The 144,179-nt window shown below is 41.4% G+C and overlaps 2 long non-coding RNA genes across 2 annotated transcripts in view; both read left to right on the top strand.

The window, feature by feature from the left end:
- LOC148129700 (uncharacterized) overlaps positions 1-54,158 on the top strand; it is a 62,810-nt gene extending 8,652 nt beyond the window's left edge. Inside the window, exons 2-3 of the long non-coding RNA XR_015750794.1 lie at positions 15,696-16,056; positions 51,055-54,158. This is a non-coding gene — a long non-coding RNA (uncharacterized LOC148129700). The remainder of the gene's footprint in view (positions 1-15,695; positions 16,057-51,054) is intronic.
- A 12,665-nt stretch (positions 54,159-66,823) lies between these two features.
- Positions 66,824-120,436, top strand: LOC148129699 (uncharacterized). Its single transcript, XR_015750793.1, has 3 exons — positions 66,824-67,220; positions 113,994-114,086; positions 119,884-120,436. It is a non-coding gene; the product is annotated as an uncharacterized LOC148129699 (long non-coding RNA).
- Positions 120,437-144,179: the final 23,743 nt, after the last annotated feature.

Genomic DNA, 144,179 nt, shown 5'->3' with positions numbered 1-144,179 from the left:
CCACGATTCCTCCATTCAGATCTGGGCTCCTTAACAGTGTTGAGATGGCAGCCATTTGAAAAGAAGGGACAGCCTTGAATTGCAGAGCCTTGGGGCATTCTAATTGGTTTTTGGTTCAAGGGGCTACTGGATTTGTGAAAAGCCCTAAGGTACCTTTCCCACGCCAGGCTTCAGTTCTTCAAATTGGGATGGGGAGAATGGGGAGAGAGAGGGCTGGAAAGTTGGCTGAAATGGGGAAGAAATAGCCAAGGAAATTATGATTTTGGAAATGAGTCTGGAGTAACTCACAGCCTCGCCCCACGAGGGGAGAGATAATTTTATGCTTGATAAACTGAATTAATCTATTTTATACATTCCCTTCCCCTCCCCCACCTTGAGGCATTGTATAGGAAAGGCTGGCTTTCCACCTAGCTAACTTGCCAAGCAAGTGAGCCAAATTTGGGCTCCTTGGGATACATGAACGTGGCCAGCTATGGCTTATAACAGATAACAGATAATCAGAGTTGGAAGGGACCTTGTAGGTCATCTAGTCCAACCCCACCCCCCACCCCACAAGCGGGAGACCCTACACTATTTCTGACAAATGGCAGTCCAATCTCTTCTTGAAAATCTCAAGTGATGACACTCCCACAACTTCCGAGGGCAAGCTGTTCCATTGGTTGATTGTTCTCACTCTGTATCAAACTCTGGTTAGGTGAACTAGGGCATAACAAAATGTGTGAACCCTTTCCTGATCTAGAGATGGTGAAGCTGAATTGGCTTATAAAACAGGGCTAAAGGAGACTCCGTAAATTCATTGTGTGAACCTTTGAGTCCCTATTTCCAATTGTTACCCGATACTCCAACTAATGCATCAACCTGAACCGTAGGCATATCCAACCCCATCTTTTAATAAACCCTCATCCCTGTTTCTAGTAGAATTGCTGCTGATAGAATGACTTTGATTTGCACCAGCTTGCTTTTCTTTATGCAAGCTGTATATCATGATCTTTATTTTTTTTCAGAGCAAGCAAATTAGAATGCAGCAAGAATGCATTTGCTGATTTGGGTAGTTGTTCCTGATGGAGTTTCCTTCTTCACCATGTGCACCAAAATACGGAAAGAGCTAGGTTGCCACCTGTCCACCTTCCAAGGTAGATAGATTATTGTATGGCTAGAATTCTATCCATTAAAATATTGTGAAGAGAAGGACCAGGGGAGGCAGGACAGCAGTTTTCCAATATTTGAGGGGTTGCCACAGAGAGGAGGAGGGGGTCAAGCTATTCTTCAAAGCACCTGAAAGCCAGACAAGGAATAATGGATTGAAACTGAACAAGGAGAGATTTAACCTAGAAATAACAAGAAACTTTCTGACAGTGAGAACAATCAACCATTGAAACAGAAGTTGCCCTCGGAAGTTGTGGGAGCGCCATCACTTGAGACATTCAAGAAGAGACTGGACTGCCATCTGTCAGAAATGGTGTAGGGCCTCCTGCTTGGGCAAGGGGTTGGACTAGATGACCTACAAGGTCCCTTCCAACTCTGTTAATTTGTATGTTCGACTGTATTTCCCCTTCCTTCTCTTTAATACCTCAGGAAATAGGGATGTGGGGGCTTAACATATTGCTTAACTACTGAGCTTAACATATGCTTCTGGCCTTCTCCAAGACTATCCCAAAGGTGCTTTCCCCCCCACCAAGAGTGGACTTTCTGTTTTTCCTTTGAAAATGTTTCACTTCTTATCCAAGAAGCTTCTTCAAGCCATTTTCATGACTCCCTACACAACCCTTCTTGCAGTTTCACTTTGAAAGAGTCTGATGAAGTTTCTAAACAGGTGATTTTATTGGCTAGTCATTTACAGATTGCTTAGGTGGGGGAGCTGATAGACTTGGAAGTTCTAAAATCATCAGCCTACCTGTTGTGACCTGGTCATCTGAACATCAGCACTGATGATGGCAAAGGAATATTGAATTCCCTTCTCTAACAACATTGGGAAGATTTATAAATTGCTCTCTGTGTATTAGGATGGCTGCTTGCCAAAAGTGCTTATTTATGAGTGCTTTAACAACAGCTGAAAACAGGTGCATCTATTTGTTAACTATGGGTACATGCAACAGCTTAATTAATGCTGTAATTATTCAGGCAATGCATTTTAGATTTGCAAGTAGGATACACCATGAATGTTGATGTTATGGGATGCTGCTGCTAAGATTTCACCTACCATGTTCCTTTTCTCGTTTTCAGCTTTGCTAGGTAGCAATTGGTCATCCCTTTATGTTTATGAAGAACATTCACTTCTTTCTGGTCAGTTTTCAGAGAGCCTTCAAAATACATTGACTGGACTTTGTACATTGCCCTAATTACAATGTCTTTAACTTGATTTCTTGAAAGCCCTATCTGGTTTGTTGGTCAAGTAGAACATTCGGTTTTTTATTCTGGAATGTTTTTTTTTTTTTTTAATAATGGTAGAGTCAGAAAACTAAGTTCATTGAGGGTGCAATGTTGATGGCTGGTTGTGTCTAGCAAGAATGTAGTTGCTTGGTGATTCTGTTGCTATTTGCTCTTCTGGATTTGGCGATGGCCACAGTGCTCATTAGATGGTCTACCTAGGTCCTCCATGTTTTGAAAACAATCTCAGCAGAAAGCCACAGACAAGATGTTTTTAGGAATATGTTAGTGGTTGCTAAACTATAAGCTATAGCTTAGTGACTACAAATCCAGAGCTGCTTCTTGCATACATGCTGTGAATTGGACTAGCGCCTTAGGCCATACAGTGGTTTGCTTTGATTTTTATGTGGAATCTGGTTTTTGGTTTTATTGTGAAAACATAACTTAAATCTCTCTACTTCTTCTCCTCTTCCCTCTCTTTCTCCCTCTCTCTCTTGTTCATTTTTCCACACTTTATTTTTTTCTTGAAAATTCTTAGATTGGTATGGTTAGGTTTTCTTAATAGATTTGATTAAAGACTCATCGAAATAAGGAATCATTATTCACTGATAGAGTTTAGGAACACAGAGTTTAGGCTTGATATACTTCATCTTTGAGGACAAAGGAAAAAGGTTGCTTCCTCCTCGACTCTTAACATTCACCACTATCAAAAGACAAAAGAAAAAAAGTCAACAGCCAACCTAACTCCATACAGGATTATAAATAAAGAAGTTCCATTTTTCTAAAATAAGTTGACATCACTAGTTTTTCCAATTTGGTGCTCTTTGGTTATTTAAATTATGAATTCTGCAACCCCCAGCCCGATTACAGGGCTATAAAATTATGTACCGTTTTGGACAAATGTTTCAGCCCTGTAGTAATCCTACTGAACGTCAGTCTACCATGCTAGTCTAGAGTGAGTTAGACAGATGTTTCCCAGTTTGTTAATCTTTGGCTCTGAGATGATGACTACTTTGCTTTCCTGCTTGAGGGACAATTAGATGATCTTTCTCCTCCTTGCCCAGCATCTTAATTACTACACCACATTGCACTGGCATGTGTGTGCACATGTATATGTGTTCCTGTGTGTTCCTTTTAAGCTGAGAGCAGCTCTGATGTCTCTGATTACAGAGCTGCTACACACAGCTGAAGATAAATGTGTCATATTAGAGAGAGTATCAGTGGGGATTGAATGAGAAAGAAATGAAGACTATGGTTACTCAGTGGAGCATTTAATACTCTGTGGATTTGTTTTTTGTATTTTTCGCTTAGAAAAAAATGAAAGGATAAATATCTCATCAGGATATGGGTTAAGCCTTCTTCCTTGCTTGACAATTGTTCCTAGCATTTGGCCACAAGGAACGCAGATTGCACCTCTTGAGTGTTCTGTACTTTGGCAGAATGATTCTTATTTTAGATCCTACGTGGGATGTGAGCCTTTGTATCTTTAAGCTGATCCTTCTTCTTGGTTGCTTAACATTCAAAAAAGCTGGTTGGGCAGTCAGTTGGGAGTCAGATTTGAAATTCATCTCCCTCTCTATATATTATTACATGCACACGATGTGTGCATTTTAAACAGAAACATTGCTGTGAATGTTTGATGCTGGTGAATGTCAACACAATCCTATGAATGTCTGGAAACAGCTACATCTCTGAGTGGCTAGGTTCAATGCAACTTGCCTGCCCATCCTGGGATTCCTTTGGTTTGAACACAGCATGTTGCAGAAACACAACCAATGGGGCTTGTAAACTATAGTGCATGCCTTAGCTGGTTCTGTGAACCAGCTGTTTCTGATTTATCCAACAAGCCTCGGATAAACCATGTACAATATGCAATGCCAGTCTGTTTGTTAGTGTTCATCTGTATATCTTTGCAATATCTATATAGCAGTGGAGTGGCCTAGAATACAAATCCAAAGATTTGAAGATATATTTCAGAATGCAGGAGGTCCAAAGGTGCTTTTCCAAAAGTCAACTGGATTTCATTGTTCTTTGGAGACGTTTTGCTTCTCATCCAAGAAACTTCCTCAGTTTTGACTTCAGAACTGAAGAAGCTTCTTGGATGAGAAGCAAAACATCTTCAAGGAAAAACAAAGCCCAGTTGCTTCTTGAAAAACCACCTTTGGGATAACCATAACCTGGATGACTGAGAATGTCCATAGACAAAATATGGGAGGGTACAGTCAGAACCTCTGTCTACAATTCCTTAAACCGAAAACATCTTCTCCAGGAAAGATGTGTGATCTTGGGAAAGCGCATGGTGTGTTGCAGTAAATATGCCATTTGTACCAGTCATGTTTTGAAATGTCACGTCTTCGGTCCCAAAGTGCTAATGCACCACTCTAATATCTATTTGGGGCATTCTCAATTTTATCCGGATTATTATTAGTCTTCAGAATAATTTGGCAACATCCCCAAATTTTGGAACACGAATCTAAGGAAAGATTTTGAGGATTGTGTGCAGGAAAGCCAAGAATGATCACACCTAGCTTCCAACCCTTGGGTGAGGTTTGTGTTTGTGTGTTTTTCCTCTAAGAATCACACTAAAAAGGCTGTGGTACACACATTTTTCTTATCTTCAGTTCAAACGGCAATGCAACACATATCTGCATTTAGATTTTCATCTGATACAGAAAAGCATGCAGTTGGGTGTGATTGGCTTTCCTTATCTCAGTAGCAAGGTCTGTTTTGCATATAGTGACAAGGAAAACCCCTTTGTAAGCTAAATAAGAATATCATTTTATTGCTAGTCTATTTTTCTCCTTTCCCTTCCAGCACCCCCTTCTCCTAATTCCCTGGTGTATCCATCAAAGATTTATCTTTGCTTTCCAAAGCTGTTCCATTCTTTGATTTGAGAGGTGTTGAAATGCTTATTCTGATGTACATCCACAGATAAAAGAGACACCAATTTAGTTCCAACTGGACTTTTCTCCCATTCGAGGTGTATATAAATTTTCTTGCATGTACACACACAATGGGTTGACGCTGATGGATTTTTATAAACACTTGAATGCAAACATCCAGGTTTTAGAACCGTGTTGTCAACTTCCATGTTAATTCTACTCTAAATCCTTATTTAAATTTCTCATTCTTTCCTCACACCTCTCCAGTAAAGATGTCTTCTGATTTAAAGAATGTTTATTTCACCAACTGCCACTTAACTGATTAAAATAGATGCGTTATTAAAACACGATGCAAAGGATGTTTTTGGTAAGAATTTTTTTTTTGAAGATTGAAGCAATTTGTTCATTTAACACAGCAGCAACAGATATCTCCTACTCCATGCTGCAATTAATATTTTCTCTAGACAAACCTCCTTGCTCCAAAAGAGTGACTAGAAATTACACAAGCACACATCTTGCCTTCTCAGTAATTGAAAATTTCCTATGAACAGTGAATCAACTTGTATTTTAGCTGATTAATCTGTTGATTAAAAGCTCTGGATTAACTGACCGCTAGCCATATAGCCCAGCTGTGTTTAAAGCAGGGTGGGCTTCAAAATTTTTAGCAATGGGTTCTCTGTCCGGTTGCTGGGTGGGTGTGGACATGGTGGGCGTGGCCTAGTTGGCCTCCTGCATCATGGGGGGGCATTTTTGCCCTCCCCGGGCTCCGGAGGCTTTTCTTGAGCCTCTGGGAGGGGGAAAATGGCTTCCCCAGACTCCGGAGGCAGGCCCATTTCTGGCCTTCCCAAACTTCTGGGAGGCCTGTTTTTCACCCTCCCCAAGTCTCCATGAGTGCCCTGCACTTACCTGCATCCAAAACAGGCTGCGTGGGGACTCCTGGGAGGAGCAGGGTGGGGTGGGTGGGGCCAGCCAGGAGTGGGTTTTGGGGGTTCTCTGAACTGCACAGAATCTTAGCTAGGGGCTCTCCCGAACCCCCAGCAGCCCAGCCCTGGTTCAAACATCACAATAATTTTGGTGGGTATGTAGGTGTGTCTCTCTCAGGTGTGTCCAGATAAAAGAGATTATCTGTTGATAGCTCTGGTTCGCATTACTTGCCTGCAATAGCAATGCAATAAAAACATATTGCATAAGAAGTGTGTATGTGTATATATGTGTGTGTGTGTGTCTGTGTCAGTGATGGCTAACCTTTTCAGCTTGGTGTGTCGAAAATCGGGGAAAAAGTGTAGCCTTCCTCGGGTCGTGTGTCACTTCAAGAAATATCAATAATTTGGTTTATGACGGACTGGGCTAGGGTGATCACACAGGGCTGTGAAACTCGTCTCCCTGGTCTCAGGGCTGCAGGTGCAGGATGTGGGGATCGGAAGGCCACCTTACAGGGCTGTGAACCTCATGGATCTCCTTTCCTCCTGTAGCGTTCCTGAGGTAATGAAACTGACAAACCTCAGTTTATGGCGGTTAAAACTGGTTCTCTGCTGCAAAGATCTTGTGGCAGCGGTGACACCACGCCTCCATGCAACAAGCAGGGAGCAGGGATTGGAGCAGAGTACAGGCAGCCTCTAAATTTTTTATTTATTTATTTATTTATTTATTTATTTATTTATTTGATTTGATTTGATTTGATTTGCCAATTGTTTACAAGATAATAAGTATAAGTGTATACATAGTTGTGAATACATGAAATGGGTACATATAAGAAAAATAAAAGAAGAATAAGAGAAACAATAGGACAGGGACGGTAGGCACGTTGGTGCGCTTATGCACGCCCCCTACAGACCTCTTAGGAAAGGGGTGAGGTCAATAGTAGACAGTCTAAGGTTAAAGTTTTTGGGGTTTGGGGAAGAAACTACATGTGAAGAAACTAAATGTGCAGGTTTTCCCCACACCAACAGGTGTGTCAGTCAAAGTGCCTCGGCGTGTCACGAGTGACACGCGTGTCATAGGTTAGCCATCACTGGTCTGTGTGGCATCTGTCTAAGAGGCAGACAATAAATGTCTGTTCTTACTTTGTGTTCTGCCAATGAGACAGGTAAACATCACACATTTCAACTTCCTTGCCTTCAGCCACATCAAGAAAACAGTGACTAACTATTAATGGTAAGTGATGGTCCTAGTGTTAATTAGTATTTTCCTCCTTCTCATCCTTCCCGCAACTGTACCCCCTCCCCTTACGTGCCTCATTTTTTGTATCCCAGCCTTTCCCTTAAGGTGGTCCCCTTTTGTTTTCAAAGATAGAAGGAATATAAGTAGGGGTGACCCTCATGGATTTCAGCTGAAGTCTACCTTTATATATACAGGTCATCCTTGAGTTATGACCACAGTTGAGCTGCAAAATTTCCATTGCTAAGAGAGACAATGGTTAAGTGAGTGTTGTCCCGTTTTACAACCTTTCTTGCAGCAATCATTAAGTGAATCACTGCAGGTTTTAAGTTAGCAATATGGTTGTTAAGTGAATCTGGCTTCCCCATTGACTTTGCTTGTCAGAAGGTCACAAAAGGGGAATCCCAAGATACCACAATCATCATAAATATGGACCAGTTGCCAAGCGCTCACACTGTGATCACGTGAATACAGGGATGCTGCAATGGTTGTAGTATCAGGACTCCGGCAGTTGCCCGAACTAAATCATGAGCCTCGAGCCAAGCTTCAAAAACTATAAGGAATTTATTAGGAACGAACATGTTGGCACGACCTGTTTGAAGCCGATTCTGAGACACGTAATTCACTATCACCCTTGACCCTGGTTTCCTCCCACCCCTTTGGGTGCACCATAATTCATATTATCCAATGAAACACGTTCATAGCCAAGAGTCATCAATCACATTCTCCAATTAGAGATTTGCGGGGAAGAAACTCTGGTCGCTTAGTTACAATCTTTGCAAGGTAATAATGGAATGCACTTTCGGTTCCAAACTACTGCAATGCTCTTTCAAATTCCACCCCCTCCTCCACTTCTGTTCGTGGAAACCCTCAAACAGGCATAGAAATGTTTTATGAGTTGACAGGTAGATGTCAAAAATGGCCACAAGTCACCCTTGTAACTTCGCGTGATCACGAAACGAACAGTTGTATGTTGAGGATTACTTGTATGGAGAATGGAACTGCAGCAACTGCCTTTTTGAAACTGCTGTGATGGACCCAATGAAACAGCCACATAGTCAGATGGCACTTGGGAAGCTTTAAAACCTTCCAATAGAGGTTGGAATTCTTTGAAACAAATCTCTTAATTTGGAGGTTTATTGTTTTTAGACATAGAAGTTTTATTTCTCCATCAGAGTTCCATCACAGCCCTTGGTAATACTTTTCTCTCTGAATTTAGAGGAATACATAGCCTAACCCTGTGATGGCAAACCTATGGCATGTGAGCCCCAGGCAAACTTACCTCACTGCGCATGTGCATGCCTCCCAGCGGATTTTCGGGCCTTTTTCGGCCTGCCAGAGGCTTGAGAGACGCCTCTGCAGGCTTTGCAGGCCGAAAAATAGGGCCGTTTTGTCACTTCCTGTATTTCCGGAAATACCGGAAGTGACCAAACTTCTGCTATTTTTCAGCCTGCAAAGCCTGCAGAGGCTTCCTTAAGCCTCTGGCAGGCTGAAAAAAGCCTCAAATGGGCCGAAAATCAGCTGGGAGGCGCATGCAGGTAAGGGGGCAGCGGGGAGAGGGGGAATCTGTTCAAACCAAAGGAATCCCAGGATGGACAGGCAAGTTGCATTGAACCTAGCACTCACAGGTGATGTAGCTGTTTCCAGGATTTCCAGGATTTTCTAGGATTGTGTTCACATTCACCAGCCCCCCTTGAGATCAAATACAACATTGATGCGGCCCTCAATGAAATCGAGTTTGATACCCCTGATCTAGATGCTGTGGTCTGATTCAGCAAAAAGCTCTTCCTTCCTTCCTTGGTCTAAAAGAGAGATAAAAATAAATGCATCGATAGCTCTTGTCTTTTCTTGTGGTGATCCATTCCTGGCGCCACAGGTTTGAATAGACTATGAGAAGCCAATGGATCTTAACGACTGTAGTGGTAGGACTACAACAATCTTTGCAGGGAAAATCTTCTGACAACATTTCATCAAGATGGTTTTGATGGGAAAAGCATGTTTTGAATCAGATAATGTTCCTTGGTTGGACTTTTTTTTTTTATTGTGGTTCCATGTGCTTTAGTTTTCATGGGTCAAATGAGGTTGCTCTGAATTTCAGGATGATCCAAGCTGATTTGGAGCATTAATTCAGACGTTCACTTCCAAGAGTGAAACCAGGTGTCTATGAGGCCTACTTCAGCCCTGCAATAGCCAGGAGAGGCTTCTCTTCTGTCTTTTTGGAGGAAGTCTTGGGATTAGAAGATCTCATAGGTCCCTTCCAACCCTGTGAATCTAAGCCAAAGCACCATGCTGAGTGTAGCATGCTGCACGTTGACCTCAACAAGGCAAATCAAGGTAATCACATGCATTGCACTCCTATTCCCAATAAAGGAGAATATTTATAGCTCAGGGTTGAAATCAGGTGCTCTATGAACTTGGTTGTTTCCTTGCAGATGTTTCATCACCCAAACTAGGTAACAACATCAGTGCTAGTCCTGTCTGGAGATACACGGGGCCAAATTAACAGACTTTTTAAAAGTCTTAAAAACAAAACTGTGACCCTAATCTAAGAGATTAAGACAATATTTTTCTTCTCCTGGAGGGTTGCTTCATTCCTGCTTGTGTAATTTCCCCCCTCAAAATAGCCTGTTTTCGTAATTAGAAACCAATAGTTTTGAGTTTCTTCAAAAACTAAGGCCAGTTGCTGATCCGGTGCTTCTATCAACACCTTGCTATGCTGTTTTACTCAATCAAAAGCTTTTTTGGGGGTTCTCATTTGAATTTGTGAATGGGCACCTCTATACTTCTAAGGTTTATAAAACTTGGGATCTGAGCTATGTAAAAATGAATTTAAAATCAAAGGCGTGCATTGATTAAAACATGCTTCATAGGCAGGAGGGCTCCAAACTATTTAAACTTCCAGATGATTTTTTTTTTAAATCATGGAATCTCCCTACCTTATTATCCCAATTTGATGAAGGCAGTTGTTTTCTTTCACTTGTGATTTGCCTATTTTCCTTTTTGAAAAAAAAAAAACCCAAAAGCAAAATGAAGCATGGAATAGCTCAATAGCTGGACAATGTAATCATGAAGCGTCTTTCTTACAGAGCTTTGTAAGTTTCTCTCCTCTTTAAAATAGTAGCTGAAAGTAGCAGGCTGTAATTAAAAACAGTTCATGTGCAAGTTTTGGTCGCCTAAGACATTGCTTTGCAATTTCTCAAAAGTTTATTTCTTGTTTGAAAGTTGCTCCTCTATTTTTCCACCTTATTAACTATGTGTAAAATATTTCTTCTGGATTTCTCTCGGTGATCCTTTCAGGTTGATTTGCTAGCTGGAATTAGCAAGTGATCATTCAAGATACCTTTCTGGAACAGATATTTCTGTTCTTCTGCAACTTCTCTTGTTGTCCATATTCCCTAATATGTCAGTGTCCCAGATGAGGAGTTCCTTTCTGGTGTCTTCATTTGAGATTAAATAGAAATGTTGAGAAGCCAGAGAAGCTGACCATCCCTAGAGACGTAATTAAACAGTGAAAGAGTCACAGATAGGACATGAATACAAAGTGCTCAGCAACCTTCTGATTAGATAAGAACAAGAATCTAACAAACTCCAGCCAGGAGAATCCTACTAAACTTTTCTTCTTCTTTGAAGTAAACTCTCTTTTTTCTCTTTCAGAAAATTGAGTTTAAAAAAATGCAAAATGTTTTTATGCATGGCTCTAATTAAAATTTGGCTTCACAATAATTTCTCTGCATGGATGAGGGTTTTTCTTTAGAAAAATACATTGTTATAAATATTCAGGTAGGAAACATTCAGCTATACAAATGCCAAACATAGCCCAGTTGAATGTTTTCCAGTAGATATACATGTTTGTCTTAAAAAATTTCTTCTTCTTCTTCTTCTTCTTCTTCTTCTTCTTCTTCTTCTTCTTCTTCTTCTTCTTCTTCTTCTTCTTCTTCTTCTTCTTCTTCTTCTTCTTCTTCTTCTTCTTCTTCTTCTTCTTCTTCTTCTTCTTCTTCTTCTTCTTCTTCTTCTTCTTCTTCTCCTCCTCCTCCCTCCTCCTCCTCCTCCTCCTCCTCCTCCTCCTCCTCCTCCTCCTCCTCCTCCTCCTCTCCTCCTCCTCCTCCTCCTCCTCCTCCTCACATTAGAGGGCGAGTCCAGATACTGATGAAGTCCTACAGGCAGACAGGGAAGATATTTGACCAAACATCCAAAGAAATGGCTTGCTGAAATTCATTCATTCTTATGATTGAATGGTGCATATTAAGTCTGTCTTCTTTGTCAACCTCTCCCCTCTGCCTAAGCCCCTGTCGGTGGGCGTGTGAGCATGCACGAGTGCCTGCACCAACACTACCAATTGCTTTGCAAGCTTTCCCAATGCCAAGGGTGATTCTGTTTGCTTTCACACGGGTGCCGGAGGTCAAAGAACCTTGGCTAGATCGAGCACATTGAAAACGACCTCTCTCTCTCTCTCTCTGTGTGTGTGTGTGTGTGTGTGTGTGTGAGAGAGAGAGAGAGAGAGAGAGAGAGAGATTCACAGCAGCAGAGTTTTTAAACCTGGTGCACGAAAGCTGATGGCTTGCTCAGAAACCATATGCTGCTCCTCCCATACATAAATCCCAGGAACAATGTGTGTGTGTGTATGTGTGTGTGAACCTTCTGTATCTTTGACCACAGTTTGCGCGCCCACACACACACATACACACACACACTCCCACTTCTTCCTCTGTGGAAGGTTTTCTAATGCCAGGGAGATATGATCATTCTCACAGGACACATAGAAGCAGGGAGAGGACAAGAAAAAAAAAAAGCCTCTAGTCTTTGTGTCTGTTTAATTCAGTGCAAGTCCCTGGCCCTGGACTCTATGAATAGTGGCTTTGTGCAGGACTTTCCTAAGCCCCAACTGCGGGCACTTCTCCCATCCCTCCACCTTCTCTGCTCCGTGTTCTCTCCCTTGTTTCCCACCATCGGTTGCCTATTAGCAAACTAAATTATTTTTTTCTCCCCTGCGTTGCTCTCATTGATGGAAAACAAAAGAACTTCTAGCAGGGGTACAAACTCAGCTGGAGAAGAGAAAAGGGGGCAGGAATTAAAGATGCAACGATGATGATGATTTTGCTTGCGTGTGCTTGGGATGCAAAAAGGGACCCAACATTGGTCATTTTTAAAGGCTCCTTTTTTTCCTTTCCTTCCCCCCCTCCTCCTTAGTAGTCTTAATTTATGGGTAAGTGAGAATGTCAAGGAGATATGGGTTTGCTAGCTTGCAACAAGCAGGTGTGTTTGTGTGGGAGTCTGCAGAACACTTCCGCTGATGTTCCCACCAGTTGTCTGGAGCTGAATTCTGCCAGCTCACAGAAAGATCAAGATAATTTTTTTACAAAAATTCTACAGTCAAAATAAATTCTTTCTGGAGTCTTTGTGCCACAATAGACTATAGATTGGATGAGGAGATAACCTCCATTTATGTTAAGGAACCTACAAAAGCTCTAAAAAGAAATTTAAAAAAATGAACCAGGAACTTGTTAAGAGGGCAATTATTACTTTATTCCTTAGACCTCTGTAGGAAGGGAGTGAGGGAGAGCTAGCAGCAAAACATGTGTTGGAGCATCTGGATTCAAATCCCTCTCTTTCTGTGTGAGATCATAGAACAAGTACAACAGGTTGGAAATGACATTGTGACACAACACATATTTTCCTGTTTTAGTGTCAATAGACACTAAAACACTAGTGTCAGTAGACGAGTAGATTAGACTAGACTGGAATGGAATGGAATGGAATGGAATAGAATAGAATAGAATAGAATAGAATAGAATAGAATAGAATAGAATAGAATAGAATAGAATAGAATACTGTATTGGCCAAGTGTGATTGGATACACAAGGAATTTATCTCTGGTGCATAATCTTTCAGTGTACATGCAAACAACAGCAAAGTGATACATCATAGATCATAAATCATATGATACAATCATAAGTCATAAGATACAAACAACAATTGATAAGATCATAATATACCAAAGGGAGAAGGTAGTAGGAAAGATGAGAGGCGAGAAAGAGAAGGAGATGAGAAGATGAGAAAGATAAGAAGATGACAAGGATAATAGCAATAGATCCTACTCCATGGGTAAATATCTTCAGGCATAAGTCAGTGGTGTGGGAGTTAGGTGTTTAGCAGAGGTGTTTAATTATAATTAGGAATAGACTCCTATGCTCTGCCCTTCTCCACGAGAGTGTTTGGCTTTGTGAGAGTTGTTCAATACCTCATTCTTGAACAAAAGGACAATTGAGCAAGATACAAAAATGTTGTCCTGTGTCTAGGTTGGGGTGGCAATCTTTTAATAGCCAAAGTAGACTCAATTTTTTTTTTGATAAGGTGAATGGGGTTATGAAGGCAGAACAAGAATCAATGGATTTTTCCCTCTATATTTGGGGATCGCTCCTTTACCTTTTTAAATGGTAGACATAATTTTGTGCTGATGTCACTCAGAGGGCTTTTTTTGTTTTGTTTTGCTTCCCATCTCAAATGTTGTTGTGGGACTTCAAGGTGCCCACCTCAATTTAAACAAAGGGTTTCAATTCCCTATTAATTCCTGCATGTGTCCTCCAATGCTAATTTTTTTTCTTTTATGCCGATTTGTGGATAAAATACAAAATCACCCATCAAGTATGTGACAGCCTCCCTGAGATGGGGAATTTAAATTTGAATTTTCTCAGCCCAAGTAGCTTCATAACATTGTTATGAAGGGAGTGGGGAGGAGGGGGGGAATAGAAAAATCTACCTATGAACTTCTGGAAGGGAAAATGTAGTAAATGGATGAGAACAGAGGCAGAAGGGAAGAATATTATTCTTCCTTTCTCAAAAAATGGAAGAGAAATATTGGATTAATAGATAATACTGGGAGCAGGTAAAATGATGAGAAAAAATGTACATACATAACCATGTTTCATCTGAATTAGAACAAACCCAGCTTGTCTTCAGCAGTGGCCTTGTTTCAACTATGTGCTAAAGCATGCTATGGTTATTTTGGCTTTGTGACATTATGATGTGTGAAGTCGGCCATTATGGTGTCAAAACCATGGTTTATTGCCTGGTGGCATGTGTAAACCAGATCTTATTCCTGGCTAATATAAATCATGCCATGAATCCAGCCACAAACCTCTCCCTAGCTTTGCTTAAAATCTTATCCTTGAAGAGGACTTCTTGCCAAATAAAATTACTAATGTTAAATATTGGGAGACTTCCTGATTTTCCAGCATGTGTTATTTTTCAGAATGTATATATGTATAGAGAGAATGTATATATCTTTTCTATTTGGGGGGGGGGGGGTGGATATATAAGGCATCAATTTTTGCATGTATAAAAAATGTTTGTATAAATTCTGCAAGACCGTTACCAGCCTATCCTTGGATGAACATAGGACATCCATAACACTATTTTGGCATTTTCCCCCTGTAAGTTTACCGTTGAATTGCCATCCTGCCATTCTCCAAAGTCTGCATTTACTGTCTTTTTCTACTATTCATTTAAATAATGAGGTACAAATGGCGTCCTCTGATCAACCACATTGGGAGATGTTTGGTTCCTATTGAATCCGGCAAGATAGATAGCAAAGGTTAATTCTCACCCAATTAGTGAGTTGTGAATAGCTAGGAACAAAGTGCCAATTATCTTGGTGGCAGATGGGTTCATGCTTCAACTCCTAGAAGCAAGGTAGACTTGCCCTGTCAGAGATGTGACCAAAATTATTTTTTTAAAAAAACCAAGAGCAAGCAAGTTGTCTAACTGAGTCTGACCAAGATGGGTTTCTTGACAGGGGCAGGGTAAGCTTCTCCATAATCAACTTCTTTATTCAAAATATCAGAAAGCAAGCATTGAAGGTTTCAGCACCTGGGAGAGCTCCCAGAGAAAAAAAGTTGTTGCCCTAAAGTTTCCAAAATTTGATTTTTTGCAACCCAACACAGGAAAGGTCAGAATGATTGATGTTTATAAAAGAAATATCTCATCTTTTATTGAATGATTGACTCTTACTGAGCAGTAAAGTTGTGATACAGAAACAGATATACATTTTTTTAAAAATCCCAAAGGTAATAGGAGGGAAAATATCTCTTCTTTACTCCCCTAATGTAAAACTAGAACCTATCCTATTTCCCCCAAACAAAACAGCTGTGCAAAAGAGCAAAGTGGATGCATCCATTCATAGGGATTATCTCTCTGGTGGGCTTTATTTTTTCTTCTTGCATGTAACCATGGCATTATGCCCGTATGTCATACTGCGAGTAATGAAACTCTACCTTATTGTCTTCTGCACAGAGGCTGTGTGACATTCTGCTGCGGTGATAAGACAATGTGCTCTTTGGCAAGAGCAGCCACGACAATGGATGGAGGGCCATGGCATCTCTCTCTCTCTGGCTTAATTCCCTTGCCCTACTTCTTCCTCTTCAGTGCGCCTCTCCCCTCCTCAAACTCATCCAAGCTGTGTGGTACCCTCAGAGGACACGCACAGGAGGCAACGTGCACAAGAGAGAGACAAGAGGCAGGGAGAGAAGAAGCAAGGAAGAAGGAACACTCCTCCCTGGAAAGACCTTCACTCCTTCGGTTCACCCTATTCGATGCCAGGAAGCCATTTTGACGGAGTCACATGCCGCTTGTAAGATGGCCGCATTGACATGAGGTAGGTTGCCACGGTGGCTGAAATTTGTTACCGTGCAACTTCCTCTGAGCCCGCCCTCTCCTTTTTCCCCCCTCCCCCACCTTGCTAATTAACAACCCAAAGGCAGAACAATAGGGCCAAGCTGGCACGGCCCATTTTTCCTGGTGCCCCCTCCTCCTTTCGGGAAGAAAACTCCCCAATGCCTGTTCATGCTATTAATTGCGCAAGACATGCTTCCCAGCTGGTCCTTGCGATGTGTTTTGTGCCATGCCTGCGCTACCCATCCTGTGATCCAAATTGAGGGTGTGGAGGGAATATTTCTTTTTGGGGTGGGGTGAGGTGGGGAGGGGAAGAAGGGAACAAATGGGAGGCTATGAGGGAGTAGAGCAGAAAGGAATGCCTTTTGTTTGCCTTAAATGTAAACGGGGATGACAAAACCCCAGCCGCTAATGATATTTAAATAAAGGAAATTAAATAAGTGGGAATGATATACATCCCACAAACGAAATCCCGTCAGAGAGATGGCAAGCGCAAGCTTTTGTCATTTTTGGCAGAGGAAAAAAAATGAACAATATTGTAACAGTAGCATTTCTTTTTTTCTGAAATATTTATTAAAACACTTCCCATTTTAATGATGCACACACACATACACACACACATGAAATGCAATCTCTTGTATGAAATATATAATATATATTATTGGATATTACTTTCTTCACAAGGTTGTGTGGGCAATGTAGAAACCCACCTGTTTCTTTGTTAGGCTCACCCTATTTGTGTTTTATTTATTTATCATTTCCATCGTAATCCTTCTCATTAAGATATTCAGCTTGGCAGGCAGCAAAAAAAAACCAAAACAAATAAACATTAGAGTATAACTGGATTCAGGAGGAAAAAAAAAACCAATATAGCAGCTCATTACTTCAGCATGTATCAAAATTGCATTGCTATTATTCCAAATGCTTCATCTTTTTCCTTCCTAAAAGAGAAGGAACTGTCTTGATGACAAAAGGTAATTATTTGTTCTGCCTTTCAACCATAGAAAAATCCCATTTTCAGCTTGGTTTCTTCCTGCGATGGATACCTTAAAATCAATAACCAAAGACAGAAAAACTACTAAAAGTCGCAGACTTACTGGGAAACAGAAGGGGAGGACGGTCTCCAATTACTTAGGTACAGAGGGAACATTTCTAAGCATGTTGGTTAGGAAATCCAGGTGGTGGTGTTTTTTTTTTAAGTTTACTTTGGGAAGCAAAACTTGGCCTCTTAGCAGTGTGGAAAAAATACCTTAAAATGTGAGTACCTTTTGGTATGCAAACTTAAGGCTTTCTTTAATTATACAATAACGCTCTGCATATTGTCTCCATTTTCTAAAGACAAGTAGAAATGCACTTTTGTAAGATTTTTAAACTCCTCCGGCGTTGCAGAACCTCTCACGTTTTTAATAAAAGGTAAATTACAGGTAGCCCTCGGCTTATGGCCACTATTGAGCCCAAAATTTAGGTCGCTAAGTGAAACATGGGTTAAAATGAGTTTGGGCCCATTTGACGTGTTTCGTGCCACAATTGTTAAGTGGAGCCGCTGTGGTTGTTAATTTAGTGATTGTGATGAGCCAGGGTGGGATACAAAACAAACACAGTCACAGAAAACAGGTGAAGCCCCTTTTATTCCTTCAGTTTGCTTCCAAGCTCCGAATATCTTTGATGGAAGACAAAAAAACTCCCACACAGTTACACGAAGAAGGGAAAAAGCCACATAAACCAGGCAAGATCAGGACTGGAGGATGTCCACAGATGTTTCTTTTATTTTTCTTATATGTATCCATGTATTCATAACTATGTTTTTACTTATACCTATTATCTTGTAAGCAATTGACAAACCTAATAAAATAAAAATAAATTAAATAAATTAAAAACACACACACTGGGAAGGACGCTAAACTCAGAGAGGAACTATAAATTAGATATTATACGCTTTGTTTCCAGCGTTTGCCAGTACGCAGGTCCAAACTCTTATTCAGTTGTCACTCCTGAAGCCCATGAAGAGGATCAAGGCCCTCTCCTCCCAAGGAGACCATGTCTCTCCCTTATCCTCTCCTCCCTGCATGCCCTAGGATGGATAGGGGATGGGCCTGGATCCTCCTCTGACTGCTCAGCCAGCCTCTGCCCTTCCCCAGCCTCCTCCACAACCTCCGGAGCCACACTTCCACTCCCTGCCGGCTGTTCCTCCGCTCCCTCAGAGTCAGTCTCCACCAGGGGCATGACAGTGATGCGGTCATTAAGTGAATCTGGCTTCCTCTGACTTGGCTTATTGGGCGACCATCATAAAGACGAACCCATTGCCAAGCGTCTGAATGGTCACTAAATGAACCATTATAAGTCAAGGACTACCTGTAATGGCACGATGGTACTCACGATGGTGGCTTTTAGATGCTGTTCTGTTCAAGCAGAGGGGAAAAAAGACGAGAGCTGTTTCATGGGAGATGGAGATGATGATGCTTTAGGGAGAAACTGCACAGTTCAAGCAATGTTTATTGTTCAGGAGCAGTTTTGCTTCTATAACCAGCTGGCCAGATTCTCATATAAAGCCACTTTTCAATCTAAAAGCATTGGTGTTTTAAGCTGTGGGTGATCAAGGAGGAGGAGGAGGAGGGAGTTGTGTAGAGGAACAAACAACGTGGCTGTGATCCTAAACCAGTAGGACCCTATCCAAAAGCTTTTGGTATTTAAATAATCAGTTTTAGAGCAATTATAAACTGCCTCTCCCCCCCTCCCCTCCCCGGTCCAAAATGACAGGTTTTTGAAGGCACTGGAGGCTTGGTTTGGGGTTTTGGCTTTTTGTTTTGCATTAAATCGTTCCCCACCCCAACCCCCTTTCTGGTGATATGGCCTTTAGAGAAAAATCACTTTTCATAAGATCAGCGTTCCAAATTTGGAAAGCCATACTGTGTGTGCTACGGAGCTACAGCACCTGCAGTAATCCATTCAGGGTGGGGGCAGTGGTGGGATTTATTTATTTTTTACTACTGGTTCTGTGGGCGTGGCTTGGTGGGCATGGCAGGGGAAGGATACTGTAAAATCCCTTTTCCCTCCCCACCCCACTAACCTGCTTTCCAGCTCCGTTCTCCTGTGCAGGGCAACCAAAGAAGACCCTGCCAGTCAGGTGGGACTCAATGGGAGGCAGAGAATAGATAGGATATAGAATATAGAATAGCCAGTCAGAGGTGGTATTTGCTGGTTCTCCGAACTACTCAAAATTTCTGCTACTGGTTTTCCAGAACTGGTCAGAACTTCCTCTGGGTGGGGAGTCTCTAAACAGTAGTGGTATGTTAACGGTTTGGGCCGGTTCACCCAAACCGGTAGTAAAACTCATTATCCATTCAGCCCGCCTCCGATCAGCTGAGAGGATAAAAGACCGAAAAACGCATGGGAGGGTGAGAGGTTCACTCCTAGCTTTTCATTTCTTCATCCTCTCAGCTGATTGGCTTGTTAGGTGCATGCACACGCACGCACGCACGCACACACACACACACAAAATCACCCACCGAACTGGTAGCGACTAAGGTAGGATCCCACTACTGTCTATAAGCATTGAAATGTAGCAACATCTGGAAGCAATAGAAGGGAACATTTCTAGCTCCGGGTTGAACTGTGGGGTCCTTGGTGCTCTCTGAGCTTGGTGGTTTTCTTGCAGACGTTTCATTCTCAAACTGAGTAACATCGTCAGTGCTCTGAGGAGGTGACCTAGTTTGGTAATGAAATGTCTGCAAGAAAATCATCAAGCTCAGAGACCCACCGAGGTCCCCTTAAGATCTGGAAGATTGCCTTGAATGCATTGGTGAAGAGAGCAATGGCCAGTGACGAAGGATGGCAGGAGGTGCAGGATGGCAATATTTGGCAGGGCCAAATTCTCTATTCATGGTTGGCACACCCAATTCTCCAATAGCCACATGAGTTGCCAATTAGGGAGACTATTGCTCCAATACAGTTGGAAAACACAACTAGAGGGCTGTAGCTCTATCCTTTTTTTTTTTTTAAAGGGGGCTAGCGATGAAAATAAATCATTTAAAAAAGAATAGAAACAGAATGATTAAATAATAGAATTTGTGTGGACTCCAGTGATGACAATTTCTGTGTTGATCTGGCCAATCTCTTAGGCTGAACTACAACCAATTCAGTCACTTTTTGATCATGCAAATGCAGTTCCTCTTTTTACCTGATAGTAGTGTAGGTTGACCAAACCTAAGAAATGAGTAAAATTCCATAAACTGTGGTTAAATTAACCCTAGGTACAACTGTTGTGTAAATGTATAGAAAAGACAGAATTTAGGCTATTTTAGGAAGAGTATTTATAGAGATTGGTTAAGGAGGGATAAACCAGAGCATAAGACTAGCCAAGATGCAACATTGCTTTAAATTGATCGTTAAGCTTTCCAGAGACTTCATTTAAACAATTGCTACAAATGCTTCAAATGGCCATCTTAAATTAAATTGTTGCTGAGAGTTTCCTTTTGGCTGTGTTTTTCCCTCTGTTGACTGGACCGCCTATCTGAAATCCATGTTTTGATATTCTCTCTCTCTCTCCCCTTCTCCCTCTCCCTCTCCCTCTTCTCTCTCTTCTTTTGCAAGATCAATAGCATTATATAACTAGATTAAAAAAGGGTTGATTTAATAGTTGAGTGAGCTGCCCCAATAAGCTTTTTTTACAGGCTAGTTGTAAAATTGTGAGTGAATAAACACAACATAAACAGTATTGGGTTGTTGTTGTTTGGGTGGTGGTGGAGGAAATACATTTCGGCGAGGCCTCTATCCTCTTAAGCAGAGCTGCCAGTGTAATGGAGCTGGCAGTTAGCAAACGTGGAAGCTTTTTAAACTGATCAATCTGCCTTTACAAGGATGCTTCTCGACACAATAGATGTTTATCTGCCCTCCCGGTTCCCTTCCCTTCCTCCTCCTTTCCTACACTCCCTTCTGTTCCTTGAGGTGTGTCAAGGATTAAAAATCACATTATCAGTAAACAGGCAGGCATTGGGGGCGTTGGGGGAGGGTTGCTGATGGGTGGCAGTGGTTGTGTGGGTAGGTGGGGGAGCAGAACAGGAGTTCGTCTGGCCTGTAGCCCAAGCATGCCATTCGAGCGGGGTGTTGTGTCAGAAACAAGAGTGTGTCCAGATGGTGCAAAAGCATTTCCAAATCCTTATCACAGGAATATTCCTCTCTTGAACATTACTAGAGACCTTGGTGCAATGCATTTTCATGATCCCCACCTAATCTCCATTGTATTGGATAAAAATATATCCATCCAAGCAGAAACTGTTTCAGCCTCCCTCCCCTGTCTTCGCTCCCTGAATATGAGATCTGGGATCTCAGAAAACTATTCAGAGATAGCGGATGTAAAGTTAATTGCATTATAATGGGAGGGAGGGAGGGAGGGAGAGAACTTGCAATCCAGCACATGCACAACAGATTGATGAATGATTGATTCTGTCCTTTCTATACATTTACACAACAGGCGTACCTAAGGTTAATTTAACCACAGTTTATGGAATTTACTTGCAATCCAGCACATGCACAATAGATGGAGGAAGTATATATTCAAAGATGGGCAGGAATTCAAAGAGAGCCAGAGACCTTGATTCCTAGGTACCTTTTGGCATTGAGACAAAATGGGGAAACCCCATTCCTGTCAGCCTGAAAAGCTAAGAAAGAGGGAAAATATACATGGATGAAATAATTTTTTCTTCCTTTGAAATGAAAGAGTAAGAAAATGTGGATTTGGGGGAGGGGGGAAATGACCTGAGAATTTCTAGAATGGCACAACTGGGTTAGTCTGTTGCAACAAACACAACCAGGAGTCTTCGGGTTGTTGGATACATTTCTTACCAGTGATGCTTTGGATGGACCAGATGTGATCATCTTAAGTTGGTAAGCACCAAGCATGCGGGCAGAGAGATTGGTGAAATGAAAAGAAGTTGAAATGGGATAGGTTGTGTGCGTCCATTTGTGTATGTTTCTGTAAAGAAGTTGGGCTTTTGAGTAGTCCCCTTGAGAAACCTGGGCAGCGAAACCTATGTAGGAAAAGAGAGCTTGGGACAAAATTTAGCCCACTAATAAACATTATAATTGTATCTTTGCTGCTCCCACTTGCACCCTTTGTTCAGCTGTGCTACCTCCTACTCAGAATGTTCTATGGACCAGGGAATGATGCAACTGGCACTATGTGATATTGAAGGTATTATGGGAAGTAACCTCCCATGATCTCAGCACAGTTTCTGGAAGCACCAAGAATTGGGTCCTAAAAGCCTAGCACCTATAGTCCTAGGAGATGCCTTGTTTGAACTCCTACAGATGGGAAAGGCGGTAGACAAGCTGTGTTTTGTGTACGTTTGTCTCCATCCTAGCAACAAAATAATACAATTTTCCACTTTCTTTGTGATCATGTGCATTGAGAGTACATGTTAAGTATGGAATTTATCCTGTTCGTATTTGTATTGTATCCTGTGGAGAGGGGGGGATGAAAAGAATAAAGATGGGAGCTATGACCACGCAGTTGAGGTCTCAAGAGAATATTTTTATAGCTCAAGGTTGAATTGTGGGGTCTTTGGTGCTCTCTGAGCTTGGTGGTTTTCTTGCAGATGTTTCATTGCCAACAAGGTAACATCAGTGTCAGAAGGAGCAAAGCCCAATCCCTTCTAGCACTGATGATGTAACCTGGTTTGATAATGAAATATCTGCAAGAAAGCCACCAAACTCAGAGTACACCAAATACCCACCCACCCACCCTCCGCTTTTTTTTAAATGTATGGGATGTGTCCCATCTGAACATTTTAAACTCTCCATGGCTACCCCTATAAGGATTCAAAATGTCTTTCCCCCATTAGCTTGTCCTGTTTCTTAGCCTGGGTGTACTGTACTAGATCTTTAAGGCTCAGATTCAATAATGCTCCAGTAAACCAAAAGAAGCAAGAAAATATATTAACCAATGGGATGTGATATGGCAATTTTTGTGTACTTTGGAGATCTGTCTAAAGCCTTTGCTCTGTAACGACAAAGGAGGACAAAGACGGGGCAGGGAGAAGGAAGGACCAGGCAAACTGTGATAGCTACATCTCCTTCATACTCTCTTTCAATGAATTTGGAATGCAGATTGTGCTCTACATAGAGCTGGGTTGTAGCTGTTTAAACCTGGGACATATAGCTACCATCAGGCCAGGCTCAGTATGGCTTTGTCTGCTGAAGGAAAGCAGTGAAAATGAACCAAATTGGGCTGTTCTCACGTGGAACAAGCAGGGAAACGGGAGTTGGCTCTCAGCCAGCCCTGGCTTCAGCAGGCTTTTGTTTTTGGCTTGTAGAACCATGCTTGGCAATCCATGATTTAGGATTTAGCTCTCGGGGTTTTCTTCATCTCCCTCTGTTTCCTTGATTTTGCTTCTTCTTCTTTTTTTGAAATAAGGCAGGTTTAGCTTTGGCCTCATGCCAGCATGGATTTTCTTGGGTGCTCTGATGCATGGCTGTGACTGCTGGGGGCTATCCAGCAAATGACAAAAGCCAAAACAAGAGGCCCCCCAAAATACAGGCTTAGGCACGTGTGTGAGGACCTACAGGGGAGAGATGCCAAGCTGTAAAAGGTTGGTGATGGACACGGATTTTGTGCATGAGAATTTGCGGGGTGGCCGGATCAGTCATAAATCCGTGGATCTTGACTGACATAAAGCGGCTAGTGGAAAAACCACTATCATGAATTTGGCCTATCCAAAATCCCATCCTTTCTCTTTCATTCACTCCTGAATAAAATGGGAATATTATTTGAGCCCTGAGCTATGTGTAGTTTGATGAAAAGAAGGACCGGCGTGACATGATAGCAATGTTCTGATATTGCAGAATCGCTCCCTCACAAAGAAGAGGGAGTCAAGCTATTCTCCAAAGCTCCTGAGGGCAGGACAAGAAGCAATGGGTGGAAACTAATCAAGGAGAGAAGCAACCTAGAACTAAGAAGAAATTTCCTGACAGTAAGAACAACGAATCAGTGGAACAACTTGCCTCCAGACATAGTGAAATTTTAAAGAAGAGATTAGATAACCATTTGTCTGAAATGGTATAGGGTTTTCTGCCTAAGCAGGGGGCTGGACTAGAAGACCTCCAACGTCCCTTCCAACTATTCTATTCTATTCTATTCTATTCTATTCTATTCTATTCTATTCTATTCCATTCCATTCCATTCCATTCCATTCCATTCCATTCCATTATTGTTCTGTTCTGTTCTATTCTGTTCTATTCTATTCTATTCTACTCTACTCTACTCTACTCTACTCTACTCTACTCTACTCTACTCTACTCTACTCCACTCCACTCCACTCCACTCCACTCCACTCCATTCCATTCTTACTCTATTCTATTCTATTCTTCATTCCAATACATTCTATTCTATTCTATTCTACTCTACTCTACTCTACTCTCTACTCTTCTATTCTATTCTATTCTATTCTATTCCATTCCATTCCATTCCATTCCATTCCATTCCATTATTGTTCTGTTCTATTCTATTCTATTCTATTCTATTCTATTCTACTCTACTCTACTCTACTCTACTCTACTCTACTCTACTCCACTCCACTCCACTCCACTCCACTCCACTCCATTCCATTCTTACTCTATTCTATTCTATTCTTCATTCCAATACATTCTATTCTATTCTATTCTATTCTATTCTATTCTACTCTACTCTACTCTACTCTACTCTACTCCACTCCACTCCACTCCACTCCACTCCACTCCACTCCACTCCATTCTTATTCTATTCTATTCTATTCTATTCTATTCTATTCTATTCTATTCTATTCTATTCTATTCTATTCTATTCTATTCTATTCTATTCTATTCTTCATCACTCCAATACTATTCTATTCTATTCTATTCTACTCTATTCTATTCTATTCTATTCTATTCTATTCTATTCTATTCTATTCTATTCTATTCTATTCTATTCTATTCCATTCCATTCCATTCCATTCCATTATTGTTCTCTTCTGTTCTGTTCTGTTCTATTCTATTCTACTCTACTCTACTCTACTCTCTACTCTACTCTACTCTACTCTACTCCACTCCACTCCACTCCACTCCACTCCACTCCACTCCATTCCATTCTTACTCTATTCTATTCTATTCTTCATTCCAATACATTCTATTCTATTCTATTCTACTCTACTCTACTCTACTCTACTCTACTATTCTATTCTATTCTATTCTATTCTATTCTATTCTATTCCATTCCATTCCATTCCATTCCATTATTGTTCTGTTCTGTTCTGTTCTACTTTACTCTACTCCACTCCACTCCACTCCACTCCACTCCACTCCATTCCATTCTTACTCTATTCTATTCTATTCTATTCTATTCTATTCTATTCTATTCTATTCTATTCTATTCTATTCTATTCTATTCATTCCAATACATTCTATTCTATTCTATTGTACTCTACTATTCTATTCCATTCCATTATTGTTCTGTTCTGTTCTGTTCTACTCTACTCTACTCTACTCTACTCTACTCTACTCTACTCTACTCTACTCCACTCCACTCCACTCCACTCCATTCCATTCTTACTCTATTCTATTCTATTCTATTCTATTCTATTCTATTCTATTCTATTCTATTCTTCATTCCAATACATTCTATTCTATCCTATTGTACTCTACTCTACTCTACTCTTCTATTCTATTCTATTCTATTCTATTCTATTCTATTCTATTCTATTCTATTCTATTCTATTCCATTCCATTCCATTCCATTCCATTCCATTCCATTCTATTCAATTGCCCATCCAGATCAATATTTGGGATGGGTTTGCATGGTGTTAAATCACAACTTCCTTTTGACTTAGTTATGATACGATAATATCGCAATTGTAGCATGTACATAATAGTCTGTAGATTAGTCCCTGATGAATTTAGCCAACGGTGACTTACCTTAAGAAATAAAGATTTGGCATGGTAGGTAACAGAGCTATTGTGATTTACAAATGATGAATGGATGGAGCTTATTAAGTTGGTTAAAGTAAACCAGGGCTTATCTGATGGTTACCATGACTTAGTACTGGAAAATGTTTGAGCCCATTTAATTTGTTGAGGTGCAACGGGCCACAATTTTGAAAACATAGCACATCATGAGAGAACATATTTCTCTTCACTGTAAGATTCTGCGAAGGATTCCCAAAATTCTGTTTTATGGAGCACATGTACAGAATGCATTATACAAAACACGAGGAAAGTTGCTATCCTTGATTAATATAAACAAGGATCCTAATGTTTTTTATTGTAGACCTTTATCCAGAACTGTTGCTCATAAGGGCACAATGGAATTGAGGCATCTGCTTTCAGTTGGCTTATTAGAGAAATTCTCTGTGCAAATTACCAAGATAGAAATCAGACTTCTGTGGTTCAAGGTAGTGTGTCTGCGAATACAATTGTTAAGGTAAGAGTCCCAACTGAGTCAGAACTGAAGAGTTTCTTGGATGAGAAGCAAAACATCTCCAAAGAAAACCCAGGAAGTTCAATTGCCTCTTGAAAAAGTTGGGACATGTTTGTCAAGTGTTTCTTAGGAGAACAGGACCAAAGGATCCTTCTTGTTTTTCTACCCAACTTCTGTCAACATTGATAAAACTGCAACAGCCTTTCCAAGATGTCCAGATACATAATCCCCTTATCCCTCTCCAATGGGAGGACACTAGGTGAAAGGAAGACTCCAATGCTATTTCCTTTAGGAACTTAGTGTAATGACGCAAAATTCAGCAGTTGAGATTTGCCATTTCAGGTGGTTAATACAGATGGACAGGGATTATTATTCAGAGAAGATTTAGCCTCAGGATTTGAAGATTTCTTCTGCTTGCTGCAGTTGAGTAGCCTTGAAATGAAAGGGGAAGCAGTCTAGATTTTTTTAGAAATGTCAGATGTGATCAATAGCCAGGTGGGAACATGGTAGGAAGCAGTTAGGGAAAGCAGATGCTTTGACCTGCCAGTGTTAATTCCTCTGGATGGATGACAGGAACCTGACTGATAAATTTTCTGTATTTCTATTCTGATAAGGTTAAAGACCACCAGTTCCTATTCCAGAGAAGGTCTGAGTGCAGGTCTCCCTTGGAAACAGCAGCTGCTACTGTTTTACAGAAGTTCAGGCTGTGTTCAGAGAAAAAGTTGATTATCTTTGGGTTACTAAATGAAGCACAATTTTTTCAAGTCACACATCCCTTTAAATCATCAACCCTGGCTACAGAACATCAGTAAGGATAGCTATCAAAGATAGATCTTTCTCTTTCAAAGTTTGAGACTTCTTACAGCTCAGTTTTTTAAATGATTCTGAATCAAAATTTTGTCCTATATCTAACACACAGATTGCTTATGAGGAAGGGAGGCAGGAAGGAAGGAAGGCTGAAACCAGATAGCTATAACTCTCACTGGTCTATATGAAGACTGTTCCAAAGTAGACAGAATTTTAAAAATAAGATTTCACAGATATTTAGTCTAATTATGTGACTCTATCATGGCTCCTACAAGAGAAGCTGACAGGAAAAATAGAAGTAGCTATGAAGTTTCTGATGTCTATATAACATTATGCATGTATTCCATATGTCACTAGTAGATAATAAAATTACAGAATGTAATTGAAGATTTTTATATATTAAGGAAGTCACATTTTCTAAGCATGATAACATCGTTCCATAACATGTACCTGTTAATCTATGCACGTAGTGCTATTTATTGGGGAAATTATCATTTTTTACATGTTCCTGATCCCCCATTCTTGCTGTTGATGTTTGTATGCCCAGTTCTGTCTTCTGCTCTAAAGGAGAGAGATTTACAGGCAAAATTTAGGAAGGGAATAATAATCAGATAAAGAACTACTCAGATTCAGTTTTGTTTTCTGCTTGCTGACTTATTTCACAGGTATGGAGAGAGGGCAATTCTCTGTATTTCAAAGGACCCCTATATTCATTGGAAGGTTATTAGGAACTCTTCAAAGAGAGGATAAGGAAAAGAAAATAAGATGGCTTACATCATGTTGTTGGGCTCATCCATTTAACTCACCATTGACTACTGTAGCTGGCAGAGTTTCTTTAAAGTCTAAGGAAAAAAAATCTTCTATAATATTGTTCCTTGATCCTTTGGACTTAGGAGTGAACAGCTATGAGGCACATTTTAAAGAAAAAGAAAAGAAAAAGAAATAGCTGAGGATTACTGTGGGCAGCCCAAAACACAGTGAAATGGCTGGGTTGAGAGTTCCATATCTTTGGTTTGTGTGTCTTTTTGTATGTGTATGGCAGGGGTGTCAAACTTGATTTCATTGAGGGCCGCATCAGGGTTGTGCTTGATCTCAGTGGGCTGGGGTGGGAGTGACCAGCACGATGTCACTCATTGAGGCTCTATTTTTGGCCACGTCAGCACTCCCGGGCTCGGTTTTCGGCCATGAAGGCCTCCTGCAGCCCTCTGCCAGTGAAAAGGTAGTTTGGAAGGGCCGCATGCAGCCTCCCTGAGCTCCCTTTTCACTGGCAGAGGCACTATGGGCCAGTCCTTTGCTGTTTCCAGGGTGGGCCTGCAGGCCAGATCTAAGTACCCTGTGGGCCAGATCTGGCCTCTGGGCCTTGAGTTTGACACCCCTCAAACAAGGTAGAGGTGGTATTCAGCAGGTTCTGATTAGTTCTGGAGAACCGGTAGCGGAAATTTTGAGTAGTTCAGAGAACTGGCAAATACCACCTCTGACTGGCTCTGGCCCCATCTATTCTCTGCCTCCCATTGAGTCCCAGCTGATCGGCTGGCTCTTCTTTGGTTGCCCTGCACAGGAGAACGGAGCTGGAAAGCAGGTTAGTGGGGTGAGGAGGGAAGGGGTTTTTGCAGTATCCTTTCCCTGCCATGCCCACCAAACCACACCCACCAAGCCATGCCAGTCCCACCAAGCGACGCCCACAGAACCAGTAGTAAAAAAATTGAATCCTGCCACTGGCACAAGGGCATATTTCCCACCTTTTCCTCCCTTTGCTTCTAATGGAAAAAAATCATCTGGCCTTTGGGTGGTGACTAACAAACCTTGTTTTAACTGGAGATTAACCTGCGAGGTCCTAAATTTACTTTTCCAAAAGTCAACTGAACTTTCTTGGTGTTGGAGTGGTTTTTTTTGGAAATGTTTCCATTTCTCATCCAAGAATTTTCTTCAGTTCTTTAACTGTAGAAGCTTCTTGGATGAGAAGTGGAAACATTTTCAGGGGGAAAAAGCCAAGAAAGTCCAGTTGCCTTTCAGAAAAGCACCTTTAGGACAACCATGACCTGGATGGCTGAGAATCTCCATAGATATTTGACCGTTATGGTCTTCTGCATGAGAAGCATTTGTTTTAGCAGTGATTTCCCCACCACAGCCAATCTTAACAGAATAACAGAATTGGAAGGGATCTTTGGAGGTCTTCTAGTCCAACCCATTGCTCAGGCAGGAAACCCTATGGTTGTCCAAACTCTTCTTAAAAACTTCTAGTGTTGGAGCATTCACAGCCTCTGGAGGCAAGTTGTTCCACTGATTAATTGTTCTGTCAGGAAATTTCTCCTTAGTTCTAAGTTGCTTCTCTCCTTGATTAGTTTTCATCCATTGCTTCTTGTCTTACCTTCAGGTGCTTTGGAGAATAGCTTGACTCCCTCTTCTTCCAGTGTAATGTACAGTTGTAAATGTATTGGTTATATTGAAAGGAGATTTCCCAGTCCCCTTTTGTGTGACCTCTAGGTTCATTTCAATTCCCTCCAAGATTGCCTGGCTGAAAAAAGGCAAAAGAAAAAAAAGCAAAAAGCCTCACCCCAGAAGAACAGAAAAGAGCCAGGATTTGCATAATTTCTTGTGCTAATTTGTAATGCAGATTTAATTGTCAATTTAATTACTAGACACAGAAGCTTGTATCGTGTAGTTAAGAGGAAAATCAATCCAGCACCTATCTGCCTACTCAGCCTTTAATCTGAGAGCTAACTGATGGGCAACTTTAGATGTCCAACTACACAACCTTCTTGTGGGCTTTGCATTGGACCCAAATGGATAGTCCTTCAAATTGATCTGAGTTGCACAGAAATATCAGACATACCAACTCCAGATTCCCTGGGTCTCAAATTAGAGGGAAATGATGGCCAGACTGGACTCCAAATGACTTTCGTGTAGTGTTTGTGAGAAGATTATGGAAGGGCTTAGCCACTATCTTTCTGGGATTCTGCATTACATCTCAGTCTAGCTTACAGCCCTGAAGTTCTATGGAGCTCAGGTCTCCTATACAAAAACTAAACAAGCCTGCTTAGCTTCCAAGCCTTGTGTGAATGGGGAAATCAGACTAGTGCTTCCATTGGTGGAGGTGCAAATGTTGGCTTTGGGTAAACTGGTCTTTTGTATTTGAAACATGGAAGCAACTTGTTCTTGGGTTCCAACTGGGTTTCAATCAAGAATATAATTTTGCAGAATAATGGATGGAAACCAAACAAGGAGAGTTTCAAGCTGGAAATAAGGAGAAATTTTTTGACAGTGAGAACAATCAACCAGAAGGCAACAGAAGTTGCCTTCAGAAATTGTGGGAGCTTCATCAGTGGAAGCTTTCAAGAAGAGACTGGATTGCCATCTGTCAGAAATGGTGGGAGGTCTTCTGCTTGGGTGGGGGGGAGGTTGGACTAGACGACCTACATGGTCCCTTCCAACTCTGTTAATCTGTTAGTACTGTTAGAATTCCTTGAGTTGTCCATATCATTTCTTTTGGGCAACTTGGTGGTAGACGGGAAGGACTGAAGCAACAAAGTGCAGGAAAGACTCAGATAGAAATAAATAAAGCAGGTTTTTGTATAGCTACCATTCTGGTTCTCCTTGGGGAAAGAAACTTCCCCTTCAAATACACTCACTACATCCAGGACCAGTTTGGAAAGTGGAACAGATCAAAAGAAATAAAAACCGGGCCCAACAAGATCCAGAGGAGTGAGTAATTCAGCAGTTTGATAGGTTAGGAGAGAATCATAAGAGGCCATTTCTGGTGATCGATTGCCTTCTCTGCCTTCCCACTCCTTTCTACAGAAGCTCTTTGTCTGGATGAACCTATATCTGGGACAAGGAAATTTGCATGCAAACTTTATCCTTCTGCTTAGCCAGGGCCAGACATCCTTCATCCAACATCCCCAGAGCAATGGCTGCTCTGCAAACTAGGTGTAGCTGGGCCACTCTACTGTGTGAAGCCCATCTGCCCCGTATTTTATGGGCATGTTTCTTCCATGGACGAAGCGGGTGGGTTTATTCTCAAACCCTCCCCCTCCTCAGAATCAGCTCTGTAATTTATTAGCCGAAAAGGGGAATAGATAAAAACCATGAAGGCAGCTCAACATCTTTTCTCTTCTCTCTCTCCCTCCCTCCCTCTCATTCTCTCTCTCCATCCCTCTCCTCCTCTCTCATTTTCTCTCCCTCCCCTTCTCCCTCCCCCTCTCTCCATCCATCCCCCACTCTCTACTTCTCTCTGCCTCTCTCTCTCTCTCCATCCCTCTCCCCCTCTCTCATTCTCTCTCTCCATCCCCCTCTCTCCATCCCTCCCCCCTCTACTTCTCCCTGCCTCTCTCTCTCCGTCCCTCCCTTTCATTCTTTCTTTCCATCCCTCTCCCCTCTCTCTCATTCTCTCTCCCCTCCCCTCTCTCTGCCTCTCTCCCTCTCCATCCCTTCCCCCTCTCTCTTCCCACCCCACCATTACCCGCCACCCCAGAAGAAAAGCCTGCAGCTCCAGATAAGTGATACATCAGCCTTTCCTTCTCTCCTTTCTTCTGTCTCAAATCTACCAGATTTCACCCAAGGCAAACTGCCCTTGTTAGCTTTGCAGGGCTGAGATTTAAGCAAATGTTATCTTAGCTGTGCAATGCCAGATTGGGCCTAGAGTTTCTCATGGCTTGTGTGTTCTCTCTCTCTCTCTCTCTCTCTCTCTCTCTCTCTCTCTCTCTCTCTCTCTCTCTTCTTTGTTGCACAACTGAAAAATCCCAGTTTTTAGTTTTATTTGTCTTCTTCTATTTCATTGCACCAGTTCAGGCTTGGTCATTCATAGCAACCTGATAAATAGGAACATGCAAATCCTTCAAAGCTTGAAATGTTTCAAGTGTTTTTCAAATATTCTAAACTTGGGGGGAAGGAGAAATTCTATATTTCAGGTTTCCCCCCCAAGCTGCAAGTAAACTAAGGAGCTTTTGTTTCCATTGTTTCAAGATTTTCAACATCAAGTGTTATAGAAAGTTGACAGGGGCCTTGCTCCATCATTTTTTTTTTAATCCAAAGCGAAAAACATAGATTAGTGGACCATGCCGAGTGTACCAAAATAAAGTCGATGATTGAAAAGTCATAACAATTCCCAACAATTGAAACAATAGCCATCTGTAACATGCTTTTTTCACTTTCATTTTTTAAAAAGAAGCCAAATTATCCACTTGACTATTTTTTTAAGAGGATGGGTGGTAGATTGCTTTAGTTGGTATCATTTTTAAAATATTTTTCTGGATCTAAGATTCAAAATAAAAGAAGGGTTTCTATGATTTCACATTGTTTTCTGTGGGCAAATGCTCAAATTATTTCAAATTAGGCTGTTTTGTTCCAAGCTTAGAACAGATTAACTTTTTGTTCATAAGGCTAATTTACTCACATCGTTAAGTACCATTTAAAGACAGCAGGTTGCTAATGATTTCATATATATACAGATATACAGCATATGTATATTGTATAGTATTCACACACACACACACACACACAAAGTTCTGCTTGCTTTTTTTCTTTTGCACAGTGTGCGGGGCTGCCAAAAAAGCCAATGCAATCTTAAGTTGCATTAACAGAGGGATACAGTCAAGATCAAGTGAGGTACTCATACTACTCTATAAAGCTTTAGTAAGACCACACCTAGAGTACTGCATCCAGTTTTGGTCACCACACTATAAAAAAGATGTTGAGACTCAAGAAAGAGTGCAGAGAAGAGCAACCAGGATGATTAGAGGATTGGAGGATAAAATATATGATGAACTGTTGCGGAACTGGGCCTGGCTAGTCTAGCAAAGAGAAGAAACCAGGGGAGACATGATAGCAGTCTTCCAATATTTGAGGGACTGCCACAGAGAGGAGTGGGTTGAGCTATTTTCTAAAGCACCCAAAGGCCAGACAAAGAATAATGGATGGAAACTGAACAGGAAGAGATTCAACTTTTCCTTTCCCCCTCAGCTCTGCCAGGGTTCATATTTCTAAATATGCCAATTCCACCAATTCAACCATTTTGGGGATTCATTTCAGCCTCTGTTGGATCCTGGGCCCAGCAATTATCATTTTCCCTTCTACTAAGACCAAACAGAATTGGCTTCCCTTATAACCTGGATTCCCCCATGTGTCTTAAAGGTGAACCCCTTAACAAATGCTCCCTTTTGATTATTCCCCTTCAGGCTGTCTGGAGAGCCTGCAGGTAACTGCAAGGAGAATCTTGAAACAGAATGACAGAATAAGAGAGTTGGAAGGGACCTTGGAGGTCTTCTATTCCAACCCCCTGCTCAACTCTAGTGATCCCAGACAAGTGGTTGTCCAGTCTCTTCTTAAAAGCCTCCAGTGATGCAGTGCCCACAACTTCCAGAGGCAACCTTGTCCCACTCATTCCAATAAAAGGGAATATTTGTAGCTTAGGGTTGAAATGACAGGTCCTTGGCGGCTTCTGAGCTTGCTTGTTTTCTTGAAGATGTTTCATTACCCAGCTAGGTAACATCATCAGTTCTAGCAAGGAGTGGGATTGGCTCTAAATTTATATTCTACTGACAGGGCAAGTCACTAGAATATAAATTGAGAGCAAACCCCACTTCCTACCAGCACTGATGATATTACCTAGTTTGGGTAATGAAATGTCCCCAAGAAGACAACCATGCTCAGGAAGCACCAAGGACTCCTTGTTCTACTGATTAATTGTTCTCACTGTCCTTCTGTCCTCCTTTGCTTATCTCTCTTCTCAATCTGTCATTCTCTCCTCCTTGTTCTCCTCCACTACTCCCAATGGTCCCCTTCCCCACATTTTCTTCTTTTTTGAAAGGGACCTGGTGGGAGGCAGGCTTTCCTATCTGGCACAGGCAATGCAATCATTGGGGAAGGCTAATTTGAAGGGGGTGGATTCCCATGGGCCTATTCCCAGCTCTGTGGAAAAGAATGGGGTGAATGGAGATTGCAAACTTTTGTGGGCCAGCCATGAATGATTGGCTCAGACGTAGGTGTCTCATTAACAAGAAAGCATTCCCCTCTGCTCCCTCGGCCAATCCAGGCACTGCTTATGCTTTGGGCCCAACCTACACATGTGTGCATAAGTGCACATGTTTGTGAGAGAGTGTAGAAAGAGAGTGGGGGGAGAGCAGGCAGCAGCTTGTGCATTTCCTCTTGTTAATTAGTTCTGCATGGAAGGCTGATCTGCTGCCCATGGATATAAGGTGCCTTGGCAAAGGCGGTTTTAATAATGGAGGGGGGAGGGAGGGGAGAAGAAACGAGGGGGGTGCCAAGTCTTTAGAGAGTATATAGACTGCATGTGCATAGAATTTAGCCCTGGTGTGATAATTGAGCCGCATCCTCAAAAAATTAAAGAGAAGATAAGATTGGAGAGGGGGATTTGTTTAAAAGTGAATCTCCCCCCACCTTGAAAAGGCTAATGGAAGCTGCCATTTAGAAACTGTGCTTTGTAGAAATGTGTGTGTGTGTGGATAGATAGAGATAGAGATAGAGAGAGATGATACAGATAGAGTTAATAGATAGATGGGTAGGTAGGTAGGTAGGTAGAGATGGTAGAGATAGAGATGATAGAGATAGAGATGATAGATAAATAGAGATAGATGATAGAGATAGTTGATAGGTAGGTAGGTAGGTAGATAGAGATGATAGAGAGAAATGATAGAGAGATGATAGAGATAGAGATGAAAGATAGAGAGAGATGATAGAGAGAGATGTTAGAGATAGAGATGATAGAGAGAGAGAGTAGAGATGGTAGAGATAGAGATGATAGAGAGAGATGATATATATACAGAGATGATAGAGATAGAGATGATAGATAAATAGATAGATAGATGATAGAGATAGTTGATAGGTAGGTAGGTAGGTAGATAGAGGTGATAGAGAGAAATGATAGAGAGATATGATAGAGATAGAGATGAAAGATAGAAAGAGATGATAGAGAGATGATAGAGAGACAGTAGAGAGAGATGTTAGAGATAGAGATGATAGAGAGAGAGAGAGAGAGAGTAGAGATTATAGAGATAGAGATGATAGAGAGAGAGAGAGATGATAGATATATTTAGATTGGAGGCGGAGACTGGGATTGTGTATTCGTGTATCTGTTTGTATGTGTGCGATTATAAATGAATCGCTATTTATAAATGCTGTATGTTTCCATGCCATAATTCTAATTTTGGAGGGCACTGGGAAGGGCTGAGACAATGGAAGGAAAGGTTCTAGGATCGCTTTGTTTTCATCATCTCTTGTTCTCCATTCATAATTTTATAGGTCATTTCACACACGGAGACATATGTATGTATGTAGGCATGCAATTTTTCATGGAATACTTCAAAAGGAATAGAAAAGAGAAGCCAGTTTTTCAAAAGGAACTTTAAATTAAATGGTTATATAAGGGGACACCTAAGGTATATATGTATAAGGTGGGTTAGAATCACAGACTGAAGGACGTGGTTGTAGTAGTAACCAGGACAAGATAGACTGCATGAAAGACATTTGGGGCTTTCCACTTGGGTCCTTGTTTGGTTTTATTTAAGTTCCTCTTTCAGTAATACAGGAAGTCCTCAACTTACCACCACAATGGAGCCCCAAACTTCTGTTGTTACGTGACACATTTGTTAAGTGAGTTTTGCCCCATTTTATGGTCTTTCTTGCCGCAGTTGTTAGGTGAATCGCTGCAATTGTGAACTTAGCAACATGGTTGTTAAGTGAATCTGGAGTCCCCATTGACTTTGCTCATCAGGTCACAAAAGGAGATCAAGAGACCCTGGGACATTGCAACCGTCATAAACATGGGTCAGTTGCCCCGTGTCTGAATTTTGATCAGGTGAGGGGTTGCCACTAGACTAGCCAGGCCCAGTTCCTGTGAGAACTGGTTAAATTTAAGGACGGACATGCATATGGGCCAGTGCTGGAAACAAAGCGGGGAAATATCTCTCGTTTATTGTTCCTCTCTGAGTTTGGTGTCCTTCCCAGTGTGTGTTCCGATATCTGTGGTCATCTTCAAGCCCTTATCTTGCCTGGTTCCTTTAACCGCTTCAATGTGGTTTGTGTTGTTTTTACTCTTTATAATTTATAGGCATTTTTAGTTTAAACAGCATTTCCTCCTTTTCGTAAATGCTTGTTGGGGAGTTTTTTGTCTCCAGTCAAGGATATTTGGAGCTTGGAAGCAAAGTGAAGGAGTAAAAGGGGCTTCACCTGTTTTCATGACTGTGTTTATTTTGTATCCCACCCTGGGTCATCACATGTGGTGAGTAAAATTGGATGCAGATCACTTAGTTGGACCAGGTTTGTGGGGTGGGGTGGCTACAGGTTCGCCTGGGTTCGGGAGGACCCATTGCCTATGTTATGACTGGTTTGGAGAACCACCAAATCCCACCCCTGGCTGGCCCCTCCAACCCTGCCCCTCCCAGGAATCTCCCCATGGCCCATTTTCGATGCGAAGTTAGTACAGGGCCTGCTTGAAGGCTCGGGGAGGGGAAAAAATAGGCTTCCTGGACATTCCGGAAGTCTGGGAATGGGCCCATTTCTGGCCTCCCGATGGTCTCCGGGGCTCGGGGGAGGCAGTTTTTGCTTTCTCAGAGGCTCAAGGAAAGTCTCTGGAGCCTGGGGAAAGTGAAAACAGCCCCCCTCCCGCCATGGTGCAGGAGGCCGACTAGGCCACACCCACCATGGCCACGCCCACCCAGCAGCCAGGCAGAGAACCTGTTGCTGAAATTTTTGAAGCCCACCCCTGACAAATTTCTGCACTCGCTAGTTAAATTCGCCCAGTGAGGAAGGTGGGCCCTTTTTAAAATATGTGATAAATAACTAAATAAGGATAATGTCAGAATAAAGAGCCCTGGAAGCCAAGAGACGACATTTGGAGAACAAGGAAAGCCATCCGGCCAGCAGCCTTGCAGAGTTATTTGCTTATATTTTGCCATATTGGTACACGGCCCACTTGGTGAGATAAATGAACATCAAGAACAATGTGTGTCCTGAGCAAAGACAACCTGTAGATAGAACTATAGAAATAGGAAGCCTGGCTAAAAGGGAGATAATCAAATCTGTCCCTCTTAGATCCTTGAAAGTTTGATCAGTTGTCAAGATTTGGTAACTACAGAAGGGTTGGCCATTCCCCCCCCCCCCAGCTGTGATAGTTAAATTACAGTTCTTTGTGTACAGAAGTAGCATCCATCTGACAAGCAGATGCTGAGTACAGCAATTATGGGATGGATACGACCACCCTCCTCTGTTTTGCAAGCTTCAGTGAACTTCTGGATGCATTTTCGATGAAGTGGACATTTACACTGATCCTGAAAAACAGTTCAATCTACTGGTTGGGAGAAACCCTGAAGGCCATCCCCCCCACAAAATTCATAAGCATGTTGTCAATTTTTTTTGGCGTTGTGTTATTATCTGCATCTCCGCTATACAAATAGATAATACTCCCAGTTCATTGTGTTATCACCCAAGGAGTTTTGTGTCAGCATAATGATATGTAAATGATCACTCCTGTGTACTAAATTTCTGATTATCTGAGCATTTTTGGATATCCCCTGGCCATTTTGGAGAGATGAGATTGTACTTTATTGCAAAATGCTAGAGCAGTATTTATTAATTGGCCATTTGTAATGCTGCGATTCATATTCTCTTTGGCAACGATCCCATAGATCTTAAATTTTCCACTTGCAGTGGTTAATTCACAATTCATTATTTCAGTATTCATTATTTTCATACTTAAATAAGTGGAGATTTTAAGCTATGCACTTCAAAGCTTTACTTCACACGCAGTGAGATTTGGACTTCCAACTACAGTGGCTACGATCAAGAATATGATTTTAAGTGTAATTTTAAACAAAGGAGCCCAACAACATGAATATTCTCTAGCCTAGTGCCTTCCATTTTGTGTGCAGGGGCTACGGCTCCCTGAATTGCCAATCAGATACTCTGATGGAGGAGGCTGAATTAAATTATGTTGATCAGTTTCATGTATGTTTAAGGCTCTTGACTTATATCTCAGTGGGTCTTTAGTGGGCCTTGTTTCTAAGAAAAAAAACAACCATGTTTTAAACCTGGAATTAATTAGAATGAGAATGAGCTGTATAACATGCAGGTAGGCATCGACTTACCACTACAATTGAGCCCCAAATTTCTGCCGCTGAGCGAGACACTGGCTACATGAGTTGTGCCCCATTTTATGACCTCTCTTGCCACATTTGTGAAGTGATTCACCTCAGTTGTTAAGTTAGGAACATGGTTGTTAAGTGAATCCAGCTTCCCCATTGACTTTGCTTGTCGGAAGGTCCCAAAAGTTGATCATGTGACCTTGGGATACCTACCATCATAAATAGGAGTCAGTCGCCGAGCATCTGTATTTTGACCAGGTGACCGTGGGAATGTTGTCTAAGTCATTAAATATGGAAAATGATCATAAATCGCTTTTTTCATGCTATTTTAACTTTGAACAGTCACTAAATGAACTGTGGAAAGTCAAAGAGTACTATATCCATATCTATAGCTCTCTATAGTTTTATACTGGCTTTTCTGTCCTATAAGGACTTTTCTATTGCAGTAGTTCAAGTAGCAGAATAATGTAATTTCTTTGGTTGATTTATAGCCAATATTCTCCTCAGAAATTCATTGAGTACAGAATATCCTCCTCCTCCTATTTTATTTCTCCCTACAAAGAAGGTTAGACTTAGAGAAAGGGATTAGTCCAAAGTCACTCAGGGAAACTCTATGGCTAAGGGTGAACTCAAACCCTGATCCCCTTGAGTCTAATCCAACACCTGAACTAGTGCGGAAAGCTGTTCACTTTTAAATGTCCTGTTGCCATATGAGATTGTTTCTATTCAAGTTAACTTAGAAGAGCAGGGTTTTTTATTTTTAGTGAATTGGAATATTTTAAAATAATATTTTAAACATCTGGCAAAGCACTTCCTAAGTACCATGGACAGAGCTACAATGTTGTTGTTTTTCCTGGTTAATTTACAGCAACTTTCATTTGCTGGAGAGTAGAGTAGAGTAGAGTAGAGTAGAGTAGAGTAGAGTAGAAATTATGATGGAATGGAGTGGAGTGGAGGGGAGGGGAAAGGAAGGGAACAAAACAGAACAGAATTTTTAGAATGTCAATCCTTCTAAAATGCAGGATTATATGGAACAATGCAGTCTTAAATCCTGAATATATCTTGCATTTCTCTGGTTCCTGGGACTCATCCAAGCACCATATGCATACATTTCTAGGGTGGGTATGATGGGGGAGTTCATTCCTTCACCCATGAAAGAAAAGAACTATTAAAAAAACCCAGAGTATTTGAGTATTTATGTCAAGAATGCATGGCTTTTTTTCAAGTTGTTGTTCTAGTACCAGGCTAGAATTTACAATCCAAAAAGTAAATAACATCAGGGCAACGTTGTGGCTAATATGATGACAAAATTAGATTTAATCACATTTGAATCTAAATTAACAAATCAAGTTAATATAATTATTCCTCATGTATTTAAAAATATCCCACTTTGCTCAAAGGGAAAATTAGAATTTCGTGGCAACTTTTGAAGGGCTACAGCTTAAGGCTTTGCAAGACCTTTTGACTTCCAACTGTGGACTCTCAGTTTATGCATTGGAACCAAATAATGTTTGTCATAGGTCAAACCAGGGATGGTGAGTTGTGCAACTACAGTTCTTCTGCAGTCAATGAGGGATAAAAAGTTTGCACACTTTCTTATAAAAATGAGCATAGAAATCAAAAGTTGCACAGGAAGTTTGTGTTCTCAATTTGACAGCTTGCAATGTGCAAATACTTATTATGTTGTATGGAGGTATATTTAGCTGTGTGAACCTGCACTGGAGCAAACTTCAACACACATTATTTGATTTTTAGAAGTCTGTGGTTGTATTAGTGCCATTTTTCATTTTACTCAGGAGAATTCTGGCTTGTGTTATTTGAGCGTGCAAGGGCTACTGTATAACTTTAAGCATTCCTTCATAGATTAAATTCACATGTCAAAATGAAGAGTGTAGCTATTTTACTAGATGGAAGGAGCTTTGTGTCTTTTTTAATGCAGAGAAATATTCAGAAATATGTTTTTTAAGATGAGATAGCAGTCTCTCTGCTTCTGCTGTCTCCTGCATAACTTATAAAAAGCCAGAGCAAACATATTTCTAAATCACTTCTATGATTTATAGGTATCCTTTGGCAGTTCTCTCTCATTCTTCACATCTACAACAAATTGCAGTTCCTGCTGTTTTGAGACAGCTTAAATTCACTTTTGTGCTCTGTGGCTCTCCAAATATCATGGGACCCAAATCTTTCCAAGTTGTCTCAATTAGTTTGGACAAAGGTCAGAGATGACACAACTTTTAATGCAAAATATCTGAAGATCCTTAATTGGGGAAGACAGTCCTATACAGTTAAACTGATTTAAGGGGATTTATTTCTGCAGGGGAAATATGATGCGAGTGGCAGGTAGATGAGTGAAAAGATAAAATACAACCCAAAATTTTTTTCAGAGGAAGAAGGCCAAATGTTTTAGAGTGCTTTTATTTTTTTATTTTTTTTGGGGGAGGGGTTGTCGTGTAGTTCCTTATACATTTTCATGTTGGCTTTCCCAGATACATACATACATACATACATACATACATACATACATACATACATATGGGGATCTTTGGTTATTCGGGTTTTCTCCCATGTAAAATTGGAAGTATCTAGGCGACGTTTCGATGAAGTCTCATTCATCATCTTCAGGCTTGTGTCTTTGGCTTTGTGCTTCTCGGAGTAATGTGAGCTTGCAGCTGCTTCTTCCTTTTAACTGCTAGTGGGGGTGTGACTTGATTGGGTGGGGGCTTGGCTGTGTTCTGATTGGCAGGGGGTTGGCTGTGTTCTGATTGGCTGGGGGGTGTTCTGTTCAGGTGGGGGCTTGGTTGTGCTCAGGTTGGTCTTAGTTGCTGGGGGATTTGAGCTGGTGAGCTGTGATCTTGTTGTTTGGCTTCGCGTTCATGGTCGTGTTGTTTGGCTTCGCGTTCGTGGTCGTGCCACATCTTCATGGTGGGCGTCAAACCCGAATAACCAAAGATCCACATATAAATACCCGTGAAAACCTCAGAATATATCTATATATCTATATCTATATCTATATATATGTATATGTATATGTATATATGTATATATTGTGACCACAAAATGCATTTAACCCCTCAGGTATCAACTCAAAATGCATTTAACCTGTCAGGTTGCGTTTGTAGCTATTATGCTTGGTTAGTTGTCACAATGGTGCTTTTTTCCAAAGTGAATTGGACTGTGTTTTTTCCTTATTTGTTGAAGACATTTTGCATCTCCTCCAAGAAGCTTCTTCAGTTCCTCAGAAGTGAAATATCTTCAAGGAAAAAACAAAGTCCCGTTGCCTTTGGAAAAATGCACCTCTGGGACAACCATGACCTGGATGATTGAGAATCTGCATAGATGCTTGGCTTAATTGTTTATTTATGGATAAGAGCTAAGGTTGCCTCCTTAATTCACACCTCCTAGTGATTTCATCCCATAATTTCCATGAGCAAGACCTCCTGTAGGGTTGGAGTCCTTGTTGCAGTAGAGGGTTCTTTTACATCAGGGGTCCCCAAACTCGGCAACTTTAAGACTTGTGGACTTCAACTCCTAGAATTCTGGGAGTTGAAGTCCACAAGTCTTAAAGTTGCCAAATTTGGAGACCTCTGTTTTACATTTTAGATTTCAGTTTTCTTCAAAGACCGAGCAGGGACTAAGGTGATCCCATAGATGTTGTTGAACTACAACTCCCATCTCACATGACCGGTCATGGAACTAGTAAAAATTGTATGTAACGTGGAGACATTAAAAGTTCTTTGTTTTTAAAATGATGTATCCAAAGTAAGTATCCAAGTGCAGATGATTCGCTTCAAATCAGATAAGTCAAGGCATTAGCAGGTATATTAACTCTACTAGGCAATTCAGAAATGCCTGCAGTCTAATTCTCCCTAATGTTTGAGAAATGTTATCAGGATCTTTCTAGTAAATCAAAATAGGAGGTAATTCTCAGTTGTAACCATCCAATGCTTCCTAAATGTGATGGGTCTGTCTTTAACCATGTGCAAGTCTACACTTTTGATCAACTCTATTGTCTATCATGATTCTCTAATGAGGGGAAGAAAATCTTGTTCACCATCCTTTATGTGGATGCATCTTCCATTGATCTGTATGGTTCGGTGAGTTGGCCCTCAGTGATTTTTCACAATGTCTGGAAATCAAAGTGTTGCCAAATCCCGTTGAGTTCTAAAGTGTTGGGTAGGTGAAGAGAGAACCAAGGGCAATTTGACCAAACCTCTCTGTTGATCATGAAGTTTCTTCAAAGTGAGAAAATGAAGTACATTGAATTCCCCACAAAAACAGACAACTGGACAATGATTTGTCTATGTCCCCCCTCTTTCTTTCTCCTGTTCATTCTTTCACTGGACACAGGCTGGGCTTGTTTGCTGGACAATCACTCGCCAGGTAGAAGATCAGGGAAAGATTGCTTTGCTGGATTGATGGATGGATCAGTTGATGGATCTTCTAGTTGGGATAAAATATGTACAGTAAATGGTTCTTTTTTCATCATGTGAACAAAGCTGATTAATGAATCCATAGCAATAGAAGTGAGCTTCTTGACCCCTTAAGAGTGACATCATCTAAGGCGATGTACCCATACATAAGAAGTTGAATGAAAGCATAACTTAAGCTACATTCGGGGACTGTATTGTAGGTGTCCCCCTCTGAGGATTCAATTGTATTCTTGTCCTTGATCTTTGCTTCTGGCTGTTTTCCAATGTTGCCTTTTTGCTGAGAATCTTGTATGAACATGAGATTTCAGCGAGAAAAACAAATGTCCCAGTAAGACTCCGAGATCCCCCTTTCGACAGGTTGTTTAATTTTTTTCTATCATTTACAAAAATAAGCAGTGTAGCATTCAATAGTACAATTTTTCATCTAAGCTGGAACACACAGACAACTCCTGAGGTGTAATCTCTGGAAGAGCTCCATCTTCAGTTGCTGCTGAATGCCAGAGAGTCCTTCATGTTCTAGTTATATTCAAGTGTAAATGGCAAAAAGCCAAAAAGACATATTTTCTATGTGTTGCAATGCAACTTTTTTCCCCTCCCCAATTTTGTAGTCATGTAGACAAATATAGGCACATCAACCATTGAGAAGACTCTCTTTAGAGTGCAATTCTCCTTTGCCTGCTTTCCCCCTCCCCCCGCATATTATTCATCCAATAATCAAGGCAGATTACATCAGCCAAGAAAACACCAAATGCCAATAAAGTAGTATTATAATGAAAGTTGAATTTACAAACCTCTTTGCAATGGATGTCAGATACACTAGAAATGGTATCCCTTGAATTTACTGTAGTGTAGTTCATGCTGTTTACATAACGAAATGATTGTGATTAAGAGCCATGGTGGCACAGTGATTAGGATGCAGTATTGCAGGCTAATTCTGCCAATTGCCAGCAGTTCGATCCTGACCGGTTCAAGGTTGACACAGCCTTCCGTCCTTCCAAGGTCAGTAAAATGAGGACCCAGATTTGCAATATGCTTACTCTGTAAACTGCTTAGAGAGGGCTTAAAGCACTGTGAAGCGGTATATAAGTCTAAGAGCTATTGCTATTGTGAAAATAATGCCAGTGATGTCATTTTTAGTATTTACATAAAGACATCACCACTGATAATGTACTCACTCATTTACTGGACATTCAGCAATAATGGACCACTTCCTCCTATGGGCCTATTAAAACGCGGCTTCATTGCAAATACATTCAAAATCAGAGTCAAAATCGAACATGAAAATGAATAAAAACAATCAAAAGTTTGGGTGATCTAAGTTTTTATTGAATTTCTGCATATTGAGAGAGTGGGAGCCAAGGTCTGGTCCTCCCCCAATGAATGGGGTACCCAGAAAAAACAACAACCATTCTCACACACCCAATTATTAATTATTATTTTTCAGATTCATTGCCAGACAGATGGCCCTGCTGAGAGTCAAGTCAACTGCTCAGTATTTTAGGCTTTTATAGATCTTTACCACTTGTCCCAAAGGTGCTTTTGTTTCCAACTGGACTTCCTGTGGTTTTTTCCCCTTTGAAAACATTTCGCCTCTCATCCTAGAAGCTTCTTCAGTTCTAACTCTTCTTGGATGAGAAGCTAAACATTTTCAAAGAGAAAAAAAAACCAAGAAAACCCAGTTGCCTTTTTAAAAAAAATAAATAAATCACCTTTTGGACAACACAACCTGGATCATTGAGATTCTCCATAGACATCAATGCCACTTCCTTGCATTGTGCCCAACAGATAATGAGCTGCTGGATTCAGAATGTTGATAGGATGACTCTACCCAGTAGCTGGCAATAATCAAGCAACCACATTTTGCCCCAATTCTATCTAAAACCCAACTCTCTCTGTTGTCCTCTGCTTTCTTTTGCCACTTTGCTTCCCAATGCAATGGTCAAGTGGGGTGGGAAGGCCCCCAACACTTCCAGGGATGATGATGGCTTCAAACAGATTTGGTTTGTTCCCCCACTCTCCTGCCCCCCACTCCCCTGGCCTCTGCCATCGGTATCAGAAGCAGTGCTTATTTTCTTAATCTGGAGATAAGCGTGATGATGCAAGGAAGAGCTGCCGTTGAGCCCCGGAATGGTAACTGCCTGAGCTTCCTGGTTGCACTTTGCTGGTAGAGTGGAGCTTAAAGCCAGAGAATCAGATTCTGAGCGTGGCTTTGCATCTCCCTGTTTGCTGGGAACATAAGCGCAGGGGCAAGGACAGGAGTGGGGCTGGGTGCCTTATGAGGACTTTGCTTACAAGGTGGAAAGAAAGTGGGGAGAGGAGAGGGTTAGGGGGGGGAGAGGAACACTCGCTCCATTTCTGCAGTGACACAGATGGAGGCCTGCCAGAAGCACGCCCCATCCCTTTGAGGGTCTAGGAAGTTCCAGGGATTTGCTGTGCTAATTTCCCATAGTGGTTTATCCCGAAAGAAAAACCACCTCCAATCTAGGAGGATTTACCCCTCCTAAAATTCCCCCCTCACAAAAAAAAAAATCCAGATAGAAAAAAGGCAAGGCACCTGCTTCTATCGCCATATTATTTTTTAAAGTATTTTTTTCAGGTAAACATTGTGTTTCTTTGAAGGCCATTAACAGAATGTCCTTTGAATTCTTCCTTTGCTTCCTCCCAAGCTGTATGACCTGATTTTTAAAATTAAAAACCCGATGCCCTTCAATTTAAAACAGAGTGAAGTGATTTTTGCATGGGTTACACATGCAAAATCTTTTGTGAGCCGAAGGTTTGCAGTGTATGAGCCAGGGTTGCATGTTTTCCTGGTTGTCTGCAGAGATTCTCCGTCATCCAAGTGATGGTTATCCCAAAGGTGCTTTTTTTTTCTTCAAGAGGCAACTGGACTTTCTGCTTTTTCTTTTTGAAGACATTTCTCTTCTCATCCAAGAAGGTATTGCAAGATGGCATTATAAGAATAAAGGGTGAGAAAACCAACTCCAACGTTTTCCATCGACAAAAAGAGAAAAACATACGAAATATTAGCCTTGCTTGTATGTAACCAGTGTGCTTGGCAGCCAAATCTAGACCCTTCATATTAAAAATGTTCTTACTCAGGTCTAGCACCATGCAGTACATGGGTGGGGTGTCACTGCACAATTTATTTTTGTTTCTGGTAAAGCAGCGAGGAGATGGCTAGTGTTATAGCATTACTCATAAGATGCACGCAAAATGGAAATTGCAGGAAAATGGTAGAAGATAGAGAAAGAGAAAGATTTGTAACACAGCATCTCTACTATTTTAAAACCCTGTTTAAGACACAATGGCCCATCTCTTTATCTCCATCTCCTTATCTTTGCTGTTGCATTCACAAATGGGGGGTCAGTTAAAAAAAAGAAAAAAGAAAACCCAGCAGCCGCCATAAGTCACAGGGTGTTGTGTCTGCAAATATAAAGCAACTTAAGGTGTGTGTTTTTCTATTGTTCGAAAGCAGGCAGCCTTGCCAAGAAAAAACAGTTGTTCCTGCCCCCCCCCCCCACTAAAGCCCCAAAGCAACAGGGGGAAAGCGGTTGCCTGATTTAATTCAAAGCACATGCTGCCAATTGGAGCTTCATCCTCTAATCTTCCAAATTGGAATTCAGCCAGTAGATTTGCATCAGGTGAATGCCCTGGTGCAGGGTGGGGGGAGATGGGCCCTTCCATGCCTCAAAAACCAGGCACGCCATGCTTGGATCAGAGCAGCCTCGGTGGGTTAGGCTCCCCGCTCCTCCCTGTTAGTTTTCTGTCAGGGCCGCAAACACCGCCTTTGTGACTGAACTTGCTCTCCGAAAGGATTGTTAGGAAGTTTCCTGCCTGGCTCACTAGCCACCTTCCTTCTTTATGGATTGTGGGCCTCCCCTCTGCCTTGCAAAAAGCAAGCCAAGGTGTTCGCATCCAACTGACTGTCGTAGGAAAATTCCAATAAAGAGGAACACAGACAGACCACAAACAATAATGCTTGCTTAAAAGATTCAGAGGTTTATTTCATGAGCAATTTGAAACATGAATAGCCATCATAACATTACTTATAGTAATAACCTATTCAGTGGTGGGATTCAATTTTTTTTTACTACTGGTTCTATGGGCATGGCTTGGTGAGCGTGGCTTGATGGGCTGTAAAATCTCCATTCCCTCCCCACCCCACTAACCTGCTTTCCAGCTCCGTTCTCCTGTACAGGGCAACCAAAGAAGACCCAGCCGATCAGCTGGGACTCAATGGGAGGCAAAGAATAGATGGGGGCAGGGCCAGTCAGAGGTGGTATTGGCCGATTCTCTGAACTAGTCAAAATTTCCACTACTGCTTCTCCAGAGCTGGTCAGAACTGGCTGAATACCCACTTCTGAACCCATTGCAATGAGGTCCAGAGACAATAGCTAGGTCCAGCGAGGAATAGCTGTGGCCAGTGGCCCCAAACTCATCCCCAGACATTCTTTTTATACTTTTATGCACTCATTTCACAACTTACTTCCTTATTTTTTCTTCCTGACAGTTTCCACATATACCCGTGTACATCTCAAACCTCTATCCACCAGCTACTTTCAGTTCCTTATGTCTTGTGGTTTCGTCCTTCTATGTCCAAATATATTTATACTTTGCAAAAATTGTGTTTCACAATTAGCCATGGCTCAGCAGGATTACAAATAGCTCTGGTACATTTTGAAATCATCCTATCTAAAACTTTGGTTCATGTCTCTGTATTCTGGGGCCTGCTGTCATCCAAAAGGCCTTATTGAATCTGATAGATCAATAGCCTGTATTTTTGTTTCTCACATGACGAACAAACGGGATTGAATACAGATCCAGGGGGGAGAGGCTAATGTAAGTTGAAAACAGCTCTCTGAAAACCAGGCCCAGGATTTTTAAAAGCAACTGAATTGCACCATGAAAGGATTGGGGGTGGAGGAGAGAGAGGGAGGAGGGGGTTTGGGGGCGGAATTGTGCATGTCTTCCCTCCTGGCGTTCCACCGTCTCCTTCCAGCCATAATCAAGTCATCTCGTTCATTACGCAAGATGTTCAGGGAGGAAGCCAAGTTTCGTTAGGATTATGGGAGAAAGGAAGAATGGCTTAGCTCGATGAAACCAAAGGCTTGTCTGTGATCCGGCACCGTTCCAACAGCGGCTATTCAAATGCCTCTAACAAGCTCCCATGGCTGCAGAATGCATTCTTTGGGTTTTGTCCTCATTCAGAGGGAAGCAGTCCCCGAAAATGGAAGCTTAATTGAGCAACCAGGTCTGGCCAGCAGCTTGTTAGCCCTATCACCTGTTAAAGCATCCAATCATAACATGCCTGAACAATAGCATTTAATGCTTGGCCACCCGAACCTGTGAATGGACTGTGGGAAAGCATTGTGTTTGAGAGAATTCAAAAGTCCCATTGGGTTGTGTTTGGGCCTGCGTGGAGCTCCTAAGCAAGCTGCATCTGGCCATGTAATTGTCACGGGGGTGGGGATTTGGGGGGAGGGCGTGAAAGAGTTCCATAGCTGGCTCTGATCCAATGCTTCTATTAACCTTCCTTCGCCTCCGACCATTTTAAGTTTTCTTCTCCCTGCAGGATTTCCTCCACCAACCTCTCAACCATCTTGGGGCCTTTTTTACCTTCCTTCCAAATGATCTCCCAGGAATTGCACTGTTTTTAAAGGAGGCTGCTGTGCTTTATTCCTGCCTAGGAAACAAAAATGCCATCCTCTCGCTGCTGTCCCAAGGGTCCAGCTTCTGTTGCTGTGCGCAGTTTAGCATACTTTGCTTGCTGCCTTATTGGCAGTGATGTCCAGGATACAAAGACTTGGTCCATGGGGGGCAAATGCTCTCCTTGGGATTTTCCCAGGAGCTCCAAGCTCCTGCTGCCCCGTCTTCCTCCTTTCCTTTTTGCAAAGAGGCTGAGCTGAGCATGGTTGCTAGGGAGCTGGGAAGTGAAATGGAGACTCGCAAGGGAACAGCCCGTCCTGTCAACGTGTCTCAGCTAAACCATCGGCCGAGGAACTGTACAGCTGGGTGCGGGCTTCTCTCGCTTCTTGTCTGGAGCCTGGGAATAGCCCAGGCCTTTGAGGTTCAAGGGCAAACTTGCTATTCATTCGTTGGAGTCCTTGACATTCCTCCTCTGCCTCTTCTCTCCTCTTTTCTAGCTTGTCTAGGCATGTAAATCCCCCCTAGGGACACATTCCTGGGTGCCCCTGCTGAAACCACTCCCTCTTCTTTGGCCCCCTTCCCCCCCCATACACAAGCTGTCCCCCTCCCCAGAAGATGCTGAAGTGGGAGAGTAGATGAACAATGACCCAAGTGAAGGCTATTCAGACAAGGAGGCCCAGATCGCTTGTCTCTTGCCTCTGGCTTTCCCCTTTTCTGCATTCGCAGCCTCTCCCTGGAACCTTCTGTTCACCGACCCTTGTTTCCCAAAGCACGTCTGCTGGAAAGAGATTAGGGGCTCATTTAACTTGGGGATGGTTGATTTCCTCATTGTTTGGATGATGGTGGGAAATCGTAATTTACGATAAAGGGAAAAAATGGGAAGCGGCCCAGAATCACTGGGTTGAATGGGGCGGCAATGGAAATTGAATAAATAAAAATTAAAACGGAAATAAAAATAAAAATCCAGCTGCCTCAACCCTCCTTGGTCTCAGGGATTCTTTGAAAGAAACTTGCTCCTAAGAAGAAATAGCCATCGCTGCTTAACCGCGGCCTTAACTCTGGATCAGTGAAACAGCTAATAAAAAAAAATTTCCTGCTGGTGTGGACACATATATAACTCCTGATCATAGCTTTTTGAGATCTCTTGTTTTTCTTTAGAATAGAATATTTCCCTGGGATCTTTTTTTTTTAGGATTGGGGATGCTTTATATTTATTGTAAGGCAAGCACCATGTTCTGCTGGCTTAAGGCATTTGTCTGCCTGCCTGCCTGCCTGCCTGCCTACTTATCTATCTATCTATCTATCTATCTATCTATCTATCTATCTATCTATCTATCATCTCCATCCATCTATAAATAATTTTCTCCCCGCCCCTCCCCCTGGCCCCAGGAGCAAAGGAGGTACAATCTGTGTTGAGTTAGAGAAGAGAGAATGCAGCTTTTGCACACATTGGAGTTGGAAGTCTGGAGCAACAGAAAAGAGCACGAAAAGCACTGATTTGCATAAATAACATGTGTTTCCACATTAAAAAAAGAAGCAGTGGAGGGGGCGGGGAGTTGCAGAGGACAGAGGAAGAAAGATATCAGGGGCCAGTAAAATTGAATTGAGGCTGGAGAGAAAATAATGGGAGCAGGGATAGAGAGAAAGCAAAGGAGGGCTGGGGGGGAATGGTCAGTGTGAAAGAGGGTTTTGCTAAGTAACACCCCGGTGAGATTAAATTGTCCAGAAAGTTTGCTCCCTGTGTGTCTATGAAACGGTTGATTGGGTGAGGCGAGGGAGGAGGGGCAGGTCCCTCCTACCAGAGACCATGAATAGAAAATGGGCAAAGGGAAAAGAATCCGATTAGGCAGAAGAAGAAAAACCCTGACATTTTACTTTATTATTGGAAGGAGTTGTCAGGGGAAGCACTTTTCAATCAGAACTTCCACACTGATCCATTTCCTTTCCAAAGAAATGTGAATTGTAGCAGAGTGAGGCAGTTGCTATGGGATAACAATGATACTAATAACCCTGGTGCTCTGTGAGGCTATAGATGGGAGGCAATAGACTATTCACTTCAATTATTTACCCTACTTTTAAAAAATAGAAATGTCATATCAGTCCTAGTTCTTTCTATCCCACCTCAGAGAGATTATTCGGCAGAGGGTAGCTTGCATAGCTGGGTTTGTGCAGTTGGATGCTAAACTAAAGTAAAATTTGGTAGTGTGTGGTTCCTGATGTTAGCCTAACATGGGAAGTTGAATAAATGTCTTAAAAGAAACTTTGGTAAGCTATTTCTATATTGTTGCCAAAGAAAATTACATGGACATGTTTAGGGGATAATGATGAATTAGCCAAGATTTAGAGGAAATTTTATTGTTACTATGTTAGTTTGCGGTTCACTTGTGAGAAGCACAACATTGCGTTTAGCCATAACATTGTTCGTTGCTTGTGCATAACATGTCACACAAAATCCCAAAGTGTCTTTTTAAGAAACTTGTGCATATCCAAATTTTTATACTGCTGTAAGATTTCACAAGCATCTCATTGAATCACATGAATAATTACTATTTTTGTTTCTTTTATTTTTGTTATAGATTTGCGAGAAGGGGAAATTCAAGAACTTGGAAATGATGATGTCTCAACCAGATATGCTACAGATGAAAGCACCTTTCTCTTTTTTTTCCACCATATGGACCTGTGGTTGATTTTAACCAACCTCTCTTCAAGATGACTTGCACAGAAAATGTTTTGAGACAGCAGGCCATCCATTTTCTGCTTTGCCTACTCTCTGGCTGAGTAAAGTGGATTTTTTCATTCTTCACCTGTCCACGTTTCTTGTTTTGATCATCAAGAAAAATGGAAGTTTTCTTAAAACTCTGTTTGGAGGAGGTGGAGATGGAGGAGGAGGAGGAGGAGGAGGAGGAGGAGGAGGAGGAAGAAGAAGAAGAAGAAGAAGAAGAAGAAGAAGAAGAAGAAGAAGAAGAAGAAGAAGAAGAAGAAGAAGAAGAAGAAGAAGAAGAAGAAGAAGAAGAAGAAGAAGAAGAAGAAGAAGAAGAACTCTTGTTTTTCGTTCTTTAAAGTTGTCATTGGTTGTGCCTGTTTACATATTGTATTATAGCGCGCTGTGGCTGGTTTGCAAGATTGTGTGAGATAAGCCACTGTAATTTAGTTAAAAATTTATATAACCAGGCATACATTTTAGCCTGTATGATAGACATTGATAATTCCATTTGATTATTCAAAAGTAAGTTGGTTTGGTTGGGCTCATATACTAAAGCAAGCAATAATATGTTTGGTTTGCTTTGTCATGTTAAGTGTACTCAACCAACTATATTTAATGGAATTTAATAGGGGTTTTGTTTTCCCATGATAATCATTTGTAATAATTTTGATTGGTAAGGGTTACTCCTTATTTTCTTAGAGTCCACATTAACCCTAATGGAATTATGAAATTCTGTTTTTGCAAGACAGTTGGACACAACTGTCAATTTTGATGAGTTTTAATGGGGAATTAGACACATATCATGGAGAATAATAATCATGAACTACTTGATCTTTATGATTTGCTGAACGTCTGTGCAAGTCAGGTTAAATCCAATATGAATCATCAGTTCAAGAAATTAATCCAATATGTACATTCAAATTGGATCCTCGAATGGGATTAATTCATAACCACCTGGAGTCACCTTATAGGGGCTATGGACAGCATAAAAATTAATAAAAATAAATAAAATGGGAGAAAACCATTTCTGAACATGTGGAAGAATTTATGACTCATTGAGATTCATTTAGAACATCAAAGTTGACCATTCAATTCTCCTGACTGAACATGTTCACAGGCTTAATTTCTATGGCTAATTTTGTTTTCAGCCTTTCCCAGAAGAGAAGAACCTAACACTTTATGGCACCTTAAAGATTGCCATATTTTATGATGCCACACTGACTGTGGTCTGGGAAAGCACATGAGGATTTTGGTCATGAGGATTATAAGTCTTCTGCTGAATGAGAGGCAGACTACCCTTAAATAATATTATTTGGGAACCACATGTGGCACAATGTTATGTGCTGGTTGTGTGTTTCCCCTGTGTTTCTTGTGTGTTTCACCATGGAAATAAGATTGGTGTGCACCAACCCAGCAAGTCTAGAACATCAGAGTTGGAAGGGACCTTGGAGGTCTTCTAGTCCAACCCCTGCTCAAGCAGGAGACCCAGTACCATTCCAGAAAAGTGGCTGTCCAATCTCTTCTTAAAAGCCTCCAGTGATGAAGCAGCCACAACTTCTAAAGATTCCACTGGTTAATTGTTCTCACTGTCAGGAAATTTCTCCTTAGATCTAGGTTGCTTCTTGGTTAGTTTCCATTCGTGGCTTTTTGTCTTGCTTTCTGGTGCTTTGGAAAATAAGTTGGCCCCTTCTTCTTCTTTGTGGCAGCCCCTTGAGTATTGGAACACTGTCATGTCACCCCTAGTCCTTCTGGTTTGTTTCTGCAGCCCAACAAGACAGACACAGACTTCAGAGAGTAATTAGGACTGCAGAAAAAACAATTACTACCAACCTGCCTTCCATCGAGGACCTATACACTGCACAAGTCAAAAAGAGGGCTGTGAAAATATTTACAGATCCTTCACATCCTGGATATAAATTGTTTCAACTCTTATAGAGCACTGCACACCAGAACAACTAGACACAAGAACAGTTTTTTCCCCCGAATGCCATCACTCTGCCGAACAAATAATTCCCTCAATACTGTCAAATTATTTACTAAGTCTGCATTACTATTACTATTAATCTTCTTATCACTCCTTATCACCCATCCCCTCCCACTTGTGACTGTACGACTGTAAGTTTGTCGCTTGCATCCTTACAATTTATATTGACTGTTTCCTAGTACATATGATTGCTTATTGTACCCTATGACTATCATTAAGTGTTGTACCTGATGATTCTTGACAAATGTATCTTTTCTTTTTATGTACACTGAGAGCTTATGCACCCAGACAAATTCCTTGTGTGTCTAACCACACTTGGCCAATAAAGAATTCATTCATTCACTCACTCACTCACTCACTCATTCATTCTACATGATTCTAAATTACTTAGTTTCGGATAATAAGTGGGATATTGCCTCCATGGGGTATTGGAATTCAGCTAGGATCCACTCACCTAGCATCAGTATTTAGACAAGAATAAAGCTCTGTCTTACTATTGTTTCAATTATACTGTGGATCCAGTATGTTGTTTTTAAAATGTTCCAGCTTTAAAATAATGTCATTGAGGATACTGGTGGTATCGAGGCCTACTTTGCACACAGCTTTCATGTATTATGGTGTTAATGAAAAGTAGATAATAACATTTCATAAAAAAGAACTACATGTAAAGAAGGTTACTATCTGGGGAATCCACAGGTTTGTTCCAAGGCTTATGTTGCAACGAATGGTTGTGAAGCATTTCTGGCAGTCTAAACCAATTCAGGAATTCTAAGCTGCAATATTATATCCACTTATCTGGAAGAAATCCTCACGGAATATGATATATAATATGATGTATATCTAAGCACACATAGGATTTGAAAGCCTTTTGCTTTCAGCAAGGTTTTGGGATTCCTGCATTTCTACTTTTGACTCAGTTCCCTGTAGATTTGGGCTTCGTGCCTCTCTTTGATGTGTATTTGTTTTGAAATAAAAATTACTGTTTGATTTTACATCATTTTCTTGCTGCCATTGGCTCTTGGGATACCTCCATTTGGAATAAAAAAGTAGATTTATTCTATTGATCACTGCTACTTTGTTCTTCAGCTTAAAAAGTTGCCAAGAGAATTTACCAATCAATAAAACCAAAGTCTTTTTCTTTGGGGTTATGAACTAAAAATGTGAGCTATAGAAAGGCAGGAAAACTCCTGCAGTGCTTCATGTTAAAGTCAACTCTAACTTGCTTTCCTTTACATTCTATAGCGTTTTGCCACTCCATTCATCAAAGCTTCCAGATAAGATCATACCACATATTTTTGAAAAGCAATATATGCAAAGAAGTTCTTATTGGCAGCAATGAACATTTGTTGCGAGGAATCAGAATTGTCTCCATGATTTTAAAAGTGTCTATGAATACTAACAAATATACCTGTTTGGAGGAAGATGTTGACAATGATACTTATTTTAATAATAAAACCTTTCCCTGTTTTCACAATCTGTGCTGTTCATTTTAATATCTTATTTAGTCAATAAGACGAATGAAAATAAAAGCAGTTTGGGTTTTGGTTTTGCTTCTTTGACAACATTATTGGTTCCCACCAAAGAAATGTGCCACCAGAGACAGGCTTTGGAATAAAGATCCAGATCCTATTCAGCAAATGGGCAGGAGGTCAGCCAAACAGAGCAATGCTGACTTTATTCCATTTTTAAGTAAGATTTTTATCATTTGGGGCAGCAGTGGGCACACAGCTAGGAAAACAGGAGTCTAAAATTTACAAAACTGCTTTTTCCCTAAATGGTCACACAAATTCAGAAGATTCTCAATGGCTTTGCATTTGCTGTGGAAGCCTTTGGTGTTGGGTTGAGAGATTCCTGCAGCTTCAAGCTGAGTGAGCAATTAGATCAATTCTACTTCCTCTATTCTATGCATGTGGGAGAGAAATGCATTCACTTTGTAGTGGACATGCAGAAACAAGCTATTTCCCCGAGACTGGTATATTGTGACTGCTGACAATCTGGCAACTGTGTTTGTGGACCATAATCTCTCTCTCTCTCTCTCTCTCTCTCTCTCTCTCTCTCTCTCTCTCTCTCTCTCTCTGTGGTGTCAGCCTGTATACATTGGCAGGTTAATGTGAGTTGAATGGCGAGTGTGCATAAATACGGACCCATTGTCTGTATTCACCACAAGGGGATGGGGAATCTACACATATTAGCAGCCTGAATAGAAGAAGCTGTGTACATTGTCTGGTCAATATGCAAGTGAGGCTGGAGGAGGGTGGGAGGGTTTTCACACCCTCACTAGGAAAAGGGGCATTATGGGACGAGTAAGTCTAAGAAATATCCTTTCTACAAGGTGCCATTTGTTCATTGCATTCTATCATGCTCATAATATGTACACAGGGTTGGTTGTGATGTAAAATGAATGCTGGAGAAGGGTAAAAAAAAAAAAAAAGAATCGGTCTGTGTGTGCATAGCTAAGACATCAGATAACCCAGGAAATGTTGGGTTGAGTGCTACTCAGTCATGAAGCTTGTAGTCTTCTGCATAACATGGTCTCAGCTCAACCATTCCCCCAGCTGCTAGAAGAAAAGCAATGCCAATAGCACATAGACTTATATACCACTTCACAGTGCTTTCCAGCCCCCTCTAAATGCTTTACAAAGTCAGCATCTTGCCCCCAACAATCTGGGTCCTCATTTTATCGACCTTGGAAGGCTGAAAGGCTGAGTCAATCTTGAGTGATCAAGATCGAACTGCTGGTGGTAGGCAGAGATAGCCTGCAATAGCAATAGCACTTAGCACTTAGCCATATACCACTTCATAGTGCCTTATATAGCAATAGCAACAGCACTTAGACTTATGTACCACTTCATAGTGCTTTCCAGCCCTCTCTAAGTGGTTTACAGAGTCAGCATGTTGTCCCCAACAATCTGGGTCCTCATTTTACCCACCTCAGAAGGATGGAAGGCTGAGTCAACCTTGAGTAGGTTAGGATCGAACTGCTGGCAGTCGGCAGAGTTAGCTTGCAATGCTGCATTGTAACCACTGCGCCACCATGGCTCTTCCTTCCTTCCTTCCTTCCTTCCTTCCTTCCTTCCTTCCTTCCTTCCTTCCTTCCTTCCTTCCTTCCTTCCCACTTAGCAATAGCACATAGACTTATATACCGCTTCACAGTGCTTCACAGCCCAGTCTAAGGGGTTTACAGAGTCAGCCTCTTGCCCCCAACAATTGGGGTTCTCATTTTACCCACCTCGGAAGGATGGAAGACTGAGTCAACCTTGAACCAGTCTGGATTGAACTCCTGGCTGTGGGCAGTGAGTTAGCCCTGTAGTACTGCCTTCTAACCATTTTAACCACGGCTCTGTACAGACAGGTAGTCCTTGACTTGTGACCACCATTGAGCCCAGAAATTTCTGTGGCTAAACGAGACAGTTGTTAAGGGAGTTTTGCCCCATTTTACGACCTTTCCTGCCACACTTGTTAAAGGAGTCACTGAAATTGTTAAGTTAGGAACATGGCTGTTCATTGAATCTGGCTTCCCCATTGACTTAATTGCCTGAAGGTTGTCAAAGGGGATCACATGACCCTGGGACACTGCAACCGTCATAAATATGAGCCCGTTGCTAAGCACCTGAATTTCAATTGTGTGATCATTGGGGGTGGGGGAGCTGCAACAGTCATAAGTGTGAAAAGCGGTTATTTTTTTCAGGACCATTGTAACTTTGAACGGTCATTAAATGAATTGTTGTAAGTCAAGGCATTAGGGTTCTACCAGTAATTCTATGCCTGTGGTCAAACCACATTCCAGGGCAGTTGCAAACTGAGTGGGATGCATTCATACAACATGCTAGGCTTGGAAGTTTTAAACTTAAAAACAACAACAGCTGAATGTAGGTCATTTAGTTGGTTTGTGGTTTGCCTCTGTAAACTGCTATAACAGATAACAGATAATCAGAGCTGGAAGGGACCTTGTAGGTCATCTAGTCCAACCCCCTGGCCAAGAAGGAGACCTTACACCATTTCTGACAGATGGTAGTCCAGTCTCTTCTTGAAAGCCTCCAGTGATGATGCTCCCACAACTTCCAAAGGCAACTTCTGTTCCATGGGTTGATTGCTCTCAATGTCAGAAAGTTTCTCCTTATTTCCAGGTTGAATCTCCCCTTGTTCAGTTTCCATCCATTGTTCCTTGCCTGGCCTTCAGGTGCTTTGGAAAATAGCTTGACCCCTTCCTCTCTGTGGCAGCCCCTCAAATATTGGAACAAACTCTTGGAAGAAATTTTATTTTATTTTATTTATTTGTCAAGCATTTATTAGATAACAGATATAAGTATAAACATGATTTATAGCAGCAAATGGATTTATAACATGAAATGGATACAAATAAAATGAACATTAGGATAGGGACGGTAGGCATGTTGGTGCACTTATTCATGCCCCTTACAAACCTCTTAGGAATCAGGTTAGGTCAACAGTAGACAGTCTAAGGTTAACATTTTTGGGGTTTGGGGAAGAAACCACAGAGTCAAGCAGTGTATTCCAGCCATTGACCACTCTGTTGCTGAAGTCATATTTCCTGCAATCGAGTTTGGAGTGGTTTACCTTGAGTTTGCATCTATTTTGTGCTCATGTATTGTTGTGGTTGAAGCTGAAGTAGTCATTGATGGGTAGGACATTGCAATAGATAATTTTATGTACTATGCTTAGGTCGAACCGAAGGCAGCATAGTTCTAAGTTGTCTAAGCTTAAAATTTCAAGTCTGGTGGCATAAGGTATTCTATTGTGAGTAGAGGAGTGGAAATGTGGGAGAAAATACAGATAACTGAGAAATGCCCTATTCCTCTGCTCAACTCCAGGGAGCTTCAGTATCATTCAACAAAAATGGGAAGTTCCAAAGAAGGCACAAGATTGGGTCTTTGTCTAGCTGCACTTGGAACTGAACCACCAATATCTCAGGAGTCCATTGTAGGTTCTCTTTGGGGTAAAATGAGATGGAGATCCAGAATCATAAATCTTGGCTTGGGGTCCCCCAGCTTTTGACTTCACAAGAGAATCAGAACAGTGATGTAGTTAAGATTTCTCCTCTCAGCCGCCACATAATGGAGGCGGGATATGGGGAAGAAGGGCCCTTTCACACCCAGAAATCTACAGATGAACAAGGACAATGGAGGGACTAAAGAAAGCTCATATTGTTTCTCTTGAAAAGCCATGCTCAAGGATTCCCCCATGGCCAAGTTCAAGGCAAGTGTTGAAAGATAGGGATGTCGGCTTGGGTGAGACGGTGGGAACCTCATGCTAATTTCCACAGTGCAAAGGTACAAGGCCAGAAAATCTGCATGGGTGATTATTCATTGCCCATCCAGCCTTAGACAGTGGTCCTGTGCCCCTCCTCCACCTCCCACCCAAGAGCACATTAAACAGAAACAATGAGGTTTGATTGCCATCTGCTCAAAAAGAGGGGGAGGGGTGTGCATAAAAAGAAGGGGAAGGTGCCCGTCCCAGCACGATAAAAATGACAGATTTTATGGCAAGATAGATGGAGATCGGCTGTATAATACATCTGTCTATCAGGCAGCAGACAGAGATGGTTTGATCATAAATCATCTCAGCCTAACCGTGGTCATTGCCGCTGTCAGTCACGTACTGCTTCCCAGGTTTTGGCATCCAGCACTGAATCTGCAACATCACTCCAACTTATGGTATTCAATACATTTAGGGCATTCTGAAGCACAGAAAATCCATTTGCAGCTTAAAAAAATAAGCTGTAATGGATTTGAACAAGTATTTATAGGAGTCTTTCTCTCTCCCTCTCTCTTCCTTCTTTCTCCTTTCTTTCTTTTTTCTTTTTTTCTTTCTATTTCTTTTTCTTTTCCTTCCTTCCTTCCCTCTCTCTCTTCTTACTCTCTTTCTCTCCCCCCCTCTCCCCCCTCCCTTTCCTCTTTTTTCCCAGCACGAGCTTGGGTGTGGATGATCTCTGTGTGAAATAGACTACAGCAACATTTCGGTCAAACTGTATTGCATGCACACAATTCAAACAGAGATAAAGCTACAGACATAGCAGCATCCAAGTCTGCTGAAGGAAGTGAGCTTTAACTTGCCACCTGTATTTCCAAAAGCTGTGGTCTGATTTAAACAGGCCAATCAATGCACACCATTTCAGAGATTTATATGCCATCTTAATGCCCTTCTAAGGCAGCTTTCATCCAATTCGCAGGCATCTGCAAGTGGGTGAATATTGCCAAGATGGCAGGCATCAAAATGCAAATCGGATGCCTTCTTAATGTACATGCACACATTAAAGATAAGATAGCCTTTGTGGTCGTTTTCTTCCGTGAACACACTGGCACACATTAAAAAATGTAATTCTGATGGCCTCTTCCACATGTTTCCAACCAAAATGGTCCTAAGCTTTCTTTTGCCAATTGGGCCCGCAACACTTGCTGACCAGTCTTGATGAGGCAAAGGGGTTTGTGTGGGTAAATGAAATCATGGGCTATGTCATCGGACATGTATCTCTCCAGAAGGGTCTCCCAAGGGGAACAGGCCATGATAGATACTAACTAACATCGATCACATCTGCCAACCACATTGGACCAGCGTGGCAGATTATGGTCTATTCCTTCCACATGCCAGTAGAGCCTCAAAAACGGCCCTCATTCCCCGGAGGTCTATGGGTATGGAAATGTATATATTCTGAGAGCAGGCATCAGAATTCTATTTTTTAATGTATGCCAGTATGTTCACAGGAAAAAAATGACAATAAAGGCTATCTTATCTTTAATGTGTGCACTAACATTGCATGCACATTAATTGGATGCATTGGATTTGCATTGTCTGCCATCCTGGCAAAGTTTCTATCTGTCTGTCTGTCTGTCTGTCTGTCTGTCTGTCTCTCTCTCTCTCTCTCTCTCTCTCTATCTATATATCTATATATATATATATATATATATATATATATATATATATATATATATATATATATATATATCTATCTATCTATCTATCTATCTATCTATCTATCTATCTATCTATCTATCTATCTATCTATCTATCTATCTATCTATCTATCTATCTATTTTGGACTAGGAATCCAAAAAGACTTTTCAGAAGATAGAAATGGCAAAACCATTTTTGTAGTGTTGTCAAGGAAACCAAACCAACATCCCCACTATTCTTAGCTTAACCCAAGTTATGAGTAAATTGATTATGGAGCTGTCCTTTAACCCAGTGCCGAAAGAATTACTTGGGGGGGGGGGGGGGTGATATCGCAACATATTCTAGTGGAGATTAATACATTTATTATACCACATGCCACAATATATTAAAGTCCAATTCATCAGATGCATGAGAACCAACTTAACCACACACCGACTAATCCTTAAAATAACACAGAATCTCTGTTGTTCTCTCTCCCTTTCTCCAATCAACAAGACTAAGCCCCAAATGATATAAGTTAATAATAACATGATAGCAGTCTTTTTTTTAAAACAAAGTTTTTTATTTTTTACAACAAACATACAAACAAAACATAAAAACATAAAACCCTCTTTCAATTATATACATACAGTGTGTCAGTTGGTTACAATCTTTTGTGCTATCCTTTTTTTACCATTACTCACAAGTTATATAAACTCTCACCTTATCGGTCTAGCTTGTGCTTCTACAATATCAATTATTAAACATTCATTTAACTATTTTTCCATCATTTTATACGAGATATTCTAATTTTCATTATGATTTAATCTTATACATTCATCCAATGGTTATATATTTTATATTGTATTCTTTATCAATCTATTAACTTTTATTGTAAGGCTTACTAATCTATTTCTTTACCATGTCTTTTTATCGAACCATTGATAAAATAAATCCCATATCATATAAAATTGTTTATCCTCTTGTTCTCTAATTTCAAATGTCAATTTACCCATTTCGGCACAGTCCATGATTTTCTTAATAATTTCCTCCTGCATAGGTATTTTTTCATTTTTCCAATTCTTAGCAAATACAATTCTAGCTGCTGTTAAAACATTTACAATCAAATATTTCAATTCTTTACAATATATTTCTGGCATAATTCCCAATAAAAATATCTCAGGTTTAAAGTCTATGTGTTGTTTTGTCATTTTTTCCAACCATGTGTGGCTTATAGTCCAATATCTTTTTGCATCCAAGCATGTCCACCACATGTGGTAATATGAACCAGGTGTCTGATGACATTTCCAACATTTATCCGATTTATTCTTGAACATCCACGCAATTCTTGTCGGGGTAAGTGCCACCTGTAAAATATCTTATACAAATTTTCTTTATATGCAGTTGACATTGTCATTCTATAATTTTGAGACCACAATTTTTGCCATTTATCTAAGTGAATCCCATATCCGAAATTAAAATGATAGCAGTCTTATCCTGGGAGGATGGAGGGGCTTTGGGTTCCTCCCCACCCCAGGACTTGGTGATTTTGTCATTTTGGATCCTGGATGGGGTTGTACTTTGCCAGACTGAACTGGTGCACTATTTAGGGGGGTCAGTAGCTAAGACGCTGAACTTGTCAATCAGAAAAGGTCGGTAGTTCGCTTCCCTCCCTCTCTCTCCTTCCCTCCCTCTCCCTCCCACTCTCTTTCCCTCCCTCTCTCCCTCCCTCTCTCTTTCCCTCCCCCTCCCTCCCTCTCTCCCTCCCTCCCTCTCCCTCCCTCTCCCCCTCTCCCTCCCAATCTCTCTCTCCCCCTCCCTCTCTCTCCCCCTCTCTCTCCTCCCTCCCCTCCCTCCCCTCTCCCTCCCTCTCCTCCCTCCCACTTTCTCTCCCCTTTCCCTCCCTCCCTCCCTCCCTCCCTCCCTTCCCTCCCTCCTCTCTTCCTCCTCCCCCCCCTCTCTCTCCTCTCTCCCTCCCTCCTCTTTCCTCCCTCTCTCTCTCCCTCCCTCTCTCTCCCTCCCTCTCTCTCCCTCCCTCCCAGTCTGTCCCTCCCTTTCTCTCTCTCCCTCTCTCTCCCTCCCTCCCTCCCTCTCCTCCCTCCCTCCCTCTCTCCATCCCTCCCTCTCCCTCCCTCCCACTTCCTCTCTCCCTCCCTCTCCCCTCCCTCTCTCTCCCTCCCTCCCACTCTCCCTCTCTCCTCCCTCCCTCCCACTCTCTCTCTCCCTCCCTCCCTCTCTCCAAAGCAAGGTAACACAGGCTACTGTCGGGGGTGGGGGTGGGGGTGGTGGAGAGAAATATTTTAGGTTGTAGGTCAGCAAATAAATGAAATAACTTTTTTGGGGTGGGGGGAAGCCCCAGTGGGGCAATCCCATTAAACTGAATGGATCTGACTTCTAGATAGAAAACCGACCAACGTGGCACATGTAAACTTGGGGGTGGTAGTGAGAGCAAAACTGAAGTCTTTGTGTGCCTTTCACAACACCTGCCCCCCACCCCACCCTTGGAAAACCCTTTCTTCCCAATCCAGGCACCTCACTTGGAACCATTTAGCTCTTTTTCCTACTATTGATAGCTGACACCGCCTTCCCTCCTAGCGAGTCCCCCCCCCCCTCCCCCGCTTTAGGACAGTTTTAGATCTGTCCCAGACTGGCCTGTTTTCTCTTCTTTCGCGGGTTCCTAATTTATTTCTCTCCCCACCCCCCACACACACCCGCCTTCCTTTACGGGTGGGGGGGGGGGAAAGGAAAATAAACTACTCTCTTGCTTCCCTCCTCTCTCCGCCCCTGGCTGGGGGGAGTTGGTGGAGAGAAAGAGCGAGCGAGAGCCGTGGAACTTTATTTGGGGGGGGGGGGAGCGGAGGGGGGCAGGGAGCGCGAAGCCCATAGAAGGCCCCGCACAATGGGGGTTTATTCAAATTTGTTTAGAGTCGAAGGGATTTGCATGAAAAATGTGTGAGAAACGCCGGCGCCACTGACCTCATCGCCAGCTGCCATTGACGTTCAATTACAGGCTGAATAGCTGGAGCGGTAGAAGAGACAGGGACGTGCCGAGAATCCAGCCAGGCCCCGCGGAGGGTGAGAAAGGCCTCCATTACCCCCCGTCCGCCCCCTTCCCCTGAAGGAATGCGGGCAGGGGTCCTGAGCGCTCGGCCATCCGCTCCCAATCGCTCCCCGGTCTTCTTGCCCAATGCCAGCGCCAATGGGCCCGTGGGGAGGATGGGGGATGTCTTCCTTTCCTTTGATCCCTCCCAGATATCCGAAAAGAGAGCTGTCGGAGTTTTGTTTTTTTAAAGGAGATAAAAGTGCCGATAGATATGTGCAAGTTTCTTAGGAGGAGAGAAGGAGGGAGGGAGAGAGGAAAAAGGAAGAAGGGAGGGAGGAGGGAAGGAGGGAGGAAAAAGGAAGGAAGAAAGGAGGGAGGGAAGGATGGAGGGAAGGGAAGGGAGGATGAAGGAAGAAGAGAGAGAGGGAAGGAGGGAGGGAGAAGGAAGGAGGGAAGGAAGGAGGTTGGGAGTAAGAAGGAAGGAGGGAGGGAGGGAGGTTGGGAGTAAGAAGGAAGGAGGGAGGGAGGGAGGAAGGAAGGAAGGAAGGAAGGAAGGAAGGAAGGAAGGAAGGAAGGAAGGAAGGAAGATCTTGACTCTCCCACCCCAGGGAGCAAGGACTAACAAGGTCACCCCATCTTAGATATGTGCTCCCCAGGTAACTGCAAGGCAGGAAGGTAAGATGGGCTTCTAAATGCTACCAGCATCCAAAAAGATGGCACACTCCCCAGCTGTTTTGTGGTTTGTTTGTTTTTCTGGCACAGTGGGCTTGCCCTTGATTAACATGAGCATATTTTACAGAATGTTCCCAATTCTTTGAGTTCCCAGGACACCCTGAGCCCTAATCAAATCAGGAGGGGCTGCTAGGCTAAAATGCCTGAAGTTGCATGTGGTCTGAAAACACAGGAGGCTCCAAAGCTATGTATGGTAGGTTGCTCACCTTTGCCAAGGGGTTAGTCTCTATGAGCAGGATTTCCTTCCAAGCGCCTGTGTTCATACAAGATGATTTAGGTGGCTGAGTTAAAAGCTTAGCGCAGGGGTCCCCAAACATGGCAACTTTAAGATTTGTGGATTTCAACTCCCAGAATTCTCCAGCCAGCTATACTGTTGCCAAGTCTGGAGACCTCTGGCTTAGTGGCTGCCTGTGTGTGTCCAGTTTTCTGACCTTGGGAAGTTGTGATTTTAGTTTGCTGGGTGCGTTACTGCATAACGTTGTAAAACCCAGGAGTCTTGCTAACTTCATAGTTCAGCATAATGAGCAAGTGCAGAACTATCTCTATTAACTCTGGTGTAAACACAAATGGTAAATGTGTTCAGACAGGATCTCTCATGCAGACAAGACGGTTCAACTGCTATCAGCTGGAAGCAAAGCAAAGCAAGAATTGGTAACAGAAACTTCAGCTTGGGGCAGGAAAGGGCCTTTCAAAATTGTACAAGCAGTACTATAGCCCTCTATTGAGTTCTTGTTGTTCTCTGAGCTTGTCTCCCTTCTGGAAGTTCTATTACCAGGCTAGGAAACCAGAGGTGGTTGGTATTCAGCAGGTTCTGACCAATTCTGGAGAACTGGAAGGCAAATCCCACCTCTGACTGGGCCTGCCAACCCCATCTCTTCTCTGCCTCCCATTGAGTCCCAGCTGATTGGCTGGGTCTTCTTTGGTTGCCTTGAACAGGAGAACGGAGCTGGAAAGCAGATTAGTGGGGTGGGGAGGGAAGGGGGATTTTGCAGTATCCTTCCCCTGCCACACCCACCAACCCACACCCAGAGAACTGGTAGTAAAAAAATTTGAATACTACCACTGTAGGAAACCCCATTAGTACCAAAGTTTCCTAGCTTGTGATGTGCGGCTGAGGTTGGTTCACACTTCCTTGCATGGACTCTTTCCTCTTGTGCATGAAAGCTAGACCATCGTTCAGCGGACTATGCATAACTCACTGGGGACTTCAGATCACGGCCAACTACAGTCTTACCATAAAAAGTAGAAGAAGCTCTCATCTTGTTTTGCTTGGCTTCATTCCTGCCCCCACCTTCCCCACCTGTAATTGAATTATAGCATTTGATATTATCTACCTACCTACATCTATCATCCATCTATCCATCTATATCAACTATCAACTACCTATCATCTATTTATCTACCAATATATATATTATATATATATTAGAGATAGGTAGGTAGGTAGGTAGATAGAGGGGGGGAGGGAGGGAGGGAGGGAGAGGTAAAATTAAAATCCCTACAACTATTATAATGATTGCAAGCTATCCAGAGTTACCTTGTGGTAAAATGGGCAGCCAATAAAACTCCCTTTTATGACCCTATAATTCTTTAATTCAGGGTAGAGTCGGGTTGACTGGATGGCGGACAATCAATTTTACAAATCAATAAATCTGAGCAAAGTTGAAGAAGACAGGATGGAAGAAGCAGATGATTGAAAGGGGTATTCAAACCAAGAGATTCCCACTAGAAGAGTCTATATCCAGACTCAGTTCAGGGGCTCCCCACTTTCTGTCGGGGATGGAATCAGGATTGTTCCCCCCCTCCCCAAAATGGGAGCAAGGCCATCGCTCCTCCCAATCTTATTCTATATCCATTTATTTCCCTTTCCTTGCAGGGGTGGATGGTGATTTGAGGTGGAAGTGGTGGTTTGAAGTCAGTGGCACAGGAAACAACATTGTGAGCTTCAGTGAAAATTACTCTCTGTCTCTCTCTCTCCAAAGGACCTGGGTGGAAGAATGGTGTTAAACGCCTTCCTTTCCTCCCCGAAGGCGATTATGCCCACCCCACCGCCGGGCGAGGTGGGGCCGTAGAAAGCAGGGAGAGGGCACCTCAGCTCTCTGTACGTGCTTCTAAAAGTGCCTTCCTCTTCCTCCCTCGTCCCCGGGGGGGGGAGGGAAGGAAAGCAGCCTCAGCCATTTCTCTAAGGCCCCCTTTCATTTTCTTTGGCTGGTTATTCAGCTTTTATCTCCCTAGCACCCTCCTCCTCCTCTTCCTCCTCCTCCTCCTCTTCTTCTTCTTTAGCAGGGGGGCGTCTTTCTGTGGGAATCAATAATTAGAGCGGTGCATGAGAAAAGTGGGCTGGCATTGTACCGGGGAAGAAAGGGTGGGGATGGGTTTTGAATAAATCAGAGGTTTAACTGCAATGCCGTTGGAGGGAGGGGCGTTGGAGGTTGTGCCCCCGGCTCAATTAACTGTACTTTAAGGGGGAGAGGGAGAGAGATGGAAAAAGAGAGAGAGAGAGAGAGAGAGGCGCTGCCTCCCCAACCTCGAAGAGACTGAATCGCACCAGTGTTTGGGTGTGCGCGGCTTCCCTTCTCCCCACCGGCTCTGCTTTTGGGGGGGGGGGGAACAGAGGGCTAGCCTCATTTAGTATTCCGTGCAGGGACGGAGGTCCTGAGAAAAACAGGGAAACACCCCCATCCTTCTTCCCTTCCCAGCCTCAGACAGGCCGCCCCGTAGGTGCCCCTTAAGATTTCTCAGCACCGAAGTTTCGCCTCCACCCACCCAAGTTCAAGTTCAGTTAACCGTGCGGACGGGCGCTCGCTCGCTCTCTCGGGCCACGGGACTGGCCCGCCTTCCCAGCCGGTGGGGCCTTTTCTTCTTCTCTGGACAATCGCTCTTTATCCAGCCCGGAGGACCCGCGCTCCGCCATCGCACAACCCCACCCCCGTCTCCACTTTCCAGCTTCCTAGTTATCCACCGCCCCCCTTCCCGGCTCCTCTTTTCTTTCCTTGGCACCGTTCAGGTGATGGGGCTGCAAAAGACTTCGCAGCTCCGGTTTGTTGGTTCTCTAAGCACTCCAATTACCCCCCTTCTCTCTCTCTCTTTCTACACATATTCCGTATATCTCCAAATATCCACTGCCCGGCTCCAGGGATCTGGTTCTCCTCACTCTCCGCTCCGCAGGGTGGAGAATGGACAGGGCAGCGGCGCCCCGTTCTTCCTCCGGCTTCGGTGTCGGGGTGGGCTTTGAACGTAGAAAAGGGTCTCCCGCTTAAAATGAGAGAGAGAGGTTTCCAAACCACAAAAGTTAACTCTCTCCCTCTCTCTAACTTTTTAAATAGGCCCAGATAATTTAGAGAAAGAGAAACATCAGCTTGGGGGTTCCCTAAGAGGATTGCACTCAGGTAAGAAGGAGAAATTTTTTTTATATATATATACTTATTCTTGATTGGTTGGATTTTTATTTTTATTTTTTTGCCCTATCAGGTTTCCAGTATATATATATATATTGACCTTGCACAAAATACCCTGGAGATGGGCTTGTGAGTGGAGACTTTGGGAATTCGAGTCTCTTTAGTACCCAATGAGGACTGGTACTATGAAACAAAGCATTAAAAAAAAAACCAGAGCTGGTCAGGTTTACCTCCTCCTTGATTGAGGTAGGGCCTTTCCTACAACTGGTATTACGACCTCATTGTTGTGTTAACAATATACGTATGGGGGGTTAGGAAAGGGAGGGGGAACTTCTTATTGTTTTCCTGGGTGAAAGATCAAGGAATGGTCTTGTGGCAACTTGTCAACCACATTGTAGCTTATAAAGGCCCAGCTCCTGGAGTTGTGTGTTGTATTTTACTCTATTGTCTCAATTTGGTAGGGAACTGAGTTAATTAAATGAACTGCAGGTAAATAAAGGAAGTGATAGTGTATTCTGGAAGAAGGGCAGGAGAAGTGGGGAAAATTAATCTCTACACACTAAGCCCATTGTGTGTGTGTGTCTGTGTGTCTGTGTCTGTGTCTGTGTCTGTGTCTCTGTGTGTCTCTGTGTGTGTGCCATTACCTTTCTCTGGGTTTTGTTTCATTTATTCAATTCTTCCACGATATTGGGAAACAGTGATAATGTCCCTCTCTTCCTTTTCTTTTGTGATAGTTTTCTCACTCTTTCTCCACTTCCTAAGTCATAACTGAAAGAAGAAGGCCAGGCATCTTCTCCTCTTGAACCCTTAGGATCTGGAAATACAGAAATTAATCAGAAAAGAGAAAAGATGGGCTAGAAAAAAATAAAAACCGGTTGGATTCATGCTTAGCACTAAGGCATCCTCCCATATTATTATGAAGTGGTGTGCTGGTTTTAACCCAGATGTTGCAGCTTGTAAATCATGGTTTATGAGCTGGTGTTACAGGCCAAACCAGCTTCTAGAAGAGACAGAGAAAAAAAGCAATGAATGAAAAGGGGTAACAACCTCTGGTAAATCTCCTTTCCTCTGACCTTAATACCCCTTTTGTAAAAGGTATGGACAATTGCTTAAAATTAAGGGAGGATTGAATTTAACTTCAAATTAAATAGCCAACAGAATGTGGTAATGCAGGTACATACTTGTAGCCTTTTGCAATATATATATTTTTTAAAATGAGGGTGTTGTGAAGGATTATAACCAAGGCTTGATTTCCCCAGCATCTGTGACAATCTGCCTCTGCCAACGGGGGGGCAACTGAACCCCACAACTCTCACTGTCCCATCACTTGGTAGTTGGCTTTTATGCTGTAAGAACATCACCATTCAAAATGGTGCAAATGAAATCTCAGCTCTTTCTCCCTGCCTACAAAAGAAAGAAAGCCAGAATACTACATATCTATGCAAGACACTTCAAAGATAAATTCACCCCAAATTCCAGCAGTGAAAAGGGACAAAGAGAAAATGATCTCTACCAAAAGGGGGAAAATCCTAAGAAAGAGACATTAAGTGATGCCTTTTAAGTTGTGTGAACATTTAGGATCTCTTTGTAAGGAGAGAGTTGAGACCTTGGATAGTAACCAGGGCCATTTCTCAAAGGCATTTAAGAATTTTGGATACAGTTCAGAACTTAGAACTTAAAGGCAGCTTTCTTTACAAGGGGATCCTATATAAAATAATGAGATAAGAGTGTAAAGGTGGAAGTGATTAGAACATCTTCTTTTCTTGGGTATGATTCTGGATCCCATTTCTAGGAAAGGTTGGAAAAGATGCTCCCTTAAATATAGAATAGAATTCTTTTATTGGCCAAGTGTGATTGGAGACACATGGAATCTGTCTTGGTGCAAATGCTCTCAGTGTACATAAAGGAAAAGATACACTCATCAAGAATCATAAGGTACAACAATAATAGTTATAGGGTACAGTAAGCAATGAAATCATACTAGGAAACAGTCAATATAATTCCTTGTGTGTCCAGTCACACTTGGCCAATAAAGAATTCTATTCTAAATCAAATGTTTGGGCAATCTGATGGTGCCTGCTAAAAGTTGTAGGCCACAGCTCTCACAATCCTTAGCATCAATCAATGTGGGTGGAGGCTGGTGGCGTTGGAGATCAAAATGGCTGGAGAACATCTAGTTACGACCATTCAATTATACATCAGGTCCTATTCCTAGGATACTGAGTGAAGTTCAAGAAGTTGGACACTGCAGAGGATCAAAACCGGCCAAATCAAAACCTACCTTTGACCACATTTTCTTTAGTTGGAAATACAAATTAAAAACAGCTTCATTACTCTCCCGTGGTGATAGATATGATACATTTTCACTTCTATCCCATACATTTTTCTCTTAGGTAACTCAGTTTGCAGTTACAGAGGGCTGCACTTGGGGATGTGGGGTGGGGGGAAACCATGGATGCTCACTTTGTGCACCTCCCATTTTCTATTAGGCCCTGAGAAATTTTCTAATGGTTATGGAAGGGCCCCTGGGTCTTGGTTGTTTAACAATAAAAGTCACCCCATTATCTGGAGGTGGTGAATATTTGATGGATTCAAGGGTTTCATGAAAGCTCTGAATTAAACTGACTTTCTAATTTTATCAGGACCAAACCAGGAATGTACTGTTTGGATTGGAGAATTTCACACACTCACCCTAAAATTCTTCTACAATATGAATACCGTTGCCATTAAAAACAATAACAGCAACACTGGGAGAAGGGAAAGGAAGATCTGGTTAACCTCTAGAAGCATTACATGACTCCATACAACATGATAAACCCAAGTTTCCTAATCTAAACATGTATTCCCATCACTTACACACAAGCCAAGGGTGCGGTCTCCAGACAACTTAAAGCCATGTTGGTCTACTCTTGTTGGAATCTTCTTCCAGAGGTTCCTGGAACCCTGGCTAATAGATTCAGTAGAATGCAGTAGATTCAGTAGAATGTGTCAGCATTCACATATCACAGTGAATCTTGCTGTCATTTATTAGATTTTGATTTGACAGAATGAATAATACAACCTGTATCATATTGTTTGCAAAGTCTTTGCACATTCTATAAGCTCAGCTATACAATCAGCCAATAAACCATAGATATGCACATAATTTTTTATCATTTTTTTTCAAATTCCATGTGTACTAAATAAATCATAGGGTGGCTTTATTTATATGAACATGGCCACCCTGGCCACTTCATTCTAAGTGTAGACATTATGTGTAATATTAGTGCATAACTTTAGCACTTGACAAAATCAGTGGTGGCTTAGGTCAGGATTTTATTGCAGAAATCTCACTCTCCCATCAAAGGAAGGAAGGAGGCTCACAAACTCAGATTCTGAAGTAAATTAATGCACTCTGCAAAATAGAGGAAGAAGGACATTAAGAATTAGCATTTATTTACCCAAATGCACCAATGATTAGCCAAGAAAGTCAGTCTGGTGTAGTGGTTAAGGTATCAGACTAGAAACTGGGAAGCGATGAGTTCTAGAACTGCCTTAGGTGCAAAGCCAGCTGGATGACCTTGCCCCAGCCACTTTCTCTTAGCCCTAAGGGAAAAGAAAGGCAAAGGCAAATCTCTTCCAAAATCTAGCCAAGAAAACTGCAGGGACTTGTCCAAGATAGTCTCTTGGACTCAACACAGACTTGACACTCGCCCTCTCAAAACAACAACAAACAAACAAACCCTGATAGATTCATTAAACATTCCAACTTGCAAAACAAACTGGAAGTCTGCTCAAGGGATTAAAATATGCCCTCGGTTTGTGGCAGCTTCTTATAATTGGACAAAGGGCCACAGGACTCCTAGCAGATTTTAAATTTTGATGGAGCAAGAGAAGTTGGTTTGTTTCCTTGCCTACCACAAATTCTCCTTGACCTACCCTCCTGGACTTAAAGAAGACTACCCAAAATCTTGACCCTAAGTTCCGAAAAGCTCTTCATTGAACTAGGGTTGATTTGTCGGTTGACCAAAATAAAAGTATTGCTCTAATATAAATTTGAGGATTCTTTTGACTGCCAATACAGCTACCCTCACTTACTGGCTGGATTCAGGTGATACATCAAAATGATAAGGTGCTTTAATCAATATACTCCACGTTTAAGCAACTCAATGAGCAATCCTCACAATGGAACTCTTCCTGTTTGATGGAATCTCTCCAGATTCATTTTACTCTAAAGCAACTTCAAAACAATTTCTTCCGCTTCCTTTTCCATTTGCACCCCATTGCTTTGCACAAAGCTTTCTGTCAATGTTGGCCAAGCAGATTGTGATGTTGGCCAAGCAGATTGAGACTTTTTTAAAAAAGGGACTGAATTAAATATCTGGGAAATCTCTATTGCTTCTACTTTGGGGTGGCAGTTGACTCTCATTCCTTTTCCTTTTTGCCTGATAAAACTGATTTTCTATGACTGCCTTGCTGGGCATGTTCTAACATTACCTGGGTCCATTCTCGCCCTGCAGGATCCTTTGTTTGGTGTGATTCTTTGCCTTCTTCTTGTCTTGTGAATTTCAATTTATCAGGTTTATCAAGCAGATGTTATACCATGGTTATACCCATCTGTTTGAGGTCCCTCCCAGCCTCGATCTGTTGAGCCAAGTTTTTTGACCGGCATGCAACAAGGAAGGCAGGAGGGGTGGGAACCTGATGACCATTAAGTCACAAATTCCTTTGGTCACTTTCTCAATGTTTGTAGTCCATAAGAAGTGAAATGCAAAGGGGGAGGGGGCAAGCAGGTACAGCCCGAGTACTTTCTGGCTCCAAAATAAAACTCAACCACTTCTGAACATGTCACTTTTGATTCATTTTCTTGTGAAGAGTGCTTAGGGGGAAAACACATGAAGAGGAGAAGGGGGGGAGGGAGGGGGACAGCAGCAGCAGGAGGAGGAGGAGGAGGAAGGAGGAGGAGGAGGAAGGAGGAGGAGGAGGAGGAGGAGGAGGAGGAGGAGGAGGAGGAGGAGGAGGAGGAGGAGGAGAAGAAGAAAAAAGAAGAAGAAGAAGAAGAAGAAGAAGAAGAAGAAGAAGAAGAAGAAGAAGAAGAAGAAGAAGAAGAAGAAGAAGAAGAAGAAGAAGAAGAAGAAGAAGAAGAAGAAGAAGAAGAAGAAGAAGAAGAAGAAAAAAAAAAAAAGAAGAAAAAAAAAAAAGAAAGAATTGATCTAGAATCAGTAGGTAGACTGTCAGCTTTGAAAAAAAAAGCACTCCAATTGTTAAGACTCTTGATGTCTGTGGAGATTCTCAGCCATCCAGGACACAGTTTTCCAAAAGGTGTTGTTGTTTTTTCAAAAGGCAACTGCACTTTCTCATTTTTTTCCCCTTGAAGAGATTTTGCTTCTCATCTGGGAAGCTTTGTCTTCTTGAGTGAATAAGCTTCTTCAGTGAGAAGCGAAACCTCCTCAAGGGGAAAAAAAAACCCAAGAAAATACAGTTGCCTTTTGAAAAAGAAAAAAGCACCATTAGGAAGATGGAGAGGACAGTCATTTAATTGAGATGAAATTAGAAATAAAGCAGCGGAGTCCATTCACCAAGGTCCAATGACCATGGCAGAAGTAGACAAGGCATCTTACACAAGATGGGCAGTAAAGACCCTAGCCCTAAGCCTAACCAATGGATCTGTTACAACCGGATATGAAACTGTAGCAGACTTTTTAAGATGTAATATTTCTCATTTAAAATGGGCAGTTATAAAGTTGGAAAGTTCACTACTCGCTTCTCTTTTGAGACAAATACACCCTCGTCCTCTGTTATGTGTCAAAAACTTGCACACTGGGAGAATAAGGTTGGGTGCAATTCTCTACAAAATGCAAGGGATTTTTTATTACTGTTAAAATATAGTATTTTTTTCCTTTGTAATCTGAAGTGGCAAGGCCTAAAAAGTTTATCTTGCTTTTTTTAAAAAATAGGCAAATCCATTTTTTACACTCTGTGGAAACCGATTTATATCGACAGGTGGAGTGATTGCAATCCTATTTATAATTGGGACTGGATTTTACGGCCAGCCCTGTTTCGGTTCAGAGAATGCAATTCTTATACTTCTTCTCTAAAATAAAATAATCGCAAATGCTAAGTATTAAAGGTTAAATGTTCACTCTGTATATTTGCAATAACTCTTCCATCTGGTGGGGCTTGGATAAAGGGGAAAAAACCCTCAACCCTTCTATGGGAGCTCATACAGAAACACCCTTGTCCAAGATTTCAGCACCACCTGTAAATTACATGGGTCTTCAGCTTTAGATAGCTTGTCTTCTAAGCCCCTGGAGCAGGGACAAGATAAAGGTACTCATCTGTTACCTTACATGTGAGAAAGGATGTTTGCACACTGAATCGACATGTGGAAGGAGCGAGCATGATTATAGATTAGATGTACAGTGTTTCCACATTTCTGAATGGGTGGGTGGGCTTTAGACAGACAGTAATCATATATTTGACAGTTCCTCCAGTAAGATACTCTGTGGATTGAACTATTTAGCAATGGTGCGAGCTGAGAAGGAAGCAAATGAGATAGATAGACTAGTGGGAGCTGGTGAAGTATTTCTCTCCCCCTCCCTCTTTACCTCTTGTTCTTTTCCTCCTTTGATCTCCTGCCCAACCTTCATCCTTGCAGAAATCTCAAACCTTTGGAACAGGACTTGGGGAAAGTGGCTAATTTGGCAGTCCATTTGATTGAGTTCCAGCCTTATTCCCAAGTAAATATTTTTCAGCACAGCTCATACTGGAAAGTGCCTGCCGGGCCTGGAAATTGGAAACTCCTAGATTGATAGAGAGATCCATTTAATTCCCTCTTTTTGGGGGTGAATTTAGGGCCTTCTAAAAGCAATATCTAGCTCAGGGTAATATTATAATAATAGATGAATTATGCAGACAGAATTATAGTCATAGTAACAGGTGAATAAAAGCAGGTGGTTTTCTATATAAAATAGGATAGTTCCATTTCGGGGTAGTGTTTCTATTTGCACCTTTCCTCCATTGTTCAAATATTATTCTCTTCTGACTACTTTCATGGAAATTCTCCTTAATCTGTTGAATGACCTCATTTTTTTTGCATTTTCACCAAGCAATAACCAAGCAGGTGGGACCCATGCAACAGGCTACCTACCCTCAAAAAAACAATATTTAACTAAGAGTAAAATTCCAAATCTAGCATGTTTTGAGAACAGAGCATCTGTACAAATGGTGATTAGGAATTGCAGTCTTCATATCAGTCTACACTTCCCCCCCACACCTGTTTGCTTGACTTCCTGCCAAATGAACTTCCTTCCTTTCACATTCTGAACACAAGTCATCCAAGGGAGAGGATAAAATAAAAAAGACATTTAGTGGAAGGGAAATCCTTAGGATTGGGGGGAAAATCCTCCCTGACTTGTCTTGAGATCTTCTGAATCTCGATTAATTCCACTTACCTGGAATGTGGATTTAAGAAAGAAAGGATGGGAGTTTTTTTGCTCCCCAGTCGAGAGAGGCTAAAAATTGGATCCTTTGGTTTTTGTGGAAATTATTCTCGAAAGCTCCAAGAATTCTCTGCAAAGTGGGGAAGGAAGTTGTATCAGAAACCGTGACACCATTTTAGGGATTTGTAGAGGTGGAGAGAAATGATAAGGTAAAGGAATTTAATCAATTAGTTTAATATATTTGCATGCCATTGGGAGCGGATAATTGAGATCAGCCACTGTTACTAATTGCAGCAGAATGATCTCTGCCATCTCAAATAATTAATAATAATAATAATAATAATAATAATAATAATAATAATAATAATAATAATAATAATAATAATAATAATAATAATAATAATAAAAACTAAGCAATGCTGGTTTGGTTAGATGTTGAATGGGGGACCACAAGGAAATCTCAAGGTTTTAGGCTGGGAGTCAGGAAGCACCCCAAAGAAGCCAATGGCAATACTGTCTATTTCTATATTATTGTCAAGTCAACTGGCATGGATATACCCATCAAGTCACCAAGAGTTGGGAGCGAGACTTTAACCTATTGATAAAGAATTATAGTAAATTATTGGTTTGCAAGAGAATACACTAGACTTCTCCACACAAGGGTTGAATTCTGGCAACAGACTAAAGAAGGCTAAAATGTGTTTGGGTGCTAAAACAATCAGTTTGCATGTGCCACATTTTCATCTTCAGGCGGAATAGAATTCACTGTTTGAGCTTTGGTTTTGATGTGAACCCGAAGTTTAGGTTTGGGTGAACAATCTTTAAATCAAGAGGAGGGGGCAACAGAGACTTGACTTCCTCACGTTTTGTGATGAGCTTTTTTTTCCTGAGATGAGGAAGGACAGGAGGCGGCGATTACAACGCCTCTTTGTGGAAGGTGGGAAGCTTCAAATAGAAGTGGGAAGCTTCAAATAGAAGCTTCCAACTTTGTTTGGCCAGGCTTTCTAAATTATTGGATTTTGCGTGTTTCTGAGAAGGGGGGGGGGGCGTTAGCCAGCTGACTTGGAATTCTGGGAACCGTAGGCCAAAATATCTGGAGGGCATCAGCATGGAGCTTGGTGCTCTTACGCTAACGGGCACCGAATACAGAAATTTCTCCTTCCGAAATTCGATAGGCCCACAAATCACCAGTGGCTACTTCTTTGGAAAAGCAAGTCTAAAAATTTTTCTGCGCTGCGAAGAGGTGGCGTATCGCCCTTAACGGAGGGCGCCGTTGGACTGAACGATTATTTACATAATCGTAAATCTATAACCGCTTTGTTAAGCGGTGGCGACTGTGCTTTTTCGGTTGGAGCTAAAGGAAGGAGCCCGCGGTGCTTTTGCTAATCGGGCTGTTTTAGCTCTATTTTGCTTCTGTGGCTAAGACTCTGCAGCGGATAGACCCCAGGTTCTCTTTCCAAACCGTTTTGCTGACGGCAGAGAAGAAGAGGGGCCGCTGTAGTTTGACTAGATTCGTAAACACACAAACAAAAAAAAAGTGGGGGGAGGGGAAGGGGGGCGTTGGGAGATTTCTGGAAGGCCGGTTCAACGAAGAGCCTCGGTTAAATGCCGTGCAGAAAATTACCGTGGAGGTTTAACGTGAGAGCGCGGCAAAGTTCGGGAAGAGGCTGGGTGCTAATGGATTTTTGAACCGATAAGACGGCCTATTCTCTCCCCCCCGCAACGCCCCTCGACACATTTAAATCCTTTACAATAATCCTCCCCTTCCATGCATGTGAAAAGTAGTGCAAATGGTACTTTCCGAATGTAATGTGATATATAGATTAAATTCCCAAATGCGCGCTCTCTCTCCCCCCTCCCTCCCTCTCTCTCTCTCTCTGTATGGGAGAGCGAGAGAGCGAGAGAGAGGGAGGGGGAGAGAGAGGGAGAGCGAGAGAGAATTTTTCTGGCCATATCTCCCCGTTATTTGCAAAATGCAGGCAATCCTCTTTAGCCCACTTTCAAAGTGATTAGCAGAAGGAAGCCAGCTCTACCGCCGTCCGTTCCCCCTTTCCCTTCCCCATGCACAAATATTTTTTAAAAAACTTGCACGCCAAATAATCCAGTGCATATTAAACAGGGAGGTTAAAAATCTAAAAACAAAAACGCCCCCGTTTCCTTAAGCAACGACAAGGCAAGCAGAGTTTTCTTCACTCCAGAGTTGCTCACTTTATCCAGAGCGCCTTCATTTTGACCGCAGGAACCGTGGCTTATGGAATAGGACGAAGTGAAACTCACGCTCAGCAGCCAACTATTTAAAGTGGGAGAGTGAGCCTGTACGCAAATCTACCCCTGAGTAAGAAGGTGGAGGATCTTCCTCCCCCTCCCTCATCCCCCCATTGGAAGAAATCGCCGGTTCTCTGGATGCTATGGTGTTGCTAAATATTGGCTAAACTAAAAGGAGGAGGAAATTTACGTTTCTCTCTGGGGTGGGACCCAACTGTGCCTACCTACCACCAACACCTAGGCATATCAAGACTACGGGGAATTGATCCACTGCCTTCACCCAACGTGGCATGAAATCTCAAATTTAATCCAATTGGGGGGGGTAGAATTGGTGGAAGGCTTGGGGGGGGGGGGCCTAAACGAACCAGATGAGTCCACCCCTAGGCAACCAATATAAGTCCGGGGGAAAATGGGTGTACAGCAATATCACTTAGACTTATATACCACTTCACAGTGCTTTACAGCCCTCTCTAAGCTGTTTACAGAGTCAGCCTCTCGCCCCCAACAATCTGGGTTCTCATTTGACGCACCTTGGAAGGATGGATGACTGAGTCAACTTTGAACTAGTTAGGAATCAAACTCCTGGCAATGTGAGCAGAGTTAGCCTGCAATACTGCATTGTAACCACTGGGAAGGAAGGAAGGAAGGAAGGAAGGAAGGAAGGAAGGAAGGAAGGACCACTTAGACTTATATACCACTTTACAGTGCTTTACAGCCCTCTCTAAGCTGTTTACAGAGTCAGCTTATTCCTCCCAACAATCTGGGTCTTCATTCTACCCACCTCGGAAGGAGGGAAGGCTGTGTCTGTTTTATCAATGCAGCCCCCTGGTTCCTTGTGCTGCTGCCTCCTTCCCACAGCTGAATATGTGGGATGAGTGATGGTGGAGGGCATTTATATGGGCATAGATCTTCGATTAATATACCGATAGATAGGGGACATCTCTCCCCCCCACCCCCCAGCTATGTGAGCTACGTGCTATAGCAGCAAAGTGAATGGAGTGGGGCCAGCTTACTTCTGAATCGAATGGTTGTGATGGTGGTGGTCCTCTAACTCTAATATTGGAGGGGAAGGCTACAATCCGGGTCAGGCTCCGGGTGAAGAGAGTGAAGAAGGTGTGTCTATGGAGATTCTCAGTTATCCAGGTCATGGCTATCCCAAAGGTGCTTTTTCAGGAGGCAACTACTGGACTTTCTTGTTCTTTCTTTTGAAGACGTTTCGCTTCTCATCTAAGAAGTTTCTTAGCTCTGACTGAATGGTGAGGAAGGGAAGAATCTATATTCCTTGCCAACAGTTGGTCATTTGCATCCTTTTTTAGAGAGTCGTTGAGGCCACTTGGAGGTTTATCTGTATCCTCAGGTTCACCTGAATAGTGCAAATGGTTCGTGCAGTCTGCAATTCCCCCCCCCCCCTGCAAATCTGTTCACACTCCCACGCCCTTCGAAGTGGGTTCATCCCAAAGCGCGTGGCTAAAAGTCTATGGAGATTCTCAGTCATCCACATCATGGCTGTCCCAAAAGGATGCAAATGACCAGCTGTCTGCAAGGGGTATAAATCCTTCCATTCCCCACCATTCAGTCAGAGCTGAAGAAGCTTCTTGGATGAGAAGCGAAACGTCTTCAAAAGAAAATAAAACAAGAGAGTCTGGTTGCCTCCTGAAAAAAGCCCCTTTGAGGAAGACGTGGGTTCTGCAGGCCGTGGTAAAGCAATCACGGGGCGCGTCCCTTTTCCCTTCCCCCCTCCCCCGCGACAATCCCTGCGCTTCTGAGTTGCTTTCTCTTTTCTGCTTTCCGTGTGTGTGGGGGGGGGGAACCAACCTCCGCCTGCGCTGCGTGGGGAAAAAAACACGCTAACGTTTCCCTTAGCGTGGGATCATTGGCTCTGGGCTCCCCTCCTCCCACTTCTTCCTGCTAATTCAGCCTTTCAGCCAAGTTGGGGAGAGTGTGGGGCGGGGGCGAGTGGAAGAGTCAGAGCAGAATCCCGCCCCCTTCGCGGGCAGCCATTTTGTGGCAGCGGGCGAGGATGGCATCTCCACCAGCTTTGCCTGCTTTCGTTCCCTCCCCACCCACCCCCTCCTCCGCATCCCCCGCCATGCCATTAAGGTGGCCCGGAAGGGGAGAGTGTGGAGGATGGACACGGCATCCCCGACGCTTGCGGGGTAAAGAGGAGATTGGCAGAGGGGCAGATCGGACGGGGCAGGCAGGCTGGCGCAGTTCAGATATGCAACCAAGGAGCTGGAACAGCAGTCCCGGTCAAAGCACACGTCTGGCTGCCTCATCGGTGCTCTCCACGCAAGTCCACATCGGGGCCTGGAGGACGCTCAAGCCAACGGCCTCTTTCTTCAGAAGGGAATTGCAGGCCCCACCCGCTTCCATTTCTAGAGAGAGGGGTATCTAAGGCCATCGGCCACCAAAGCTTGGCCGATCAATCCGAGGTCTCCAAGTAGGTTGGACACGCTACTGTTCCCACCCCAATATTCTGGGTATCCTTCTGCTTCCTGCAACCCTGTGGTGCAAGTAATGTGTACACCCTAGAATTTGTGGTTTGCCAAGTGGTTGTAGAAGCAAAAGTGTCTGACTTCACAGCATGCTTGGAATCAGGTGGAGCTGCACAGAGATTGAGTTTTCACAAGAAACTGATCCCAATGTGAACAGCATGCGTATCTTTGAGTCTCAGTTTCCCCATCTATGGAAAAAGGGATGTTTCAGCCTTAAGGAAGGTCTTGGCAATGCCTTTTAAGCCTCAAGCATTGAGTGCTACTTGGTGGAATAGAAGTTTCTCCAAGCCTGACATCTCTCATCCCAGAGAGCAAAATTTCCCATGTCACAAAACTTAACTCTGAACGGTTTGTTTGTTTTTAAATCCCATCACTACCCATAACCTGTGGATGTAGGTAGGTCATTCTTTAAAATGTTAATAAAAACTTGAAAACAGAAACAAAAATAGAAAGAGGAAGCAAGGAAGAAAAGTCTAATTTTTTTTTTCAAAAAGGAGAGTTTTAGAACATTACAATCGTTCCTATTGATTATAAAACAATCAACCTGCACTCTCAACCTGCTACTCCCAAAGGACTAACTTCTGCTTTAAGAAGGAACAAGTAAAGCCTTGGTGTTTTTCCCTCCACTATACCTGTAAGCATCGTTTCACCAGCATTCATTTACTCAGGGTTTATGAAGTTAAGGACTCCCCAACCATCCCATTGCTTTCTGACCATTTTCTTTTAAAGAGAGAAGTAGGGCTGCCCCCTGCCCCACAAAGTACCCAAGATCAGGTAGAAGAACATGTTCATCCAAACGCCATCTTGCAGAATATTTGGAGGTCTATCCCTCTTTAGAGAAGTTGTAGGGGCAATGAAAACAATGAATGAAAATGTTTCTGCAGGGACAGGCTGATTTGAAGAGGTAAGAAAACTTCTGGGCTCCAGTTTCAGATCCCTCCGTCCAAAGATGCAACTGACTGATGGCAGGAAATCTTGCATCAGCTCAAGCTCAGACTTCAGGAGGTTCTGACCACATTGCTTATTTGTGATAGACCAGTTATATTTTCAATCAATCTTCCTTTAGGTTCCTGGAAACACTGTATTATTTTGCCAAATCTGGTCCTATCAAGAAAAGGAGATTCTGAGAGCTAACAGATAGGGTGGGTTCACTGTTTTCTCATTGTTCCTTTCCTTTTGCTCAGGATATACTGATTCTATATTACAATAATTGGCTTTTATCACTCCTTACCTTCATGAAGTCAGTGCAATGATTTTTTTTATATTAACAAAATGAAAAAAATGGGGGTGGGAGGAAGACATTTTTCATTGAAAAACAGACTTTCTGGATTATCCCAGGATCAGTAATATGTGCTCTAATTCCAGTATACCTCTAGCTGGCTATAACTTTGTCTTATGAAGGAAAGCGCTTCATTTCCTAGCTTTCTGAATCTGGAGGCACAGCATATTGTAAAATCATACTGGAGTAACATCCTTGGGCATTGGTTTCCTGAACTATAAATGATTTGACTCAAGTTGACCCAATGGCAAGGAAAAAGTTTTTGAACTGCATATTCTTTCTCTCCCCACCCACCTCTCAGTCCTAGGAATTCTATTTTTCACCAATACACTCAAACTCTGAGAAAGTATTACAAGAATGGAAATTAGCTAACCTGAGGAAAGGATATAAGAAACCTTGGAATGCTTCTTAGAAAGAAGTATCTGAAAGTGAATCCCTTACTCTCCTTCTTTTCTTCAGCTATGGGACAACTGGAATGCAATTGAACTTTCTGTTTTCTTTGTAATGATGATTTGACAAGCATCCTTCTCTTCTTGCATAAGTCCTCTACCTCTCTGATAACTATGGTATGCATTAGAATTTGCTGAGAGGTGTGCCTTGTCAGCTGAAAACATAGTCAACATGATTCTTGCATTTTTTTTATCATGGTCATAGAAAGGTAATGTGCTGGTTGTGACTCAACCATTAACAAGATAAGCATTTGTGAATGTTTATATCTCTGGGCCAAAATTGGACCTGCTTTTTGGCAGAAAACAATGAGTTTTGTTCACACTTTGGATTAAAGCAGAAGGTGATTTGTATGTGTGTGTGTCTGGGGTTTGTCTTACCTCTGCTATAGCATTTTGCAAACTATGATTACATTTAGCTGTGTGCAAAACCAGCAAGTTGTGATTCATCCCATAAAGCATGATTTAGAAAGGTGTTTTGACACTAGATGATATCTAGCTCATGGAAACACATTTAATCCTTTATATTCTTTTGTTCTTTGTCTCAAAGGCCCATCTCAAAGTAAAGGGAGGGAAAATTTTCTGAGACTGGCTTGAATAGAATGAGTGGGTTACCTGTCCAAGGTGCTGAAATAAGAATCCAAGGAACGAGTGTCTTGCCTTCAGTGAGTAACAAGGAAATTTTAAGCCAAGTCAGAATTAACGGAGCAAATATTTCAGGGGAATGTTGTGGTCAATTCTTTTGACCCTTAGCCTGCACTTTAAACACTCCACACATTTGTATCAAACATTCTTTAGGATTGATATAACTTGCTACCTAGGCTAAAATGGAAATGTAACATTCATTTGGGATAACTTAGCATCATGTAGAAAATCCAACCATTATTCTAATGTATTATGTCAACCAGGCCCCCAAAGAGTGTGTTTGAGAAGGTAGGCATAACATGTTCTCACAACACAGAAACTGTATTGTAAGCTTGCTTTTAAAGTTTTACTTATTATGTAAACCCAACCATCTCTCTCTCTTTTAATTGATTTTCATTTGTTTGGCTTTGTTGCATCCTTTATACAACTTGGAGACTTACTACTTGGAGAGGGCCTTCTGAGTAGGCAGCAAAAGGCTCACCCTGTTAATATGTTTCAAGCAACAAAGCTGTGTAAGTTGAACCAATGGTTAAAGGTGTATTTTGTCAGGTGCTCATACACAACAGATTTTGAAACACATCCTCCATAAAAACAAGAGCTTTTCTTTTTAACCATCTTGTTCATACATATTTCTGTGCACTTAAGTAAGTAACTACATAAACAGCTGCACAGATGTTGTATTGAATCTGAACTGCATTAGGCATGTGAGAAAATTCTTGCTAATATACACATTCATACAGATTTAATCTGCTCCATCAGTCCTTATCAAGTGGGTGCTAGTCAGAGAGATGAAGGCTAGCTAGCTATGATGAACAACTGCTGTGTTGCTGGGAATTGTGGGATTGTAGTCCATTATATCTGGATGATGCCATTCAAGCAATTAATTAAATATTTAGTTTTTATAGGCAGAAATGTGCTCCCCTAGAGACATCAGACCAATAAATATGATATATGATCCTCATACCTCTATCAAAACATTTTTAAAAAAGAGATTTGGGGGTAGTGGATAATAATGGAAGCTCATTGTGAGTTTCTTCTTTAAACAAATTGAAGCTCAACTTTAATTAAGATTTTTTTTTCTTTCTCGCCAAGCTTTCATTGGGCAATGGTGACTATGGCTTTGATTGCTAATTGCTGCTAAATTGCTAAATTTAAGCCATTTCCTTTTGGCACTGATTTTGCACATTGTATTTTCTTGTTTTTCTTGTTCACCAGATTGATTGATTTATTAAATGGCTTTGGACATTCCAAGAGAACTTAAAAAAAAAAAACCTCCTGTAACATAATTTGCACAGACCTCCACATCTCACCATGCTCATTTTGTCAATTTTTCCCTTTGTTGAGGAGGGAAATACCTTTTGAGAGCAACTCCTTATTCATCATTTTTCAAGGGAATTGGTCAGAGGAAAATGCAGACAAAATATTTAGCACAGCACTATTACAGATAAGTTATTGAAAGCACAAAGGAGGCCCAGTGGGAAAGGAATTAAAACTTTATTGCAGCACAGACTAAACAAGGATGGCATTGTGAGGTTATTAAAAAAGTATACACATGGGTACTTGGGAGCAAGCCTCATGGAACTCAGTGTGACTTTAACGTGAGCAAATATGCACAAGATGCTGCTTTAATGGCCAGTTTTTCACAAAACCTTGCTCATTACTATGGTATAGGAATTATACACTACAACATTTCAAAGTTAGGTTAGTTCTAAGTTTTCTGTATGTGTGTGTGTGTGTTTTGTGAACATGTGTGTGATTTCATGTGAGTCCAGCCACTTTGGTGAGTTTTATGGTATGATGTGCTCTGCAAATCCAGAAAATAAGGCAATCCAGAAAGCAAATGAAATGCAGATAATCAACTTTGGCTGGTATGTCATTTGATTTGGCTCAAAATTCTACAATACTTTTTAAAACTTGTTGGCAGGCAAAGTTATACCTTACATAGCAGGACTAATTTTAAGAATGCCTGGTTAAGATATATTTGATCCACAGCCATTGCTTGAGAAAAGGGGGATACAAATGGAATGAATAAATATAATTGACCCTTGTGGAATAAGGACAGGTTTTTCCAGGTGCCATCTCAGTTTTTCCCACTTCAGGCCTTAACGCCAGCAGGTCAGTCACATGAACTAATAACAGGGGATAGGAAATAAGGCCTCTGTGTGAGACCTGTGGTTCTGTAATATCGAGCATCGCTTGTGGATGCTTGCATGAAAGAAACCACTATGGGAAGCCTGGGTGCATTCACAAAATGGCTGCTGGCCAACAACAAAGCAGCCCTCAAGCCCAATAGGGGAGGCTGATCCTGCCAACTTGAACTGTCTTCGGAATTGGGGCCTAGATTACAGGAGGAGATGTCTCAGTTGGCTCTAGATCTCTACAGATTCTTTTAAACATGGCCTCTGAAGCATTTCTGATCCCAACTGCCGAGAGCACAATTTCCTACAATTTGGGAGTGAGCAAAACCTGAAAACGGTGCTTATCGGCTTAAAAGAGTGGAACAGGAAGAGAAGCTTCTACCAAAACAGGAGTCAGATAAAAGAAATCTGAGTCAGGACCAGAACTGCAAGCTGAGTAAATATCTCAGAAAAGTTCTCACAGAGCAAAGAGAAAGAAGAGGAAGTGCATTCAGATTTGCAAGATTCTATTCCTATAGCTTTACAATAAAAGCAGTACTGACCTACACGACATTGACTTCCTAGCCTGGCCTACCTCGAAGAGCTGGCATTTCTGCAGCCAAGTTCTGAATGCCTGTAGGTGGGAGGGTGTCCCCTGGATCAGGCTGATGATTTGTTTCCATTTCGCTTTTCTTCCCTGGTTTTCTGCTTGTCTCCTAGGGATGAATGCGTCTCTCCTTTGTCTGCAAAAAGCCAGACAATGTCCTGCTTCTAAACTTGCCAGAGAAGGTTTAAATAAATACATAAATAAAAGAGAGTGTGGGAGAATACTGCTAAATACGCATTGTAGTTCAGTGGTTTTCACTAGGCCTTTCTGAAGCAGAAGCTGCCCACCAGTGGCCAAGGTAGAGGATTGTCTTGTGGCAGCGTAAAAAGAAATCACGCCTTTTGTCTATGGAAAGTCTTGATTGTCCAGGTCCATGGTTGTCCCAAAGGTGTTTTTTCCAAAAGGCAACTGGACTTCCTTGGGTTTTTTTTCCCTTTGAAAATATTTTGCTTCTCAAAAATTGAGTGGAAACCGGAATTGTTCTTATTAGGTATAATAAAAGACAATTTAAGTAAAACAAAATCAGTATATCACACTTCATATAATGACAGCGGCCAGAATTGTTTTCGCACAACATTGGAAACAGATCAATACCCCTATAGAAGATACGGTGATTAAAAAAAAGTGCTTGAATGTGCAGAGATGAATAGACTTAACAATGTAGTCAAATGACAAGGAGGAAACAGAATATTATAAGATTTGGGACATATGGTATGAGTGGCTAGAGGAGAAAGGCAAAGAATGTGTATAAAAATTATTTAAGAGTAGCAGGAAAGGCATATATATAAGTAATTATAAAAAGGTAAATATAAATGTAAGAATATTAGAGAAATATATCAGGAATTGAAAATGAAAATGAAAGTATTACTATGTAAATAGGAAAGAAGCTGACTCTGAAACACTGTCAAAAATGGAAATGTGGTGTAAATGTTTGAAAAATATGTAATAAAGTTTACTTTTAAAAAGGGGGGGGGAGAAAATACTTTGCTTTTTCAGTTCCTACTTAGTTAAGAATTCAGGGGTTTAACTGGTCCAAAAGACTCAGGTGTGATGTCCAGGTTAAGAAACTGTACTAGAAGCAGAAACATCCTGGTCCCATCCTCCATCCTCAGACACTGGAGCCTCCTGGGTGACTCTGGGGCCTGTCACTGTCAGCCCAACCTGCCTCAAAGGGTTGTGAGAACATATTGCAGGAGAGAATCACTAAGCATGCTACCAGTTGCATTAACAGAGGGATTAAATCAAGATCAATTGAGGTACTAATACCACTCTGTAAAGTCTTAGTAAGACCACACGTAGAGTACAGCATCCAGTTTTGGTCACCACACCATAAAAAAGATGTTGAGACTCTAGAAAAAGTGCAGAGAAGAGCAACCAGGATGATTAGGAGACTGGAGGCTAAAACATACAATGAACAGTTGCAGGAACTGGGCCTGTCTAGTCTAGTAAAGAGAAGGACCAAGGGAGATATGATAGCAGTCTTCCAATATTTGAGAGGCTGCCACAGAGAGGAGTGGGTTGAGCTATTTTCTAAAGCACCCAAAGGCCAGACAAAGAATAATGGATGGAAACTGAACAAGGAGAGATTCAACCTAGAAATAAGGAGGAATTTTCTGGCAGTGAGAGCAATCAACCAATGGAACAGAATTTGCCTTCGGAAATCGTGGGAGTGCCATCACTGGACACTTTCAAGAAAAGACTGGACTGCCATTTGTTAGAAATGGTATGGGGGTCTCCTGCTTGGGCTGGGGGGGTTGGACTAGATGACCTACAAGGTCCCTTTCAACTTGGTTAACCTGTATCTTTATATAGATCTAAATAATGATAATAATGGCAATTTAGGCATGCACAGGAAGAAGGATGATGATGTGATAATGATATCCATTCAGTCGTATCCGACTCTTGATAACTCTATAGAACATAGAACAATAGAGTTGGAAGGGACCTTGGAGGTCATCTAGTCCAACCCCCTGCTTGAGCAAGAGGCCCTACATTATTTCACCCAAATGATATAGGGTGTCCTATGGGCCAGGTCTCTCCACGTCTTTTGTTCTTGCACTACTTCTTTTGAATTTTTCTATGCTGTGGCTGGTGTCTATGCTTTGATGGCGTCTAACCACCATGTTCTTTGATGGCCGGGTTTCCATTTACAGTCCTGAAAAGTTCATTTGGGATGAGCTCATCTTAATGGGAAGTTAAATTGATGGTTGCAACAATTCAGAGTACGACCATGGCCATCAGTGCGTGGTGACAGCGTTGTTATCAGGACACTTGGTTATTATATGCACCTGGCATTCCATCACTCCATTTCTTTCCCCTGTACATCTTGCTGCTCCTTTTCATCCTCCTTTTTAAAAAACAGGTTGGATCCAGGGCAGAGCAAAGCTGTAATTGCACTTGGCACCTTGACAAAGGGAGCAAGAAAGATGCAACATGTCTTCTGGAGTTATTTTTAAAATTATGTGTGCCCCTTCATTGGGGCTGATATGCACCAAATGTATTGGTATCTTCTTTCTGATTCCAGACTAGCCTCCTTTTAGCTCCCTGGCAATGAAAACAGCTATAATAACAACCCAGGTGCTGAGTTATTAATGGGGCTGATCCCAATTTCATTATACTTAAAGCAGATCCAATGATTTTGGGTGGGGAGGGGGGAATGACAAAAATAGCATTTTCAAGAGGAAGAAGAAAAGATTAGATTTGTCCTGGTCTAAAGGTTAACAAATCCTCTAAAGGTGGGTGGAAGGGAAGTATGTTCTCAGATTTAAGGTCTTCTTACAGCTATACCGTAACTTATACTGCTTTTAAAGAAAAATATGTATAATATACTGAACTGATGACTACTTTTCTAACCAGGGAAATCAAGCCATAAACTACAACATATACCTCTGAAAGAAGGGACGTTGGTTGGAAAACCCACCAATTTATTTTATCTAAGAAATATAAATATATGAATATAGTGCTGTCAAACCTGCCCCCCAAAAAACATTATTCTGCCAGGAATCTTTCAATTTGAGGAAAGGCCATTTGTTTTCAGGATTGCTTTCAAAGAATATGAGTTGGGGCACACTTACATGTTCTGGAATTCAAAGGGGCTGAAAGTTGGGGATGAGAATCTTTTCTTGTCCAGTCTTCTCCAGTCCTCCTGGTATCACAAAGTTCCATTAAATTCTCATAGTACACTTCAGGTGATAATTCCTCCCATAGGAATTTTTTCACAGGACCAGCTAGGAAGATCTGGGAATGATGAAAAGGTGAATGTCAGAAAAACAAACCAATTCCCTTCTGAAAGTATTTCACACGTACTTGGATGGATGTTTGGATGGATGGACAACGAATGGATAGAGATAGATAGATAGATAGATAGATAGATAGATAGATAGATAGATAGATAGACAGATAGAGAGATAGACAGATAGACAGACAGACAGACAGACAGACAGACAGATAGATATGTAGATAAAACCAGAAACTTCTTTTGTATTGGGACAAAGCTTAAAAAAAATTAAGAAGACTCAAAAACTCGCTGAACTTACTGTTATAAAGCAAATAGTCAGTTGATGGCTGTTTTAATAACTGGTTTGAATTGTTCAGAGAGCAATTCTTTCTTCTCAAAGTCATAGAATCTTATCAATTAAGAATGTTATCTATCTGATTATTTCAAATCAAGGGAGCTTCTTCAATATTATATACAATTCTGAAATATAACAGACTCTACTGAATGTCTTTCATTGGGAAGAAAATTTGAGCTCTCAACTTGACTTAGCTTTTCAATACATTTCTATGAGTCACCTTGAATTTATTGTAAAAATCACTCATAATAGTGTTACCCACTCTTACATCAGCACCATCTTAATCAAAGTCTATCTTGTTGAAAAGGTTGTAATCTAAAGGATAAATATTACTATCTCTGATGGCAATGAATATTTTGCTGTTCTTTTTAATTGAAAGGTTTTTATAAACTTGGAAAAATCCCACAATAGACTGTAATAATTAATGCTGTTATGTTTTTTGTTAAACCATTTTCCCAGGACATTAAAACCTTGTGCAGTATAAGAAAGACATTCCATTCTTATTATTTGCTGCTAGATTTACCAAAAATAACAAAATATTTTAAAATCTACATACATGTTTTGCAATAATACTTAACAACATGGTCTTCCCAAATTAATAGCAGCAGAAACCTGGAAGAAAAAAAATGTTTCAAGTGAAGAAATGTTGGATTCTTATTTGATTTCTATTTTTCAGTTCCATCAACAGTCATTCCAAGTAGATTTCCTCTCTACAAATGTCTTTTTGATGTTTCAAATGGGGTGCACAGGAGCCTAAAAATGCTGCTTATGTACTCTCCAAAATTAGTTGAGAAATGCTCCCCCACTTCTTTTGTTTGTTTGGCCTTTGGGTTTTTAAAAAGAAAACATTTTTGTTGTTCTTTGTGTTTTTTTCTCTGCAAAGTGTTGTTGCTCACAACCTTTAAAAAAAAAAAAGCTTTCTACCCAGCACCTAAACAAAAAACTTCCTTTTCTTTACTGCCTGGACAGAGGAGATCCTGTTCAATTGTCCAAACCCTGGGAAATGCTGCGCTGTCCTAAAAGTTATCTCTGCCAGCCGCTTCCCTCCAGCCTCCAGCCTCTAGTCTTTGAATCTGCCAGCCTTGTTAGAACTGCCTTCTTTAAGCCACTGGAAGGAACCACTTGGCAATTAGCTAGAGTACCTCTCTGGCCATGCTTCTCCCATTCCCTCTCTTAACATAAGAATGGAGGCAGCCCCTGTGAACTCCTATAACCTCCTGACCTTGATTCCTAGCAATGAATAGCATCCCTTAATGCCGGTCCTTCTCTTTTGCTTTTCCAGCCACCTCCACTGCCTTGCTTAAATTCCTAATCAGGGTAATTTAATATATCTTAAGTCCCCAGGCAGCTTTATTTGCTCTCCTTTTGGAATTTGTTTTAGGCTTTACCCTGCCTTTCACTCTGCCCCTCCCCCCCAATAAGGGTGCCTTCTTTGCAAGCTCTAAGGCACTCTTATGGGAAGCAAGTTGCTTTTCATCTTCTAAATAAATTGTACTTCTCTGACATTTAGAATGGTATTCGCAGCTATTGAGGCCCTTTCAAGTCAAGGCCCCTCCTCCAGAGAAAAAGGGGAAAGAGGTTGGGGAAAGGCTGCTTTGGAGGGGGGCGGAATATCTACCTCCCAACTCTATAGGACATAGCCAAAGCAAAGAACGCCTTCTGAGTTGGTTGGGAAGAATAGAATGGAATGGAATGCAATGGAATGCAATGGAATGGAAGGGAAGGGAATGGAATGGAATGGAATGGAATGGAATAGAATAGAATAGAATAGAATAGAATAGAATAGAATAGAATAGAATAGAATAGAATAGAATAGAATAGAATAGAATAGAATTATTTATTGGCCAAGAGAGATTGGACACACAGGGAGTTTGTCTTGGTGCATATGCTCTCAGTGTACATAAAAAGAAAAGATACATTTGTCAAGAGTCAAGAATCACCAGGTACAACAATTAATGACAGTCATAGGGTACAAATAAGCAACCAAATCATACTAGGAAACAATCAGTATAAATTGTAACAATACAAGCAACAAAATTACAGTCATACAGACCCAAGTGGGAGAGGATGGGTGATAGGAACAATGAGAAGATTAATAGTAATAGTAGTACAATACTTAGCACAACAAGGTGACGCAGGAATTCTGCCATGGTGCTGGGGCCAAAATTGAACTCCTTAGCCTCTCTGATTCCCTTTGGGGTTTTTTTCAGAGTCCAAACACTCAATTCTTTTCATTTTCTCATTCCTTGATAAGGACACAATACCCCACCCCCCCCCCACCTCCCCTGGTCAGGCCCAATCAGGAGTCCAAGGTTGGTTTCCATAGCAGATTGTCCTTGAGCTTGTCCTTGGGGGAGAAAAAATGGAACATTGTCACGAATTGTCTTCTCAACAGTGGGGTTTTCAACTTGGATGTGAAGGCAAATTTATCTGCTTATTGATTTGCCTTCCATCTGCAGTTTGAAATAGTTTTGCTTTTCAAAACAACGATCTCAGTTAGATGGGCAGCAAATGAATGCCCAGAAAAATACAGATAAAATACAGGGCAAATATCAGCTTGATAAGGCACTCATAATTTTATATCTATATCTATAGCTGTCTATGTCTATATCTATCTATCTCTTTCTCTTTTTCTCTATCTCTATCTCTACATCTATATCTATCTATATATCTACACCTTTATATCTCTCTATGTCTAAATCTCTATCTCTATCTAAATCTATATCTCTATATATCTAATCTATATATCATCTATATAGGTATATCTAATCTACATATCATCTTTATATCTATGTCATCTACAGCTATATTAGATTAGATTAACAGAGTTGGAAGGGATCTTGTAGGTCATATAGTCTCCCAGATATTTCTCAAATATTTCTCAATTGGCATAAAGCTCTGGAAATATATAGGAGGAGGAAGAGGAGGAGGAAGAGGAGGAGGAGGAGGAGGAGGAGGAGGAGGAGGAGGAGGAGGAGGAGGAGGAGGAAGAGAAAGAGAAAGAGAAAGAGAAAGAGAAAGAGAAAGAGGAGGAGGAGGAGGAAGAAGAAGAAGAAGAAGAAGAAGAAGAAGAAGAAGAAGAAGAAGAAGAAGAAGAAGAAGAAGAAGAAGAAGAAGAAGAAGAAGAAGAAGAAGAAGAAGAAGAAGAAGAAGAAGAAGAAGAAGAAGAAGAAGAAGAAGAAGAAGAAGAAGAAGAAGAAGAAGAAGAAGAAGAAGAAGAAGAAGAAGAAGAAGAAGAAAACATACCCCTTTTGCTGCAAGGGGAAAAAATCAGGAAAAATTAGAAACCAAGCTTTTGTCACAGCATTAAGTTCCTTTTTGTCTGGCATGTTGATTCAGGATCTGAAAAAGAATATTAAAGGGGGAAAAAACAGCCTTTGTCCATGCCACCTCCCAAAATTCCAGACAATGGATTTCTAAACAATACAACGGAAGCAGGTTTTTGTAAGCTAATATTCATCAATTCATTATATAATTGGCAAACAAAATCCTAAATAACTTACTGACTCACTATTTTCTGCAGGTTCTTTCAGAGAGGTGGGTGAGCTTAACTGTGTTTTAATGCTCTTTTCCCCCCCTGAAATGCACAAACGCCAGAACCCCAAAATAAGCACAAAAGAGGTGATAATGTGGATGGGTAATAGAGAGAGGATGTGTTACTTTTGAGATTCTATTCGCCACCCCCCAGGAACACACTGAATCATAGTCTTGAAGTGAATGTAAAAATATGCATTCCTTCCCTCTCCCCTTTACCCAGTTGCAAATTATGCAGTGAGACAGTGAAAAACTAAAACGTACTCAATTCTGCAATTCACACTGCATGCAGGCCACAGCTCTCAGGCTCAGGAGTTCAGTGCTCACCTAAACGTCTGCTTTTTAAACCCCCTCATCACTTCTAGGAGCTGAGATTATGCATGAAAAGAATATTTTCACAATTGAATACTTTCACTACCCATCCTTGACTATACCACTTGCAAAAATGAGAAGAAATGACATTGCAGTTTTTCTCTTTCCTAGACTATTTTAGGTGACTTGCCAATTTAGGAAAGGATTTGCTGAACCTAAGCAAGAAGTTAGTCTGGCCAATGTTTGAACTGAGAACAACAATTAAATCAACATATCAAATTAGGTCCCAGTCTGGAAGAAAAGGTAGAATTTAAATGGAACGTAACTTACACTAGTTAAGCCAATATTAAGATTTTCACTGAATTTAATTGAGAATTGCTCTGTCAAAATCCAGTGGATTATGAAATCTTGAAATATATTAATTTTAAACCAGCAATTGTTATTCCTCCCACCCCTCTGTAGGATCATAATTATGCTTTCCTTTATTGTCTCAGAAAAAAGGGCATTATAGAGATTTATGATTTGATTCCCCTGAGGAAGGGTCAGCAAAGAGAACAAAACACACTTTGTATATTCTGCAAGTACTTTTAAAACTGGCTTGTAAAGTTTGCCTGTTATACCTAGGCTATCACGGAGTACTTTGTTTTAAAATCAAAACTTAATGAAGGGTGTTTCCAATATAAAGTTTCCAATATAAAGTTTTACTGTTTCCCCTCCCCAGCCTTGTGACTTTCGTCAGATCTTAAAATCTAAGATCCATGCAAAGTATTGAACAGCACTTGAAACTGAGTATTTGGCGAATATGAACATTTCCAAACATTGCAAAAGGGGCCTTCAATTTGCTGGGGAGAATTTTGAAGGAAATTTATGAGAGCAGACTCCATTAAACTCTAGCATTATCAACAGGAGGTAGGAAAGAGAGAGAGGGGGGGAAAGAAAGAAGAACTAACAAAGAAAAAGAAAAAAGAAAGCAGGAAGGAAAGAAGGAAACAAAGGAAGGAAGGAAGGAAACAAAGGAAGGAAGGAAGAAAAGAAAGAAAGAAAGAAAGAAAGAAAGAAAGAAAGAAAGAAAGAAAGAAAGAAAGAAAGAAAGAAAGAAAGAAAGAAAGAAAGAAAGAAAGAAAGAGAGTGGGAGAGCTAAACTTCTTTTTAAGGATTCATGGCAAAAAGCTCCGTTAATACTACTTCCCCCCTAGAATTAAAAAAGTGACTGCTACATTATTTTTAATGCCTTCCTTCATCCCTCCCCTGCCTTTAAAAAAAGAAACAGCATTTCTTCCCCCAAACAATAGCACTCTGTCTGTACAACTGTTTGGAAGACACATCTTTGAATTCATGTTATTCCCACAGTCCACTTATATGATGGTCATTAATCTTCTAGCCTGTTATTATTTTAAACACAAAAACATGGCACTGACCTTGTCACATAGCTAACTGCTGAGATAATTCAAGGTATTTGATTTGCCTAATAACCTCAAATATTTCAATGCAGATCGTCCCTCTGTTGATTCTTGTTAGATGGTATTCTTTCTTTCCTTCTTCCTCCAGCATTTCCCCTGAACAGCATCTCTCTAAAATTGATTGGTTTCAAAGTACTGACTAGTTCAAAGTTACCCAGAGAGATTAAGTAGCCCAGAGTAGTTTTAAACTGGATCTTCACAATCCTAAACTAATATTTTAATTGCAATATTAAATGGCCTTTATTCCCTTATCCTGTTTTTATTTTGCCCGTAAATGCTATGGGCACAAGAGGTATGGGGTGCATGAAACATGCTCCTTTGAGACTATCTATTTCTGAGGACTATCTAGAAGTTACTGTTCATGCAAACTGCTGCAGCTGGGCTCTCATGTGATGCAATTGCATTGCCCTCATATCAAAAGATCCGCACTAATTGATAATGGCTTCCCATTAAGAGTTTCAATCTTCAAAGTCCTTTTATGAATAGTTTTCACTTTGGGCTTAGCACAGTAATCGGTACTGCCTAACTAGTGATATTATCAAGCAATATATTTCAAGTTGATAAAAATGGGACAAAAAGAAGGAATGGTGAAGGGAAGGAAAGGAAGGAAGGAGAGGAAGGCATGGAGGGAAGGAACAAAGGAGTGGGAGGGAGGGAAGTAGATAAGGAGAGGGAAGGGAGGGAGGGAGGAAGGAAGGGGAGGGAAAGAAGGGGAAGGAAGGAAGGGAGGGAGGGAGGGAGGGAGAGGAAGGCATGGAGGGAAGGAACAAAGGAGTGGGAGGGAGGGAAGTAAAGGAGAGGGGAGGGAGGAAGGAAGGATGGGAAGGAATGAAGGAGAGGCAGGGAGGGAAGGAAGTAAATAAGGAGAGAGAAGGAAGGAAGATGGGATGAGGGGATGTTGCCTTATTCTCATGAATACCACTGATTTCTTCTTTATTATTCCCTGAGCAAGGGGGCTTGCATGTAAATGCTTATATTTGCTGAGTGCGTTTCTTTGTTAGCTGCCCCTCCAGTCTGATGTTCAGAAGCCACCTGTTTAGAGTTGATAATGAGAGGAACCAGCAGGCTTTTCTGCCCTGCCAAGTGATTGGCATGTTGCACCACTCAGAAGGCTCTTTCCTTAGCCAGCACCTCCTAACAGGATTGCATTTGATCCCTCTCCCTGGGGGGGGGGGGTGTTTCCACAAGGGTGTGTGTGCTCAGCCCCTTAAGAGAGAGAGAGAGCTGAATCAGGCTGGCATGGAGAGCCTGAGGTCCAGCCGGCATCATGGCATAATTTCTGGCTTCCTTCCTAGACCGCAGTTGGATGAGGGCAAACAAATCATCTTTGATTCCTATAAAAAGAAAAAGAAAAGTTTTCAGCCACCCCACCTCCAAAGCCAAGCAAAGGTAGCTCAACAAATTCAAGAGAAAATTCTTACAAGGCTGTGGTAGGATTCCCCCTTCGCATCCAATCTGTTGGCTCTTGGGAAAGCATGCTGAAAATGTGCCACAAAAGCCTGGCAAGGTTTGTGGTGAAAAAGCATTGATCCAGAATAAGAGTTGGAAGGGACTGTGGAGTTCTTCTAGTCCAACCCCTTGCTCAAAGAGGAGACCCTATATACCATTTCCGACAAGTGGCGGTCCATTCTCTTTTTGAAAACCTCCAGTGATGGAGCACTCACCGACTTCTGTAGGCACTGATTAATTGTTCTAATTGTCAGAAATTTATTTTCCTTAGTTCTAGGTTGCTTCTCTCCTTGATTAGTTTCCATCCATTGCTTCTTGTCCTGCCTTCAGGTGCTTTGGAGAATAGCTTGACCCCCCTCTTCTTTTTGGCAGCCGCTGAGATATTGGAACACTGCCATCATGTCTCCCCTAGTCCCTCTTTTCATTAAACTAGACATACCCAGTTCCTGTAACAGTATGTTTTAGCCTCAAATCCTTTAATCATCTCTGTTCTTGTTCTCTGCACTCTTTCTAAAGATCTTTTTTTATATTATGGCAACCAAAACTGGACACAATATTCCAAGTGTGGTCTTACCAAAGCATTATAAAGTGGTCATAACACTTTGTGTGATCTTGATTCTACCACTCTGGTGATGCAGCCTAGGACTGTGTTGGCATTTTTTTTTTTTTTGGCAGCTAAAGCACTTATAAAAGACCATCACTACATTGTCCAATATAATGTGATCAGACCTTACTGAAAATGCCTTGCTGCACATGCAGAATACCACAAAATGTCCAGATTAAAATCCTCCCTTGCAGCCCTATGTTTTTTCTGCCATTTTTTAAAAATTTATTTCCTCCAATTGGACTGGGGGTGAAGATGGGGAGTATGGCGCATAAGGAGAAACGACAGAAGAGCCATGGGAAATACAATAGGATGGAACAGCTCTCCAGTAGTTCAATTGCAGAGTGCCAAACTACACACTTACTTTGTGAATTGCACAAGGAATCAGGTTTAATACCTGGTATTTTCAGCTAAGGCAGGGAAAGACTTTTTACACTGTGACCTTGGGAAGCTGTGCGGCCTGTCAGTGGATCACAGATCTTACTTGCGAAGCAACTTCCCATGTATGGGAGGCTGCACCACTCACACTTACGCTGTATTAAAATCTGGCCTTGACATTTCTAATGTCAAGTATTGTTTTTCTATCTTATTTCCCAAACCATGAGAACTTCCTTTACAGTTTTCCCATGAAGCTACCTTGAATGTCTATTTTTGCTGGAAGGGGTGTAAAATATTGCGCAAAGCTTGCTGTTTTTCCCGATTCACCTTTCTATCCATCTGAAACTGCTCCAGCTGCCCTAAAAGAAAGCAAAGCAACTCTTGGGAGCAGTATTAACCATTAAGCAGACTAAGCACGTGTTTAGGGCACCAGGCCCAAAGGGGGCACCACAAAATTGAGAAAGAAAAAAAAAATCAACGAAGATTTGTAAAAAGGAGGGGGGCACCAAGATTTGTCAGTGCTTAGGGCCTTAATCTGCCACTGCTTGGGAGGAATCAATGCATTTCTCTTTTATCAAACCTGAAGGAAAAAGGAAAAAGGTTTGTGCAAGATGCTTTTTTAAAAATCTAACAGGACATTTTACCTCCTTCCTATTCTGTCTTGATATCTGTCTTGATTTGGAAAGAACATTATCTAGTTCTTGGGATGGATGGATGGATGGAATGAGAAGAGAAAGAAAAAGGGGAAGTTCCCTTCAAGCTGGGATCAACTTCTGGTCACTTCACAGCTATAATCTTGGCATTTTCTGAAGAACAGTTTCAAAAAAGAAACATCCTGCTTCTGGGATGTGGCTCAGCTTCCCCATTTAGGATACAGACCTGAGGTTTCCTAGTGGTCTCCAAAGCAGGTGTGACTTCCTGCTTAGAATCCGAGCCCAGCAAGGTCAGCCAAATGCTTGCCACCAGCTAAGATGGGATAGAGGAAGTTGGGGAGGAAGGATGGCAATGATGTTATCCAGTGAATTGAGTCCAGCTGTAGGCAGTTCTATGGGCCAGGTCTCTCCACATCTTTTGATCTTGCACTATTTCTTTGAGTTTTTCTATGCTCTGGCTGGTGCCCAAGATTTATCTTTTACCACCAACTCTTCTAAAACCTAATTGCTTTTCCCAGTGAAGCTCCCTGCATGACATGGCCAAAGTAAGTGAGACAGGGAAGAAAGAATAAACATTAAAAAAAAGCTCAGCCAAATCCATTACCAGTTAAGACCACACTTGGAATACTGCATCCAGTTTTGGTCACTCCATTACAAAACAGATGTTGAGACTTTGGAAAAAAGAAGAGCAACTAAGATGATTAAAGACCTGGAGACAAAAACATATGAAGAATGGTTGCAGGATTTGGGTCTGGATAGTCTAGAGAAAAGAAGGACTAAGGGTGACATGATAGCAGTATTCTAGTATTTGAGGGGCTGTCACAAAGAAGATGGGGTCAACTTGTTTTCCAAAGCACCAGAAGGCAAGACAAAAAATAATGGATGGAAACTAATCAAGAAAAGAAGCAACTTGGAATTGAGGAGAAACTTCTTAACAGTGAGGACAATTAACCAGTGGAACAGCTTTGCCCCCAGAAATCATGGGTCTCCATCACTGGAGGCTTTTAAGAAGAGACTGGACAGCCACTTATCTGAAATGGTATAGGTTCTCCTGCTTGAGCAGTGGGCTGGACTAGAAGACCTACAAGGTCCCTTCCAGCACTGTTCTATTCTAAATATTCCAAATTAAATAGTCAGTGGGCCCTATGATGGGATCCTAGCCTGCTACACAAACCCATGCATCCTATTTTAATTGATGCATCCTCTCTTCTGTTGTGTGAATTGGATCCGAAACTATGAGGGCCCCAGCTGTGAAGGAAAGGATGGTGGGAGGGAGGTGGCAAGAGGTCCTAGCTGATCGGCTACCAGTTTGCTGATCCTGAATTAAATGAGGGAGAGCCTAGCTTGATAGAAGCAGCCTCCCGTCTTGTTCCAGTTTATGGGAATAAAATACGCAACATTATTTCCTCTGGAAACAATCTGCCAATCTGGGATCTGGAATAATTGCTTCGTTCCCTCCCGCAAGCCTCCAGGCATTAAAGTTTGAGACTTTCACTTGAGACTTTCAAGAAGAGATTGGACTGCCATTTGTCAGAAATGGGGCAGTGTCTCCCGCCTGGGCGGGGGGGGTTGGACTAGATGACCTACAAGGTCCCTTCCAACTCTGATTATCTGTTATTAAGCAGATAAACGTTCCTCCAGCCCCATCACTGTCAGCAGCCCCTTTTCGTACACGTAGCTAAGTCACGTGGGAACCCCCTCCCCTCCCCCGTGGGTTTACCCAAAGCGAACTTTTAAAGCCCATCAAGAGTTCCTGGGGAACGAATTGTAAATCAGGCTGAGGCGCGCCCTCCTCCATACCTGCCGGTTGCGGTGGTACAGTCCAGGACGCGTCCATTCACTCCCCCCCTTCTGTTTTCTCCACTGGTTTGAAGTGGGGCGGGGGAATTCCTTCGGCATCTTTCTTGGCGCTGGAGGACTTGCTCTCTGCCCCAAATAAACCGGGGGGGGGGGAGAGATCACAGCCTCTGAGCCCCTTTTCGCTTGGAGTCCCGACTGTAAATAATCCAACTGATCTAACTTTCAATAATCTTGAAGGCGTAGCTGCCAACCTTCATTGGCTGCGTTCACACGTGTTGAACTGGGGACTGATTTTTTTATTTTTTATTTAAAGAGCAACCTTCCACGAAGCCTTTAAGTTCTCCTGGTTTCTTCCTGCGGATCCAGAAAACGGAGCGATGCAGAAGTCAAGATTCGCAGTCTTGGGAGCGTGCGGTTTGAGGCTGCGATTTATTTAAACGCCCACCTCGTTTCGTTTAAAAAAAAGGGGGGGGGGATTCAGCGAAGGTCACGCCAAGGCTTAAAAGATACGGACGCCGCTCTTCCAGGCTGGCTTTCCCCACGTGTCCCATCATGCCCGATTCTTGAATTAGAATGGGAGCACAACAAAGCCTGTGAAGGGTATCCAGGTTGGATGGGGAGGGCTGTCCAGAAGCACAAAGGCCCCCAACCACCTAAAACAGGACCAGTTTAAACTGAGAGCAAACCAGCACTGATGATGTTACCTAGTCTGGGTAATGAAACGTCTGCAAACAAACCACTAAGCTCAGAGAACTTCCTTCCTTTCCTTCCTTCCTTTTCTTTTCCTTCCTTCCTTTCCTTCCCTTTCCTTTCCTTCTTTCCTTTCCTTTTCCTTCCTGTTTCTTCCATTCCTTCCGTTCCTTCCTTCTGTTCCCTCCTCCCTTTCCCTTTCCCTTCCTTCCTTCCTGGAGTTAATAACCCAGGAATAGAAAAACTCAAGCTACTGAAGTATTTTCACATCCCCTTTCCTGCCTCGAATGGGACTTTTCGATCCGTTGCTAGAAACCCCGAGGCATATTTTTTATGGTGGGGGTCTCCTCTTCAAACTGGTTTCACTATGCCACTCCCCCTCCATCCCAGCTCTTCGGGCTTGGCTCCTCCTCACCAACGTAGCCTGAAAGGAGGGGAGGGGGAATCCTACGTTAATAATTCCCGTTTCCACAAAATCCAGGCGATTCCTGAACTACCTAAGCCAGCCGTCTCCCACAAGCCGGCCCGCCAATGAGAAACAAACCGCCTCTCGGCTCCACGACTAGGCGCCACTCTTCCCAACGCGCAGTGACATCTATAAACAAAATGTTAATTCCAATAAAGGCATAACAAGTCGCCCAGGCAGAAAATTAAAGCTGACATTGAGTTTAATTAAATAAAAACAACTAGCCGAGGGAAGGAAGGAAGGAAGGAAGGAAGGGAGGGAGGGAGGGAGGGAGGAGAGTGAAGGAAGGAAGAGAGGGGAGGAAGGGAGGAAAGAAAGGGGAGGGAGGGAGGAAGGAAGGAAATTCTGATTTCAGTTATGTAGCGTTATAACATTAATTGCAAAAGGTCTGTCCCTACCTCAGTGAAGTTCACTATACTCCACCCCTCTTCTTATGGCCCCTTCTGGCAGATTCATATAAACATAGCCTGGTGCAAACATTTTCATACACACACATAAATACACACAATCTCCTATTTAAGCACCCGTGGGTTCCTGAAATGTTTTGCTTTGGCAATTTCTTTTGGCAGAGCTGATGGATTGTCTTCTGTTATATGACTTAATAATAAACCCCAACACACACGCACACACAAGCTGTGCAAGTGAGTTTCCTAGTATATTGGACTTCTAAAACTCCTAAATATGGATGTAATTGACAAGAGATAAGAGCAGCGAACATGGGCGTCTGTCAAATCGCTTCTTAACCCCCCTAAGTTGCAACACACAGGGGGCTACTTAATCAATAGTCTGTTCTCACCTACAACCATTTGATAATTAGGGGCACTCTTCTGGCCTTGTATATTGCTTGAAATATTCTATCTCCTGTTTCTTTAATATTTTCTGCACATGAACATCTAAATGAGGATGCCTACCTACCTGTGTGTTTTACCTTGTAAAATATCTTTGTGCAGTTACAAAAAGCAGGCTAAAATCAAACGGCACCCTTTAAAAAAAAACAACAGAATGAGCATTAAAAGGGAAGGGAGGGAGAGAGCGCAAGGGAGCAAGGATGAGATGGGATGTGGGAAAGAAAGGGAAGGAAGGGGGAGAGAGAGAAAAAAGAAAGAAAAATGAAGGAAGGAAGGAAAGGAATGGGAGAAAAAGAGACAGAGAGAGAGAAGGAAGGAACAAATAGCATTTTTGAATCAGTCCAAAAATTTTTTCCAATCCACCCTTCTTTTTCCATTAAATCAACTGGATGACTCTGGAAGGTTTCAGTACCGACTCAAAGGAGCAACCATTTCCAGCTCCCGTTTCCAAATCCTACCTTTCACCTTCCTTACAATACTCTCACAATACTAGACAGTACAGTATCAACAGTAGAGACCTTCAAATTTCTAGATTCTACTATATCACATGACCTAAAATGGACACCTAACATCAAAAATTTCATCCAAAAAGCACAACAAAGAATGTTCTTTCTGCACCGATTCAGAAAGCTCAAACTGCCGAAGGAGCTGCTGATACAGTTCTACAGAGGAATTATTGAGTCTAACATCTGCACCTCTATCACTATCTGGTTTGGTTCTGCAACCCAACAGGACAGACACAGACTTCAGAGGATAATTAGGACTGCAGAAAAAACAATTACTACCCACCTGCCTTCAATCGAGGACCTGTATACTGCATGAGTCAAAAAGAGGGCTGTGAAAATATTTACAGACCCCTCACATCCCGGACATAAACTGTTTCAATTCCTTCCCTCAAAACGACGCTATAGAGCCCTGCACACCAGAACAACTAGACACAAGAACAAGCTATCACTCTGCTAAACAAATAATTCCCTCAACACTGTCCAACTATTTACAAAGTCTGTACTACTATTACTGTTAATCTTCTCATCACTCCTTATCACCCATCCCCTCCCACTTGTGATTGTAGGACTAACTTTGTCGCTTGTATCCTTACGATTTATATTGACTGTTTCCTAGTATGATATGATTGTTGATTGTACCCTATGACTATCCTTAAGTGTTGTAGGTTATGATTCTTGATTCTTAACGAATGTATCTTTTCTTTATGTATACTGAGAGTATTTTCACCAAGACAAATTCCTTGTGTGACCAATCACACTTGGCCAATAAAAGTATTATATTCTATTCTTAAAGCATTAGCACCCATTTCATTGCTGCAGATAAGGCTTGTTGTTGTTATGCTCGTGGCCATTCTGCCTCTTGTGGCAGATGATTTCATAAGTAAATGATTATGCAGCGTGTAGTCCCTCCCCCCCAAGTCAGGGTAAATGGTTCTCCCCCGCTTCTGTATTCTATAATCCTCCATGGCTTCCTCTTTCATATATTGGGTCCCAAATTAAAGTTTTGTAGTTTTTTTTTTTTTTTGGGGGGGGGGGAAGGAATTCCTTATTTTGAGTCAAAATAGTCCCGCTTTTTAATAATTGGTTTTTGCATCTATTCCAGGCCCTTGCCTTCCGTGAAAGAGATGTATTTTAAATACTAGTCTCCCGTATTAACCAAATAAACCATTCATATTACACTGAAGGTTATCCTAAGGAAATATACATATAACGGAACAACCTCACCTATTATTAACAGAGCCGTGACAAGAGATCAAGTAGGATCCTCGTGACTTAATTGACAGCAGGACAGATTCCTATGGAGGCGGTCCCCCACTCCGTAAAACCAAACATAAGGGACGGGTTGAAATTCTATTTTGGAACGGCTTTGGCCCATCTGGCAGACATCCAGATGCTCCGGATGAAAATTCTCACGAGGATCTCCAAATGGAGGGGAGTTTTGAGTTTTTGCACGGTTTTTGTAAGAGGAAGTAGTTCAACAGATACAGCTCTGGAGAAGTAGCACTTGAATAATGCTTCCTTCCAATTCTTTTCCCTTACAGTACAGTGCGCAGTTGTTCTGTTAACCGAGATAAAGCGGTGGTGTTGGGGAATAAAATAATGCTTAGGTCTATTTTTTTTTTTTTTTACTGAGAAAAGAGCTGTGCGTTTCATATAGTATGCAAGGAGAGAGAGACAGGGAGAGAGAGGGGGAGAGAGAAAGAGGGGGAGAGAGAAAAGAAAATAGCACAAGTAATTTTAATGTGCCCCAAACCTGATTTTGCCAGAGTTTTAAAGTTACATTAACTAATTGATATTGATAATATCAATGTAATGAACATTGTTGTAAACACTTTGATGATTATTTTCTAAAACTATTTGTACCCAGACAACACACTTTTTAACCAGAAAAGGAATTTTTATATGTTATAAAATAAAAATCTTTATGCAAAAGAAAATTAGATTAAGTTCCCCGTCAGTTGTTTAAGCTTGTTGGTCCACTTTTAATCAGAGAGAAAGCAACTTTTCTGATAAGGCTGAAATCTCCCGTTTTATTGATGGCAGATGAATCGTAAATATAGCCAAAATATTAAAAGCCACCTTTCTTTAGCCCAATCATCTCGTCGAGCGTCGTGCTTGCATTCCTTCGTTGTTTTAAAAAGTTTCCCCTTGAAGGTGGAGAAAGTCACTTGATTTAATCCGCGAATGGGAGGGGGGGGTCGTCTCGCCCTAGAAGTACGGAATGTAACCTGATGCTCTAGTCTAATGTATTAAAAGAAGCAAATACAAAAAGAAAGAAGGAAGGAAGGAAGGAAAGAAGAAAGGAAAGGAAAAAGGAAAGGGAAGGGAAGGAAGAAAAGAAAGGAAAAGACGAACGCATCGACGAGGAAGCAGAGAGCCTCACACACGCTGCAAATCTAGGGACGTTCACATACACTCGTTTGATCTGGCTACTAGACTATCCCATTGTCTGGATTCGCACAGTATCTGGAGCCCTAAAACTAATCAAAACTTCTGGAGTTTCGCAGCCTGCTAAACCGCCGCCTCGTAAAAAGCGAAGGAACGCACGCGGAGCCTAGCAAAATGTTTCCCCCTGACTGGTAAAACGCCTGTTGCCCGAAATCAAGCCACCAGGCTGCAAAGATTTTCATTAGTTCTTTGTTCCCCACATTTACACACATGGCGCTCAGTCCATGCTTATGATCTCTGCATTCTCTTGTGCTAATCATTTATTTTAAACCTAGTCAGGTTCAGGGGTCCAAGCAGCCGCCCCCGATGAACTTACAATCCTGTTCAGTTCGAAAAAGGCTGGAACAGAAAGGAACTAGGCCAAAAAAAAAAAAAAAAAGTATCCGCAGCCCGGATAAATTTTATAACGGACGCTTATATATTAATAGAACAGTTGTGGTGCTGATTTATGAGGAACACTAGTTAAACACACCGGAAACGGGGCGGCGGGGAGAGGAAGGATGGTTCGCATAAACGTTTAGAAAATCGTTCTAAAGGCTCTCGCTTCCTAGGAAGTAAGACGCCTACGCTGGAGCGAGAATATAGTGACTTTCGTTAAGTCTGCATTTTTGGGGGGAGGGAAATTACAACTGGTTAGAAATAATTACATTCCCTACGTAGAACAAAATAAACTAACAGCAGTGAACAAATCAACAGTTGTTATTTTTCAGTGATAAGCATATATATATATATATATATAATAATCTAATTTTAGCCTGAACGCACATATGGTATTGAAAGGATTGAAAAGTTTTTGTTTTACAATTAAAGAAAAGGAAATACTTTAACTACAATCTACAAAGGAATAATGGATTTGATTATTACTAGCAAAAAACCCACTTAGAGGGGCTCAGATAATTATGAATATACACAAGCACATCATGTATATATAAAAACACAAAGTGAAGGATTTTATCAAACTCCTTCTAAAAAAAAATCCCAGTGTATCTTAACACAATAAATCTGGGTTGACCAAAGAAGTAAAGCTTATGAAATTAAAAAAAATAAAAGTTTTAATATGAATTTCAATAATAATAGAGCGACTATGAAGGAAGAAAGCAATGGTTGTAATAGTAATAGGAGCCCTTGGGTGCAATATCCTAGATACATGGAAAATTTGAACTTATTAGACATGAATATTCTTATTTTGCCAAAAACAACAACACACACACACAATCTCTACTTGGAACTGCCTATATATTTAGACTATCTTTACAGCTCTTAGGTCCTTGGTTAGCACTTTAGAGCTGTTAAGTTTTTAGCAGTCCCACACTGTGAATCGAATTTAGATAGATAGATAGATAGATAGATAGATAGATAGATAGATAGATAGATAGATAGATGAGATAGATAGATAGAAAGAAAGAAAGAAAGAAAGAAAGAAAGAAAGAAAGAAAGAAAGAAAGAAAGAAAGAAAGAAAGAAAGAAAGAAAGAAAAAGAATTCTTTATTGGCCAAGTGTAATTGGACACACAAGAAATTAGTCTTGGTGCAAATGCTCTCAGTATACATAAAAGAAAAGATACATTTGTCTAGAGTCAAGAATCATAAGGTACAACACTTGATAGTCATAGGGTACAATAGCAATCAAATCATACTAGGAAACAGTCAATATAAATCATAAGGAAACAAGCAACAAAGTTAACAATAACAGCAACAACAATTGCACAGGTTGGATAATGTAGTTCAGAAATAGGTCTGTATGGTATAATAGTAATTGAACAAAAAGTGCACAATGAAATATTTTAATAGCATAACCCTCTACATGTCTTCTGACATGTAAATCCATCTGAGGGTAAGCAAATGGGGTTAGGATTCTACCCTAGATGCCATTGGAGAATTTGGAGAATTAAGCATGTGCTTAAATATGTCCTTCTTGAAGCAAGTGATTTATTCTTTTTTAAAACAATTTTGAATTTTCACTGAATCTTGTCTCCATTGTGGATGTCAAAAGTTAAAAATAAATTATAAGATTGGAGCATGAGAGACAAAGAACTGTGTTGGCTATTTCTTTCAAAATCAACCCCTGTCATATTGTATGCTTTTATTGATAAAAAAAATCAGAATATCACAATCTATTGCAAAACATGTGACTTCTGAAATGCTCGGAAGTGAAGAAAGGGGGAAAAAAAACAAGTGAAAAATGAGAAAGTACTCTAGATGTGTGTATATGTGTCCATGTGTTTTGGGGATGGATGAATGCACACACAAATACACACACACACACACACACACACACACATTTTACTCTCTAATAAATGGGGACGTGGCTTCCATTTTGCTCCAAAATGGTCAAAGTTGGAGAAGCCCCGTTGATCGATTTTTCTTTTGAACAATTCGCTGTTCTCAATTTGTGGTGCTGAATTTCAAAGGAGCTGAGCTCAGTGACCAAAACTTACAGCTTCTTTTTGTCTTAATTCTGAGCCTAGGTTTAGTGGATAATAACCCTTTATCTTGAGGTGAGAAAGAGAGAAATGAGATTTAAAAAAAGCTCGGTCCTGAGTATTTTCAACGATATACTGTCCAAAGCCATTCATTCCCAAAGATGTGTGAATTTGTAAAGCGGGACAACTTGGAAATTCAATTCAATTATACACAACAGAATTTATGCAGAGGATGTGCTATTTACAAAGCTAGAAAGAAAATGCAGTGGGAACAAAAGTATCTTTACTGTAAAATAAATTCACTATGTCATATAGAATCCAGACTGTGTAGTAGTAATTGTTGTTGTTTAGTCTCTTCCATACCATTAATGCAATAAATCATCATAAATCATCATCATAAATCATTATCATCAACATCATAGATTTTTATCTGATGAAGGCAATTTTTTTCTTCTTGAGAGAATTCAGCAATCTTTTATATGGGATAATCTTCTTGGTGACCCATTAAAGCTAGTAATGGTATAGTTGACTTTAGTTGGATAGTTGACTTTAAGGAACTCTTCCCTATCTGCTTTTCTCCCAGAGGGACTACAACCTCCACTGCATCTCGGCTGGTAGGGAATCATGGATATTGTATGCTTAGCTTCTCTGGAGAGATGCCCAGTTGGGGGCATACTATTTAAGGAGGTCATGGGTAGGGGTAAAAATAAAAAAAAGGAATGCATGAATACATGGTTTGGGGGGGAAAAAGAGATGCTATACTTCCATCTGTATAATGAGATGATGCTTTTCAGGTTCTTTCTCACACAGAATGATCTAAACTGCAAGGGATTATTTTTTCCCCGTTGCAGTCACAAGTTTTTATTATCTCCCCAAAGATTCTTGGTTCCTGAGTGGGCTTAGGAAGTGCTGAGGTTAACTTAAGCACAGGGTATTTGGACAGAGCCTATTAATGGAGCTTTCAAAGGAGAGAGAGAGAGAGAGAGGAGGGAGGGAGGGAGGGGGGGAGAGGGAGAGATATGAATGAATTCTTTATTGGCCAAGTGTGATTAGACACACGGAATGTGTCTTAGTACATGTGCTCTCAGTGTACATTAAAAGAAAACATACATTTGTCAAGAATCATAAGGTACGACACTTAATGATAGTCACAGGGTACAAATAAGCAATCATACTAGGAAACAGTCAATATAAATCGTAAGGATACAAGCAACAAAGTTACAGTCATACAGTCACAAGTGGGAGGGGATGGGTGATAAGGAGTGATAAGAAGATTAATAGTAATAGTAATGCAGACTTAGTAAATAATTTGACAGTATTGAGGGAATTATTTGTTTGGCAGAGTGATGGCATTCAGGGAAAAAAAACTGTTCTTGTGTCTAGTTGTTCTGGTGTGCAGTACTCAATAGGAGTTGAAACAATTTATATCCAGGATGTGAAGGGTCTGTAAATATTTTCACAGTCCTCTTTGACTCATGCAGTATACAGGTCCTCGATGGAAGGCAGGTTGGTAGCAATTGTTTTTTCTGCAGTCCTAATTATCCTCTGAAGTCTGTGTCTGTCCTGTTGGGTTGCAGAACCAAACCAGATAGTGATAGAGGTGCAGATGTTAGACTCAATAATTCCTCTGTAGAACTGTATCAGCAGCTCCTTGGGCAGTTTGAGCTTTCTGAGTTGGCGCAGAAAGAACATTCTTTGTTGTGCTTTTTGAATGAAATTTTTGATGTTATTTGTCCATTTTAGATCTTGAGATATGATAGAACCTAGAAATTTGAAGTCTCTACTGTTGATATTGTGCTGTCTAGTATATTCAGAAGGTGGTCATGTTGCAGTGAGAGAGAAAAACAGAGAGAGACTTGAATGCTATCCATTAACATCAGCTCAATTCACTGTAAAGGAACGAGGCCCTGGATTTATTGCAGCCCTTTGTGAAGAGAGGAAGAGGGGAAAAAGTATGAGAGGAAGTGCTGCAGATGAATAGAACAAATTGATGGCTTGTAGAGGCATTGCGTGCTAGACTGAAGAATGATTCTTTCAATGAGGAAAGCAGGTTATAAAAGCAACCCCATCTCATGTAGTTTATCAAAAAATGAACACCGTGTAGAAATAATACTATTTCCTCTCTCTCTCTGACTTCTCCCGTATACATCAGATGGAACCATTGGCTCTTGCTCTGTATACTCAATATTGAGATTTGTTAATGTCTATTAGTTCTATTTACAAAAACACAGCATCATTGTTACATCAGTGCATGTTGCTCTTGTGATATTATTGTATAGATTCCACTGGCCTCCAAGAAAGTCCAGACAGCCGTGCATAGTGTTTTTCTATCTCTCTAAGCAATCATCACAGCAAACTATCTTCTCAACTTGACTGTCTACAGAGAGGTTGGATGATAGGGCCCCTCGTGTACAACCAACATTTGGAAATTTAGACATAGCATAGAGGAAATGGAATGGCAGAGGCTGGTTGGGATGACCTGGGCGTGGCACAAAAGCAACACAGTCACATAAGTAAGAAAAGTCCCTTTAATATCTCCAATTTTGCCCCCAATGTCCAGGTTACCTTTGGCTGGAGAAAAAACTCTCCCAGGAACAGTCTTTAAGTGGAGGAAATTCAGTCTGAAAACAAAGTACATACAAACTGTAAATAAAAATCCACACAAACCACGCTGCAGCAATTAACTTGACAGGGCAGGATAAGGAATTGCAGATTTGAAAGGCCAACAAAACATACACAGTTGGGAAGATGCCAAGAACTCAGATAAGCCTCGACAATAACAGATAACTCATGATTTGCTTCCAACAAGTTGCTGTGCGCAGCTTTCTTTTTTAAACATTGTGTTCCAGCTGCAGCTAATGAAGGGAATCAGGGCCCTTTCCTCCCCCATAAGCCACGCAACTCACATTGCTCTCTTCTCTGTTCCTCCCTGTGTGCCTAGGATGAAGAGGGGGTGGGTCTGAGTCTTCCTCCGAATTCGCTCTCCCTTGCTCTACCTCTTCCCTGGTCTGCACAGCCAGACTGTGCCCTTCCCCAGTTTCTTCCACAGCCAATGGAGCCACACTCCCACTTCCTGTCAGCTGCTCCCCCTCCCCCTCTGAATCAGATTCCAACAGGGGCATGACACAGGTCTTGGGTGACCTATGAAGCTCCTAGTTGAACATGCCTCCACAGTCCCTGTTCATCACTTGATTGATTCCAGAAGAGAAGGCTTGACTTTGGAGGAAAACATGACATAGGCATTGAACAACTGAGAAAAAAGCCAATTATGGTTGCCTAAAAATAATTGTACCCAGACAACACAGTTTGATTGAAATGGAATTTTTTTTATATTTTATATTAATAACACAAATAAAACTTTAAAGAGAGAGAGAGTTGGGATGGGTGGGGACACACATAGACACATAGACACAGACAGACAGACACAGACACACACAAATATGTGTATATACACACATAAGTATATATATCCTAATGAAGCATCCTTCCATCCTTAATTGTTACCAAGGTAATGACCCCAAGCCAGCCATCTTTAATTAACTTTGAACAGATCTCCCGAAATGAGATTCTCAGCAAATTGCTTGCCATACCTCTCAGACACGAAGCAACATCTGCAGATCCCACCCAGCCTGTCCTTATCTGTTGGCAAAATAGTCATCTCAGTGTCCTGAACATGGAGTGGTGCTCATTTTAGGCCAACCCTGATCTTTCCTTGGTTCCCATTCCTTCTACGCTCATTGCTGTTTCTCCCCTAACAACAGAGGGCATCTTGTGCACAGAATATCCCTTTCTCCCAGGAAGAAAATCAGCTCTTGACAGGGCCACCAGTGTGAGGAAGTTGGCAGTAGTAACAATGGGTCAGAAAGTGTTTCATTTTATGAACTCCAGAAGGAAACACTCATCTGGGCATGCTAATTTTGTTCCTGCTAAGCTCACAATGGAGAAATATCCACACATTTCCACCCAGATTTCAGCGACTGCCAGAAAGCTATTTTGCAGAGTCCTTCAGAGGAAAGGCAGGCCTCGTTGTTGCTTAGCAACTGCCAGGCTCGAGTACATCCAGGTCATTCCAAAGGGCTTGATGACTATATTGTAATGATTGCTGGGGCAACCTCTTTATCATGTTGTCCCCTGCTTCTTGGCCAAATGGCTGCCATTTGTTAGGGAGCCACAAACAAGGCAGGCTTTTGACACCTAGTTCTGCTGCATTGAGAGGAAAGGATTGTGGAGAAAGAACATGGACTCAGAGGAGGACATGGAAACCAGGAACTCATCCCAGGAGGAAACATTTCTCTTGGATCTCCCTAGCAGCTCCCATACTGTTGAATGAAAGAGACTTTGCTTTGGAATTCCTTTCAAAGAGAAGAAGGTGTGGTTGAAATATCTGCGGGATGAGTGTGTGGTAGCTCCTTCTCCTATATTTTATGTCAAAGCCCTTTCCTCTATTGTGCAGCTTCACAGGTTTCCTATCCTTCTAATAAAGCTTGAAGGCAGAATGCTGGAGAAACCCCTATACTTTGTCTTCCCAGTAGAGAAGGCTTCAGAGGAGGAAAGAGATGAAAGCCCAGCAAACTTGGAAGGACTCCAAAAATAAGACTCCATTCATAGGGAAAGAACATTTTTGATACTCCAAAGCAGATTTCAGCATCCTTTTGGTCAAGGTCGTTTGGTGGACTTGGGACTCCTAAGCTAACTAACCGGTACATTTGATTGTCTTTTGGAACAAAAGTGAAAAGATGGAGCAAAATCCTTCCTGAATGGAAAGAGATGGGTCAGATGCCCAATGCTACTTGACTATAAGAAATGGCATTTGGGTGAAATATTATTTTGGGGTGTCGTTTGTACCTACACCAGAGGAAATGGAGCACCAGCAATGAATGCGGTAGTAGAAAGCTTGGTCATATATTTTAGGCAGAAACTAATGGCTTATAGTTAAGAGTTACTAAACAGCCTAACCTCTTAAGGATGACATTTGCCATCATGCAATTGAAGATCTTATTGGTGACCTACAGAAGATGTATGATTTGACAAGCATGCTATTTATCTCCTGTACATGGCACAGAGGGGGCACTTGTCCAGAGTTGAATATTCTGGGCTCTGTAGGGCTGCATTCCCACTGCATGATCATTCCAAAAGCTGATGTGCAATTTTTAATTTTTTAGGTTGTGGTCATTCAATGCACTTAACTTGAAACTCAAATGCTCCATCGCCAATGTCTACATCTTACAGTGAACAACCAAACATCTTGGGTTCATTCAACTTGCTAAGCCAGAAAAAAAAAGCTAACCAATGTTTATGCTATTTGCTACTAGGTTGTGTAAGTAACCTGGTCAAGCAAGTTGTGTGAACACAGCCTTAATGGGATAGAAGGGGTAAACAGTTGTATACTTCATTGGGGAGAGAGACTGTTTACTTTTAATTAAATGTAGATGTCAAATCCAGTGAAACCAAAGTTAGGTTTTGTCCTGCCACTACTTGTTATATTTTGGAGCATGCTATTTCCAACTCATAATAAATAGCTCAGCTCTTGGATCAGAAAAAAAAACTTGTGTCCCGTCCCCCCCAATCTAGCCCAAAAAGTTTGGGGTCCACCTGCTGTTTATGCCCCTCCCTTCGCAAAACCGCTGAGATCTTTTATGAACTGACTTGATGGCAGAAGGAGGAGAGGCCAAGAACGCGGGTGGAAGGCTGGTCAGTTTGTTCATCCTACAATGGAGTCCTTGACCAAGCACTATTTACTCCCCTTGTCCCCCTCTCCCTTAGGAAATATGACCTTACTGGGTTTGCTTTCATTGTGGGCACTTCATAAAGATGCTGTGAGTTGGGAAGATAAAGAGGAAGGGGGGAGGGCAATTGAAAGCCAATTACGAAGCAGTAAACTGCTCCAGCCCTTACTGTTCATTAAGCAAGCACAAAGCAACTTTAGTTTAGAGGTTGGAAGGGTGGTGGCGTATTTTTCCCCCCTCCAAAGTAGATGGGGCTGGAGAGAAACATTTAAAAGATGTCCTTGGCTTGGAAAGCCTGGACCATTAAAGGGGGATGCAGAAGTAATGAAAACAACTGCTTCTATCAAGTCTAACACTGCTGCCTCTCGATTTATTGATATATTTTCATTTCAGAGATATGATCTTTTGCATATTTACCTTCTTGGAAAAAAAACAAAACAAAACAGCTCCAGGCCAGACTGTTTCCTTTTCTCTTTTCCCATGAACTACTGAAGAGAAGCAAGAGAAGTTTCTGTATCTTCATTCCAAAAGAACAGAGCAGCATTTAGAACTTCCAAAGGCTATGCAAAGTGTTAATTAAATGTAATGTGCATCTCTCTCTCTTTCTCCCTCCCTCCCTCCCTCCCTCGCCCCCCCTCTTTTAATAGGGGTTGGTCAGAAAGAAATAGACTCAGCTTTGAAAAAAGAACAGTATAGCTTATCCAGGGAAAAAAGACTTGGGAAAACATAGTATAATTTCATAAACAACTTTTGCAACTACACTGAGAATCTTTTCTGTGTTTTTCACCCCTACCAATTCTTCTTAGTTTAATGCAAAAGAGTAGCTTGCTTTCAAAATGTGTTCAAACGTATTTCTGTATGAAATTCTCTTGAGTGAAATGAAGACAAGTTCTTGGTTAGCATTGTCTCTGGCTCCCATAACTTTCCAGCTTTATACACCTTTCTTCAGTCCCCAATTTTGAGGAGGAATTTTCACTTATGGATTTGCTTTGATAATTTGGGAAAAATCATGCTTTTGGGGAGCATGTTGGAGAGGTTCTCCTTTCTCTGCAAACAACCTTTGAACAAACTCTACAGCCCTACAAACTCTGTCCACAAATTTAGCAGAAGATTTCAAAAAGTCATTGTGGTCACTACTGATATTGCCCACTAAGGCCAACTGAGTTTCTATGTAAGAATTGTCCCAAAGATGCTTTTTCAAAAGGCAGCTGGACTTCCTTTGTTTTTTCTTGGAGATGTTTTGCTTCTCATCCAAGAAACTTCTTCAATTCTGACTGGATGGTGGAGAATGGAAAGATTTATATTTCTTGCACTCATCTGGTTGCTAGCATTCCCTCTGACTGCATCCAGTCAGAACTGAAAAAGCTTCTTGGATGAGAACTCGAACATCTTCAAGCAAAAACAAAGAAAGTCCAGTTGCCTTTTGAAAAAAGCACCTATTGAGAATCTCCATAGACACCAAACAGAATTAAAACTAATCAATGCCCTGTGGCTGAATTCTACTCAGGATGCAGAAATATTACCTTTTGTTTTTTTAAAATTCCCCATTATTCCTTTTTTATTTTTCCACTAATGGATCACTGAAAGCATCACTGATGTAGTGACATTACTGGAGAAGATGGATGAAAGCTGAAAGCTGGATATTTGTGCATGTTGGTTTGTTAATTTCTTCCGAATAGATGAGTTAAGCCAACCAGAGGAACTATGACTTTATTTTGGAACTTGCTCTCTGTGTGCGTGCCTGGTATTGATTTAAGTCTGAATTTGATCATCTTACATCCTGGAAAAGAATCATTTCTCCTATGTTGGCGTAGTTCTTCATTTTACCATAATATAAACCCCTACATATTTTTCCTCTCTTTAAAGCAATTGCATATAGAAGTGACATTAGCTTTGCTAGAGAGTTTCAAATAAACCAAACAAATCAAGCAGAGAATGTCACTTTAAGTATGTATCAGTTGATCATCACAATCTTGTGTTACATTCTCTATGGTCTGTGCCTTACGATATAATCAAATCCATACATTTCCAGATTACAGATCTCCAGGAATTTGAGAATGTGCAAAACACAATTATTCATGCACATCACCACAGGAAAGGATGGCCAAAGATTCCACCCCCCATAATAAACAGAGTTTTCTAAAAATAGAATAGGAAAGATATATTGAACACCCACAATGTAGCAATAAATTCTTTCAACATCAGTCAAAATGTTATTGTCACTGATTTTTTAAAATGAAAACGAAGGGAGGGGAAGCAAGACAAGGAGAACATAAAATAAACAATCTCAACAAGATAGTAGTATCTTTAAATGCTCCAGTAGGCAATATTTTGAATGGTTGCTTTAAACATCTAATTTACCTTTCACAAAACCAAAGAAAACTCCAATAATAATGGATATATCTCCAATATATGTATATATTATAATAAATGGTTTCTGCCATTTCAATCAGAAAGGGCCATCAAACAACTGTCAAACCAGACGGCAATGTTAAGATGCAGGAAAATGTATCACTGGGGGAAAAATAACATAGGGGTTTGCAGCGTTTGATGCATTTCAAGGCTAACATTGATCAAAGGTGCAATTATATCTTCGAGTGATGACTTAGTTTTTTTTCCAGATGATGATTTTGATGATCAACTACAGAAGACAAAACAGCCACCTATATTAATAGTGGTGTAAACACAGTTAATAGAGAGGCAGTCTGATTCAGGTAAGGCAACAGGCTAGAACCCAGGAGTCTGTGACTTTTAGTTGCACTTTAGAAATGAAACAGCTGGTTGATTTTGGGCCAGTCCTTCTTTCTGAGCCTTAGGAACTTCTGAAAAATGTCATCAAGAAAATTGCAAGGAGTTTTCCAGACAGTCACCAGAAGTCAAAATTGACTTGAAATTGGGTATGTGCGCACACTTACACACACACACACACACACACACACACATATATATATATATACACACACACACACACTGAATGCAGAAGAGGAAGATGCCTTGGGACTTCCATGCACAAGGGGCACCACCTGGTTTGTGCTGCAGTCCCACATCTTAAACAAATTCGAATGTGTGGTGATGGGTTACCATATCTAAGGCCATTATTTACGTCCCTAAGCCAGCAGTCACTACTGGCAATAGCAGGCATGGGGAGCAGAGTCCTTGAAGTGACTCTCGAATGTTTAACTTCTGAAATTTTTCCAGATCGAATTGGAAAATTCGCTTCTCTCATCTAGAATTTTAACTTGCCACAATGCCTCTTACAGACGAAACAAGCTGCCCATTGCAGTTTCAAATCTGCACATCTTTTAATTCTCCTTTTTCTGGCCATAAATTTAATGCTCTATTTTCTGGCCATAAATTCTGTTCATCTCATTTCTGCACGGGCTGAGACTTTGCTGTAGTTCACTGTGAGATTTCTAGGTATTGCACTGCATACTGAGGGGCATGTGCCTCTGTGTACATTTTTTTGTCCTCAAGCATCCATAATATAACCATTGTATGTCATTTTCATGAACGTAGACCTGCTTGGGTCAACCCAAAGTAATGCTCAGGTTCAATCTGATTGGTGAACTGCATTGCAAGATTTGGAGAAGGGAATAATTCCATTTCGCTCATTACTGGTTGGAAACAGCAGTCACAATTTTAAGATGGATGGTGCAATTGCCTCTTTTAACCCTGTGAAATTGTTCTTGTGGAGCAAGTGAAAGCAATTGTTTTTGCTTTCTTTAGATGGCTCTTTTATTTTCTGGAACCTCCTTCTCTCTCTTTTGCCAGATTTCTCTGTTTTTATATATATATAACTCAGCTGTACAGTTCACAGGTGGATTTTCCCTCCTTAAGTGAATGCACATAGTCAGGGGAATGGGTGATTTATTTGGGGATGAATGTGAATTTTAATTGCACAGAAATAATAAACCTATTCAAAACACCAAAATCAATAAATGAAACCAAAGCACGAACTGATTCTATAATATACTGATTCTATAATATACAATGGTCAGGTAATTGCTGATTATACAATGTCAACCAAGCCAATACTTAGTAGCCAAGGGAGGTAAGTAAACCTGTCCTTTCTCAACTCAAGATTGTCAAATTAAAATTTCATGTAATGCACGTGTGGCACTCTGAAGCAGCGAAGTTTGAAATATGAGGTGATTGTGGTATCCTAGGAATAAGGAAGCTCTAGAAACGAAGTATTTATTCAATGCCATGGAGAAAAAATAATAATTCCACAAACAACAAAACACAACCAAATATTTATAAAATATTAAAAGGGAAAATATATAGCTAGTGCTTTATGACATGGAAAATAATCTATCAAATTTTATTGATAGCCAAAGTTTCCTTACAGGCATCATGACCAAACAATATTTTCCAAGCTTCCCCCCACCCACCCACAATTAGACTGTTGTAGATTTATCTGCTATTGGAACATTTTGAAAGAATTATCATATAGCCAGGGCTATGTATAGAAGACAGATTAGAAAAAACCAGCAGATTCTATTATTTGGTATGAAAATGTACTGGGTTTTTTTCCTTCCTTCCTTCCTTCCTTCCTTCCTTCCTTCCTTCCTTCCTTCCTTCCTTCCTTCCTTCCTTCCTTCCTTCCTTCCTTCCTTCCTTTCTTCCTCCCTCCCTCCCTCCCTCCCTCCCTCCCTCCTTCCTTCCTTCCTTCCTTCCTTCCTTCCTTCCTTCCTTCCTTCCTTCCTTCCTTCCTTCCTTCCTTCCTTCCTTCCTTCCCTTCCTATTTCTATTCATCATACTTGTCAAAATACACATAGAGGTTTACTAAATCTCAAAAGTGAAGGAATCCACTCTCCAGCAATGCAGGAATTTAATTTTATGGGCAGTTGGTGCACCCATTTCCTCTAATTATCCATAACAGTTTGGAATGCTACAAAATGAGTTTTAGTAGACACCAGGCAGTGACAATTTAAAACAAGAACCATCATAAAAGCCAATATATTTGCGCAACATTTCAAAACAAATTAAGCTGTTTTATCTTTAACAAATTAAATGTTTTACCTTTTTTTTTAACCAGTTTTGTAATCTTCACAGTGGTCTTTAAGGCTAAGCAATCTTATTTTCCTTTTGTTGTGGGATAACTGAAGGAGTGAAGGGTGAGTGGGAGTGACTCTTCAAAAAATTCTTTCAGAATTCATAACAGAAGCAATAACTGAGTTGCCACCTCCTGGATATATCACTGAGTCATCAAATTTAATCAGTCCATTTCAGGGAAAATGAACTGAATGGAACAGTTGAATTTATTTTTGATGTCACTTTTTCCAAAAAAGCCCAAACAAACGGCCTCACAGTTCCCAGTGTACAAAAGGGGTGGGAGTTGCTGTTATCCTTCAGCTATAGATGTATTCCAGCAATGGTTGGAAAGAGAGAAAGCATAACTTTCAAAGGTAGAAGAGCAGGACTCACCCAAGACAGTTGGGAGTCTAAGATACAGCAATAAATATTGACTTCTCAAATCAAGTTCTAAAGTTCTCCAGCACAGGACTTGAGACAAGACATTCTGTAAGTGTGTTGCTCTCTGACTTTTGTCTTCCTCTGGAAGGAACACCCAAATTGATACTGCTCGTTCTTTGTATCTCAAATTAATTACTCGAGGCAGTGACTGATGGAAGGACTAACCATGGATAGCAGCACAGGCATCTGCTTTGCAGAAGGTGTGCAATCCTACTTTATGATACTATTTTAGGACTTTCAAGCATACCTATATATCAGAATTAGAGGACTATGGAAACATGAACCATAATCGGTTTATCTAATTCAGCAATGAAGCACTTATGACCCTCCAAATCTGGCTGAATGATAACTCCTGACAATTGCTCAACATTGACCATGCTGGCTGAGAGATGCTGGGAGTTATCATTCAATAATACCAGAAGAATCTCTGCTTCTCCACCTCTTGATGGCAGTTCCCCAGGCTTATAAACCATCGATTTCCTTCTCCCCCCACCCCAATCCTGGAGAAGCTGAGAACAGAGCTGGAGCCCTTCTGCATGAAAAGCAGATGCTCTCTGACTTGGTTATGGCTGTTTCCCAACCAGACCTTTTGAAACTGGATGCTTTGTCCCAGCCTTAGCATAAGAATGGTGTCTGAATCTGTGTAATCTGTCACATACACTGTAACGGCCAAACAGGTCCAGGCAAGCATGCCTCTTGGTTTGTCTTTGTATTAATTTCTTTTTTCAAGTAATGTTCTGCTGCACTACCATCTAGCGGTGAACATTCAGTCTTGCTAAGGATCTTGTCTCTAAAAGCCAGCATAGAAGCTGACAGCCAGAGAGATCAATCAGAATAGAGCTGGAAGGGACCTTGGAGGTCTTCTAGTCCAACCTCCTGCTCAAGCAGAAGACCCTATACCATATCAGGCAAGTGGTTGGCCAGTCTCTTCTTAAAAACTTCCAGTGATGGAGCACCCACAACTTCTTGTGGCAAGCCATTCCACTGGTTAATTGTCCTCACTGTTAGGAAGTTTCTCCTTAATTCCAGGTTGCTTCTCTCCTTGATTAGCTTCCATCCATCGTTTCTTGTCCTGCCCTCTGGGGCTTTGGAAAACCATCTTCTTTGTGGCAGCCCCTCAAATACTGGAATACTGCTATCATGTCACCCCTTGTCCTTCTTTTCTCTAGACTATCCAAACCCAAATCCTGCAACCATTCTTCATATGTTTTTGTCTCCAGGTCTTTATTCATCTTAGTTGCTCTTCTCTTTTCCAAAGTCTCAACATATGTTTTGTAATGTAGTGACCAAACCTGGATGCAGTATTCCAAGTGTGGTCTTAACTGGTGATGGATTTGGCTGAGTCTTCACTCAACGATGGAGCTTGCTGGATGAGTTTTGACTTGTCACTCCTCTCTTTGCAGAAAGGATCTTCATACACTGTATTTTTCCACAAGTTCTCAGAAAAACAGAAATTTAATTTAAATGATGATGATGGCAGTGGTGGTGGATGATAAGTGCATCAATCTATTAGTGCCATCTCACCGCATATCCTCCAGATAAACTGATCTTCACCTTTCATATTTCCAGTTCACCTGATCAAAAATCACAAGAGTCAATCCAATGAACACAGGTAGTTGGGAGAATGCTGCCTTGTGCAACCCTTCACTGCAGCCCCCCATTCTTATGCAAGCCTGATTCTCTTGAACCAACCAGAATATCAGTCAATTGTTTCATGTGTTGCAACCCTCTAAACCCGTGATGGTGAACCTATGGCATGCGTGCCACAGGTGGCACGCAGAGCCATTTGTGCAGGCATGCGAGCACCAGCCAAACTTATCTGCACTGTGCATGTGCACGTCTCCCAGCTGATTTTTGGCTCGATTGAGGCTGTTTTCGCCCTCCCAGAGGCTCAAGGGAAGCCTCTGCAGCCTTGGGAGGCCGAAAAATGGGCCTTCCAGAAACACCGGAAGTGCCAAAACAGGCCTATTTTCAGCCTTCTGAGGCTCCAGAGGCTTCCCTCGAGCTTCCGGGAGAGCGAAAACAGCCTCACTCAAGCTCCAGAGGCCCTCCAGAAGCTGAAAACAGGCACTTCCGGTATTTCTGAAAGGCCCGTTTTTCAGCCTCCCAAGGCTGCAGAGGCTTCCTTCGAGCCTCGGGAGGGCAAAAACGGCCTCAAACGGGCTGAAAATCAGCTGGGAGATGCGCATATGCACAGTGCAGGTAAGGGGGTGGGGGTGTTGCACGTGCATGCACAGGGGGGCAGGGCACATTACATTGTTGGTGCTGGCATGTGAGTGTGCACACGCTATTTCACTTGTGCACGCTTTTGGCACACCAGAACAAAAAGGTTCGCCATCACTGCTCTAAACCATGGCAAGTTCCAAGGGACTCACTTACTAGTGCTTGATCTCTCCTTAGGAATGAAGCCCCAAGAATATTTGCATTTGTTTACAAATGTACTAGTTGAGGAGCTCAATACTAGTTGAGGATGAAGAAGGTATTGGGTTTACAGTTAGGAGAAAGTCAGCTTTCCCCTAACTGCAAACCCAGTTCCTTCTTCATCAATGTTAGTTTCATTATTGATCTATTAATTTATGAATTCATTACAACCAAGGGACATATTTGTAATGGTTGATAGTACCCCTTCTTAAGGCAAGAGATGCTACAGTACATTATGTATTATGCATATGTGTATATATGTGTATGTATATGTGTGCCTGTAGGTTTTATTTTAAAGCCATATGTCTTTTTTACTGAAACAGTTTTAGTATTCTCTTTCTATCTTAATTTGTTTTTATGGAATTTTATAAATCATTTGGAAATAAATTAAAAATGCTCCAGAATTCCACTCTCATCCCCGTCCTCCTCAGAACCACTATCACTGTTATTTCGGTATTTTGGCAAGTCTGAAACAGACCTGATATATTTTGGGAAACTTACATTATTTAAAAAAAACACAATCACAACAAGAATCCAAAGGAATCTGGCAACACCTTTTCTGACAAATACACTATATTAAATATAAACTCTTATTTTTATTTTTGGTTACCATAGATGAACATGGCTCTCCTTGTATGAAGTCAAGAATCAGTGACTGGAAGAGATCATAGATCATCCAGCTGCACCCAATAGACAACTTTCAAGCACAGCCTGGAGTACTCTTTTCTACTTGTTCCCTTTTCTGCAACAAAGTTGGATTAGGGTTGTTGTGTTTTTGAAGTCTTTCATATTTTGGGGGTGAAGGGGTGGAGATGTTTGAATCTGAATTTGCTGTACAGTTACTTATCCTTCTACTTCAATTCTTCAGTTGAAAGGCATCCCTTATTATACTGTGAGCAGCCATTTTGTAAATAGAAAAGTATGATGAATAATTTCAATAAACAATTCTGGGAAACAAATGGAGAATATTATTATAGTTGGTCATACGACCAGGTGTTTAAGTTGAATTTGGCATTTTTAATCCACCGATCAAGTCCTTCCCAAAGACCTGGGGTACACAGATGTTGTTTGATGGTATTAAAGGTATCATTGCAGGATGTAAGCTGTACCATGTAAAGCTGCCTTTTGCTATTGACTGAGGGGGATTTTGTCAATGCCAATGGCATTCATTAAATGTATTATTATTATTATTATTATTATTATTATTATTATTATTATTATTATTATTCATGATGATGATGATGATGATGATGATTTTGGCTTCTTCAAGCCAATTTTTGAATCCTGGGGACTCAAAATGAGCAAATCCCTTTGATTTTCTTGTCAAGAATTTTAGCAGTGGCTTGCCATGGCCTCCACCTTCCTAGGGCTCAGAGTAAGCGACTGGCCTGAGGTCACCCAGCTGGCTTTGTACCTAAGGTGGGACTAGAACTCACAGTTGTCCAGTTTTCAGCCCGATGCCTTATCTTTTTTGAACTGGATGCTTCCATTTCAGCTTCCATGCCACATCACCTTGGGAACTTATCTATCCATACCCCAATATTATCAGATACATTTCTATAAGGGGCAGAGAAGCTTCAGGAAAATCGAAGAATTGAGATGTGCCCAACCAGGCAGCAACCAGGAAGGAACCCAAGCACCCACAGATTTCTGTTTGCCCTTCTGATGTTGTGGATGGCTATGTTGCATGACAACCATTCACAGCTTTTCTTTTATTAAAAATAAGAAAGGGGGGAGAAAACAATTCTCTTTGATGCTCACCACCCCATGCCATGTTACCAGCCTCATTTTTCTGATGCTATGACAGGTCAGTGGGCACTTATGTAGAGGTGCCAGCTGGTATACACAACCATGATTATCATGGCCGGTGATTGCAAAGGTTTCTCTCTCTGGAGGGCAGGGCGAGTTGACACAGTGAGTTCTTTGTTTTTCCCGGCCCGCCTGCCTGTCACAGCACTAGTTGTTGGCGTTCCTAACCATCTTTCACAGAACAGAGGGACTTTGTAGGGGGTGGGGGGTGGGGGTGGGGAGCTGCCTCGGAATTTTAATGTGCTGGGGTTTTTGTGTTCTCTTCCTCCAATCTGGTAGTTCATGACCATGCAGAGTTTGCATCCCTTAATGCGCGAGGTAAATAAATAAATGGCACAATCTTTTCTCAATGCAAAATGGAAGGAGGGAAGAGGAGGAGGAGGAGGAGGAGGAGGAGGAAGGGGGCAGTGGAAGCTCAGGAGCTCTCAATACACAGAAGGGCTTTGTATACCCAAATTCAAGTTTGTTTTTTAACACGCTGCATGCCCCTTCATGCCAGAGAAAGGGAAGACTCGGGAAGGGGGAAGGGGGTTTAGTAGATCAGGAAGAAGGAAATGAACGAATGAGGCCCTTCTCTTCATTAAGAAAAGTATCTTTGATAGATCTGCTGTAGATCTTAGTTGCTTCATGAAAGGAAAATAAGTAAGGCAGGGTGAACTTGGATAATTTTATTGTTAGGAGGCACCTTATCACATTGCTTTGTTTTTCACTTAGTTCTATGCCCAATCTTTAGACTATCCCAAATATTCAAAATATCTATGTTATCTTGAACATGAATTAATCCTTTTTGAACTCAGGGGCCTTTTAAAAAAAGAATTATTTACCTCAATGTCTCACTTTTTCTGCCTAAAATCTACCAGGAACACCTTTCCCATTTAAAAAAAAATAACTAGTACTGTATTTTAGGGTAGACTATAACCTGGAATTAGAGAGTTGGTGATTCAGAAAGTATTCGGCCACTATCCATCCTATGAAGACATAATATGATTTACCGACTTGATCCTTGTGTGCTCTATGAATGTAGTGATTGTGTTTAGCTTAGGGTTTAGCACATTGAGTGAAGGCAACCTTTGAAAGAGAGATGGGCCCAAGGTCACCACTGATTAAAATCCTTAAGAGGGGAGCTACAGTGCCTCAGAATGCAGTGGTTTCTTTCTGCCTTCCTTTCCGACATCAGATGCAACTTCGGAGGTTCAGCTGAGTTCTTTTCTTTGAGAATGGTGGCGTCGTGGTCAGATCAAGGCACATTGCCAAGATAAAACTGATTGACATTATATATTTATGATCAATAAATGAAAAAATCCACCCAGTTAATGAAGTATAATTCACTACAAATATCCAGCTTACTTATAATTGATCTATTAGGAGCATATCATAATTTTATTTAGTCATCAGATGCAAAGTTTACCTTTTTAAAAATAGAACGTTCCCTTTCCTCCACATTTTCTAACACCATAACTCTACATAGTAGGTGGAATGAGAGAAAATTACTGGCCTCAAATCATCCAGGGAACTTTTGTGATTGAGGTGGGACTTGACCCTGAATCTTTTCTGCCTTTGGACAGTTTCCTGATCACAGAAGGAGGCTACTCATTTGTTCATAAATAAATAATGCATATTATGAATACCATATTTATTTACTCATTTTTGCCCTTTGTTTTGCTTTATCAGCAGTTGGCCTGAAGTTCTAAAACAGTAATAATATCATTAAAAAAAACACCCAAGTCATTTCTTCTTAGGAAAACCCTAAAATAGTTTACACTAAAAATAATAAGAATGTGATAATAGACTAAAATAAGATGGAAACAACATTAATACAGGAGCAAATAATTTATAATAATGGCAATAAAAGAATATCAGCATTCTGCCTTTAAAGGAAAAAAGAGACTTAGTAAGAACATTCATACTCTGATTTTCAACCGTGTGGATTGGCAGAATACATGATGCTCCCAGCTGGGTATCTCATTCAGATCATTACAGGAAAACATTATGTTGCAGTAGGGGAGCATTTTGGGCTCAGTAACAAAGCAGATACATTGCAAATAGAAGATTCAAGATCCAGTCACAAATATGATTAGAGGACTGGAGCTGAAACATATAAAGAACGGTTGCATGAATTGGGTATGTCTAATAAAACCAGGGGTGACATGATAGCAGTGTTTCAATATCTGAGGGGCTATAACAAAGAAGAGGGGTAAATCTATTCTCCAAAACATCTGAAGGCAGAACAAGAAGAAATGGATGGATGGAAGCTAATCATGGAGAGAACCAACCTAGAAATAAGAAGAAATTTCCTGACAGTGAGAACAGTTAATTGGTGGAACCATTTGTCTTCAGAAGTTGTGGGTGCTCTATCATTGAAGGCTTTTAAGAAGAGTTTGGACAACCATTTGTTTGAAATGACATAGGCCTGACCTGCTTGAGCAAGTGGCTGGACAAGAAAACCTCCAGGGTCCCTTCCAACTCTATTATTCTGTTATTCTGTCAGTCCTTTCTAAAATCCGAAGGAACGCCTACTAGTTGAAACCAACAATATGGAGCAAGAGTTGGTCAAAAATAGATACCAATGTTCCTTTCACTGCCTCATTTCAGTGAGATAATTTTTGAGAACCCTATAACCATTTTTAGAGCCATCAGACAGTTGCTGGTAGAACACAGCATACTGAGTTCTATTTTCCCATCAACTCTTAGTACATTTTCATTGTTTCTGCCTTGTTTGGCCAACATTCTTCTCATTTTATAACAGCCATCCACAGCTTAAAGCCATAAAATCACAAATACACCAGCTTTTCCAAGCCTAGGATGTGGCCTCAGAAGTCCTTGACAAATTGCAACACTGAATGTGGCACACAGGGGAGGAAAAAAGGAATAACAAATTGCTCCCCACACTGTTGCCAGGAAAACCACAAAGCTGTGTCCCTGAATTGTTGAGTTAAGCTCAATTCAAAGGAGACTTTCTTTTAGTAACATGCCAGAAGAGGAAGCTTATTCAGTACATGGGGAATAGTCCTATTTGCTTTGTTTCATTAATTTAATTTAATTGTGCTTCTATTTTCATTAAGTGAAATCAAATGCAGTTCTCCTTGATGCATTCACTTCTCTGCAGGCCTATACGCTTTGAGAGGACAACCGGTTGAATCAAATCAAAGTCAGTTTTGGCTCTCAGTCCAGAAGCATTTTGTTATCTCCAGTATAGGTTTAATCTTTTAAGTAGGTTCCCCAGATTTGTTACTTGGTTGAAAACTGAATCTGGTTGGTTTAAAATTCTGGGATGGATAATGGACCTGGCATTGTTCCAATGAATGTTATTTTTCTTTGGTCATCCAAATCAAGAATTATTATGAGATAAGGCATGTTTTCCCTGCATATATATTCTGCAAGAATTAGCAAACAAACTACATCATCTGTACATCACCAGTTCAGTTACTGATAGGTGTAACTCTTTGTTTTCTGAATTAAATAGAAAAAGCGTATTGTTTTCAGTGTGAAAATGAATAGGAAGCAAATATGTTTGATACCCTATGGTTGTTCTTTGCCAATTAAATGTTTACTATCAATCCTATTTTAGAAACAGCCATAAGCTTGGTTCTACCTTGGATTTACTATCGGTCCCAAACAATGCATCTGGGCAATACATGGGTCTCCAAAATCTAAGCAATTGCAGAAAAATGTGAAGGTACTGCGAAGAACAGACATCCTTTCCCTGAGTGTATAATCTTTTTGTAATTCAGTGAGCAAATTAGGAATTAGGATTAGGTAAAATCAGATCACCCATCAGGAATAAGACTGAGTTTTTAATTTCAGTGTAAAACGTGCTTCAAAACATTAGTAGAGTGGGCTAGAAAAACAAAAAACAAAACAAAAACAAAGAAACAGCAGGAAGATAATTCAAATCTTGACACTTACTTAGCCTGGCTTTTCATTTTCCTAATGAGCAATGTTTAATAGAACAGAATAACAGAGTTGGAAGGAACCTTGTAGGTCATCTAGTCCAACCCCTTGCTCAAGCAGGAGACCTAAGTGGCTGTTCAGTCTCTTCTTGAAAGCCTCTCGAGATCTTTCAGAAACAGGTCAAAACTGCTTCTAAGAAACATCTTGAGTCTACAATCCATATTTCTGTACATTAAAAAAAATCAAAGAACAGAGTTAGGCACATTGAAAACCAGATAAGATTGAACTAAATGCTCCGATATAAGTGTTATTTGGGGAGAGAGAGGTGGTATCAGGAGTCAGGTATCAAATTTCCTAAATCTGCTTTGATTTTTATTAGAAATAGAAGGTCCACAACTATAACCAGATATCAATTAGTCTGAATGTACAGTGTTTTCACACGCATGTACAAACACACACAAACTCACTCCTAGTTCTCTTTCCCAACCCTTACTAATTAGAGCATGCTAATTAGTTGTTGCTAAGATTAAACAATTTGGAGAAACTAAGGAAACACAAAAGCATGTGTATCATTCAGACATTTACAGACAGATTCCAATCCACCACCTGCCTTTCTGTCTTCTATTCCTAAATTTAAAGCAACTGTCTTCATAAAATGTCCATAATCAAGGATTAAAATTATGAAAGTGTGTATATTTACACACAGAGACACACAAGCATACATACGTATGCATCCAGAGAAAGAGTGGGAGGGTTGGCTTTAGGAAAATATTAGCAATAACATTCATTGTTGTTTATTAAAATTTCACAAATCACTCATCATAAAATATTGAAGAGATTTGGAATTATGTTACTGTAAGTCAAAGGAAGAAAAGAATCAGTCGAATGTTTGCATTTCCAAAATAGTGTTAAGGTTTCTTTTTAAGGAGCATACTGTATTAATCATGAATTAAAATTACTTAAACTAATTGCATGTCATTTTTATCTAATGCTATCTCTATGTATATCTATTTAGCATTTCTGAATCAAGCAGGTTGGAGTTAACAGCCATCATTAACCCAATACAAATTGGCTTAAAAAACATCTCACCTTTCTACAGCTTACATTATATGAATGTCCACTTCTCACAATGCCTTGATTAATGGGAAGATATTTAAACAGTCCAGAAAAAAAAGAAGCACACACACAAACCAAGAGTGACTAAACAAAATAAAAATTTAGTTTAGGAAATAGCAGAAAACCTAATGCGCTTTTTCCAGGTCAATGAAAAAGCAGCACAAAATAACATTCCAACTAATTTATCAATTTGATCTGTATTGTAAATCATGATCCCTTGTGCCATCATTTAGAAACAATTCAGCACAATTATCTATGAATGATATCTTTATACAGGTTTTATACAGGTTTTATATGTAAAATTATGTAAACCACGATTAGCTCAATTTATATTGTAGAAAGGAAATACCAATGTTCCTCTTACTTTAGAAAGAGAGAAAAAATAATATTGCATTATACCAAGTTTAATCTTATATTTACCTTTATTTTCAGTACCAGTATTTCAAAATCAGAGAGTACTATGAATAGAATAGAATAGAATAGAATAGAATAGAATAGAATAGAATAGAATAGAATAGAATAGAACAGAATAGAATAGAATAGAATAGAATAGAATAGAATAGAATAGAATAGAATAGAATAGAATAGAATAGCTTTATTGGCCAAGTGTGATTGGACACACAAGGAATTTGTCTTGGTATAAATACTCTCAGTATACATAAAGAAAAGGTACATTTGTTAAGAATCAAGAATCAATTAAGAGGCTGACCTAATGAATTTGCAGAAGAATTCTGGATTCAGATCTGAGAAAATCTCTCTTTAAAAAAAAGATTTAAATTGGTTCTAAATTACTTCACTTTCTATTATTTTCAATGCAATACAAAATATAGGTTAGATCAGATAGATTTGTAATAATTTCTAGCATCTTGGAATTTATTCAGTATAACATTTCATAAAAATATGAATGTAATTTAATGTGCATTTCAATCCTGCTAAAATTAATACAGTTATTATGATTTTTGACTCAAGTACATTGGCAACTTGGTAATAACTTTGAGAGGAGTTTTGAAGATCACTTCCAAGACTTTATGGAACTATATCTGGGTCTATGCCCTCAAAGCATACATTTCTGTTCAAGTAGCAATTCATATTTCTTTACAAAAATCAAACAAAACTTATGTGTGATAAGAAATACATTAACAGCAAAGAGAAAAGATTTGGAAGGTTGAAAGAAATAATAAATCAAGTGTGAAAAAGAAAAAATGAGGAAGCAGGAATGACAACTAAAGAAAGAGGGGGAAATTCATATGAATCCACACACACACACCATGTATGCAACAAAAAGGAAGAGGAAACCAGCAAAAACAATTTTAAAAGCAATAAATAAAAGCAGTGATGGCTATGTGAAGATGGGTGGGGGGAAAGATTTAAACAAGGAGCTAAACATTTAATAAGTCCATTCTTCCAAGTTAGGGAAGAGAGATCAGAAGCTGAGGGAGATAGATTCTCCTAGGAGAAAACAGCAGGTTGAAATAAATCAGCTCCATGTTGGAAGAAAAAAGGGTGTGGGAACTCAGAATAGCCCTTCCCAGGTCTTGGAGGCATTGGCTTCCTAAAACCTTCCTCCAGAAGACAAAGGGACAAATCGGTCTTTGGCCAATGAATTCAGGGATGGTGAAATGAGATAAAAACTACAGAAGTCAGCATACAGGGGCTTAACTAGAAAACCTTTCTTACTATTTTGCAACCCAGGAACATGGAGTACAGGAGGTGTCTTTGGATGGAGAAGGGCAGGGCGAGCAATGTGATGTGGATCATGTTGTCCTCACATATAAACTTTCCCCATTACATGTGCTGGGTTATAGTGGTTTCCACTGGATGAGTCAAATTCTTAAACAAATAGAAATAGCTATTTCCCCTAGCTTTGGCAGCCAGTAAATGAATAGCACGCAGTCATGATGAAGCTTACACATAGCACTAAGTATGCTTGAGAATGCTTTGGGTTTTGACCTCATTCTTCTGTGAACCCACCCACTGGATTCGGTCAATGTTAGCTGAAGGCTTGATATGATCCACAAATACATCCAATCGTGGTTTAATCAGTTGAGTTATGTAGGGCATGGCTTGGTATGATGAGTGAATCAAGTCAATATATTACAATAGGTATTGCGCAGAACACATAGAACATGGAATAATAGAGTTGGAAGGGACCTTGGAGGTCTTCTAGTCTAACTCCCTGCTTGAGCAGCATACCCTATATACCATTTTAAATAAATCGATGTCCAGTCTCTTTTTGAAAGCCTGCAGTGACGGAGCTCCCAGAACTTCTGAAAGGAAGGTGTGTGTGTGTGTGTGTGTGTGTGTGTGTGTGTGTGTGTGTGTGTGTGTTTTCTTAAGTTTTCATGGGTATCTATATGTATGGTATTCAGCTTTGTTGAATGGCAGATGAGATTCTGCTGAAACGTTGCTACAACTTTAAAAGCACAACTATAATGACGTGGGAAAATACCCGAGAGAGAGGCACAATCTGAGAAAAACTACATGTACGTTTTGGATTAGCAAAGATGAGCAGCTGAAGTTCCAGTTTGCTAGAACCTGTGATTTTGTAGATATTTTTGGGAGGCTGAAATTAGAGTTGCAATTTTGATGTGAATATTTAACCATACTTTGCAAGATTAATTAGCCCAAGCAATTTTAATAAAGATAGGAAGGCATTGTAATGACGCATGCATCTATGCATTTATTTATTCATTCATTTAAAATGTTGATTCTGCCATTCGGTGACAAACAGGTCCAGGGTGAGGACTTGTAGAACTTTTTTTTTTTTTTTGCTTAATTTTGAAGACACATGGTCTGGCATATGCCTGGGAGCCTGCACTGATACTATAAGGACATATTAACTCAACTCTAAAGCAGAGGTTTTTGGCTCCATTGTGTAAATTCCATTTCAATGCAATCATTTAATGAGCCAATTAAATACTTTCAAAGCAACTGATTAATCAGCTACAAGCTTTTTAACTGTCTGATAGCCCAGGTTGAGGCCAGTTTCTTCACTTGATGTTAGTGTCTCTAAAGAAGAAGAGAAGGTACAAAGACGGAAAGTTAGCAAGATTGTCCTGAATTTAACATCTGGGTTTACAGATAATTTGCTGGGGTGGGATGAAAGAAAACAGATTTTATTTTATACCTCCATCCCAAAAAGATACAATTAGGAACTGATAGGAAAAAAAAAAACAAGATCAGGAAGAAAAAAGTGAACTGACCAAGCCATACATGCATGCTACAACTTTCTAATTGTGCAATTTGGGCTTGGTTATTCAGTTGCAGACATTTTATGACTCAACTAGGTAGCATCATCCAGATTTAATCACATTGATGATGTGTGACGGAGGACTCCACAGTTCAACTCTTACCTGCAAATATTCTCTTCTGTTGGATCTTCTAACTATCACTTAGTTGTCTCTCCTTGCAAGTCATATTATCATCATTCACACATGAGGCTCTTCTCCACTGAAGTGTCACTGCAGTATTCTTCTCTGTATGGAAGAATATTGTGCTCTTCCCTGGCTGATGGCAACCATGCATTAGCACTCCTGAGCTCAGGTCCACCCAGTGGTGGAATTCAGCCAGTTCGCACCACTTTGGGAGAACCAGTTGTTAAGTTTCTGAGCAGTTTGGTGAACTAGTTGTTGGAAGAAATCATTAGGGCAGAGAACCAGTTGTTAAATTATTTGAATCCCACCACTGGGTCCACCTAAATGTTATATCTCCAATTTAGTAAAGTCACCTCTAGGAACATTTCCATAATGTGTGGGCATTAAGAATGGAAATGTGAAGTGTCAAGTAGATGCAGGAGATGTGTGATGACCCAGGGTGGGATACAAAACAAACACAGTCACAGAAAACAGGTGAAGCCCCTTTTATTCCTTCACTTTGCTTCCAAGCTCCAAATATCTTTGACAGAAGACAAAAAAACCTCCCATACAGTTACACGAAGAAGGAAAAAAGCAACACAAACCAGGCAAGATAAGGGCTAGAGGATGTCCGCAGATAACACACACTGGGAAGGATGCCAAACTCAGAGAGGAACTATAAACTAGAGATATTTACACGCTTTGTTCCCAGTGTTTGCCAGTAGGCAGGTTCATACTATTATTCAGTTGTTACAGCTGCAGCCCATGAAGAGGATCAAGGCTGTCTCCTCCCCAGTAGACCATGTCTCTCCCTTATCCTCTCCTCCCTGCATGCTCTAGGATGGAGAGGGGATGGGCCTGGCTCCTCCTCTGACTGCTCAGCTGGCCTCTGGCCTTCCCCAGCCTCCTCCACAACCTCGGGAGCCACACTTCCACTCCCTATCAGCTGTTCTTCCTCTCCCTCAGAGTCAGTCTCTACCAGGAGCATGACAAGATGATTTTGAGAGAGGGGTCAAATGTGTCATCAGTCATGAGTCCCTGCATGCTCACAAGAGATCTAAGTCCAGCCCACCTTAAATGCTTTTCTTAACTCCCACCAATTTCCCTTGACCATTAGTAGTTCAGATTGCTGTAGAGGAATATAGCCTATTCTGGATATTACATCAAAGCTAAATATTTCCTCTACCACACAGATTCTCTAGTCTAGAGGAACAGTGGGGAATGGTTTGTACAAGCAATGAGATTCTATGTTCCACATGTGTCTCTATTTGTAATAGGCCGTTCCATGATCTTAGCTGGACATTACTAACCATTAGATTCACCAGTAGAGGACATATCCCCGAGCTGGAGGGTCATATTTCTGTTCATTTGCCTAGCACATCATGTCATGTTCCAGTTTGCCTTCATTCCTAGTAAACTAGTGAAGAGCAGGGGTCTTGAATGCTCAAATGGGGCCATTAAAATATGCCAAAAAGAATAGGAGTTGGCTCCAAGGAACAAAACAAGATCCCTCCAAAGAATATTTTATTATATGTTGATCTTTTGCAGTGAGTTGGAACTCAGTGAATGACTTGCAAGTTGTTTTAGGGGGACTGAAAGAAAAAGAGGAAGAAGGACCATACTTGAGAAATGCCATGCGCAATTAGTTGGCACCTCTCTGCTTCACGAGCAAAGTGAGTCTCCAGGGCAGAAGGCTTTGGTCACTGCTTAAGAAACATTCCAGTTCTTTCTAAGCCTCTCTTGCTCCCTACCTCTTTAGTGAGACCACAGAGCTTTGGCAAAGAGGCCTTGGAGAAAGAGGGGACTCTCTGTCTTTCTGTTAGGGCAGGAAGCTTTAGGGAAGGAGGGGGTGATTCCTGGCCTTTAGGATAGAGAACCAAAGATGATCCAAGAAAGACTTCATTGTATTCACTGGCTTTGAGCCACCACAAACACACTGGCAAGAAAGAGTTTCTCACCAAGCCCAACTCCCCCTTGGACTACTGCTTGTAACATTCTCAGCACCTGCCATGGGCACCGATTCTTGTAAGATTTCTGGTAACAAAGGGGTGTTTTTTTCATACAGTCCTGGAAGGAAAAAAGAGCCCCCCCCTCCCTTTTTAAACCTCCTGCCTAAGAACTGCTACAGGATCAAGTGGGATTGAATGTGGGAGAATATATCCTCTTAAGGATGTGGAAGGAAAAGGCAGCGTTTTAATGTGTGTGTAAAATTATGTTGTTGTTTTTTGTTTTGGGTGGGTTTTGGTCAATGTGAGCTGACTTGGCAATAGCTTTTGGGCAAAGGGTTTTGGAAGTGTTGCTGATTTGAACAGGAGCAGTTTGATGCAGCTGCAAAAGTGGCCACATCAAAATAATTTCCACATCTCAGAAATTATATGTTCCACTTCATACTATCTCGCTCAGACCAATCCTTGAGACTTGTGTCCAGTTGCTGCAATTGCTAAATAATGAAAAATGATTAAGTTACTGAACATCACTCAGAGCTTTCCCAAAATAGGCAGAGTTACCTTCTTTCCTCTAAATATCAAAGGGATAATGGATACCAGAAAACCAGTGGCCACATAGATGCTTTTTAATCACTGGTCAATGTCAGAATACTCCAATGAAACTCTGAGAGATTGGAGAACTTCAAATGGATGGGTAGCAAGTTGCCATAGGAGTGGGTTGAGATCACAGGTTCTCAAAACTTCTGTTCATAGATGTTTGGCTAAGAGATGTGGCATTGGGCTGAGTGTTGACAACCACTCTTTCCAGCCAATCTGATCTTCCTTATCTAGTTTGAAAATAATTTCTGAGCTTCTGATCCAAATGTAGCCTGATATCAGGACGACCAGGCCCAAGTCCAAATGGCTCAATAAAATTGGCAAGAGCCAATTTTAGGCTTCTATCTGTTGCCACCTAGTGACTATGCAGGGTTTTGCAGCTCAGCTTTGTTAGCTCTAGCATAGCTTATTCATATTCAGAATATTATTCAGGGTGATGACTCCCCCAGAAGCTTCCCCAGATATCTTTCTAGATGTCAGCTTGGAGGAAGATGAACCAGTTCCAGGTACATCTGGAGGCCAGTTGGTCAATGGCTCCAATCAGCCATCTGAGAGGGATTTGACTGAAGCACAACTGCAGCAGGTCAGCCCTGTGGCATCAGATGGGGAGAGCATACAGTTGTAGCCAGTCAGGGATGAGGAAGAGGAACTGCCTTCTGCACTGATCCAAGAACACATAGGGTAGAGAAAAGGCAGGAATAGAGAAGGTCAGCTAGGTCGCCCTTCTCGAAGAGCTGTCCCACAAGCTGGCTATTTAGCACAGCAGACAGATGGAAGCCATGCTGGGGATGTGTTCATTTCTTAGCTGTATGTTTTCAGGTCGTTGTGATTCTTGCCTCACTTTGGATTGACACCGTACTTTGGCTTGGATTGTTGCTTGTGAACTCTGGACTTTTCTTGCCTCATGAACCCTCTTATGTTGTGGATTTAATTTGGTCAGGTGGTTTTGTTTTTATTGGGAAACTTACAAGTGCCCTGTGGACTCATTGTCCATTGCTCTGTGGACTAGCAGAGGTCTGCTTGTGACTGGATTTAATTGGGACAGTTTTGGGGTTTTGGTAAAGGAAGTTGCGGGGGAATATTAATAAACCCACTAAACCACAGTTATGTGTGTGTGAGAGAGAGACAGAAAGGGGGAGGGAGAGAGATAAAGAGAGAGAGAGAGATGGAAAGAGAGAGAGAGACAGGGAAAGAGAGAGAGAGAGAGGAGTGGGAATTTTACCTGGTCGGACCAGTTCTAAGGAACTGGTTGTTATGATTCTGTGCAGTTCGGAGAACTGGCAAATCACGCCACTGGCTGGCCCCGTCCTGCCCACTCGCCCTGCCCAGTCACTCCTTACCTGGCATGCATACCATCCAACTTGCCTGCATTGTGCCTTCGCCTAATTTTTGGTAAGTTGCTATTTTTCTTTTTCCCCCCCCCAACGATCAGCTGTTCTGACTATCACTGTGCCAGGAGATTTAGATTAGCTAGAAAGCAGGAAATTGTTGGATTTCTTGCTTTCTAGCGAGTCTAAATCACTGTTGTACTGCTTTGCCTTCACCCAAGAGGCTTCCCTGAGAGCCCAGTCAGGGGTGGTATTCAGGGGGTTGGGGACGGGGAAGTGGCCTGAGAGCAGAGATGAACCTTTCTTAGGATTGAAGCTTCTATTTTCAGTGCAGATTCAGGCAGCAGATTGTAGAAAGGTAGATCTCTGAGTGAATTGTGGTTCTGCAAGCAACTCAATCTGCGTGCCTGCTTTGCCTAATTTTGGATAATGTTGCTCTTTTTATATAAAAAATTCAATTGTTACATAAATATTTACAATATTTACATACAAGTCATGCCCAGCAAGTCACATGACCACCAAGCCATGCCCAGTCAGCAAGCCATGCCCACCCAGTCACATGACCACCAAGCCACGCCCACAAATTAGGTCACACCCACAGAACCAGTTGTTAAGAAATTTGTATCCCACCCCTGGAGAGAGGGAGAGAGAGAGGACTGACGACTATGATGATCACAACCAATGTGTATCCTTTAGGAATAAGAGAGAAGAAACTTTGACTCTGTTTTTTAAATTGAGAAATCACTCCAGTCTGCTTAGCCTTACAGTAAATAGTGGAGACCAGAATATCAAGGCACCCATCACCATCTCTTTTGTGGTCCCCAAGGGCTTTTTTTCAGGAGGATGGGGACAACTTTTACCCCTTTGGGGGACTTGGCTGGCTAAAAGGAAAATGAGTGACTTAAGACTTGCAGGGACCTTTAAAATTTCACAGACCATCCCAAATATTTTGGAATGTGGCCCTTCATGTCTTGGAAAAAAAGCCTCATGAAGTCTATCATATAATGTAAGCTATGTACTCCATGTCAGCATCCTTGATTTTACATGATAGAGAGCGATGAAGTGATCCTAGAGTAAACAACCCTTCAGTTCTCTTCTTGTCCCTTGAGGTCATTGTAAATATCCTTCCTGATCAGGTCAGATAAATGAGGACATTTTTCCAGCTTCTTCCAAGTTGCCCCTCCGAACCATGTCAAAAATGTACTGTACGTGGGAGGAGAGGGAGCTGATCTGACAACCATTTTTTTAAAAAAATGCCACACCATTTGGCAGGTTTAAGTGGTGCTTTAAATATAGGCTGTGATGGAACATACAAAAATAGCACTGAAAAAAACAAAACCTTGTCATGTTCCATATTGCGAAGAATAGAAAAGCTGACCAGCAGAAGGAAACTTCCTTTTCTCCCAAGGATACACATACAGAAAATGTCCTTTTAAATGAACATTATATGGCTCAGTAGAAATCCCACTGTTTTTTGCTACATAACATCTCTTTCTTTGGCTGCTCTGCATTTCTGCCCTGAGGTGTACCATTTCTGGGGTGGGAAAGTCTGTGTAGATGTCATCATTTGTTGAGATTTATTCTAGTATGTATCTGAAGACAAAATAATGAGCTAGGTGGAGAAAAAACAGCCTCCTCTGACCTGATATGACCCACAACCTGTCAGTTTTCTCTAGAACATCTAGTTGGAAAATACAAAATTAGAGTTAGGATCACAACTACATCCTACATCAATGAAGTCTCCCGTCTCCTTTTTTTCTGCTGAAAATTCAGGATGGTATACAGGGAAATATAGTTTATTTTATCCATACAACCATATGGATATGACAGGTCTCCCACTCCTCTCTTTGTGTGTGTATGGGGTGGGGGACAGGTATTGAGAGATATTGGTGAACTGCACTGCAATTTTTAGAGACCTGTGAATTTTTCAAAGGTAGTTTTCAAGTACCAAGAAAATCAAGAGATCCAGGCAGTTCAAATGTGTATAAAGATTTATTGTAAGCTTAAGGTCTTTACAACAATCTGAACTGCTAACAGCCAAGGGAAATTATCGGGAGTTAAAAATACAATGGAATTGAATGTGGGCTGGACTTAGATCTCTTGTGAGCACAAAAGACTCATGAATGATGATGTGTTTGACCCCTCCCTCTGGCTCAGCCTGGTCATCTCCTCAGTTTGGCTTTGCACATAGGTTTAAAAATGCAAACTTAGTGTCAACCCTGAAGCTGGCTTGACTGAGGCCATTTTGAGACTTCAGTGCTGACCAGTGCTGGTATTCAGCAGGTTCTGACCAGTTCTGGAGAACCGGTAGCGGAAATTTTGAGTAGTTCGGAGAACTGGCAAATCCCACCTTTGACTGGAGATTTTAAAGTATCCTTCCCCTGCCACACCCACCAAGCTACACCCACAGAACTGGTAGTGAATTTTTTTTGAATCCCACCACTGCTGCTGACCCACTGAAGAAGAGAAACAGGGAGGGGGGAATAGAGGTAGTTGGGGTGTTGTAGTCAAAACAAAATACTTTCTCTTGGGAACTAAGGCCATTCCTGCAGCAGGTGCTTGGAAGGAGGGGACTGGAGTCACCTAGTAACAGGACAGTATCCTGATTGGATCATGTGACTGATTGTTTGGAGATAGTGGAAAAACCATTTACTTTTAATTAGGTGAAAACCACGGGAATAGTCAGAGTCAGTTTTCACTAGCCTGTGCCAATAAGACATATCCAATAAACTTATTATTTGAGGAATCTACCTGCCTCAGAATTTTGTTTTCTATGAATATGTTACTTGGAACCCTGACACATAGACGCCTTGGAATTAAAATAAACCTTATTTCTCTACCTGCCCACAGGTATCTTTTTACAATATGTGAAACTCCTCAGCAGCCAATACTCCTGACCAAGTAACCAAAATGTCCAAAGATGTCTTGGAATATTCCTGATTGACAGCAATAGATGTGGCAAACATTTGAGAGTGCTTTGTGTTCCTCCCAAATAACAGCAGTTTTTTTAAAGTGGGCAAAATATCTGTAAAGATACATTTTAGTCTTCTTAGTTAAAAATTGTTTTTTATGTTTGAAATCGTATTTTTGTGCTGGTGATAGAAATGTAACCATGGGAAGAAGAAGAAAAGATAACTGGAAAGACCAAAAAAAAAGCACCAAAAGGCAGGGCAGGAAACAATAGATGAAACTAATTAAGGAGAAAAGCAACCTAGAACTAGGTTCTAGGAGAAAATACTTAATGGTTAGAGTAATTAATCAATGGAATAGTTTGCCTTCAGAAGTTGTGGGTGCTCCATCACTGGAGGCTTTCAAAAAGAGACTGTACATTTGTCTGAAATGGAATAGGGCCGTGATGGTGAACCTAGCACACGCGTGCCAGAAGTGGCACACAGAGCCATTTCCCCCGGCACATGAGAGCTCATCTGGAAGAGCCCTACTGTGCATGTACACATGCTGCTGCCTCCCAACAGCTGATTGTTGGGTATCTGGCATGCATGCGCGGGGGCGTGGGGGCGCAGAATATGCAGCACGCACTGGGGGGGTCATGTGTGCATGCGCAGATGAATGGCATGGGGGTGATCGCGTGCACATGTGCAGATGCATAGCGTGCTGCAAGGGCATTGTGCACGCATGCGCAGATGCACGGTGCGTGGAGGGGTGAACATGCATGCATGCACAGACGCATGGCATATGGCGGGGGAATCGCACATGCAGGTGCAAACGCGCAGTGCGCTGCAGGGGGATTGTGTGTGCATGTGCAGGGGGGGCGGGCCCACCAAGGAAATTATCAGCACAGGAGCTGAAAAAGGTTGGCCATCACTGGTATAGGGTCTCTTGCTTGAGCAGTGGGTTGGACTACAAGGTCCCTTCCAACTCTATTATTCTATGTTCTAAGACCCAGGTACCTTTTGGCATTGTAAGTTGGTCTAGTCCAGGGGTCGCCAACCTTTTGGATCTCAGGGACCACCAAACTCATAATTTTAAATCCCGCGGACCACTAATGTAAATTTTGACTGGTGGTGGCTTGCTGATGTTGGTGGGAAAGTCGGTCCCATATCCCAGAGCTGTAGTAGTCACAGGACTGGCCCTCTGGTCATCCCGGAGCAGCTGCTCCTCCACCCGGGTGCACCAGCCTGCCACGGACTGGAGCAGCTGCTCCGGGATGACCAAAGGGCCAGTCCTGTGACTACTGCAGCTCTGGGATATGGGACTGACTTTCCCATCAACGTCAGCAAGCCACCCCGGGATGGATTTCCCTCCCCTGCCCTTGGTCTTACCTTTCAGTTCCAGCTCGTGTGGCTCTACTCAAGGTAAGGTTTGCCATCAGCTGAAGGGTGGGGGCCAGCAGGTGGGTGGAGGGCCATGTGGGAGGTGCAGCCTTGTGTTCCTGCGCAGCCTAGATCAATTGCTTTGGGGGGGGGACATTTCTCTGCGGACCACCAAAATTTTCTCGTGGACTACCAGTGGTCCCCGGCCCACTGGTTGGCGACCACTGATATAGGGTCTCTTGCTTGAGCAGTAGGTTGGACTACAAGGCCTCCAAGATCCCTTCCACCTCTATTATTCTATGTTCTAAAACCCAGATACCTTTTGGCACTGTAAGTTCGTCTAGGGCAGGGGTGGGATTCTACCAGTTCGCACCTATTCACTAGAACCGGTTGTTAACATTCTAAGCAGTTCAGAGAACCAGTTGTTAGAAGAAATTACTGGCCTAATCCTGTAAGGAAGGTAGGAAGGAAACATTCTGGTGTTGCTTACAGAAACTGCCTCTCCGTTAACCCTTATTACATTCTTGGCAGGACTAGACTTCCTGTCTCAAGAACTTCTCTGGAGTTTTTTTCCCTTCTTTGCTGGTACTTTGCTTGTGTGGAGTGACCATTTAAAGTTACAATGGCACTGAAAAAGTGACATGACCATTTTTTACACTAACGACTATTGCAGCATTCCCACAGTTATGAGAGGCCAGGCGAGGAGATGCGTGCCTCTATGTGAGTGATATTGAGTTGGCCACACCCAGCCAATAACATGACCATCAAGCCATGCCCACCCAGTCACATGGCCACCAAGCCATGCCCATCACCTAAGCCATGCCCACAGAACTGGTTGTTAAAAATTTTGAAACCCACCCCTGGTCTAGGGTACACCTGAGAATGAGGAGCCAGATAATGCCTAAAAATGGCAGGCTGGTGTAAAAAGGGGTCATTTTTATATAACTCCTAACAATGAATGAATACTTTAAGGGAAAATTAACACTGCCAACCTCAAGGTTTAAATTTGAATGATGTCTTTACTGCCGAGAGAGGGGCTTTTCCTGCTTATGCAAATGTAATTAGTTATTTATGATTGATAGTAATTACCTACTATCCTTTGCAAATCTGGGGCTTTTGATCTGGTTGGCTGGGAGCCCAGTGATCCTTATTTTAAAATATTTCAGGTTAAAAAAAAAACACCAGACATATTATCTTGGATCTCCATTGCTTTGGTTCATATTATCACAGATTGCATTTTTTTTGCACCCCAAGACACCACATAGATTCTTCTTAGCATAATATTTGAAGACTGAAGAAGAGGAAATGCTGGATGCATCTCTTCTTACTCCACTGTGACCAACTGTGAGCTCTGCTCGGCTGGCCTTACCTTATTTGTTTAGTACCAAATTCATCAGGCAACCCACAGAAGGCATGTGACGCTCAGTTCCTGCTGTCCCATTTCTCTCTCTCTCTCTCTCTCTCTCTCTCTCTCTCTCTCTCTCTCTCTCTTTGTACATTTGTGTGGCTGATCTCCTACTGCCCTCCATTGCAATGCTCAAGTGAAGATTTCTCTATTTGCCCAACTAACAATGTACATTCCCAGGGCCTGGGATTATGATGACATCACTTTAGGGATGGGAGACAGGGAGGGGGAATGGGTAGAAGGAGAATGGGGAATGGAGCAGAGGGGGTCATTGGAAATCACATAATACAGAGGCAGGCGTGGGAAAGGAAAGCATCTGGGGGAGAAGCCCCTGCCAAGTGCTTTCATTCCCTCTCAAAGCAATCCTGGACAAGTAGATTGGGAGGACAAGTTGAAGAGGCCATGTGGTTGAGCAGAAACACCACCGAGGTCCTATCCCTTTGAGGCAGGAGACAGGACCTTTTGCAGAGAGGGAGAGGGAGAGGGAGAGGGAGAGGGAGAGGGGAGAGAGAGTGGGGAAGAGAGAGAGAGAGAGATGGAAAGAGAGAGAGGGAGAGTCATCCATTTGGTCTGTTTCAGAGACCAAGTATGCATCTGATGCAAACAGTGGAATGAAATAAAAGTTCTGCAAAAGATTTAGAGCTGACCTGGAGAAAGTATGAGAAAGCTGATAAGCGGAAGAGGAAGTGATGAGCTGTTAATGTCAAATGCAGAAAATTAGGAGTCCAGGCAGTTTGGATGAGTATATAGGTTTATTGTATGATAAAGATCTCTACAAGAATCTGAACTACTAACAGTCAAGGCAAACTGGCGGTAAATGTGAATCAATGGACTTCAAGATGGGCTGGATTTAATTCTCTTGTGGGCTCAAAGGGACTCGAGACTAATGATGCATTTGACCCCCTCCCTCAGCCGAATCATCTCCTACAATTTTAAGGAGACTAGATCACAAATTCTCCAGTCCAGTCCAGACTTTGAAAGAAATTCCACCTCGCCCCACCCCCAAAAAACTTGCTAAAACTTTTGTTTAGTGTAAGATGGACTGAAACTAACTTGAACAAGTTGACTTTCCAAATTTTGCTGTTGTACCTTACTACAATAAAGAGCATTTCCCCCGAACGCCATCACTCTGCTAAACAAATAATTCCCTCAACACTGTCCAACTATTTACTAAGTCTACATTACTATTACTATTAATCTCATCACTCCTATCACCCATCCCCTCCCACCTGTGACTGTATGACTGTAACCTTGTTGCTTGTATCCTTACGATTTATATTGACTGTTTCCTAGTATGATTTGATTGCTTATTTGTACCTTATGACTATTATTTGTACCTTGTGATTCTTGATGAATGCATCTTTTCTTTTTATGTACACTGAGAGCATTTGAACCAAGACAAATTCCTTGTGTGTCTCATCACACTTGGCCAATAAAGAATTAATCAATCAATCAATCAATTAATTGATTCATTCATTCCTGAATTCTTTCTGCATGTGTTTCTTGGCCCACCTCAAAGGACTTCAAAGCCAGTCCCAGTTTATCTCCTAGTCTCTGCATTGCTTCTGACACTCAGAAGTCATCTGTTACAAAAGATTGCATTGTAGATCTCCCTGTTGTTCAGGATGCCAGCTACACATCCATCCATCCATAAACAACACACACACACACACACACACACACACACACACACATTTTCTGGCTGGATCTTACCATTTAGCAAAATGAGGCATTTGGATGTCATGAAAAGACACAGACTGATCACATAAATTGATAGACATAGAGTTGGGTGATCAGCTATTAGGGATGTTTGAATACACAACACTCAATATTATTTATTTATTTATTAAATTTACATGATGCCCATCTCACCAGTAAAGTGGCCCTTGGCTCTAGATTCTGATCGAGTATTAAAGGTTCAGTTTGAACCTTTAATACTAGTTTTACTACTATTAGTGTAAAAATAAGTTCAAATGAAGTGCTGAACAGTGAAACAGTGAATGGCCTTGAATCTGTGTCACAGTCAGTGCTCCAGCAAGAAAAAATAATAATCCAAATGAAATCTGAATTTATTTAGTTCAGTGATCTAAGAAGCCTAATCAAAGACCTCTCTCGCTTCAAACTGAAATAATCCTTCCGATCCAGTTGACTCTCTCTCTATACAGACACTCAGTCAGTTAGGAACAGTGCTGCTTACTAGAGTGGGTGGCAGAGTCCCAGAACTCATAATTCCCCAAAGTCAATATCATCCATGTTTCTCAGAAAAGATCATTGGAGATCCTTTCCAGCTCCCTCTCTCAAGCTGGCCCTATCTGGCCTATAATGTTCCAAATGTCCGTGGAACAGCCCCCCTCCTTACAAGACCAACACTTACTAGTTGCTCCCTAACCTTGATCCCAGCATGTGGCTGGAGCAGAGAGTCCTTGCCTTCACCAGCAGCCCAAGGCTTGTACACCAGATGTTGGAAACTGAAAAGCCCCCTTGCTGTTCTAATAAGGTGTTAATCAGGTCACTAGCGAGGCTTTGAAAAGGTGCGAACCATGGGGCCTCCACCTGAGCTGATGAGGCTGAGAAAAATAATAATAACAAGGACAAGGGCTACCATAGACCAGTAAGACATCTGCGCAAATGCACTTCTCTAACGATTATGGATTGGCGATTGAATTGTGTTTCCATCCTGAGCGTCTGCTGACATTCAACTTTGAATGAGGACTTCAAAGGCTGTTGAACAGCACAGTCTGTACTCTCTGTATTAAATAATTCTCATCAGCTGCCCAAGGACCAGATCAGGCCTGAGGATGGTGTGGTTTCCTGAAGAAACATTTTAAAAATCGGACCCTTTATGCTAAACCGAAAGCATGACTTCAGGCATTACACTAAGCACGAAACATTACCAGTTAATATTATGAGGGAATTGGGCCTTTAATGCATACATGGAGGAAGGAGGAGACATATACTTGCTTCATTTTCAAGCGAACAGCATAGATGACTAGGAGAAGATTCAGATTAATTATCTAATAGACAAAATCCTCATCCAAAGAATTGGCAAACTGAATGTACATGTTTGAGTTCTTGGAGAAAAAAACACCCTCGAATAGCTACTCAGATTTCCGTAACTTAGAAATCTGTTTTGGCTCAGGTTTTTATGTCCACATTCCTCTTTTCTCATTGTTTGAAATGTTTAGAAGCTACTGTTATGGTGTATTTAATTGTGATTAGCAGACAAAGCTGGTCAGCAAAACATGGGTTGATCTGTTTTTATTTAATGGTAGTAAAAGCGTGGTTTCCTAAATCCAGTAGGACATTATGATATATTCAAAAGAGGACAGCTTTCCATTTGTTCCTTTTATTCAGGATGGCAAAAAGTGAGAGTTTGACGGTCCAGACTCCTGCAGGCTCAACCATCCATCACAAATCAGTTTCTTGTTATGTGATCAGCTGTCCTGTATTTGATAATACTGCTGTTGTCCATAAATCAGGGCTGTCAGATGTGTCACGTGCTAGCCACGCCCATGCCCAATTTAGCGAAAGGGGGGAAAGTCCCAGTATGTCATGTGATGCTGCCGTGATGATGTGAGTTGTACACCCCTGCCTTAAATGATCTGGAAAAGATTTCCTTAGGAGGAGGAGGAGGAGGAGGAGGAGGAGGAGGAGGAGGAGGAGGAGGAGGAGGAGGAGGAGGAGAGGAGAAGGAGAAGGAGGAAGGAGAGGAGGAGGAGGAGGAGGAGGAGAAGGAGAAGGAGAAGAAGAAGAAGAAGAAGAAGAAGAAGAAGAAGAAGAAGAAGAAGAAGAAGAAGAAGAAGAAGAAGAAGAAGAAGAAGAAGAAGAAGAAGAAGAAGAAGAAGAAGAAGAAGAAGAAGAAGAAGAAGAAGAAGAAGAAGAAGAAGAAGAAGATTCAAGCTGAACTTGAATCCTGGTGACTATATGCAAATGTAATTTTCTTCTGCTTTCCAGCATTTTTTGAACTTTCTAATCTAGCCCACAAATTAAGGATTTTCTGATATGGTTTCTTACCCAAGTACTGTCAAATCTCCCTTTACTTAGCAGTTTTTCAAGATCTGCCAATTCAACTCACCTGTAACAGGAGATAGTAGAATGGAAGAAAAAGAATTTGAGAAGATCACTAAGTAGTCAAGATCTGAACATTGAAGGTGAAAGGTTAGGGCATAAGCCAGCTGTGGTGGTGCCAGTTGTTATCAGCACACTGACTGCTATCCCAAAAAAAACCTTGGATGGCACTTAGAAAACCTATGCATTGACAACATTTCCATCTCAATTGCAAAAGGCCACACTACAGCTAGTCCTAGTTCCTGTTCAAAATTACAACAAAAAGTGACGCATGACTATTTTTCACACTTACGACTGTTGCAGCATCCCCATGGTCATGTGATCAAAATTTGGCAACCGATTCATATTTATGACCGTTTGCAGTGTCCCGGGGTCACATGATCCCTGTAATGACCCAGAGAGTAACACAAATGTAACAAGATCCAAAATGTAAATAAATGTCCTTCAATACCTCCAATTTGGCCCCACTGTTCAATAATTCTCAGTTGGAGATAAAACTTATTCAAAAATAGTCTTCAAAAGAAAGCAATACAGTCCGAATTTAACAAGCAGATAGAGGTGAAATAAAAAACCAAACAAACTACAATGATGAAATTTCCACCACAGAACAGAAGTATTTACCAGATTCAAGGAGATAACAAGGCACTGTCTGTTGGAAGGACACCAATCAAGATAACTTCAGACCAAAATGAAACACGCTTTGTTTCCAGCATTTGCCAGTAAGCAGGTCCAAACCCGTATGCAGTTCTCACACCTGCAGCCCATAAAGAAGATCAAGACCCTCTCCTCCCGAGTAGACCACATCTCTCCCTTATCCTCTCTTCCCTGCATGCCCTAGGATGGATAGGGGATGGGCCTGGGTCCTCCTCTGACTGCTCAGCCGGCCTCTGCCCTTCCCCAACTTCCTCCACAACCTCCGGAGCCACACTTCCACTCCCTGCCGGCTGTTCCTCCTCTCCCTCAGAGTCAGTCTCCACCAGAGGCATGACAATCCCCTTTTGCGACCTCCAGACAAGCAAAATCAATGGAGAAGCCAGATCTGCTTAACAGCCATGGTACTAACTGAAGAACTGCAGTGGCAAGAAAGGTGGTAAAAAGGAAGGCAAAATTTACTTCACTACTGTCTC

The sequence above is a fragment of the Notechis scutatus genome, chromosome 11, assembly GCF_049901735.1.
Source record: "Notechis scutatus isolate UNSWTSFEM ecotype Mainland chromosome 11, rNotScu1.2, whole genome shotgun sequence".
Lineage (NCBI taxonomy): Eukaryota > Metazoa > Chordata > Lepidosauria > Squamata > Elapidae > Notechis > Notechis scutatus.
This window is presented reverse-complemented; position numbering and strand designations above follow the sequence as displayed.